This window comes from Lotus japonicus, chromosome 1 (genome assembly GCF_012489685.1).
Source record: "Lotus japonicus ecotype B-129 chromosome 1, LjGifu_v1.2".
NCBI lineage: Eukaryota > Viridiplantae > Streptophyta > Magnoliopsida > Fabales > Fabaceae > Lotus > Lotus japonicus.
Genome location: NC_080041.1, coordinates 67,372,249 through 67,514,015, shown reverse-complemented (window position 1 = coordinate 67,514,015; position 141,767 = coordinate 67,372,249). Strand labels below are relative to the sequence as shown.

At 38.9% G+C, this 141,767-nt stretch overlaps 13 protein-coding genes and 1 long non-coding RNA gene across 18 annotated transcripts; 4 read left to right on the top strand and 10 right to left on the bottom strand.

The window, feature by feature from the left end:
- Nucleotides 1-26,856: 26,856 nt before the first annotated feature.
- Nucleotides 26,857-28,203, bottom strand: LOC130743587 (uncharacterized). Its single transcript, XM_057595831.1, has 3 exons — nucleotides 28,000-28,203; nucleotides 27,481-27,879; nucleotides 26,857-27,438 (listed from the first exon to the last, which is right to left on the bottom strand). Exons 1-3 carry the CDS (start codon nucleotides 28,201-28,203, stop codon nucleotides 26,857-26,859), a joined length of 1,185 nt encoding a protein of 394 aa, XP_057451814.1.
- A 4,006-nt stretch (nucleotides 28,204-32,209) lies between these two features.
- Nucleotides 32,210-33,556, bottom strand: LOC130741208 (dof zinc finger protein DOF3.5-like). Its single transcript, XM_057594037.1, has one exon. The coding sequence runs from the start codon at nucleotides 33,411-33,413 to the stop codon at nucleotides 32,475-32,477; it is 939 nt and encodes a 312-aa protein (XP_057450020.1). The 5' UTR covers nucleotides 33,414-33,556; the 3' UTR covers nucleotides 32,210-32,474.
- A 14,851-nt stretch (nucleotides 33,557-48,407) lies between these two features.
- LOC130741156 (LRR receptor-like serine/threonine-protein kinase RGI1) lies at nucleotides 48,408-52,362 on the top strand. Its single transcript, XM_057593973.1, has 2 exons — nucleotides 48,408-51,498; nucleotides 51,799-52,362. Exons 1-2 carry the CDS (start codon nucleotides 48,696-48,698, stop codon nucleotides 52,251-52,253), a joined length of 3,258 nt encoding a protein of 1,085 aa, XP_057449956.1. The 5' UTR covers nucleotides 48,408-48,695; the 3' UTR covers nucleotides 52,254-52,362.
- A 2,944-nt stretch (nucleotides 52,363-55,306) lies between these two features.
- LOC130741167 (uncharacterized) lies at nucleotides 55,307-58,728 on the bottom strand. The gene is made up of 10 exons (XM_057593983.1): nucleotides 58,429-58,728; nucleotides 58,266-58,331; nucleotides 57,363-57,443; nucleotides 57,199-57,252; nucleotides 57,049-57,117; nucleotides 56,134-56,196; nucleotides 55,928-56,010; nucleotides 55,772-55,837; nucleotides 55,619-55,689; nucleotides 55,307-55,504 (listed from the first exon to the last, which is right to left on the bottom strand). The coding sequence occupies exons 1-9, from the start codon at nucleotides 58,645-58,647 to the stop codon at nucleotides 55,647-55,649; spliced, it is 744 nt and encodes a 247-aa protein (XP_057449966.1). The 5' UTR covers nucleotides 58,648-58,728; the 3' UTR covers nucleotides 55,307-55,504; nucleotides 55,619-55,646.
- A 6,052-nt stretch (nucleotides 58,729-64,780) lies between these two features.
- LOC130741140 (glycolipid transfer protein 3-like) lies at nucleotides 64,781-66,859 on the top strand. Its single transcript, XM_057593948.1, has 6 exons — nucleotides 64,781-65,155; nucleotides 65,253-65,308; nucleotides 65,653-65,786; nucleotides 65,928-66,063; nucleotides 66,421-66,564; nucleotides 66,661-66,859. The coding sequence occupies exons 1-6, from the start codon at nucleotides 64,996-64,998 to the stop codon at nucleotides 66,694-66,696; spliced, it is 666 nt and encodes a 221-aa protein (XP_057449931.1). The 5' UTR covers nucleotides 64,781-64,995; the 3' UTR covers nucleotides 66,697-66,859.
- On the bottom strand, nucleotides 66,736-70,546 carry LOC130741125 (endoglucanase 25-like). Its single transcript, XM_057593931.1, has 6 exons — nucleotides 69,394-70,546; nucleotides 68,996-69,303; nucleotides 68,100-68,573; nucleotides 67,876-68,008; nucleotides 67,586-67,758; nucleotides 66,736-67,494 (listed from the first exon to the last, which is right to left on the bottom strand). The coding sequence occupies exons 1-6, from the start codon at nucleotides 69,770-69,772 to the stop codon at nucleotides 67,138-67,140; spliced, it is 1,824 nt and encodes a 607-aa protein (XP_057449914.1). The 5' UTR covers nucleotides 69,773-70,546; the 3' UTR covers nucleotides 66,736-67,137.
- A 195-nt stretch (nucleotides 70,547-70,741) lies between these two features.
- On the bottom strand, nucleotides 70,742-72,333 carry LOC130741134 (pathogen-related protein-like). The gene is made up of 4 exons (XM_057593937.1): nucleotides 72,157-72,333; nucleotides 71,756-71,888; nucleotides 71,345-71,646; nucleotides 70,742-71,099 (listed from the first exon to the last, which is right to left on the bottom strand). The coding sequence occupies exons 1-4, from the start codon at nucleotides 72,292-72,294 to the stop codon at nucleotides 70,956-70,958; spliced, it is 717 nt and encodes a 238-aa protein (XP_057449920.1). The 5' UTR covers nucleotides 72,295-72,333; the 3' UTR covers nucleotides 70,742-70,955.
- Nucleotides 72,334-74,286: 1,953 nt separating this feature from the next.
- LOC130741101 (uncharacterized) lies at nucleotides 74,287-81,088 on the bottom strand. The gene is made up of 7 exons (XM_057593902.1): nucleotides 80,753-81,088; nucleotides 80,536-80,642; nucleotides 80,381-80,422; nucleotides 80,212-80,299; nucleotides 79,115-79,211; nucleotides 74,704-74,804; nucleotides 74,287-74,585 (listed from the first exon to the last, which is right to left on the bottom strand). Exons 1-7 carry the CDS (start codon nucleotides 80,881-80,883, stop codon nucleotides 74,462-74,464), a joined length of 690 nt encoding a protein of 229 aa, XP_057449885.1. The 5' UTR covers nucleotides 80,884-81,088; the 3' UTR covers nucleotides 74,287-74,461.
- A 2,618-nt stretch (nucleotides 81,089-83,706) lies between these two features.
- On the bottom strand, nucleotides 83,707-89,971 carry LOC130741110 (uncharacterized). The gene is made up of 4 exons (XM_057593912.1): nucleotides 89,841-89,971; nucleotides 88,351-88,457; nucleotides 83,970-84,011; nucleotides 83,707-83,822 (listed from the first exon to the last, which is right to left on the bottom strand). Exons 1-4 carry the CDS (start codon nucleotides 89,969-89,971, stop codon nucleotides 83,722-83,724), a joined length of 381 nt encoding a protein of 126 aa, XP_057449895.1. The 3' UTR covers nucleotides 83,707-83,721.
- An 11,651-nt stretch (nucleotides 89,972-101,622) lies between these two features.
- LOC130743562 (uncharacterized) lies at nucleotides 101,623-103,281 on the bottom strand. The gene is made up of 3 exons (XM_057595811.1): nucleotides 103,275-103,281; nucleotides 102,062-103,128; nucleotides 101,623-101,658 (listed from the first exon to the last, which is right to left on the bottom strand). The coding sequence occupies exons 1-3, from the start codon at nucleotides 103,279-103,281 to the stop codon at nucleotides 101,623-101,625; spliced, it is 1,110 nt and encodes a 369-aa protein (XP_057451794.1).
- Nucleotides 103,282-104,076: 795 nt separating this feature from the next.
- On the top strand, nucleotides 104,077-105,995 carry LOC130741094 (uncharacterized). The gene is made up of 4 exons (XM_057593889.1): nucleotides 104,077-104,221; nucleotides 104,329-104,511; nucleotides 104,954-105,153; nucleotides 105,349-105,995. The coding sequence occupies exons 1-4, from the start codon at nucleotides 104,192-104,194 to the stop codon at nucleotides 105,716-105,718; spliced, it is 783 nt and encodes a 260-aa protein (XP_057449872.1). The 5' UTR covers nucleotides 104,077-104,191; the 3' UTR covers nucleotides 105,719-105,995.
- A 3,863-nt stretch (nucleotides 105,996-109,858) lies between these two features.
- On the bottom strand, nucleotides 109,859-124,239 carry LOC130741082 (uncharacterized). Its single transcript, XM_057593878.1, has 7 exons — nucleotides 123,996-124,239; nucleotides 123,726-123,818; nucleotides 122,783-122,927; nucleotides 122,558-122,668; nucleotides 110,452-110,534; nucleotides 110,314-110,371; nucleotides 109,859-110,161 (listed from the first exon to the last, which is right to left on the bottom strand). Exons 1-7 carry the CDS (start codon nucleotides 124,224-124,226, stop codon nucleotides 110,082-110,084), a joined length of 801 nt encoding a protein of 266 aa, XP_057449861.1. The 5' UTR covers nucleotides 124,227-124,239; the 3' UTR covers nucleotides 109,859-110,081.
- Nucleotides 124,240-129,100: 4,861 nt separating this feature from the next.
- LOC130741118 (uncharacterized) lies at nucleotides 129,101-130,386 on the bottom strand. Its single transcript, XR_009020312.1, has 3 exons — nucleotides 130,278-130,386; nucleotides 130,109-130,150; nucleotides 129,101-129,960 (listed from the first exon to the last, which is right to left on the bottom strand). It is a non-coding gene; the product is annotated as an uncharacterized LOC130741118 (long non-coding RNA).
- Nucleotides 130,387-135,399: 5,013 nt separating this feature from the next.
- LOC130741053 (uncharacterized) lies at nucleotides 135,400-138,502 on the top strand. Of its 5 annotated transcripts, XM_057593848.1 has the most exons (5): nucleotides 135,400-135,940; nucleotides 136,738-136,776; nucleotides 136,976-137,242; nucleotides 137,411-137,906; nucleotides 138,142-138,502. In XM_057593848.1, exons 3-5 carry the CDS (start codon nucleotides 137,076-137,078, stop codon nucleotides 138,205-138,207), a joined length of 729 nt encoding a protein of 242 aa, XP_057449831.1. In that variant the 5' UTR covers nucleotides 135,400-135,940; nucleotides 136,738-136,776; nucleotides 136,976-137,075; the 3' UTR covers nucleotides 138,208-138,502. The 5 variants fall into 5 exon arrangements, with proteins under 5 accessions (XP_057449831.1, XP_057449822.1, XP_057449816.1 ...); XM_057593839.1 differs by lacking the exon at nucleotides 136,738-136,776; XM_057593833.1 differs by having other exon boundaries at nucleotides 136,738-137,242.
- Nucleotides 138,503-141,767: the final 3,265 nt, after the last annotated feature.

Sequence of the window (141,767 nt, the reverse complement as noted above, 5' to 3'; positions counted from 1 at the left end):
ACAAGGCAAGGCTAGTTGCTCAAGGCTACAGCCAGCAGGAAGGAATAGACTACACTGAAACATTTGCTCCGGTAGCAAGACTGGAGGCAATCAGACTGTTGATCTCCTTCTCAGTAAATCACAACATAGTTCTACATCAGATGAACGTAAAGAGTGCCTTCCTAAATGGTTATATCTCAGAGGAAGTCTATGTTCATCAACCCCCAGGTTTTGAAGATGAAAAGAAACCAGACCATGTGTTCAAATTGAAGAAATCACTCTACGGTCTGAAGCAAGCTCCCAGAGCATGGTATGAGAGACTTAGCTCATTCCTTCTGGAGAATGAGTTTGTAAGGGGTAAAGTAGATACAACTCTCTTTTGCAAAACTTATAAAGATGATATCTTAATTGTGCAAATTTATGTTGATGATATTATATTTGGTTCTGCTAATCAATCTCTATGCAAAGAATTTTCTGAGATGATGCAGGCTGAATTTGAGATGAGTATGATGGGAGAATTAAAGTACTTTCTGGGAATACAAGTTGATCAAACACCAGAAGGAACATATATCCATCAGAGCAAGTACACTAAAGAACTTCTGAAGAAGTTCAATATGCTGGAATCTACAGTGGCCAAGACTCCAATGCATCCTACATGCATTTTGGAGAAAGAAGATAAAAGTGGTAAAGTATGTCAGAAGCTCTATCGTGGAATGATAGAGGCAGAATATATCTCAGCAGCAATATGCAGCACTCAGATGCTCTGGATGAAACATCAGCTGGAGGATTATCAGATCCTTGAGAGCAATATCCCAATCTATTGTGATAACACTGCTGCAATCTCATTGAGTAAGAATCCTATCTTGCATTCAAGGGCAAAGCACATTGAGGTAAAGTATCACTTTATTAGAGATTATGTACAGAAGGGCGTACTTCTTCTGAAGTTTGTTGATACTGACCATCAATGGGCAGATATCTTTACAAAGCCCTTAGCAGAGGATAGATTTAATTTTATTCTGAAAAATCTAAACATGGACTTTTGTCCAGAGTGAAGATGGATCAGAACCTCTGACTATGATACTTCTTGATCAGAAGATGTCTAGTCCAGAAGGTAACTCAATCAGAGTGTGTGTGCCCACTGGTACTGACTCTGAAGCTGAGACAACAACACGTGCGTCAGAATTTCTGATGCATAGTTCCTTGTGCCCGTGTGACAGTCTGTTATGATTGCGTGTAGATATGTTTATCTCCTGTGTGTGATTGTGTATTTTACTGTTACTATCTATCTTTAATTTTCAACCGTTGATCTTAAAGTGCTTTTTGAATCAACAACGGTTATTTGATAACACCCACTATACACACACGTTCTCGTTCACTTCCGGTTTTCACTTTCGCACTCTCTGCTTTTCAAAACCGCCTCTTTCTTGATTTCTCTCTCGATCTCTCTTCATCCTTCAAACCTCATCTTCTACCTCAAACCTTCAACCTCTTCAAAATGGTGAGACAAACCAGAAGATCTGCTGCAGATGCACCTCAGTTCCCTCACATGGTAGTCGGTTTGGCAACGGGTCAAAGGGGCTCTGAGAACCCGGCACAAGAACAAGTTCAAGCTCAAGAGCAGATTGTTCCTATTGCAGAACGGGGCTGTGCCGTTCACTGCGTATTTCCTCCTGAGGAACTCCAAGTCCTGGCAGAATGGAGATTCAACCTCGATAACTTGGCTGCAAATGGGTTTGATCTTCGTCCTGAAGTCCAAGCTCAAGGTTGGGGAAATTATTTCAACCGACTTCGAGGACCGGTGTATGAGAAATTGGTAAAGGAATTCTGGAAGCACGCAGACTGCGATGACACTCAGGTGGTCTCTCACATTCTTGGCAGGAAGATCATTATCACTGAGAAGTCATTCGTGAATCTGCTGGGTGCAGATACTGCTTATGGGTATCGGTTCCAACTGACTGAGTCGAAGCTGAAACCCAGCACCAAAGACAAAATCAACCAGGCCCTGTACACCACCTTCAAACCGGGCAAGACGAGTTACAAGGTGATGGACCTTCACCCCAAACTCAGGATCTGGCACAAGATCCTGCTCAACTGCATCAATCAGCGACCGAAGGGCAGTTCCCCAGATTACATCAACTTCAACCAGAAGGCGATGCTGTTTTTCAGTCAAGACAAGGAAAAGATCTGCCTTCCCTACTTCCTGTTCTCCTACTTGAAGGAGTGTATCCGGAAGTCTAGGACTACTGCCTCAATCAAATCAGCAATCAAGTATATCCCCTTTGGGAGACTGCTGTCTGATCTCTTCATTGAGCACAATTGTCAGCGATGTCTTCACTGCCAACTCTCTGAAGAAAATGGGTTTGGTCCAGAAAAAGATTGCTCCTGCTCGTGAAGACACATCTTCTGAGATCAGAGGAAGAAGAATGCCTCTGAATGACTACCCTCTGTGGACTCAAGCAGACCATCCTGACGCCATCAGATGCTATGTTGAAGACCTCAGGGCTCAAGGATTCGAGATTGACCTTGATGATTTCGTCAGCAGACTTCCACCAGCTCCAGAGTTTCCTTCTCCTCCCAAGAAGAAAACCAAGAGGAAGATGGTTCTGGAAGAATCCTCAGAGGAATCTGATGTCCCTCTGGTCAAGAAGACGAAGAGCAAGCCTGATGATGGTGATGATAGTGATAGTGAGGATGGTCCTCCAAAGAAGAAGCAGAAGAAGGTCAGAATCGTGGTAAAGCCTACTCGGGTGGAACCAGCTGCTGCAGTGGTCAGAAGGACTGAACCTCCTGCCAGAGTGACTCGATCATCAGCACATTCAAGTAAGCCTGCACTTGCTTCTGATGATGATTTGAATTTATTTGATGCACTCCCTATTTCTGCTATGCTCAAACACTCCTCAAATCCCCTCACTCCTATTCCTGAATCCCAGCCAGCCGCACAAACCACCTCTCCACCACATTCCCCAAGATCTTCCTTCTTTCAACCTTCTCCTACTGAAGCACCTCTCTGGAATTTGCTTCAGAACCCAACCTCTAGGTCAGAAGATCCAACCTCTCTCCTTACCATTCCATACGACCCATTATCTTCTGAACCCATCATCCATGACCAACCTGAGCCCAACCAAACAGAACCACAACCCAGAACGTCTGATCACTCTGCTCCCAGAGCATCAGAACGTCCTGCTGCCAGAACCACGGATACAGACTCTTCAACAGCCTTCACACCTGTATCCTTCCCAATCAATGTTATTGACTCTCCTCCCTCCAATACCTCTGAATCAATTAGAAAATTCATGGAGGTTAGAAAAGAGAAGGTATCTGCCTTGGAAGAGTATTACCTTACCTGTCCAAGCCCTAGGAGATATCCTGGCCCTAGACCTGAACGTCTAGTTGACCCAGATGAACCTATCTTGGCCAATCCTATCCAAGAGGCAGACCCCTTAGTCCAACAAGCTCACCCTGTCCCTGACCAACAAGAGCCAATTCAACCAGACCCTGAACCTGAACAATCAGTGTCTAACCAATCCTCGGTTAGATCACCTCACCCTCTGGTTGAAACTTCAGACCCTCACCGTGGAACCTCTGAACCCAATGCTCCCATGATTAACATTGGTTCTCCACAAGGTGCCTCTGAAGCTCATAGCAGCAATCACCCAGCCTCTCCTGAAACCAACCTCTCCATCATTCCCTATACTCACCTCCAACCCACATCTCTCTCTGAGTGCATCAATATTTTCTATCATGAAGCCTCCTTGAGGCTCCGCAATGTGCACGGTCAGACTGACCTCAATGAGAATGCTGAAAGTGTGGCTGATGAGTGGAACAATTTGAGCACTTGGCTAGTGGCTCAGTTTCCAATTATGATGCAGCTCCTGCATGCAGAGGGAAGTCAGAGGATTGAGGCTGCCAAGCAAAGGTTTGCTAGACGGGTGGCTCTTCATGAACTAGAACAGAGAAATAAGCTTCTTGAAGCTATTGAAGAAGCCAAGAGAAAGAAAGAACAAGCAGAAGAAGCTGCACGTCAAGCAGCAACTCAGGCTGAACAAGCCAGACTTGAGGCAGAGCGTCTTGAAGCTGAGGCTGAGGCAGAGCGACTTGCACCAGTTATGTTTACTCCTGCTGCTTCTGCTTCCTTTCCAGAACCTCAAGCTGCTCAGAATGTTCCTTCCAGCTCTACTCAGACAAGCTCATCCAGACTCGACTTCATGGAACAACGTCTTGACACTCATGAATCCATGCTGATTGAGATGAAGCAAATGATGATGGAACTTCTGCGCCGCACTGACAAACCTTAGTTTTAGGATCTCTTCTTTTTCTTTCTTTTTATCTAACGTTGTTTTATTTAAACTCTGTTTCTTTTTTATTTATTTATTCTCTTTTGTTCGTTTGTGATTATATATGCATAACTATATACTTATGTCACATATGTTTGCCAAACTTGTTTTATTCATAATTGTTCTATGTTTACATCATATTTCTTTACATCATATAAATCTAGAATGGAGGATCCCTCCTCATTCTTCTGCACTCCTGGCGCTGCTCTGACCTATTCTTCTCCAGACGCTCCAGTACATGCTGGATGTTGTTGAGTCTGACCTTTAGCTCATCTTTCTCCAGAATCTCTTCTGAAGTCCTGAGCTTCTCTTCCAAGACTTCTTTTTCTTCCAGCAGCTTGAGTTCAAGCCGGCTGAGTTCTTGTACCTCCTCCACGAAGGCAAGAAATTCCTTCAGGTCTCTCTCCAACTCTGGACGCAGGTCCTCTTCCAGCAGTGTCCGTGTCAGCTCCGCGATGGTAGTTTCACCCTCTGGATGCCTGATGTTCAGGAACAAGTCCTCTTCAAAGGCCTTCTTCCTCAGCTCTTCTAGTGCTACGTTGTATGATGCCATTTTTTTTACTGAAAATTATTCGAGGTGTGAAGCTTACCTTTCTCTCCAATGCTTTTTATAGGCTTCACTTTCTCTCTGAAAGTTAATGCTCTTACAGTTTCTCGAGGTTAAGTTCTTGGTAACTGACCCTTCTATTTACTCACTTGACCGGTGGTAAACGTTCATCCCTTGCATTAACTCTTCTATTTATTTTCGCCTAACTCTGATTCTTACATCGTTTTCATTTTCTTTTAAACTTAGACCTTCTCTAAGGGGGAGTACATTGTACTTCAAGCTAAGTTTTTCACACCCCAAGCTTTTTGCTTATGACAAAAAGGGGGAGTAAACCCAGTTTTTGATGTGTAAGATGTGTTAGTGTGACTTATTTTTCTTTTGGAGATTTTAAGAGTTCCACCTTCATGACCATAGATGTGTCACTGGGCAAATACAAGGAATACATTTCACTTCTTCTAAAGTGATTCTAAGTTGACTCTGATACCCAAGACTCTGATACCTTGTCCATGACTCTGATCACTTATGCGCTCTGATTATTCGTTTTTCATCTATGTCATAAGTTTTTCACTCTGAACTCTTATATCATTTAGCTCAGAATCTAGACTTTACTAACGTTTTCATCAAGTATTAGATTCAGGGGGAGCTAAGCTCAGAATCAAGCAGTGACTTGAATTCAGAATGAGCAAGATAAACTATTCACATCAGGATAAGTCTTATTCTATATCTCTAAACTCTGAGTGAATTCAGTTTAATGTTTAAGAATTGTTCATCAAAAATCTTAGTTTTGTCATCATCAAAAAGGGGGAGATTGTAAGATCAAGTTTTGATCTAGTAGTACAACTCTATGTTTTGATGATTACAAGTTAACCTTTTGATATGAACAATTGTGGTACTCTAACGTGTCTTTCTGAGTGTGCTATTTACAGGCTCTGACCTCAACTCAATCTCACACAAATCAGAAGCACTGTGTATAAAGGGTAACCCAAGCAACGCTTTCGCATTCACCATGTTCAGTATGAACAGTGGAAAAGCTTCAGAAGTTCTGAAGCTATACAAACTCTGATGTGGACTCAGTCGCTAGAAGCTCTGAAGATCCAGAAGTTCTGATAACCAAGAAACACTGAAGGTTCAGATGTTCTGATGGTGTAGAAGACTCTGAAGATCCAGAAGCTGAATAGTGGAAACTCTGAAGTCCAGAAGCAAGAAACTCTGAAGGCCATGTTCTTCCCTCTGAGTTCAGAATCAGAAGATACAATGGTCAGAGGATCTGTGCTTTCCCTCTGACTCTGATCAACCGGCTTCACAAGTTCCAATATGAAGTATTCCCCTGATCAGAAGTCTCCTAGGTTAAAAGGTCAAGTCGCTATCCAAGTACAAAAGCAAGTGTACCTTCCTGACGACCTACCTAACGTTCTCAGCCACAGCAGAAGCTGGATTTTCCAGAACTGCCCTCCAACGGTAGCATTTCCCATGCAACGCTCAACCCTAATCCTTGGAGTATATATAGAGGCTGAAGATTGAAAGAAGCGGCTAGAAGCAACACACACGCGCAAGACATATTCAAAATATACTAAGCTTTCTTTCATCTGAAATTCATTGTGTTTACTATTAGCTTTTTAGAAGCAAATCTCTTGTAAACATTTCTTTGATAAACAGTTTGTTTAGTTCCTTTAGGAGATCAAGGTTGATCGGATCCTAGAGAAGACTAAGAGAGTGAATCTTAGTGTGAGCTAAGTCAGTGTAATTGTTAGTCACTTGTAGGTTTCAAGTGCAGTTGTAACTCTTACCTGATTAGTGGATTGCCTTCATTCTAAGAAGGAAGAAATCACCTTAACGGGTGGACTGGAGTAGCTTGAGTGATTTATCAAGTGAACCAGGATAAAATCCTTGTGTGCTTTTCTATCTCTTATCTTTAGCACTTAAGTTCTCGAAAGATTTGTCAAAATCTTTAAGGTGGTAGTTTTGTACTGAAAACGCTATTCAAACCCCCCCCCCTTTCTACCGTTTTTCATACCTTCAAACTCATTGGTTTGTTGAGATTGGGTTGTGAGCTAAACACTTATGTGGTGAGGACAATTCGATGTTTGGCTAACCATATTGCATCAATCGGGTGAATAACGGGAATGGTTCACCTGTGCATATCATGGTGAATAACGGGAATGGTTCACCTTGCATTTATGATGAATAACGGGAATGGTTCATCATATGGTGAATAACGGGAATGGTTCACCAAGGATGAATAACGGGAATGGTTCATCCAGGATTAATAACGGGAATGGTTCATCCATAGTGAAGAACGGGAATGCTTCACTTGTGGCGAACGGGAACGCGTCACAAATCCGGATCATATTGTGCATTTCACGCATACATTCATTCTGACTTGAATTGTGTGTTGTTTGTTTATTGAAGCATAGTTAGAGCCATAACATGCTAGGATTATCTATATGTTATATAACAACATATATATCTATACCCCATATCACATGTTGAGTGTATATCTACTTATTTCCGTAAGTTGACCCTAGCGCCTTGGCTTTGGTTTCATGTTTGTGTTTGGGCGGTCGGCCTGCTGCCAGATGTCGACGGTGGAGTGGGTTTCGATGGTCTCTCCCTCGGGGGGGATCAGGTTTGAGTTGGAGGACCGTACTGACGAGCGTGGACGTCTGACGGAGAGAGTTCTACGACGCATGGAGCTGAGCTTTAACTTGCCAACTTCAGGTCGGTGTGGATTCGATTATGTGAGCAGTACTAGGAGGGTAGGTTTAGGCAGGCGTCATATTTTGTGTAGAGCTCTAATTCGTCTTACTTTTGGGACAGGGTAGGTTCCCGATGCATGGCTTTTCGTGTGGTTCTCTTATTGAGGGATCACAGTGAGTCAGTCGGACTGTAGGGGTCTTTGCTTAGGCCATTTTGAGGTCGACTTTCTCTTAGTGGATTGTACTTATCACTTTCTTACTCAAACTTCTGGGTCTGTATTTATTTGCCTACGGGCACACTACCTTGGAGTCACTGCGAGTGCGCGTGACGTGGAAGTGCAGCTGAGGCTGTACTCGTTCATATTTGATGTATATTGGTTAGTTTAGTGGTTGGGCTATGTCTTTATTTTCTATTGCTTGATTTAAAAGGAATCAAACGAAAAAAAAATTACCTGTTTTCCGCGTAGAGTTTATTTTTGGTTACTAAAGTGGCACCTGAAAATCGGGGTGTTACAATTAGAACTTCGAAAACTAGAGACTTTGGGAGACTTAGACTTTGAGAAATAAACTCATAACCTGACTAATCCAATTCAAAACGTTTTTACTAAACGAATAATTATAGGGAACCTAAAGGAGAAAATGATTGCGAAAGATGGGGAAAAGTCGACTTTGGTTGTGGGTTTGGAGAGTTTTGGAATTGGGGAAAGCCACTAAGGTGAGCTATGGTGATGATTGAAAGTCACCGAGTACTCTATTACTCTTGGGAGTGTTGTTCGAGTCGTGCTGTATTGTGGGTTTTTGTGGAGGGAGTTGTGTTGTATTGACCGACACTAACTCCGAGTCGTGTTTTATTGACCGACACTGACTCTGGCTTTGATTTTGGGTTTTGTTGTTGGGGTTGTGTTGTATTGACCGACACTAATCCCTTGGGTTATCTTGTTGTTGGAGCCGTGTTGTATTGACCGACACTTAGTGCTCTTGTTGTTTGGGCTGTGTTGTATTGACCGACACTAGACCCTTGTGTATTCTTGTTGGTGGAGTTGTGTTGTATTGACCAACACTTACTCCGAGTTGTGTTGTATTGACGGACACTAACTCTTGGGTTTGTTGAGATTGGGTTGTGAGCTAAACACTTATGTGGTGAGGACGATTCGATGTTTGGCTAACCATATTACATCAATCGGGTGAATAACGGGAATGGTTCACCTGTGCATTTCATGGTGAATAACGGGAATGGGTCACCTTGCATTAATGATGAATAACGGGAATGGTTCATCATACGGTGAATAACGAGAATGGTTCACCAAGGATGAATAACGGGAATGGTTCATCCAGGATGAATAACGGGAATGGTTCATCCATAGTGAAGAACGGGAATGCTTCACTTGTGGCGACTGGAACGCGTCACAAATCCGGATCATATTGTGCATTTCACGCATACATTCATTCTGACTTGAATTGTGTGTTGTTTGTTTATTGAAGCATTGTTAGAGCCATAACATGCTAGGATTGTTTATATATGTATATATCAACATATATCTATACCCCTATCACATGTTGAGTGTATATCTACTTATTTCTGTGAGTTGACCCTAGCGCCTTGGCTTTGGTTGCATGTTTGTGTTTGGGCGGTCGGCCTGCTGCCAGACGTCGACGGTGGATTGGGTTTCGATGGTCTCTCCCTCCGGGGGGGATCAGGTTTGAGCTGGTTGACTGACATGCCCCACCGCTTGAGTGATCTATCTTGTGGGTCATCGGGCGACGTACCGGGGAAGGGTCATGGAGGACCAGACTGACGAGCGTGGACGTCTGACGAAGGGAGTTCTACGACGCATGAAGCTGAGCTTCAACTTGCCAACTTCAGTCCGCTGTGGACTCGGTTATGTGGGCAGTACTAGGAGAGTAGGTTTAGGCAGGCGTCATATTTTGTGTAGAGCTCTGATTCGTTTTGCTTTTGGGACAGGGTAGGTTCCCGGCGCATGGCTTTCCGTGTGGTTCTCTTACTGAGGGATCACAGTGAGTCAGTCGGACCATAGGGGTTTTGCTTAGGCCATTTTGAGGCCGACTTTCTACTAGTGGACTGTAATTACAACTTTCTCACTCACACTTCTGGTTCTGTATACATTTGCCTATGGGCACACTACTTTGGAGTCACTGCGAGTGCACGTGACGTGGAAGTGCAGCTGAGGCTGTACATGTTTATATTTGATGTATATTGGTTAGTTTAGTGGTTGGGTTATGTCTTTATTTTCTATTGCTTTATTTAAAAGGAATCAAAAAAAAAATTACCTGTTTTCCGCGTAGAGTTTATTTTTGGTTACTAAAGTGGCACCCGGAAATCGGGGTGTTACACTGAGTAGTTTCCATGATAACTGCTTGAGGTGCAATCCTGACCTTCTTAGCCTTCTTTATAGGCGGTGGAGCATCATCATCATCATTGTCAACACCATCAGAGGGATCCTTCTCCTCAGATGCTTCAACTTGCTTCCTCTTGGTCTTCTTCTTCCTTGGAGACTCAAAGTCCGGAGGCTCTGGGAGATTTCTTTTTGTGGTCCTTGACGAAGAACAACAACACCTTCTGGGTGAAGTTGATGTAATCAGAAGAGCTTCTCTTTGGTCTCTGGTTGATGCAGTGCAGAAGAATCTTGTGCCAGATTCTCAAATCAGGGTGAAGCTCCTTGGTCTTGCAGTCATTCTTTCCTGGCTTCCATGTAGGGTAGAGAGCCATGTTGACTTTCTCCTTGGTGTTGGTTGAGACCTTTGATTCTTGCAACTGAAACCTGTAGCCCTTGCTCGATTCTGGACCCAGAAGCCTAGCAATTGTCTTCTCAGTTATGATGATCCTTTTTCCCAGAATGAAGGATACCACTTGGTGCTCATTGCAATCTGCGTGTTTCCAGAATTCCTTCACAAGCTTGTCATACACAGGACCACTGATCCTTTGAAAATATCTTTCCCAGCCTTGTGCTTGAATCTCAGGATGCAGGTCAAACCCATTTGCAGCAATGACATCAAAATCAAATCTCCATTAAGCAAGAACCTGGAGTTCTTCAGGAGCAAAGCAACAGGTAACCACACATTGTCTCTGAGAAAGTGGGACAACATCTTCAGTGTCTTGCACTTCATGTTGAGAACTCTCAGTTGAACGAGGACGCAGAACAGGACCCACTTGTCTTGTTGGAAGACCCACAACCATTTTGGGAAACCCTCTTCCATCGGTGGAATCAGACTTGTCACCGGAGTCAACTCTTTCTTGATTCACCATTGTTGAGGATGAAGGTTTGGGTAGAAGAGAAGAGGTTGAAAGCGAGAGAGAATTGAAGAAGATAAGGGTTTTGCAAAAGCAGGAGAGAGAAGGTAAAACCGAAAGTGATGGGAAACGTGTGTGCGTAGTGGTTTTAGAAGGTAATCGTTGTTGATTAAAAAGAAACGTAAAATCAACGGTTAAAAATTAAAGACATCATTACAAACAGTTAATACACATATCACACGGTGGAGAGAAGCACATCTACACTCATTACAACATATTTTCAGCACGGGCACAAGGAACGATGTATCATAGCAACTGACACACGTTTACTGTCTCAGCTTCAGAGTAAGCACCAATGGGTACTTAACCTCTGATAGAGTTACCTTCTGAACTAGACATCTTCTGATAGATAAGCATCGTAGCCAGAGGTTCTGATCCATCTTCATGCTGGACAAAAGTCCATATTCAGATTTTTCAGAATGAAATTAAATCTATCCTCTGCTAAGGGCTTTGTAAAGATATCTGCTCATTGATGGTCAGTATCAACAAACTTCAGAAGGAGTACGCCCTTCTGAACATAATCTCTAAAAAAATGATACTTTACCTCAATGTGTTTTGCCCTTGAGTGTAAGATAGGATTCTTACTCAGTGAAATTGCAGCAGTGTTATCACAATAGATTGGGATGTTTGTAACACCCCGATTTCCAGGTGTCACTTTAGTAACCAAAAATAATCTTTACGCGGAAAACAGGTAATTTTTTCCGTTTTCTTTCCTTTAAATCAAAACGATAAAGAAGTAAAGACAAAACTCAACTACTAAACTAACCAATATACATCAACTATAAACATGTACAGTCTCAGCTGCACTTCCACGTCACACACACTCGCAGTGACTCCAAAGTAGTGTGCCCGTAGGCAAATATTTACAGATCCAGAAGTGTGAGTGAGAAAAAGTATAATTACAAACCACTATGAGAAAGTCGGCCTCAAAATGGCCTAAGCAAAGACCCCTATGGTCCGACTGACTCACTGTGATCCCTCCGTAAGAGAACCACACAAAAACCAGGCATCGGGAACCTACCCTGTCCCAAAAGCAAAACGAATCAGAGCTATTACAGTAACAACCAACTCCAAAAGACTCTAACCACCCATACCCCACACTACTATCATCGACCCTCCCTCGATCAGGCATGAAGTCCGGGTCCTCGTCGAAAGCTTCAGTAATAGTCGTTCCGCTCCGGGTCTTTCCCGCACAACGAATCATCACGAACCGGCTGACAGACGCCTGGCAGCAGGCCGACCGCCCAAACACAAACATACAAACAAAGCCAAGGCGCTAGGGTCAACTTACAGAATACAGTAGATATACAATCAACTTGTGATAAAGGGGATATATACATATGTTGTATATATATACATATAAGTTATGTATTGCCTACTCTAAGGTATATACATAACATGTTCTCGAATCTCCTACACAGTTCAATCATTAATATCTAACGATGTTCATCAACATCAAATCATCATAATCTCAACATATGAAGTTAGGTGATAAGGTTAGTCAAACAATGTATCGTCCTCCCAACACACACGTATCCAACTAAACCAATGTTCCCTGTCGTTGCCCTAGGGTAAACGACGATGAAATCTCACGCTTCCATGAAGTCTCACGCTTCAATGGGGTCTTACGCTTTCACGAAGTCTCACGCTTCAGTGAAATCTCACACATTCACGAAGTCTCACGCTTCAGTGAAATCTCACACATTCACGAAGTCTCACGCTTCAGTGAAGTTTCGCGCCTTCACGAAGTCTCACGCTTCAGTGAAGTTGCACGCCTCCGCAAAGTCTCCCGCTTCAGCAAAGGTGTACGCCTCCGCAAAGTCTCCCGTTTCAGCGAAGGTTCCCGTCTCCACGAGGTCTCCCGCCTCAGTGAAGTTTCTGCTTTCACGAAGTCTTACGCCTCAGTGAAGCTTACTCACTTTCACGAAGTCTCACGCTTCAGTGAAGTTCCATGCTTTCACGAAGTCTCACGCCTCAGTGAAGCTTCCCGTTCTTCACTATGGATGGACCATTCCCGTTATCCATCCTGGATGAACCATTCCCGTTATTCATCCTTGGTGAACCATTCCCGTTATTCACCATGATATGCACAGGTGAACCATTCCCGTTATTCACCCGATTGATGCAATATGGTTAGCCAAACAACGAATCGCCCTTACCACGAAAGTGTTTAGCTCACAACCCAATCCCAACAAAACCATGAGTTAGTGTCGGTCAATACAACACAACTCCCACCACAAAACCCACAAACAAAGCCCAGAGTCTGTGCCGGTCAATACAGCACGACTCGAACAACACTCCCAAGAGTACTAGAGTACTCGGTGACTTTCAATCATCACCATAGCTCACCTTAGTGGCTTTCCCCAATTCCAAAACTCTCCAAACCCACAACAAAAGCCGACTTTTCCCCGTCTTTCGTAAATATTTTCCCCTTTAGTTCTCCTATGATTATTCGTTTAGTAAAAACGTTTCGAATTGAATTAGTCAAGTTATGAGTTTACTTCTCAAAGTCTAAGTCTCCCAGAGTCTCTAGTTTTCGAAATTCTAATCATTCTAAGTTTTCCAAAAACCCTCCAAAAGAAGTTTCCCGGGGAAAGTCTAAGTATTCAAACGAATCCCAACAAATGGCTAAGCCTCAAACCCCTCGTTTGGACTTGCCTAGGGTTGTTCATCCAACCCGAAATGTCAAAGATCACCAGATCAATGAATCTCCACTCCGAAGTTGCGTCAAAACGCTCAATTCAACACATCATCAATATCATAAGTTATGAAACAATCATAACAAGAAATCATCATCATATACAACATCAGATAAAGCATAGGTCGAGTTTATCGACGCCTATCATGCAATCATAGCTAAATATAGCAAGTTGCCCTAACCTCGAGCTGTTCCAGCTTCGAAATCAAGGTTGTCCTCAAACAGTTGCTCTGAATATTCCAAAGTTCCTTCAACTGAACCTCGGAGAAAAACAAAGCAGAATTCAAACAAAATCGATTAGTTCGATCGCAAAACAATACATAAACGATAGACAAAGCATCAAAGCTTCAGAATACGACAAACGGGTACGAAAGGACAAGTTTTCGAAAACGAAAAACTCCCCCCCCCCTTAGGAAAAACCCACGTCCATAAGGAGAAAAGGGCTTCGGCTCTTTTTCTTCGATCAAATCAGTTTACAAGGTAGTTTTAGGGTAAAACTAAGGCAAAGAAACTGTCAGAACAATTTTCGGACAATCGGGTCGAAATACGACTACGCAGGGGCATTTTGGTCCAAAACAAAGGCTCAAAACTTCAAAGTTATCTGTTCTGAAAACAAATTTGACAGCAACGATCCTCATGACATCCGTGACAACAAATCCTAAAGGCATGAAGTCAGATTATAGCTTTTCGACAATAAAGTTTCGAAATGTGAGACAAAAAGAGTTTTGAGTCAATTTTTCAGATCCTGGACAATTGAATCGCAATCAGAGTTTACTGACAGAGGTTTTAGACTCTGGGGAACATAAGGAACATAACCCAAGCGAGAAATCAGAGAAATCGGACAATTTTAGAAAAAGCTCAAAACTTAGAGCACATAAACGACTTCAGAAACTCAGCAGAAACAGAAATCAGAGGCAGGATTCATGATAGTTACCTCGATACCTAGAAGTAGGGACGAACTGCACGAAGATTGGTCAAGGTTTCGCGAAAATCTTCTCCTCCCTTCTCTCCCAAGAACTCGCGGCCTCAAATGGTGAAAATGAGAGGATTTTTGCTTTTTCGCCTATTTATAGGCGGGTGAAATCGCGGGAAAATGAAAATTTCGCTATTCCGATTTTTGCAGCACGATCACCGAGAAATTCTAAGAGAGATTCTGGCGTCATAATTCCAGAACTCAAAACAAATATCTAGGATTTGGGAAAAACGATATCCAAAACGCCAAAAGCGGTGTAAGTTAGTCTGTCCCGAAAAACTACTTTTTGCTGTGATGCTCAAACGACAAAACTTCCTACTGAAGAAAGATTGGAAATGTCGAAACAAGTCTGGCAACGCGGACGGAATCTTCGTTAGAAGTCCCGAATAGAAAAAGTCTTCATCCATTGCTCGAAAATAGGGTTTCGAAGCAAAGAAATTAGCGTCGGCGGACATCCGAAAAGTGAAACCTATCGTGCGTACAGTCCAGAGTTCCGAAATGAAACGCTGGTCGATGGAAAAATAAAGAGAATCTTTAAATTTTCCGAGAGTTCGAAATCTCACTCAAAACGTTGCTTTAAGAGCGAAATAGCCTATTCTGGACACGCTTGCCATAAGGCAGGTGTGCAGACGACTCGTACTAACTCCGAAAACAACTACGCAACATTCCTCAAGCAATTCCTGAACTTTCTTCTTCATTAATCTTTCTCAAATATCAAACTCCTGTCACGCTTACACTGATTCCACGCGTGAGTCGGAAATTAACTTGTTCCGAAAATCCGGGTCTTACAATGTTGCTCTCAAGGATTTGATAATCCTCTAGCTGATGTTTCATCCAGAGCATCTGAGTGCTGCAAATGGCTGCTGAGATATATTTTGCCTCTGCAGTGGATAGTGCAATGGTTGATTGCCTCTTGCTTGCCCATGAGACTAAGTTACTTCCCAGAAATTGACAATTTCCAGAAGTGCTTTTTCTCTCAACTCTATCTCCAGCATAATCAGCATCACAGTAACCTGAAAGCTCATACTCTGATGTTTTCTTATACATCAAACCAAGGTTAGTGGCACCTTTCAGATATCTCAGGATCCTCTTAACAGTAGTTAAGTGGGTTTACCTCGGATCTGATTGGAAACGAGCGCATAGATGAACACTAAACAGAATATCTGGCCTAGATGCAGTTAAGTATAGAAGTGATCCTATCATACCACGATAGAGCTTCTGACAAACTTTACCACTTGCATCTTCTTTCTCCAGGAAGCATGTAGGATGCATTGGAGTCTTAGCAAATGTAGATTCTGTCATGTTGAACTTCTTCAGAAGTTCTTTAGTGTACTTGCTCTGATGGATGTAAGTTCCTTCTGGTGTTTGATCAACTTGTATACCCAGAAAGTACTTGAGTTCTCTCATCATACTCATTTCAAATTCAGCCTGCATCATCTCAGAAAACTCTTTGCATAGAGATGGATTAGCATATCCAAATATAATATCATCAACATAAATTTGCACAGTTAAGATATCATCTTTGTAAGTTTTGCAAAAGAGAGTTGTATCTACTTTACCCCTAACAAACTTATTTTCCAGAAGGAATGAGCTGAGTCTCTCATACCATGCTCTGGGAGCTTGCTTCAAACCATAGAGAGATTTCTTCAATTTGAAAACATGGTCAGGGTTCTTCTCATCTTCAAAACCTGGAGGTTGATGAACATAGACTTCCTCTGAGATGTAACCATTTAGGAAGGAACTCTTAACATCCATCTGATGAAGAATTATGTTGTGATACACTGAGAATGAGATCAGTAGTCTGATAGCTTCCAGTCTTGCTACCGGAGCAAACGTTTCAGTATAGTCTATTCCTTCTTGCTGACTGTAGCCTTGAGCAACTAGCCTTGCCTTGTTTCTGACTACATCTCCTTTCTCATTCAGCTTGTTTCTGAAAACCCATTTGGTTCGAATCACGTGAACACTTTGAGGTTTCTTCACTAGGCTCCAAACATCATTCTTGGAAAACTGATTAAGTTCTTCTTCCATAGCCAGAATCCAGTCCTTGTCTTGAAGAGCTTCATCAATTGACTTAGGTTCAACTAAGGACACCAATCCTTTCTGTAACACCCTGATTTCGGTGGCGTCACTTTAGTAACCAAAAAGAAACTTAAAGCAGAAAAACGTGACATCAGAAGACCCCTGAAATTGTAAAGGGAATCAATCCCAGTCCTTGTAAAATTTTCGCATCAAATTTGGTCCCTAATAAATTTTTTTTAATTCAATTAAGGACAAAGTGTGTCTGATGCTGAAGTGGCTAAATTTTAACAGACATGGCATTTCCACGTGGCTTTTATATTTCTTTTTTAAAACCTAATAATTCCAACACGTTAAAAATAAACTTAATCTGAATTAAAAAAAAAAAACCAAAACCCCAACAACAAACACAGAAAAGCTTCCAGCCCTGGAAAATTCAGACCGGCCCAACATTCTCATTGACATGAACATAAAAAACCAAAGATAATGATGGACTGAAGATACCCAATAAACGGAAATGGACTAAAACAGCAGTAAAAGCTTCAAAGTTCCAATTTTTATTCTTTAATTACACAGAATTATGATGGGATGAACAAGTAATGAAATTTGAAGATCTGAAAGTGAAATGAAGCAAAAGAAGGGATTCCCAAAAGAAGCTAGCTTTTTTATAATCAACGAATACCCATTTACCCAAACTGCAAGATCAGAATGCAGAATTAGTAACTAACCTATTAATCTCGTAATCGTTCCAGATGAGGAATCAAGTACAAAGGGGAGTCACTGATGAGGAATGAATTTCTGGGTTTTGGGAAAAGAAGAAAAGCAAAACAAGGGGGGAGAGAGAGGGGGGATCGATGAGCACCGTTCGGGAGCGGCGTTAGAAGAAAACGCAGCGGAGGGGAGAGACACGAGACAGGGTCTGAACGGTGACGAAGAGGTATTGCTCTGTTTCGACGCGGTGGCGCGGTGGAGGAAAGAGTGCATCGTGGCAGAACACGTTACTCTTGTAGCTTTCCTTAACCTTCTTCCCCTCGCATCCCACTTCTTCAACTGGAAACTCAGATCTGAAAAAAAGCTTCACTTCCCACCAAGCACGTCGTGTGGTGGTAGATCTATGAGAAAGATGATACCCATTAGATTAGTTTTTTTTTTAAATTAAGATTAAGTTTTTTTTTTTAATGTGTTGGAATTATTAGGTTTTAGAAGATAAATATAAAAGCCACGTGGAAATGTCATGTCCGTTAAAATTTAGCCACTTCAGCATTTGGAAATAAAATAAAATGAAAATATTAATTGGTATTTAAAAAAAAATTATAAAAGCCATGTGGAAAAAAAAAATTTAAGACACATCAGCGGCTCACACACTTTGGCCTTAATTGAATTAAAAAAAATTTCTTAGGGACCCAATTGGATGCAAAAATTTTACAGGTCCTGGAACTGATTCCCTTTACAATTCCAGGGGCCTTCTGATGTATTAAGCCTAATATATTTTTTTTTTGATAATACAAAATTAAAACTGAAAGAAATAGAGCTTGACAACAGAAGATAACAGAACTAATATACAATAATAATTACAGCCCCCGCCGTAAGTACCCAACCTCGTCACGAGTAACCTCCAGTGACGGAAAGTAAAAGAGAGTAACGCCCGTAGGCAATAAGTACAATCCAAAAGGAAAGGTTAAGTGTCCGCAACACAAACCCTCAAAAATGAGAACGAGTTAGCCCAGATGGCCTAAAACAAGACCTCCTAAGTCCAACCAACTCTCTGTGATTCCCATAAAGAAACCACACAAAAAGCTATAGGTGGGAAACTACCCTGTCCCCAAAGAAAACAATGACGGTCAGAGCTAAGACTCTACTCCTACACTAATCCAATCTCGAAGAGCTCACGCCAGCACTAAAACCTACATACTAGCATGATCGTCGTCTGAATCTGAATTCAGAACGACCAAGTCTATGTACACCATTCGTCCTCCTCTCGCTACCGCGATGCGCTCCTGTTCCAGCATCTCAAACCTAGTTCCCCCCGAAGGGTGAACCATCATGAACTAGTCCGTCATGGACATCTGACAAAGGGCGTAGTCCGCCAAAGCACACACAGAAGACGCGAGGGTCAACTCCAAAGAATTATGTAAATAATAGCACTGATAGATACAGATAATAGAATAGCCACTTAGGCTTATAGCTAGGGATAACATCCTAGGGTTGCATATTCCACAATGAATGTAACGATAGTAATAACAAATAGCATGCATCAAATAGGATTAACAAATATCAAACACACTCAGCAACTAAGTCAGTATGCATGTTGCATGAAATGAAATGACAGTTAACCCAGTTAACCAAATGCATTCCGGAAACGGATGGACATCAACGGATCAATCCTAGCACCAGCAACGGTGGGACCATTTCTGCCCGCGTGCCTCTTACACCACACAAAAGCTAGATCAGCTGTAAACCCGAAGGTCTGCCATTTCGGTCTGCTACTAAGAGTCGTCTACAAACGCTCTTACGCGGAAATCCGGGTCTTATGACCATTTTGGAATCCACCGAGGTCCGGTATCACGCCGTGTATTAACCTCCTATGTGTGCATGAATGCAATGTGATTAGCCAAACAACGTCTCCGACCTCACTCGACACGTCGCCACGTGTTCTAGCTAACTTAATGTCTCTATAAAGAATACCCTAAGGTAAATGTCGATTCTGCGACAAAATACAATTAATCGTAAAATGAGTGTAAACACTCACGATAACTCTTCGAGTCATCAATGCTCTCACGAAGTCTCACGCTTCAGTGGAGTCTTACACAATCATGAAGTCTCACGCTTCAGTGAAGTTTTATGCTCTCACGAGGTCTCACGCCGCAGTGAATTTACACACTTGCACGAAGTCTCACGCTTCAGTGAAGTTCCATGCTATTCACGAGGTCTCACGCCTCAGTGAAGATCCATGCTTTTCACGAGGTCCACGCCTCAGTGAAGATTCACGCATTCACAAGGTCTCACGCCTCAGTGAAGCTTCTCGGCTCATCCCTTGGATGGCTAAACAAACTGCTCAAAGAGCGAAGGAGTATCAACATACTCAGAACTTACAAATTTCTCAACACTTGGATTCGACAACACTTCTCGTTTTCCACAACTAAGATTTGAATCTTAAGCTTCCTTTCGAGTTTGTTATCATTATTTGAAGATTTAGAGGTTGTTTAATGTCTTATGAGTTTTCTTTACAAAATAATATCATTTTAGTCTTATCGCAAATCTTATAAGTTCTCGGGATCTCCCAATCCCCAAATGACTCCAGAGAATGTCTCGATCCATGAAAACCACAACAAGGCCCGAATCTCATTCGTCCTATCAAACTTTCCCCGAAATCTCAAAATAAAATCGGCATGACCTGCCCGCTATTCTCACTACTCAGAATCACAGATTTCATTGAAATGGCATAATTAAATCAGCACAATCAACAAACATGTCATATATCAACACATTCTAAAATAACCACGTAGCACTTAGCATATAAAGCATGCATCACACATCCTAAATTACCCACTTAGCACGTACCATGTAATTCAATCTCAAAAACATTCAGTAGATGAATCATCTACATTGTCAGCCGAAGCCTCAGAAAATATTTTTCCAATCAAACACAAACAAGTGCATAAACAGTAAATCAATGTCGAAAGCATCGACCCTAAGCATTAACTAAGGATTCAGTGAGTAGCCCTCACCTGCAGATTCTCCAGGGTTCCCGTCTAGTGTTCCTTCACAATCAATGCCTTGCTCTTCAGGAAATTCCTCAAAAGCACCTTTAGAGCAAAACCACCGAACTCAATCACAATGAGTCAGAAACTCAGCAAACAATACTCACTAAGGTTACACGAAGTAGTATATACTCCAAGGTACGATAATCTAGCGCGAAAGGACAAGTTTTTGAAAAAGAAATTTTCCTCCTCCCCCCTCAGGGTGCTCGGCCACTTAAGGTAATTAGGTGGGTCGATTTTTCTTCGATCAAACTTGGTTCCTAGGTTATTATTAGTCGTAACTAACGGTATTCTAAACTCGGAAAAATTATCGGATCGAAAACTGTCGCAGGGGTATTTTGGTCAATATTTTAGCTCAGAATTTCAAAACTGAAATTTCGAAAAGCAAATTGGATGGGGACGTCACCAACGACGTTTATGACAACTAATCCTACTAGCACTAAGCTAAGGCGATAGTTTTTAGCCCAAAGGACGAAGCTTTCCCCCAAAATGGGTATTTTAAGCAGAATTGAAACTCGACGGTAGTTTTTCGAGAATCGGCGCAGTATTATTAGATAAACATGCTCTTGGGCACGTAGGGAAGATGTTTAGAATAAAAAATTAAGTTATCAGGATAGTTTTGCAAAAACCTCAAAACTAGGAGCACAGAAAGACATAGTGAAAAGCTATGGAAAAGACGATCAGAGGTAAGGATTAGCGACTATACCTCGAAACCTTCAAGCAGCAACTGTTGGATCAACGATCAAGCAAGAAATGAAGAAAATCTCTTCTCCTCCTCCTCTTAGCAAACTCGCGGCCTCTTGGAAGAAAATGGGTGAGTTTTTGTGTTTTTTTCTCATTTCTTGGCTATATATAGAGGTTGGAAAAACGCGGGAAAATGAAAGTTTCGCGAATCTGATTTTTCCGGCTTCATTCTCCGTGAATTCTAAGATAGGTTTTGGCGACATAATACCAAAACTCAAAAGAGGTTCCCTAGTATTTTAGGTGACTAATGCAAAGTCGGTGTAAAACTATTTTACCCAATAAGTTACTTTTTGCATCGAATGTCGGAATAGAAAACTTCCTTCTGAAGAAAGATTGAAATCATCAAGAGAAATGGGTGGACGCGTGTAGAATCTTCATTTGAAGCTCCAAATAGAAAAAGTCTTCATCGTCGGTTGATTCTAGGGTTTTGAACTATCAGGGTTTTAGTTTCGGCAAACTTCCGATGATTGGAATCGGACGTTCGTAGATTCTAGAGTTTCGCCTTGAAACGATTGTCGTATAAGGAATAAGAGAAGTTCTAACATTTCTCTGAAGATTTTTGGAATAAATTCCTACAGTGTTCCAAGGGTGGAACTTAGTCTTTTCCTAAGGTTCTTGTCCCAGGCTTAAGCGAATCGATCGTGCTATACCTTTTATCGACTTTGATGAAGTCCTTAGACTTTTCCTGAACATTCTCCTTCATAAATTTATTCCATTCGATAAACTCTTGTTCAGGTTTCCCTTCACGATACGTCAAACCTAATCATAAATGGAAATTTCTTCCACTTATTCTAAGCTTAAAACTTGGGTCTTACACTTTCAGACTGAGCAGAGTCTCTTCAGAGGGTCTGAAGGCTGATCTGGTTCTGACTGGTTCATCTTTGTTACCCAGAATCAATTCCTTAGGATGAGACGCAGTGACTCTGCTCTTCTTCTGAGGTTGTGAATCAGAGGGACCAGCTTCTTCTGGCGCCCTTCCTTGTGTCACAAGTTTGCGCCTCTCAATCAGTTCTTCATCTGTCTCTTGTTTGGACTTTATATCATCCAAGAGTCCACTCGACACCGTCACCATTCCGAAACTCAGCTTTATCGGTGCTAACTTCACATCCAAGCTTAAATCTCAGAATGCTTCCAATAATTCTAACTCCTTGATCATCAACGAGGATACATGTATAGCCTTTCAACTGTAACACCCCGATTTCGGTGGCGTCACTTTAGTAACCAAAAAGAAACTTAAAGCGGAAAAACGTGAATATTTTTTTTTGATGATAAAATTAAAGACTGAAAGGAATGAAACTCAACAACAAAAGATAACAGAACTAATACACAATAATATTTACAGCCCCCGCTGTAAGAAACAAACCACGTCACGAGTATCCTCTAGTGACGGGAAGTAGTAGAATGTAACGCCCGTAGGCAATATGTACAATCCAAAGGAAAAGTTAAGTGTCTGCAACGCCATCCCTAAAAAATGAGAATAAGTTAGCCCAAACGGCCTAAAACAAGACCCCCTAGTCCTACCAACTCTCTGTGATTTTCGTAGAGAAACCACACAAAAAGCTATCAGCAGGAAACTACCCTGTCCCCAAATAGAAACGTGACGGTCAGAGCTAAGACTCTACTCCTACACTAATCATGTCTCAAGGAGCCCACACCAGCACTCAATCCTACATGCTAGCGTGATCGTCATCCGAATCTGAATCCAGTACGACCAAGTCTATGTACACCATCCTACCTCCTCTCGCTACCCCGATACGCTCCTGTGCTGGCCTCACAGGCTTAGGGCCCGAGCTAAAATCATCGATGACAGCAACAGTGAGTGAGCTGGACTCCGCAGAAGTCCCTCCCACAGGCTCCTCCTCTGAGGGGTCCTCATCATCAGAAGATGACGGTGGTGGTGGTGCTCCTACTCCTGGTCCGCAGTGCACGCCGTGTGGCAAGTTGAAGCTCACAATGTACCTCCTCAGCACTCCCTCCGTTAGGTGTCCCAGTCGGTCGACGCGGTCCTCCATAATCCTCCCCGAATAAGTCGCACGGTGGCCAGCGGGGTCGACCACCCATGAACCGGGGTCATCCTGGTCCAGCATCTCAAACCGGGTCCCCCCGACGGGTGGACCATCGTAAACCAGTCCGCCATAGACATCTGACAATGGGCGTAGTCCGCCAAAGCACACACAGAAGACGCGAGGGTCAACTCCAAAGAATTATGTGAATAATAAATCCAATAGGTAAAGATAAGGAGTAGCCACTTAGGCTTATAAGTTAGAGATAGCATCCTAGAGTTGTATATTTCACAATGAATATAAAAGACGATAATAACAATTAGCATGCATCAAATAGGTTTAACAAGTATCAATCACACTCAGCGACTAAGTTAGTATGCATGTTGCGTGAAATGCAATGCCGGTTGACAAGATGCATTCCGGAAGGATGGGCATCAATGAGTCAGCCCTAGCACCAGCCACGGTGGGACCATTTCTGCTCGCGTGTCTCTTATACCACACAAAGTGTAGTCAGATCAGCAGTGAACCCGAAGGTCTGCCATTTCAGTCTGCTACTAAGAATCACCGCAGTGTTCTTATATGGAAATTCGGGTCTTATGACCATTTTGGAATCCACCGAGGTCCGGTATCCGCCATGTATTAACCTTAAAATGAGTGCATGAATGCAAAATGATTAGCCAAACAACGTCTCCGACCTCACTCGACACGTCGCCACGTGTTCTAGCTAACTTATTGTCTCTAAAAAGAATACCCTAAGGTGAATGCCGATTCTGCGGCAAAATACAATTAATCATAAAAAGAGTGCAATCACTCACGATAACTCTTCGAGTCATCAATGCTTCCATGAAGTCTCACGCTTCAGTGAAGTCTTATACAATCACGAAGTCTCACGCTTCAGTGAAGTTTTATGCTTTCACGAGGTCTCACGCCTCAGTGAATTTACACACTTGCACGAAGTCTCACGCTTCAGTGAAGTTCCATGCTTTTCACGAGGTCTCACGCCTCAGTGAAGATCCATGCTTTTCACGAGGTCTCACGCCTCAGTGAAGCTTCTCGGCACATCCCTTGGATGGCTAAAAAAACTGCTCAAAGAGCGAAGGAGTATCGACACACTCAGGAACTTACAGTTTCCCCAAAACTAGGATTTGACGACACTTCTCATTTCCCAAAACTAATATTCGACCCTAAGCTTGCATCCGAGATTATTATCTTTATTTAAAGGTTTAGAGGTTGTTTAATATCTTATGAATTTTCCTTGTAAAAATAGTTTCCATTTAGTCTTATCGTAATTCCTATGAGTTTCAAAGATCCCATAATCCCAAGTAATTCCCAGAGAATGTCTCGATCCACTAAAACAATAACAAGGCCCGAACTCCGTTCGTCCCGTCAAGCTTTCTAAAAAAAAAACCTCATAAAAGTTTGGCATGACTTGCCCGTTATCCTCACTCTCCAGCACCGCAGATATATGTGTAATAGCATAGTCAAATTAGCACAGTCCAACAATCATGGCTCATATATCAACACATCCTAGATTAACCACGTAGCACTTAGCATATAGAGAAGATATCACACATCCTAGATTAACCATTTAGCACATAGCATGTGATTCAAACTCAAAAACAGTCAATAGATGAATAATCATCATTGTCAGCCGAAGCCTCAGAAAACATTTTCCCAGTCAAACACAAACAAGTGCATAAACAGTAAATCAAGTCGAATGCGTCGACACCTAAAGCATTAGCTAATAGTTCAGTGAGTAGCCCTCACCTGTAGCTCCTCCAGGGTTCTCCTCAAACGCTCCTTCACAATCCATGCCTTGTTCTTCGGGAAATTCCTCAAAAGAACCTTTAGAGCAAAACCACAGAATTCCATCATAATCAGTCAGAAACTCAGCAATCAATACTTACTAGGGTTACACGAAGTAGCATATACTCCGAGGTACGATAATCTAACGAAATCGGACAAGTTTTCGAAAAAGAAAATTTCTTCCTCCCCTAGGGTAGCTCACGGCCACATACAACAATTGTGTGCGCTGACTTTTCTTCGATCAAACTTGGTTCCTAGGTTATTATTAGTCGTAACTAAGGTGAATCTAAACTCGGAAAAATTATCGGATCGAAAACTATCGCAGGGGTATTTTGGTCAATATTTTTAGTTCAGAATTTCAAAATTGAAATTTCGAAAAACAAATTGGATGGGGACGTCAACAACGACGTTTATGACGACTAATCCTACTAGCACTAAGCTAAGTCGATAGTTTTCAGCTTAAAGGATGAATCTTTGCCTAAAACTTCCTTCTGAAGAAAGATTGGAAACATCAAGAGAAATGGGTGCACGCGTGTGGAATCTTCATTTGAAGCTCCGAATAGAAAAAGTCTTCATCAACCGTTCATTTTAGGTTTCTTGAACTATCAGGGTTTTAGTTTCGGCAAACCTCCGAGGATTGGAATCGGACGTTCGTACATTCTAGGGTTTCGCATCGAAACGCTTGTTTATAGACGATCAAGAGAAGTTCTAACATTTCTCTGAAGATTTTTGGAATTAATTTTCATCGTGCCTTTAAGTGTAAATTAGCTATTTACTAGTGCCATTGTCCTAGGTTTAGGCGAATATTAGTCGTGCTATAACTTTTATCGATTTTGATACAATCCTTAGACTTTTCCTGAACTTCCTCCTTCATAAAATTTATTTCATTCAATAAACTCTTGTTCAGGTTTCCCTTCACAATACATCAACCTAATCGTGAATAGGAATTTTATTCACTTATCCTAAACTTAAAAACTTGGGTCTTACATCAACTGAGAGCGTCGGCTACAACATTGGCCTTCCCCGGATGATACTGCAAGGTGAACTCGTAATCCTTCAAAACTCCATCCACCTTCGCTGTCGCATATTCAAATCCTTCTGATCAAACAAGTACTTCAAACTCTTGTGATCACTAAAGATCGTGAACGTACTACCATAGAGATAATGCCTCTAAATCTTTAGAGCATAAACTATAGCAGCCAACTCCAAATCATGCGTAGGGTAATTCTACTCGTGGGTCTTCAACTGTCTCGAAGCATAAGCGATCACCATTTTCTCCTGCATCAACACGCATCCCGGCCCATTATACGAAGCATCACAGTACACATCATAGGGTTCTCCCTCCATAGGTAAGGCTAGTATTGGTGTGGTGGTCATTCGCATTTTCATCTCTTGAAAGCTCGCCTCACACTTCTCCGTCCATGCAAACAGTTGATTCTTCTTCGTCAATTGCGTCAACGGAGAGGTCAACTTCGCATAATCCTTCACGAAACATCTTTAATATCCAGCAAGTCCAACAAAACTTCTAATGTCGCTTGTCGTTTTAGGTTGTTCCCACGACAAAATTAATTCAATTTTGTTGGGATCAACTGCCACACCCTTGCTCTCCATGTTCCTCTTTACTCTTCGAGTAAATCAGAATGTCGTCAATGAACACCACCACGAACTTGTCCAGGAATGACCTGAACACTCGGTTCATGTAGTCCATAAACATTGCGGGTGCATTTGTAACTCCAAACGGCATCACAAGATACTCATAGTGCCTGTATCGAGTTCTGAATGCAGTCTTCTGAATATCAGCCTCCTTGACACGGATCTGGTGATATCCTGACTTCAGATCTATCTTCGAGAAAACAACAACTCCTCGAAGTTGATCCATCAAGTCGTCTATCCGTGGAATCGGATAACGATTCTTCACCGTCATCTTGTTAAGTTGTCGGTAATCCACACATAGTCTGGATCTTCCATCCTTCTTCTTCACCAACAACACTATGCACCCCAAGGTGACACACTTGGTCGGATAAATCCCTTCGAAGAGAGATCCTTCAACTGCTTGACTAACTCCGCCATCTCCGCTGGTGCCATCCGATAAGGCGTCATTGATATTGGCCCTGTGTCGGGCATCACATCAATGGTAAACTCTGTCTCTCTCACCGGTGGTAATCCAGGCACATCCTCCGGAAACAAGTCCACATAATCCTGTACTATCAAGATGTTTCGCACGTCGTCATCGTTCTTTGCCTCAGCTACAATGGAGTTCACGAATGCTGGTGAACCCTTCCTCAAGATGTACGAATTTAAGTAATCCGTAACGCCTGAATCTGGAAACACCACGGCCTTGTTAGCACAATCCAAGAGAACATGATATTGTGCCAACCAATCCATTCCCAGAATCACATCGAGCTCTTTAAGCCCTAAGAAGACGAGGTTCACAAGAAACTTTCGATCCTCGTATATCAACGGACATTGCAAGCATGTCGTGCGCGTAACTAGACGATCGGCGGCAGGGGTCGTCACCACTAAATCGAAGGGTAACTCTACAGTTAGTAACCCTAGTCTCTTTGCACACTCCTAAAAAATAAACGAGTGCGTAGCACCAGAATCAAACAAAACCATTAAGGAGTTTCCAGAAATAGCACACGTACCATGGATAAGGCCATCAGTAACTTCAGCCTGTTCCCCAGATATTACGAACACACGTCCTGGAGCAGTAGGTCGCCTTCCTCTAGTAGTATTCAGCACCGTCACAGCCTTGGCTGCATTAGGGAAGTTTCTCTCAATATGCCCTGGCTTTTGGCATTTCCAGCACATGATTTCTTTCCCGCACTCATTTGCATAGTGCCCCTTCTGATTGCACTTAAAACAAACAACTTCCTCCTTAGGTATAGCTGCCCGACCTTTTCCAGCGAAGGGTACCTTGTCAGCAGGACGTTGATAAGACTTTCTCTGCGGTGCCTTACCCTTATCAAACCTTCGAGCTTGTCTCTGCCCATCAAACCTTCCCGTCTGTCTCTGCCCAGAACGGAATGGTCATCCACTTTCAGGTCGGCCCCTCTGGCGATTCTTCATTGTTTCCACCTCACGAGCTTTCTCTACTAGTTGTTGGAAAACTCTGATTCCGAACGGTCTCACAGACTCTTCTATGTCGTTCCTCAGTCCTCTCATGAACCGATTGCATAGGTACGGTTCATCGACTTGCGCTTGGAAGAAGCGAAAGTGCTTTGACAGTGTCTCCAATCTGGCAGCATATTCCCCCACTGTCATCGCTCCCTGTCTCAGACCAAGGAATTGATTTTCCATGTCTTCCCTAGCAGTCTCAGAGAAGTACTTCTCCATGAAAGCTCCTTTGAAAGATTCTCAAGTGATAACCACGTGATTCGCGGTCATTAGTTGTTTGGCACTCCTCCACCAGTACTCGACATCGCCTTTCAGCATGTGATTGCTTGATTCTTTATTTTCTTATGATTTTTCCTATGTGATTGCTTGATTCGATTGTACAGTCACGGGAAGTAGGCCAGATAATCAGGTGATCTTGGCTCATGAACCATGCACTGATGCTTTTCATTTTATTTTTTCTCGACAAAGTCATAGTTCTTGAAATTTCATGGGATTTATCATTTTTGGCAGCAATGAAACCAATTTATGGTGGTCTAAACCAATTTTATTTAGACCGCCAGTTTTGGAATAGCTCAGTTTCTTGCTTTCGATTTCCTTGTAATATGTATGTGAAGTTTAATAAGAGAATAGATGAAGATGTTTAAGTTCAAAATCTTGATGCAAAGGGATGAAGTTATTAATTAGTTACAAACAGGATGCTAAATGTTGTTTCTGATTGAGTTTATTTGGTTGTATGCATATATGTACTCATATTGTCTCAGTAATGAAATTAGTTTTTATGTGAAATTTAAATAGGTTGTAGATGAAGTGCTAGTTGTAAGGATCAACAGTGCTAGTGCTCATATTTTCTTGTTATCTTTATAAATATAAAAGAACAAAGAAATTAGTCTACTCCTATCTCTATGCTTTCAATTGCTCTAATTTTGTTATACCTATTGCAGTATTACATTTCCCCCTCAAATGGATTAAAGTTCAATTCCAAGGCATACAAAGTAATTGAGGTTTGATGATATCTTTCTCATATGAAAAATTATTTCATTCCAGTTATAAGTTTCTTTTCTGAAAGTTACATTTCTTTAATGGTTTATATATTCTTTTTATTTTATAATTTCAGGTAATTGGTTGATTTTGAAAATCAAATTATGGAAGGTTTCATTGGGATCAAGCATTAAAGAATTTGTTCATGAATAAACTTCTGTACTATGTCTATGTGCTTAGATCACTTGTCGTACCTAAAATGATAGTATATATTAGATTTGGATATTAGTATGCTTTATGCTTTTAGAGACTCATCAACTTTTATCAGTTAGAAGTACTTGATATTTCAGTATGAATTTAGTGAAATATGTTTTTTCAATGGAACTATGATGGTTAAGTTGTAAAATATTTCAATTAATTTATTTTCCAGGTCAATGAAATGAGATATAAAGTTGTTGTTGACAAATATTGTCTATCTAGAAGAAAACAAACTACAACTACAGTTAACCTTGGAAAACTGTGAAGTGGGTTGAATGACAGCTAATGTTCAATCAATACTTTTAGTGGCAATAACAATAGCTAGTGAACACGCCAAATCACACAAAACAAAATTAGGCTATAGTGGCAATGACTAAGGCCGGGAATTATTGCCGCTGAAAACTGATAATATTTTCCGGTTGTTCTTCTGGTCTTTACCGGCGCCCGCTACAAAAGTTGATAAAACTTTTACCGACCCCCAATACAGCAGCAAAAATGTCATTCCCGGCCACCACGCCACACCATCTCCAAGCACAAGATCAAGTCACAGAACCAGCACCCATCACCGATCAATACAATCAACATATATTTTCATCTGAAGCAACCAACTTGATAAGGGAAAAATACAAGATCTCATGAATTCAGTTTGGGAAAATCAAATTGTGAAAGGAGATTTAATGAATTCAGTGCATATGAAGAACACAATCAACCCAATTCCTTCTATTTGAGATCTGGATCAGGAAACTCTCACAAGATCTGGGATTATCCTCATGCATGCATCCTAATCATCAAAATTACTGCCTCAAGTTCCTCTTTTTCCTCTTCTGCAATCAACCATGCCAAGGTATCAAACCCTGATATTTTCCTCGGAGAGCATTTCTTGATTCACGGTGTTCTAACACTGTTTCATTCACTCACCCACTTGCCGTTCAAACCAAAACGCAACGAAATCAACGATTCCAAGAACGTTACTGAGTGGAATCGCACTGATATGGGGGTTCTTCTGCTGTGATATTTGCTTCTCCTGATTTGGGGCTAAATGGGTACTCTGAAACTTTGCTTGACAGAGCGGTGATGCTTCTTAACATCTTCCTCTTCTCTCTCGTGGCCCAAGGCCTCAAACTTGCCCTCCACATCGTCACAGTAAGGATGTCGACGAGGCTTGTTGTGGCCACATCAACCTCCGTGGTTGGCATGCTGGTCTCCGTCGTGGGCTCTGTGATCAGGCACGGTGGTGGGGGGAATGTGGGAAGGGAAAAGGGTCTTTTAGAAAGGCACATATATTTAACCAATGGATTTTTTATTGGTAATTGATCTAAGCCATTCAAATTTTAAAAAAAAAAAATCTAACGATTCAAGAGTGAACTGAATCACCGTGGGACAGTTTTAACTGTACCATAGACGCCAACACCAGATTTCCATCCAAATTGGGAGGAAAGTTTTTTCGGGTGGGCCTCACTAAGATTCTTCTTTCCTTCCCCTCTTTCTTCTAAACTAAAGGAGGGAAGATTTCTTGATTTTTGTGCTTTCTTTCCTTCTCTAATCCTTTCTCTTTCTTTCCTCCAAACCAAACAACCCCTTAGTGTAGGAAAAAAGTTTGAAGAAGAAGTGAAATTAAGAAGGTTTGGAGAAGAGAAATTTTTGTTCGTGCGAATGTAATTTTAGCAGTCCTTTTATAGGGGTGTGAACTGCTAGAAACTGACAAAAGGATGCGCCCCCATGTGTCGCGAATCAAGGTACATGCGCGTCATTCCAAGTTCAGCATGGCTCAAGTGTTATAAATGTTCCCTCGTGTAGGTCATGTCTTATCATGTCCTCTTGTCATGAAACGGCCTGCAATCACGCGAATCCATGGAATTCGCCCAAAAGAACTTGCAATCACCACTTGAAAGATTCCTTGGCATGGGAATCTCTAACAGCTGCGGCTACAACTTAGGGAAGGAGGAGATTCTCATGTTTGATGTGCCTAAGCTTGCGCGAATTCACTTCGTAATATGCGTCCAGCATCATGCCCTCGTGCCACCTCAACTTCCAACGGGCCAAATTCACACCATTTGGGTAAATACCAATTTTTTTACCCCTTTTTGATAATTATTTGTTTTTGCAATATTCAATTTTTTTTCCAATATCATGCCTCAATATCCTAGAGTATTAGCTATTATATAATAATAATAAATGTAAAATTGATCAAAAATATCTTCATTATTAGCGTATTCTGAAAGGTACAAATTGGCTATGAGACTACAACATCAGATTTGACCATCTCCTGAGATTGAATTGATTTTTTACAGTGGCCTTCCTGAGATTGAACTGATTTTTTATACAATCCAGACTCATATTTGTCCTCACGTCCTCTTCTGCCTTTTTTCTAATTAAACTATTGCCATCTCCTTCTTCACGTTGCTCTCTCTCTTCCTGTGTTTGTGCTCAATGATGGTGGAGTATGAGGCGGATAATTTCACCAGTAATCAATTGACGATTCAAATAAAGATTTAAAGGATTCTATTTGAAGTTACAATTAGATAGATTGTGTTAAAAAAATAGCTGTATTCACTTGGGCGTATGAATGGATAATTATGTTTGATCTGGATGGGTCTTGGAGCTGCTTACAAGGTGTTTGTGAAAATGCTCCAATTATAGAAAATGCATGAAATCCCTGGAAGATGACTAATTCATCATTTTGGATTTCAGACTACTCTATAGTGTGCTTGCAGGAAACGATGAAGGGTTGTTACATGTGATTCATGTCATTCTTGGATGCAATAGTCAGAATAATGCAGATGATAAACAAGAACGGACGGCGAAAGAAGCTGCGCCGATATCACAGGGGATTGAAAAGGGTAACGGAATTGACCTTGTGTTAACAGAGACGTCAAAATTAACTAAAGCTTACATGGCAAACTAATACAGGTGTCACGTTCTAATTCGCAGGACAGGAAAGAGGACAGGGAACAAGGACAGAAGATTTTCACTCGACTACAACATCAGATCAGTAAATCTTTTGGAACTACATTTCCAATCAATGGATTATATGCAGCCAGCAGAAGTACAATTTTATTCTATGTATAACTGTTAAACATATAAATAATGTTCTATAACATTCTAAGTCTCCCCTCCTCATAATATTGGCACATAGTAAGAATAGTTCTCTCCGTTTTTGTTCTCTTCTTTCAAATAATAGGAAGAAAAGTAAAACTTACAAATGAAAAGTATAATAATTATGTGGAAACCAGATCTAATTAAATAAGAATTGGTCAAGGTCTTGATGAGAAAACTTCCATGGTTGAAAGATCAAAGGAATTCCAAGTAGCCCAACTGTCGCTAATTAAATTCATTGTACTAGAAGCTGAACTAACCGGTAACAATTGATCATGACTTCCAATACAATCCTCATTGAATGGCATAGAGTACTCCAACTCCAACTCCAACGACTGCTTTTCGATCATCGGTGTCTGCCAGGTAATGGAGGAAGCAGACAAGGTAGTATCAGAAAACAAAGCATCATGGACCACATCATTATCGTCACCACCAAGAAAACCCTCCAACTCATCAATCCCACTCAAACTCAACTCATCACCAACAAGAAGGTGGTCCCCACCACCCACTACCATCATCGCATCAGCATCAGAATCAGCTTCAGCATCAGAGAGCTGCTTCTGAGGCAGCTCCACACTTTCCGGTGTCAAAGACGACGACCGGTTGTTACCCTCTCTATCAAATTCCTCACCAGAGCTCGTGTCTTGGTTCAAGAATTTCGCGAACACGAGCGCCATGTCAATGTCACGTGACCCATTGGTTTGGCCTCCGTGTTGATCACCATCACCACTACCACCAATTGATGAAGAAAGGCGTTCGCTTTGAAGGTGCCTTGACGCGGAGGACCTCACGCGGCGGCTCTTTCTGCATCCGCCCCCTACAGGGACGTTGCGGAGAGAGCCGCCTTTGGTCCAGTAGCGGCGGCAGCCTTTGCAGAAGTACCGCGGCTGGGACAAGCTGTAGTTGTTGTAGTAACAGAATTTGGTGTTGGTGGAAGCGCAGCGAGGGCAATTGGGAGCAACCTCGATGTGGGGCTTCCACCTTGATGAACTTGACCGCTCCATTGAGGTTGGGAGTTGCATAGAAGAACAAGAAGATGGGAACTGATGAAGAAACATTTGGTCTAGCCCGTTAGTATGATGTTTTTGTTGGAACATTTATTTAGATTGGGGAAGATGAGGTAGGTGTAATGTGATAATGGAAAATTGAGAGAGTTGAGAGTTAGAGTAGTAGTAGTAAGAGAGAGTGCATTGTGGGGAGGGAAAGATATAATGTTATGTTGGTGTATGAATGAAAACATGTGTGTGGGGAAAGCGAACGTGGGCGGTTGGGGAATCGTTAAAATTAAGGAAGGGTGGTGAGCATGCATGTGGATTTTGGGAGTGTTTATGTGTGTGAGAGCTTGTGATGTTGATTGATTGATGTGAACATTTCATGTGTTGTGGTGTGCTGTTTCATAGGCGGATGGGGCGTGTCCAAATTCAATCTCTCATGTGGCGTTTCTTGATTGGTGATTGTCATTGAGGTTGATAAGTCAAAGCCCTTGCTTGGCTATAGTCATTGTTTTATTCCCCAAGTTATGTGACTGTGAATTTACCAATTGGCCATGCAACATGTCCATGTGAATGATGATGTGATATTGTTTTCAGACTAGCTAGCATTATACAGAATGTATAGAAAACATGGTTGGATGTTGAACAAAACTCATCCTCACCCTCACCCAAGATAAATTAGAAGAAACTATCACTAATACAAAGAGAGTAAAGCATATATTTTCCAAGAAAAATGATTTTCAGACCCACGTATATTGCCTTTCAGGTTTTGTGGTGATTGGTATATTCATGTGACATTCAATTTCAATCTACATATGCATAAAGCAGCGGTTCTTAACCGTGATTAGATGTGAAGTGCAAAAAAAAATAACTTAGGTAACGTTTAGAAACCAAACAGAACGGGACAGAATAGAACGGAACGGAACAGAACATGATGGAACGGAACAATAATTTCATGTGTTCCGTGTTTGGTAAATGCAAAATGGACAGAACAGAACCACACAATTAATTACATATATGTCCCTATCATGTTTAATGTTTGAATAATGCATAAAATAGATTAAATAGAATAACTTTTTCATATATATTATTGTGTACAAATTAACTTGAACCTTAAAAAATTATTTTTATCTTAGTTTATAATAAATTTTTTCAAGAGATTTATAAATTTATGAATAATATATGCATAAATATTAATTATGAATATAGTTAAACGTGTAATAATTTTATAAATAATATTATTTTATTTTCCTGAAAGAAGTGTGGTACTTATCAGTTTAGTTACATAAATTAAATAGTTATATTATTTCTATTTATAATTATATAAATTAATGATAAAACTCAAAATAAAAAATTAGCAAAACAATAAAACGTAAAAATAGCGTAAACGAATTTTCTTCAAATGAACTAGAATTTGTTCTTCATCTGCAATCTCGTTCCAGATGTTAATTGTGCAGCGAATTAGTGGTGAAAAATAATAGTGATAGGAAATTATGTTATGTGATGATGATGTAGAAAACATAAGAGTTAATTGAATTGATAATGAGATACAGATAATAAATTTCGGGTCAATTTTGTCTTTTGATTGAGTGTTCTATTTCGTTCCCTTCCGTTCCATCCTTTTTTATGGAACCAAAATGTCCCGTTCCTGAAGCCTCATGTCCTATTCCGTTCCATCTTAAAAGCATGACAAACACAGAACAGAACTCGTATGTCCCGTTCCGTTCCGTTCTCATATGTATACCAAACGCTACCTTAGCATTGGTTTCAATATTCGCTATTTCTGAACACAAATTTTATGGTAGTCCAAAACTTTAGCTACAATTTTTTTTTTGGTTACAAGAGGAAAATAGCTACAATTTAACTGTATAAAACTGTCACAAATTTTACTTTTGTTTTTAAAAGCGAAATTTGTGTCAGTTTCAAACGTACACAATATTGTTTTTTTTTTTCTTTTTCCTTCACAATTTGTGACACTAAGAAAACGTCCTAAAACATATACATCTTTAGAGAGTGGTGCAATTACTGAGGTTCAAAGAGCATGATCCTATTTTACAAATTCAGAGAAAAACGAAATTTGTGCCTATGTATTTTTTTATCATATGCAAAACTCGTACATGACACCTTATTTTAAGAAAAATTAAGGTACTACTACTTAAACAAATTACAAGTTCGATAATAGGCTAAAGATTTATGACCCACGAGAACAATGCTTTATTTCTTTTTTGAGTGTTGCTGTCAAAATGCAGAAGTTGATTAAATTCATCTCTGCAATTCCAAATCCAGAGGGGATAAATGTATGATTTCACTTGGTACGAGGGTAATGTAAGTCGGCAAGAATGTACTATGAGACACTGCCAAAGTGTTGGATCGATGCAGTGGAGGGAATTACGGTTTATGGAACAAATTTCACGTACATGGAAAGCTAGCGTTACGGGCATGGAACCACGAGCACGTGCGTAACGGGGACAGGTGGCACATCTTCCACCCTTCAGATTCTTTATTAAATCTAAATCACCAGTTGACTACCATAGATTTCGTCGCAATTATTCCCACTTTTTAATTATTAATTAATATTTTATTCAACCTCATAATTAACCGTCAACCTATTAACAATCTTTTTGGTACAAAACCTATTAACAATCTATGATGACTTTGCTGATTTTAATCATACTTCATTGACCGCAAAAATGAGTGATCAAGCTTTGAAACACTTTGCCTAGCTCCAAATTAAGGATACAATCCAAATTACTTGGAAAATAAAATAGGGTGTGTTTAGTTCTTCATCTAGCTTTCTAAGAATCACATCTAAGCCTCAATCATAAATCGCCTCCAATTCGTAGATGTTTGGGAACTCTATTTTGAAAATCAATTCAATCTCCAAACTCATGTTCAAGTAGCATCACTGGCATGTTTCTCCATAATCTTAATTTCATTGATCTCTTCTATAATACAGGAAACACTATAAAACACCACTTGTACAAGTTTGATCTAGAAAACATAATTGGGGAACCCATGCTATGAGATTACGGTACAAAGGTTAGTTAGAAGGGGAGTTATGTTATGCAAGAAAGGTACATGATGAGAGCATGGTGCAGCTAAGGGTTGCAATCATGAGTACGAGCGGGGTTTGGAGATTCGATCTCGCAAGAACATTCGAGGCATGCACGTGGGGGTTTAACGTTGCTTTCACGAAACATGCCATCATTCATACGTATTCAATTCATATAGTTGAGGATTAGTGACTTCCACGTCTAGAACTCCTTCCAATATTTTGTTTTCTATTCTATGTTTAGGTAAAGTATTAATAATCATGTATTCAAATTGGAAAATTTTCAATTTTTTTTTTTGGAAGGCCAAATTAGTATTATATATAAATAAATCAAAATATACATCAATTTTTCTCATAATACGCGTAGTTCTAAGTTCTAACCCGATTAATACGAATATATACCATCCATATGCATCTATATATCCTGAGAATGTGCATGCATCGACAAATTCGAGAGCGAGCTCCGCGCACCAGTTAAGTGCAATATTGTACATGGCACATGTGTGTGCTTGCTGTCACTCATGATGAATATTATTGACGGTCGGAAATCAGAATGAGTACAAATCAAGCTTGTAGGAAATGGATTTTCTCTTTTTGAAAGTTGAAAATATTTAATAATGGAACGAAACATCTCGCCTAAGCAAGAGGTATACATACTACATCGCATATTTAAATGCGATATTTTTGAGTTTGGGGATTAGAGGGGTTAATATGCTGGTGTTCAACATTTCGATGATAAATTTTTTTTCTTCATGTCATACTGATGACCGTGGATAGTATGATCTTTTACCTTTCTTTTTATTTCTTTTTTCTTTTTGAGTCTCATATAATTGTTTTAGTCTTATTTGAGTATTTTATGTTTTTAACATCATCATTTGCATTTTAGTCCATTTTAGAGTATTTATTGCACTTTTAGTCCTTAGGTTTGAGTCGTTTTGTCTTTGTTCTAGCATGTTAGAGAAACTAAGGGGAAAATGAGAATTGTGATCATGAACATGTGCTGATTATCTTCTAAACTTTCATGGCATTATTTGATGTTTGTTGTTACAAAGAGAGTTTTGATGATACATTTAGTATGCAACATAGACTTTAATGCTCATCCAAGGTTTTAAATATCGGAACGTTACATGAAAATCGGCCGCAACATCTCGGTATCGGTGGCCACCGATACCGTTACAGGGCGATATAACGGAGCTACGGAAAATCGCACACAACAACCGCAACAGAACGATTTTGCGGCCGCAACAGCCACCGCGTAACGGCGCAACAGCCGCAACAACGTTCTTCAGCCTCATTCATGGCGTCTCTGTCAAGGTTTACCGCAATCTTCGTGCTCCCGGCAGAAGCAAGCATCAGATTCTCCAGTCTTCTTCAAAGCCACCGATCTTCTTCAAAGCCACCGATCTTCACGCTATTCGTCTCCGACCCTGAGATCAGGGGAAGTATCCCATAACCCACCCTTTAATCGACTTGTTTATGCCATATCGATGGTCTGTTGGTTATGATGAGGAGAGAACGAGAGATCTAGGTCGAGAAGGAGAGAGAAGACCAAGCCATGGCCAAACTAGTTGTGGGTATGAGGCACTCCATGGAAGCTGTTGTTATCAGTCGTGATTGGTGTGAAATGAGAGAGGAAAGTTGTTTAAAATCAGAAATTGGTAATTGATATTGACCATTGGATTTATGTTAGTGAGATGTTATTGAGACCCTTGGATACTGATCTGTGTGGGTGATAAAGATCTCTTTTGTCCCAATGGGTGATATGGGTTTCTATGGATAAAACATATACTATTTTCTATTGAATGACAAACACGGCAGCACCACAATTTTCTTTTCACTATTTGCATTTTCCATTAAACTATAGATATTGTGCTTCTATGGGTTTCTCTATTTTCTTTACTTTTTGAGATCTAATGAAGATTTAAAGTATATGTTATGAGTTTAAACATAATTTTCTTTACTTTCACATAATTTATGAATTTAAACATAATTTGTGAAAATCTGGGAACCATTCACACCGCAACCGGCGCAACACCTACCGCAGCAACTGTGATATCCGTTATCGCGAAATCCGCAACGCGACCGTGACCGTGACCGCGACCGCGACCGATATTTAGAACCTTGTGCTCATCCTTTGTTGTCTTGGAATCTAACTTTAACGGAGAATGGCAAGAGGTTGATGATGGTAAAGGCTAGAGAGGTTTCAGTGCTTGGCAAGAAGAGACTAAGAGCTATTGAAAGCCTTGAAGTACATTTAATGGTGCAAGTTGAGCTGAAAGAAGTGGAAAAGATGCTGTCAGGCGAGGTGCCCCACGCACCTGCGTGGACGTTCAGAAGCTTGACAAGTTTGGACGTGTGTGCCACGCATGTGTTTGCACCACTTCACCAGTTTATTTTCCTATAAATAGGACACTTTGTAATCTAAGTTTTTATCTTAGATTTTATGAACAAATGCTTGGAGTGTAGTGTTCTTAGAGCTTTTTGGAGTTTTACTTTAGGTTTGATTATGTCTTTGTTAGCCATGTTTGGCTAAATTTATTTTAGCACTTGGGATGTGAATAATTTTCTTAGTTATGTTCTAAGTTTCTTAGTTTGTATGAACATGATTTCCATCTATGAATCTATTTCCTTATTATGATATTAGCTTGAATGCATGCAAGTTTGCTTATTCTCTTCAACAAATGGAAGTTTGGTTTTAAATATTGGATTCTGGGATTAGATTGATTTGTTGCTTGCACGAATAAGGGTAAGGACTAATAGTTTGTGGCCTGATAAAGAACTCTAATCTTCAATTGAATCATTCATAAGTACTAAGAAATTAGACTAATGAGATTGAATTGAAAGCTTTGCTTGTCTTAAGAAATTAACTTGTAAATACTGAGGCTAAATCAACCATAGATGAATTTCAAGAGCTTCATACATTCTTAGTTGTCTTGAACATAACCTGAATTGGTGAAACTAAACTCAAGTGCTAGTCTTTTATCATAATCATTTCTTTGCTTCTTAATCAAGTTCACTTCAAACTGAGTACATATTGTTTTTTTCTTTTCTTGTGCTCTATACAACTATTTTACCTTGCAATTTGGTTTGGCACACAATCCCTATGGATTCAACACTCTGATATATTTACTTCAATCGATCGTAGTGTACACTTGTAGAAAGCGTATCACATACTTGTGCAACAAAAAATAAGGTGAACAACAGAGGTTATTATAACATCCTACTACTAGAGGAATTTTGCTGGGTTCAACGTCTTAAAACACGCTTTTCAATTTAAGAAGGTTATTTACCTTCCATTGATAAAATAAAATGTCGTTCCTTCACGGTATTTTTCCAAGTCTTTCTCCCCAAAACACTAGTTTCATGAAACCCTAGCTAATCTCCACCTTCGTTGCTTTGTTCTCCAATTGATCCTCGTTCCCCTCACTCATCGATCACCTTCAACCTCAAGCTCAAGCTCATCTTAATCTTTTCATCATTTCATCATCTTCAGGTACTCCTCTTGTCCTTTATTTTTTTTAGGTTTTCTTCTATTTACTTCCTCTTCACCTCATCTCCATCTTCATCTTCACCTCACCTTCAACCTCAACCTCAAGCTCATCTTCTTCTCTTCACATCTCATTCATACATACAAACACTCAAAATAAAATATTAAAATTGAACTTATTTACTAATTAGTAAGGTCCAATAATTAAATGCTCTAATTTGGATAATATTAACCCATGAGCGAGTGCATCTTGAAAATGTAGATTAGTCTATTGAAAAATTCATTCTTCAAGTTGGGTCCAAATCATCATTCTTGAGTTGAAGGAAAGTGACACACTTTGGTGTAACCTCTATTTCATTTTGATCTTCCTTGCAAAGCTTGCCTCACTCTTTTAGTCATGCAAAGGGCCCTTGAATGGGCTGGACCAATCTCTATCAATGTGTGCGAAAAACACTCTTAGATGTGCAACGCATTTGTTGTTCTCGTGGTGGTGGTGATGGCGGGGTGGTGCCTCCACCACTACCCACCACTGCCACCGCCAAACAAACACTACATCCCTTGTTTTTTACTCAAGATCCTTCATCACCTTACGAATACCTACTTCTAGTGGCAACAACGATTTCTTCATCACTTAAATATAATTGAAGAAAGAATCAATTGGTCGTTCACTAACACCATGTCTAATAATAATTTTGAAAAAGTCACAATATTTCAAATCTTTCGTGCTCACAGTCCTCGTTGCAGGTCTGCATTCGAAGGCCATCACCACTTCTCGAAGTCCTCGGCGGTCGCAACGCCCGCAAGTTCTACATTCAAAGCCTCTGCATTCCGCTTGACGGGTCAAATCACAAACTCCATCGCTGCTACTCAGGTTGCTTTCACAACTTCGAGCATAATTTTATGTACATTCCATATTTGCACCCTCAAGGGAGGTTGGGTAAGGGAAGGGGTTGCGACTTGAGTTCGGGTTCGGTGGAGTGGGAGAGTGGTTAGGTGACATGGGTTGTGATTTGAGTTTTGGTGGCTTGCTAAGTGATTTTGATTCGTTGCTACAACTACGATGTGGTGGTAGAAGAAGAAGATTGTTGTTGCGGCTCGATGTGTAAAAAAGTGGGGTTGATTTTTTATTTTTTTTGTAAAGGATGCGGTGGTGTAACTTTTGCACCAAATTTTATTGGGGTTGTCTAAATAACCCATGATAAAGTTTGGGTTAAATAACTCATCATCCAATCACATTGAAGATAAGTGAGTTGGAATTTCTATATTTTATTTATTAATATATTTCCAACTTATTTATCTCCAATGTGATTGGATGTTGGGTTATTTAACCCAAACTTTATCATGGATCATTTAGACAACCCCAATTTTATTGGTCAATATTAGGTAAATCCCATCTCATTTCTTGTTTGTCAATAGGTAAATTCTATCTTAATTTGTAGGTCTTCTTTTGGTCAATAATTTGTAGGTTATAAAGACATTTTTTTCTTTATTTTTGGTTACATTACAGGACCAGTGGCCCAAGAAAAGAAAAAAAAAGAACTGTTGTGGCTCATCAGCCATTAGCCATAACGAATTGGGCTGATGTGATGAAACGGGATGAGAATGTTGCGCAGCCTTCTCCAATCATCGATGGTTCGGCTTCCTCATTTTGCTGACATTATTTAAATGGCATCTGTTATAGGCTTACTTTTCCATAATGAAAATCCATCCAAACAATCTCTACTTAATTAACACTTTTTTTTTTTGGAATAGAACAATGCGAATGGTTTATGATTTCAACAGTTTTCAATTTTTTTCCTAGGAGAGAAAAGCATGTGTTAAGCTTTTATTTCTTCGTAACTGAAACAAGTTATAGAGGCAAAGAACAAATATTAACCCTGGGTAATGTATATGGAGAATCGTTTGTTAGGAGATATTTACTCACTTAACGTGATATCAGTCTCGGAAAATTAGTCTTATGATTGTTGGCTGTGAGATATCTTAAAATAAAAAAAATAAAGAACATCGAAAATAACATGCAAGTTAGAAAAGTAAAAAAGAAAACTGCATTATAATTTGACGGAAATCAGAAGAGCATAGTTCAAGACATCAACTTGGTTCATAATTGGCGGAAGCACGTAAGACATTTTGATTAGAGGTATTTCAAATATTGTTGAATATTCATGTTACATGCAATGTTTCTATTTAATTACATTTTTTTTTATATTGAAAAGATAAATTATACCCGTTAGGAATCGATCTCTGAACCTCCCCTACCTAGACAATATTTAATTATATTTTAATATGATCACAATAATTTTATTTATTTATTTTATGTGAAAAAATGCATGAATGTATCGATTGAAAAAATTGTGATCACACAACATGCTAGACCAAAACGAATAATTAATATAATCAAGCCATAAAATGCAGCGACAAAAAATGGCCCCTCCATCTATAATTATATCTCTCTCTTGTCATAAGAATGTCTGCATTCCAATTTTCCATCCTCGATTTATGGTGAAGGAAAAGGGAATCTCAATTGGTGCTTCTCTCTTGATTTCTGGAGAAGTTAAAATCTAATTAGTCCAAAGGCTATAGACAAAACGTTTCTAATTTGGATGACCCATCAATGTAGCACCACATATATACACTTGCATAGTGGAATAATATGTCGTATACTCGTATTATGAGTCGCTTAACCATTTAAAAGTTTTAACTACTCTCTCACTACCTATATATGTCACTTTTATCTAATTCTTTTAAATTAAGAAAAATATATAGTTTTTGAACGCAAGAAAAAAATATATAGTTACTATTATTTTTAAATTTATAAAAAAAATTGATTAATCCATTTAGACTACTCTTATCTAAGTTTAGACTACTCTTATTTATAAAAATATATAGTAATTTTTTTTGCCTAAAACTAACCATTTATGACAACATGTACAAACTAATTTCTGATGCACCATTAGGTAACAATTTTTGCTCGTTGCATATACAACTGCTGCTAATAGCAAAAAAATGATTCAAGCCAGTGCGCGCAAGTGTTTGGGAGAGCATCCTAAAAACCCAATTTAACTCAAGTATGAAATGCTAAGAATGAATATGGTGTTATGTAAATGAACGATAGAACCTATATTTATAGGTATAGAGCTCATGTTGGATATCCTCTACAAGTGTGAGGTCACCTTTAAGTTACTTCTTCGAGTGATCACGCAACCTTTGGTTGTCTTGCTTTAACTTATTATTCCTCAGTCTTCTGGTGACCAATCAGACGTTGACCGTCAAGATGTTATGTTCCGAGTCATTTGGTTTGACCTTATGGCTTATACTTCGGTGCATATCTTTTGGTCGGCGAAGATGTTCTTGGGTCATATGACTTTGTAGCTAGCTGGGACAGGAGCCCTCAAGCTTGTCGTGTCAAGCATGGACATATATGTCAAGCTTCGTTTGCTCATGTGCTGAATTTTGCTCAATTGTTTGAGTGAAGAATTATCCAGGCCTTCATATTGTTTATTTTATTGAACTCCCCGTTCTGTTCGTATGATTTGAGACTCTCATAGAGCTCGGTTGCATGCTAGGGGCAGATTAGTGTTTTTTAATGGGTAAATAGCAAAGTTGGTCCCTGAATATGTCAACCGCCTTCAAGTTGATCCCTAAATTTCTAAAATGTCTCCCGCGGTCCCTGAATGTGGCAAAAGCCATTCACGTTAGTCCCTCCGTCAATTTTGGTCAACTAACGGAGATGATGTGACTGTTAAATGCTGACATGGAAGGTTAAATGTTAACGTGGATAATGTTAAGCAATTTAGTCCCTGAATATGGAAAATATAGACAATTTAGTCCCCGAGTTAAATTCACCATTTTTCAAAAAAGGGTGTGGGTGGGATTCAAAACTGTGACTTGGGAGTGGCAAAACAACTCCTTTGCCAGCTGACCTATACAACATAATGTTAGTAATCTGCACTCTGTTATATTTATTTAACTTCTTGATTCTTATAATGGTTTCAATCTGATTAAATTACAGTACAAGAAGCGATAGACGAGAGACATGATTTTCATCCACTACCTTGACAACCTTGAAGGAGGATCCATAGGATTTTATCTGTGATATGGTGAATATGTTTTCAGTCTTCTATTGAAGTCATTAACCAAAACAAGACAAACCATAAGCATGCTAATTTGCATAACCTTACAAAAGAACCACGAGCAAAATGACAAAACCTAACAAATACAAGTGTTCAAATCAAAACACAAGCATATTCAAGGAAAATTCTAATAAGGTTCATACTGGGTGAGTATTCTAATTCCCAACAAGTGCGATTTTCAAAATACAAGCTTTTATCTCCATAAATCATAATTACCCCCAAATGGTCAAAATGAAGTGACAAAATCAGAGGGGTAGGAAGAACAGTTGGGGTTTATCCACCAAAGCAAAAGGTTCCAACTTTGATCTCTTCAAAGGAGCCCAGATCGAGAAAAAACACTGAAGGAAGATGAATGAAGTAACAAAATCAGACAATGTTAACAACATAGAAGAACAACAAAGGGTCTAGTAACATGCATGTTCGAACAAGATGATAAATTCAAAGAAGTGGGTATTCACTATTCAATACATTGGGAACCAAAGAAAAGAAGACTTTGTATTTTCTTCATCTAATATGGTGATTGCAACCAGTTTGGATAGCAAAATAGTTCCCAACTAGATTTCTGGGTTAATTTTCTAGGCTTAGTTGTTAAATTTCTAGGATAACTAGGAGGGTGAAGGAGAAGAAGAAGAATGGTGAAGATTAAGACGAAGAATAGTTTAGATTTTAATTGAAGATTATGTTTTGGAAATTAGGGGTGAATTGAATGTTTCAATTTAATAGCTAACTAAAGTTAAATAAATAAAACATAATGCTAATTATAAGCATTACATTGTATAGCTCTGCTGGTAAAGGACTTGTTTTGCCGCTCTTATGTCTCTGTTTCGAATCTCACCCACACCCTTTTTTGAAAAATGGTGAATTTAACACGGGGACTAAATTGTCTACATTTTCCATATTCAGGGACTAAATTGCTTAATGGTATCCACGTCAACATTTAACCGTCCATGTCAGCATTTAACTGCCACATCATCTCCGTTAGTTGACTAAAATTGACGGAGGGACTAACGTGAATGACTTTTGCCACATTCAATGAGTGCGGGAGGCATTTTAGAAGTTTAGGGACCAACTTGAAGTCGGTTGACACATTCAGGGACCAATTTGGCTATTTACCCGTTTTTTAATATTTTCGTCGTAGACAAAACTTGTATTTTTCATTCAACCGAGCATCTAATGCGTCATTAATTTTTTTAATGAAAAGAGTCTTTTTTACAAACGGTTGTTTTGTCTATAAAATCATTTCTTACTTATTCATAGTGCCAAACTTCTTATGTTTAACTTTAAACTCTTTCTAACTTCCATCTTCTTCTTCCATCCATCTTTACAGTGACATCGGCGATGTGGAAAAAGGTGAGGTTGAGTATCCCGCGAACTCCCTCTATCATGCTTTCAACCACATTCACCGCCGTGCACCATTATACTAGCTTATCCAAAAAAAAAAACCATACTTAATTAGAGTTGTACTACGCTGAGATTCTCGAAGAATAAGGGAAAACATCTATCAATAATATTTATATGTAGCGGAAATAAAGTTAAAATTCATCAAAATTTCAAAAGGAATTGCTAGACAAGTCACAAGTGTATGCTGTCAGTATAAATGATTCATTTGCCAAAAAATTAATAACAATGACAATTTATGTTGACAAAACATCTAAAAATTGAATGCTGAGTATACAATACTTTTCAAAATGAGGATGTAATTTTGAATATTCTCCCTTTGAGTCCTCCATGATATGTAACTTGCTATCCCTTTGTTTTCTTGGTAAATATGAATGAATAAGTCAATCATATATAAGAGGTAGAAAAAGAAACAATTACAAGACAGAGCAATGGTCTTTGTTAAAATTTAATCACTAATTAGTCGTGGTTAGGGAATCAGTTGTCCCCACCTTCCCAATCCACAGGTTATCCTAACTCTGTGGTCCACATGATCCCTAAACAGATACTCAACTTGTTTTCATCCCTAAATCACTTAACATCTCCATAAGGCCTGTTCTACTGAGACATCATTTTCTGTCTTCCAAATTTTCCTCTCTGCTTTCTTCACATTAAAGTTCTCTGTACTATTCTCCAACAATTATTTCCCAATAACATTTTAAACAGTAAAAAAGTCACATACAATAATAATTCAATGATGACACTGATTACCTCAACTCTTCTCTTACACCAATCAAAACCCCTGGCCCACATATAAGCTACATCCCACCATGGGGTATGGAACAAAAAAATATTATTAAATGTGCAGCACATTTTAATTTTTATAGTGATGGAAGTCATTTTAAAGAATTTTATTAGAAATTTACTGAGTATAAAAGTTTTAGACAGAAGGTCAATAATATCTCACCATATTGTTTTGTTGGGCTTTTCCAATTCTAATTTAATTATGATGTGATAAAATCGTGAAATATTATTAAATGTTTATGTAAAAAAAAAACTCATCGGTAGTGATTTCTATTTTAAAAGAATAGTTATCTACATATTAGGATTCACTCATGTCACACTATAATGTAACGTGAAATATTATTTTCTCCTCGTAAGTATTTAAATGATTTCACCTATTGCCACTTGTTTAATTCATATGACGAGAGGGACAAATAATAAATCGTAACTTGAGAGAATATGAAAGAAAGAACTTTTGCATTAACCAATTTCTACTCAAAAGTTACACAAACATGGATTCTCTTCTACTCCTGCTGCAAATTCTTGACTCTTCAATTTTACATTAGATAGTTCAAATTGAGTAGTAAAATGTTGAATTGGCCAGTTGCATATGCTAAAGGGGGATTCAAATTCAAGTTACATTTATGGAGCTTCTTACCAGAACTGATTTTGGATCCAAAATTAATTTTCAAAAGTTAAAACCAAACACACTAGAACTCTAGAAGGTTCATGTATTTGATGAAAGGCTTATATGCACCTATATTTTTGTCCATTGGGAAGGTAACCAAGTGACTTTCATGATAAGAAACAGCTTTATCAAATGGAACATGATTTTGAGACCTCACCATGCATATATAACAGAAAAGGTTGAAGTTCTATGGTTCCTACCAATTTGCACTTATTTATATGCCTTAACCATTTGTTTATTTTATTAGGTGCTGCTTTGTCCTTGTCAATACTTGGATAGTTGGATTTTTATGCCAAATTAGATGAACGACCATTATGGTAGCTTGAGAAATTCGCAGCAACCCCTGTCATTTGCACCTAAAAGGAACGAAGAAAATCAAAACAGAACTGCTGTCAATTGTCATGATCTTCACATGCACATAAGCAGCTTTAATCAAGTAGATTTTATTCTTTTCTTGCATCAATAAAAAAAATATTCAGATTGAGGAAAAATGCAAAGACAACTTAAATTAGCTAATTTAAAACAGGGGAATCTAATGTTTATACACAGATTGAAGATTCTCTCAATAAAAATTAACAAGTCAGGGCATATAATTATACATTACAATCAGAATAAACAATTATGCCTCTATATTTTGAATCATTTTGGCATGCAGATTTATGGATTTCATTTTCTTCTTTGTGCATGTTTAAATACATAGTGAAAAATAAATCACTGTGAGGCGAAATCACTGTGGACAGAAATAGATAAAACTTCATACCATCACCTTCTTGCAGGCTTGCTAGTCATACTTAGTTAGGTATCATAGCTTATCCTCCGACTTATCCTCCATTAGAATGTCCTGTCAAATTATAGTATTTTGTGCCTTTTGTATTGCCCAAATAAGTACCTGTATCCAAATATCAGCACATGCACGGGACCCAGTGGACACTAAAAACGCCAAATGTAGTCATTTTCGTGGCGGATATTCTGTTGTATGCAGCTCCATAACATTCTGCTGAATCCTGTGAATAATTCAGGACAGAACTTGCTTTTATGATGTACTTTTATTTCAACACCTGCCAGTTCATTTGTAATTATTTAAATTACTGCAAGGTAGGATTGACCGTAGATGGATTCATGTTCAAATCTTCTAGAATCACTTCCAGAATCTTACCGTGGACAGAAGCAACTAATTCCTTGAGCTTTTGTGGCTGTCTGCCGTTATTTAGGCTTCATTGTGGTTTTTCATCTCGTATCCAAACATGTACTAGGTGTGTGTTTGGTTCTCCGATGAAAAACCTTAGAATAATTTCTACTATGGTAAAATCAATTCTGGATGACAACATAAATGCTTGAGATCATGTTGGAGAATTGGTTTCAACTCAAAATCAATTTCTTCTGAGGCTAGAAAGAGTAGCTTTTGCATTGAATATAATCAACTCTGAGATTTTACAACTGAATTTTACATTACCCTACAAAATCCACTTTTCTCGTGACAGTATCCAAACATTAACAAAATCAGTTTCAACTTATGTTTATCATAATCAATTTTACCAATATAAATTCTATCAAAATCAATTTTAGACAACGCTGTTCCAAACATTGTATAGGAGTAGCTTCTCCCATAATCAGGCTTATATGCACTTACCCATCCGTTTGCTTAACTCTTCCAAATTATCTGATATAAAAGAGAAATAGTGAAACATAGTTTGATGATGAAGGATAAAGGAACCGTCAACATCTTCATTCAGTAACATTAAATGAAGATATGGGAATTTTTCAATATCCAACTATCATGATACAGAGAGCATACAGAGTAACTCAAGAGAGACCAGCACTGCTGCTATGTTTGGATGAAATAGAACAGTAGCAGAACACCGACCTCATCATGTCAAGCAATGTAGCATTTACTCTCTTTATCTTCTTTCTTAATATCTCATTGTTTCCAGCTCTGAACCAAGAAGGTCTCTCTCTACTTTCATGGCTTTCAACCTTCAATTCCACCACAAACTCTTCCTCCACCTTCTCTTCATGGAATCCAACACACAAAAATCCTTGCAGATGGGACTATGTGAAATGTTCAGCAGAAGGTTTTGTTGAAGAGATCATAATAACATCAATTGATCTTCGTAGCGGCTTCCCTACACAGCTTCTTTCTTTTGGTAATCTCACCATACTTGTTATCTCAAATGGAAATCTCACTGGTGAGATTCCAAGTTCAGTGGGAAACTTGTCCTCTCTGGTTACCCTTGATCTCAGCTTCAACACTTTATCAGGAACCATTCCAGAAGAAATAGGAAAGCTTTCTAACCTGAAGTTTCTATCTTTGAATTCAAATTCCTTGCAAGGTGGGATTCCAACCACTATTGGAAACTGTTCAAAGCTTCAGCAGCTAGAACTTTTCGACAACCAGCTCTCTGGGATGATACCTGGAGAAATAGGCCAGTTGAAGGCTCTTGAAACCTTAAGAGCAGGTGGAAATCCAGGTATTCATGGGGAAATTCCAATGCAGATATCAGATTGCAAGGCTCTAGTTTTTCTTGGACTTGCAGTTACAGGGGTTTCAGGGGAGATTCCACCAAGCATAGGAGAACTTACAAATCTCAAGACACTTTCTGTCTACACAGCACACCTCAGTGGTAAAATCCCATCAGAGATTCAAAACTGCTCAAGCTTGGAAGATTTGTTTCTGTATGAAAACCAGATTTCTGGAAATATTCCTTATGAATTAGGTTCCATGCAAAGCCTCAAGAGGGTGTTGCTGTGGCAGAACAATTTAACTGGAACCATTCCTGAAAGTCTGGGAAACTGCACAAATCTGAAGGTTATAGATTTCTCTTTGAATTCTCTGGGTGGTTTGTTACCTGTCACTCTCAGTAATCTACTTTCATTGGAGGAGTTGCTGTTGTCTGATAATAACATTTATGGAGAAATACCTTCATATGTTGGCAATTTTTCCAGGCTGAAGCAACTTGAATTGGATAACAACAAATTTTCTGGTGAGATTCCACCTGTTCTGGGGAAATTAAAGGATCTTACCCTCTTCTATGCCTGGAATAATCAGCTCAATGGAAGCATGCCAACAGAACTATCCAACTGTGAGAAACTTGAAGCTGTTGATCTTTCACACAATTTCCTCACAGGTCCAATTCCAAGCTCTCTCTTTCATCTGAAGAATTTAACTCAGTTGTTGCTGATATCAAACAGGTTTTCAGGGAAAATTCCACCAGATATTGGAAGCTGCACTAGCTTGATCAGGTTAAGACTTGGATCAAACAACTTCACCGGTCAAATTCCACCACAAATTGGCCTTTTAAGCAGTTTGACCTTTCTTGAGTTGTCAGATAATCTCCTCAGTGGAAATGTTCCCTCAGAGATAGGTAACTGTGCTCATCTAGAAATGCTTGACTTGCACAGCAATGCACTACAAGGAACCATCCCTTCCTCATTGAAGTTTCTAGTTGGTCTTAATGTGTTGGATCTTTCTGAAAACAGAATAAATGGTAGCATTCCTACGAATTTGGGCAAGCTTGCATCATTGAACAAGTTGATTCTAAGTGGAAACTTTATCAGTGGTTTGATCCCTCAGTCACTAGGCCTTTGTAAGGATTTGCAGTTGCTGGATATAAGTAACAACAGGATCACTGGTTCAATTCCTGATGAAATTGGTCAGTTGCAAGGATTAGATATCCTCTTGAACTTGAGCTTGAATTCTCTTACTGGCCCCATTCCAGAAAGCTTCTCAAATCTCTCAAAACTTTCTACGTTGGATCTCTCTCACAATAAGCTCACAGGAACCCTTAGAATTTTGGGTGGTCTTGACAATCTTGTGTCTCTGAATGTCTCATACAACAACTTTTCTGGTTCTCTTCCTGATTCGAAGTTTTTCCGGGAACTACCTGCCGCGGCATATGCTGGTAACCCTGAGCTTTGCATTACAAAGTGTCATGCAACTGGAAATCGCCAAGGCGTGAAGTCCATAAAAAATATTATCATCTACACTTTCCTTGGGGTGATTTTAACTTCTATTTTTATCACCTTCGGAGTGATTTTCGCTCTCCGAATTCAAGAGACTAATTTTGGGGGGAACTTTGATGAAGGTGGAGACATGGAATGGGCATTCACTCCATTCCAGAAACTCAACTTCTCCATCAATGACATTGTCTCCAAGTTGTCAGATTCAAACATTGTGGGAAAAGGTGGCTCAGGAATGGTTTATCGTGTAGAGACTCCAATGAAACAGGTTATTGCAGTGAAGAAGCTATGGCCAATCAAGAATGAAGAGCAACCAGAGAGAGATCTGTTCACTGCAGAAGTTCAGACTCTTGGATCAATAAGGCATAAAAACATAGTGAGACTTTTAGGATGCTGCAACAATGGAAGAACTAGATTGCTCTTGTTTGATTATATATGCAATGGGAGTTTGTTTGGATTGCTCCATGAAAATAGATTGTTCTTGGACTGGGATGCAAGGTACAAGATCATTTTGGGAACAGCTCAAGGTTTAGAATACCTTCATCATGATTGTATCCCTCCCATTGTTCATCGCGACATTAAGGCTAACAACATCTTAGTAGGTCCACAATTTGAAGCTTTTCTTGCAGATTTTGGCCTCGCGAAACTCATGAGCTCCTCAGAGTGTTCAGCAGCATCTCATGTGGTTGCAGGTTCTTGTGGATACATAGCTCCTGGTGAGTGAAAAAGCTTCTCAGATTCTTAAACTACCAATGCATTTTGACAATGTCCTACATTATTGTTTTGTCAAAAGAGCTTCTGAAAATCAGTGTCTTTTTTACTTCAAGACATTTTCACTTTTAAGTCATTCTTTTTCAACTTCTAAATCAGGTTGTTCTTTCTATTGTGGTTTCCAGAAAGTATATTTGAAATCAAGTGACATATGCATGCCACTTCACCTTTTGTTCTTCCTTGTTTCGTATTTTATGTCGATTTTTGGTCATTTTCCCTAATCACAACATTCTGTGAAACTGCAGAATATGGATACAGTTTAAGAATCACAGAGAAGAGCGATGTCTACAGTTACGGTGTTGTGCTCCTTGAGGTCTTAACAGGGATGGAGCCAACTGATCACAGGATTCCAGAAGGTGCACACATTGTAACATGGGTTACCAGTGAAATCAGAGAGAAGAAAAGAGAGTTTTCATCTATCCTAGACCAGGAACTAGTTTTGCAGTGTGGAACAAGAACCCCAGAGATGCTTCAGGTTCTAGGGGTGGCTCTCCTCTGTGTGAATCCATCCCCGGAAGAACGACCCGCCATGAAAGATGTAACCGCAATGCTCAAGGAAATCAGGCATGAAAATGACGATTTTGAGAAGCCAAATTTTCTGCAAAAAGGCATGGTTACCAACCCAAAAGCAGCAGTACACTGTTCTAGTTTCTCCAGATCATGTGAACATTTAATAGAATCTTCATCTTCTTCTTCATAGAGATCAAATTGAATACTAGATTTGCTAAAAATATTTTTCACATAACATATTATTTGTATAGATTGTTAGTATTTATTCAATTCCACAATCCAATAGTGTTCTTTCTGTAGTTAAACACTTCAGTTCATTCAAAACAACCCAAACAAACTCTCTTCCTTATCTTAAGTTGATCATGTCTTAGAATTGCATTCAATAAAAACTACCTCTCGTTGTTTTCCAAATTCAGGTAAAAGAAATATAAAAACTTGAAATATCTACAATCTCCACATTCTATTTGTCTCTCTTTTTCTTTTTTCTATTTGAGCATAGAATAAAGTTCTTGCAATATACCAATATCAAACTGCAATTTGGACTGTGCCAGATACATTAAGATGTAGTTCCTTTCACAACCATCTAAGAACCTGCCTTTGCCAACATCTCTAGTGAGACAGTATTGATACATTCACACTCACTTTCATTTCAATCTTATTTCTACTGACTTTCTCTTTGTCTCTCTCTTCTATTGATATCTCTCTCGGTGTGGGGTGGAATTAGGGTGTCAATGTATTATTTTCTATGGTCTCAAGAAGTAAACAAATGAATAGAAGCCCTGATACCATATTATGAAGCCACTAGATCAATAATTTTATATTATATTTCTAACGACCGACATCTATGATCTGAACAAGTAAACACATGAATAGAGGTATAGTTTCTTAGCCATAGGTTCAATTAACCTTGGCAATAATAACTTCTTATAGAAGGGACCTCAAAAACAGACATAGCTTTCAAGAGGCTGGAGAGATGGGACATAGAAAAGCTAGAGATGACAGTGTCTTCTCTCCTGGCATAAGCCTCTAGAGAGGAAAATTATAGAGAGAAGAGAAGCACTTGGGCCACACCATCCTACACTAATGTCCCCAACAATTATTTATGTAAAGGTAGTACTCCATGTTACTGAAAAGATATCTTGCTTTCATTCATGTGATAGGAGACCATCCTAGGCCCACAGATAGTTTGATAGATCTTATCTACCCTGGTTAGAAAAGCAAGCAACCATCAATGTTAAGTAATCAATAGTTTCCCATACAAGAAACATTTATAAGGACCCATAATAGAAGATAATGTACGTAATATTCAGTTGATGTAGAATACTAGAATAGGTACATGATAGCTATATTTATCCCTTTGAATAATAAAATTCTATCCTTCTGCAAAGTTCACACAACACAAACTCACCATCCACTGTTGGAAACAAACGAACTATTTCACACTCAGTACAAAATTAATGGATATTAATGGAAGTTGAATTATACATAAATGAAAAATGAGGTAAAACAAGAATTTGGACTTGCTACGGTGAATTTTCCTAAATTTATCGCAATCATTGCTCCAGAACTGTTTGATAAAAGATCGGATGCTTAAATTTAGAGACTAATTATACATCTCAAATCTATTTTTGAATCTGAACAGGCCCATCTTGATCAAATGGCTACAAAGTTGTGATTGAAGTGAATTTAGGAAAGGCTGTGATACCATATTAGAATTTGGAAGATCTATACTCAATCACAAAAGCTAGCTCAATAGTTGAGGTTTGCACTACCCTTATAAAGGTTATATATGCTCTCTCTCTAGCCAATGTGAAACTTCTAACAGCATACATCAGCAACAGTAGAATGAAGAGGGAATTCGTAGAAGGAAGTACACAACCAATTTTGTATGGAGGAAACAACAATGAGAGTCAGAGGGAAACAGATGAATATGAATCCACACAAGAGTTTGGGACAAAACCAAGGAACTAGTGTGTTTTTTAGACACAATAATTCACCTTGAAAAAACACATGCGTGTGCAAACAATCATACGTGCACAATGAAGCTTTTCACGTTTACTTTTCCATCATGCGCGCACAAATTAATGCGTGACAAGTGATAACATTCGCATAGCTTCTACTCTTTTTAAATAAGGATAATACCCTAAGAAAGTAGAGCAATGAAAATAGAAGACAAGACTTATTCTTTGAGAAGCATCATTTATTTAAAGACTACTAACTCAGTTGAAAAGACTAAACTTTTTGGACTCAGGTAATGATTGTACAAATTTGTATTAGAAGCAACGAATGTTTTTCCCGTAAATGTGGCAGAGGTAAAAAACTGGAACAAGGATTTGCTGAAGATGATAATTTAAGTAAATTATTCCAAAACGAACAGATAAGTGCATGTTTGGATACGTGGAAAACTACCGTGAAACCAAAATCACAGTGGACAACCACAAAAGTTAAACAATGTTACTTCAGTCCACCATGTCATTAGCTTACGTAACCAAACATGCACTTGATAGGACTTTAAAGTTAGCCCATTTACTTAGCCACTTTAAAACTGTAAGGCTACTCGTGTATAAAGTTTGTTCAATAATTGGACTCTGCACTAAATATGTCTTTGGCAAGCTCGGAACTCCATAAATAATCCTTCATTCTTATTTATTCATCTATATAACAGTTACAATTTTCTAAAATTATTAACATTTTTAGTTCTGCAGTAAGAAATCTCATAATCACTTATGGGGAAAACTATAAATTGTAGGTTCTGTAATTATTGAGCTTAATCTAATCCAAATATGCTCTATGTCTTGTGTCAACCTAGTAAATTTTAAAGTACAGTTAAAGCTCTACTATTGAGTATTTTAAATGTCAGAAAGGAAAAACTTGATACAGAAAGGTCGACTGCGGAGGCTGTGCGCGGAGGTCGAGGGGGAGAAGATGAGAAGCAGCCGCAAACATCCAGCAGCTCGAGCAAGTCTCTCTTTTGGGGTTGAAACCCAGAGGCTCATTTCCAAAACCCTGGTCCTAGGATCAAATCGGGATCTTTAGACGGATCCTACTCTTCCTATGTGGGATCCAAATCATAAAGCAACAAAAAGATCGCAAGAACACGGGATCCTAAGATCCGGATCTTGACACCACTAACCATAGGATGTCAATGTAATTTGGCCTTGTATATATAGTTTTATATGTACCTCAGAGCATAAAATTAAAACACTATAATTTGATCTTAAAGTATGTGTAAAAAATCAGATATCTACATATTAGAAATCATTATAACTATTTTACCAAAAATCAGCATATATAAGTTTGTATTCCAGAAGGGTTGCTAGACAGGTTTCCTTAATAATTACAACATAAGAAACAAGGAATAGGGAGACTGGAACCTCATCTGACTGAATTCAATCTCGTATTGCTCAACTTAAATGACATGACATACCCTGTAAACAGATGCTGGATGGAAAGAAAAGAAAAAAAACAGTTGTAAGATAAGATTCTGATATGGTTAGGGACATTAAATATAACATAGAAAAACCCAAAGAAAAACTCGAACCCGCTGATTAGTACCTTGACATAGATAATCACAATTTACAGATCAAAACTTATTCTCTGGGTGCCACTTTATGCTGCATCCAACACTTCATACAAACAGAACCACATTAACTTTAAGCACATCATCATGACAGAGACCAAAACTTGAAAGACTCTAAAGCAATTTACCTCGGTTTCTGCTCTGATGGTACCGGCTGGCAACTCAGAACACAATCTATTGCCATGCTCAAGTCTCTATAAATTAAAATCAAATGGTTACAACTGCCAAGAGATTAAAAATGTTCAGATAATTGTTCAATGCTAACTCAATCATAATAAACCAACCTTCCAGTGACTGGTGTTTTATTACTTGGCCGTGAATCATCAAACTGACCATGATAAACCAGCTCAAATGGTCTTCGACCATCCTGTTATTATTTGATCAATTGGATGAAATATGATACACATTGACTTTGAGGATTTAATTTAACCCCAAAACAAAGTCACACTGATCAATGTGCAATACAGGGAACAGTGCTGGTTGTAATTACCTTTTTGAAAAGGTAAAATTCTGGCGTACAAACGGCTCCAAAATCTCGGGCAACATCCTGTGACTGCAACAGGAAGCATTCCATCAAATTTATAAGGGTTATACAAAATTACAGACGAAGATAACACCAGCAATTCCAACTGAGCTTCAGCAGTCAGAAAAGAGTTTCCAGTTTTCGCGTATTCACCCAGTTTTTCACGTTTCATTACTCAAGAAAGCGGTTGGGAACTATTCAGTGGAACAAGAGTTGCCACAGGGAATGGATGGCGAGTTCGGGGAGTCAGTGGAACCTGCATTGGTGCTAGCCACCCGAGCTATATTGCAGCACGACGAGACAGTGAAGCAATTTCTAATCCAGTGGCAGGGGAAACCTGCAGAGGAAGCAACGTGGGAAGATGAGCAAACACTTTTGAACCAATTTCCCGCCTTCAACCTTGAGGACAAGGTTGTGCTTCAAGAGGGTGGTATTGATAGGCCCCCAAGTCAAGAGTGGGCTGGAATAGCTGATCAAAGGCCCAAGGTGTGGCGCGTGTATGCAAGGAGGGGAAAGAATAGAAGCACCTAGAAGGAGGGTGAGCTGGCAGTGTGAGAAAGAAAGCTAGGGAAGTTAGTTACCGGAATCAGGGGAATTCTGTTAGCTAGAGAGAGGTACCTGAGATTATGATCATTGTAAGAATGAATAGAGAAATTGTGCTTTCTCTATAGGAGCTAGGCTCTGGAGTAGTATTACACTACTGTAACTCTTTATTTCTGTTATTCTCAATCAAACATTTCCTTTCCTTCATTACTCTATTTTACTACTGTTATATTGGTTTGCATCAAAATGTGACACAATTTGGAAAAGACAAGACTTCGAAAACACATTCGCATGTGAACTGCGAATAAATAAAACATGTTAAGATTTACTGAAGCATACCTCGTCATATAGGTATGGGAAGGGGTAATCAAACAGCTTAGCATCTTCTGCCATGAATTCTGGCCCATCCTGTGAGGCATAGGTTCAATTTGGATGAATCATTCAATACTTTCAACATAGCTTTTTTCCAAGATATGAAATGACAAGAACCTGGGGGTGTGTAGCTACAGAATTTGAAGATATAGCAATGGCAGCAAGTCCTTTCTGTAGATAAAGGAATGAACAATCTTATAATGGTATTTACTAGTGCAAGGCCAACCTTCTATTGAAAAAAGAAATAAATAAATTTCTTTTCAGGTAATTAGTTTGGATACCTTCATATAGAATTTTGTAAGCTTGACAATGTCTTTTTTCAGGTGTATAACAAATGGACAGTGGTTGCATACAAACATAACCTGCACGAACACATTAAGAGGGAGGGTCAGAAGTCACAACTGAGCAAAGAGAAAGATTGCATTTTCATTGCCTTAGCACCTAGAGATAGGTCTAAATTATAACTTCCAAGAAACTCATGCTTTATGCATTATAGTTCATAAAAATTGGCCACATAAATGGGTTTTGGAGAATTTTTGGCACATGAGAATCTCATAACTGAGCAGGAAAAGAATATTTCTGATTTTTATAAACACATTTTATTCAACTCCTCTAAAGGTTGTTTGGGAGGGATTTTGGAGAGGAAGGGAAGGGATGACAAATTTATTATTTATAAAATGAGAATTATATAATGTTTATGATAATAATTACAGGACTAGAAATTTATAAGTTAATTCTAATCTATAATTATATATCTTTCAAATGTTTCTCCATACGCACCCGCCCAAGGTCAAACCCTGAACTAGATGCTTAAGGAGTTCAACTATCTACCAGTTGGGCTACATCTTGTTGGTAGATATCTTTCATTCTAAGAAATTATTAAATTAGAAAAGGGATTTAATTTACATGCACTCGAAAAGTTTTAAACAAACATCCAATCATATTTTGTCAAGTTTCTTTTTTAGTATTATTTATTTATCATGTGGCAAAGTCATAATTTAAAATGAAAATTCTGCCCTTCCCCTCCGAAATCCCCCACTAACCCCCTCTAAACAACCTGTAAATTATATATTCAGGGTTCCAGGCAGACATAGCATAATAAATTTGAACAGCACTGAAGTTAACAAACAAAGATGATAAAAAGCAGAACGAATGAAGAGTAAGTTAGCATTCATGGTACTAACCAGAAGAGCTGGATGTGCTTCAAAATCTTCCAATGTCCAAACCTTCCCAGTAAGAGGCTCTGGAAGCTAATTCAATTTCAACCAATCCAAAAATAAAAATTAAAGGGGTCTAATTATTCCAAGTTTCTAAGAATGTAATAAATAACAGGGGGAATGTAAGAACCTGAAATTGGGGTGCTCTGAAGCCCAAGGTAACACCTTTAGACTCAGTTCTTGCAGCCCGAATCAGAAACCTTGTAGGGGATGAGTTTCTATTGAGTTGAAAACGCAGAGGATGAAATTGAAAACCCAGTTTGGAAATGGAGCATGCTTGTGCAGTAGAAGTAGAACCTAACTGCAGAAAAGGTGAACCAACAGAACACATTCTCAATGTCAGTGACATGTTACTTCAACCTCAACCTCAATTCTCCATCATCATCTTCTTCATCAGGCTTGTTTGTCTTCGTTTTCTCAATTTTTTTTCTCATTTGGGTCGTGCTGGTCATCGTAACGCAACTGCTCTTAGTAGGCCACGACCCAGTTTATGTGACAAGAACTTAAGGCCCAGGACTGGCAGCCCAAATACTATGATCCAAACTCCAAAGCACATATTCACCTTTCAATTATTGAGCTCCAACTTTTTTTTAAAGAGTCGTTACATTAATGTCATCATGGCGGTCAAACGACACTTACATTAGGAAAGATATTTTGGAATGAATAGTCAAGAAAGATATAGACCCCAACCCTAGCAAAGAGGGTGAGGTAATAACTTAATCCTCTTTAGATCAAATGCAAAAAAAAAAAAAAAACATTTACAATGATGTGAAAGTCCCATTTTATAGGGAGGTTACACGCAGCCATAATTCTTTCACTAATGGGACTAATTGGGCTTTAACGCAGTTGGCACAATTCCCTTACACACCTGAATTGTTATTGGCGATCACACTAGTCGTGACCCTAAACTACGCAAGTCTTCCCCTTCGCCATGGGCGAGTCCCGCTTTATCCAATCTTCCTTGTCTTTGGGCGAGTCCTAGGGGATTGGGATCTCGCCCAGTCCAGGAGACGAATCTCATATAAGCACAAAAAATCAATAGTACAATGCTTATGAATAAAGCAATGCAATACATAGCATGTTTGCTCAGAAACAGAAACTAACAAATTGGAAACAAATCCAAAAGACCTTTTTAATTTAATTTGAGATGAAGTCATTTCCTTTTTCATCCCTTCCCTTATGTTCAAGGTCTTGTCAGATGTGTCAGAGCTATAGTGTTGGCAGAACTAGAGCATATTTTGAAGATGTAGTATGAAGTCTCATCAAAGAGAGGCGATGAGAGAAACAAAAGATGGTGATTGCACTAATGTTTCAACTGAGATTGTGTAAATGGGGAAGATAATTAACATGGAACAAAAAAAATTGATTCTGATAAAATGTTAATTGATTAGCACAGGGATATTGATTATGCGCTATCAGATGATCCTGGTGTAATAATAAGTTCATGATTAACTTATTACAACTTAATAAGTTCATGATCCTGGAGTAGTTAATTCATTTAATTAACATCTAAATTGAACAGTGTTAAGTGTTGAATAAATTAATCAGTAAAATAAACTTCCAAAAGAATCTGGTTTGTTCACACTCGGACATATAATATACGTAACTGCGTGTATTTTCTATTGTCGATGATTAGCATATACAGAAACTGTTATTATCAGCATTTCGGCAAGTTACGTACTTTCTAAGTTCTTGGAACGTGTATATGTCATGGATGACATGCGACAATATAAAAAAATGGCAAACAAGATGAGCTAAATCCTTTAAGCGTGAGTCAATAGCTCATTCATTTGCATAATTTCATTTTTTAATTTAAAAATCACTATACCAAATATTAAAATAAATAAAATTTGGGTTATATCACCATAAGAGTTATGATATATACACTTTTCTCCACCTCCACCTCTCCACACCTCATATTTGAGGTATGAGGTGTGAAGATATAATTCATCACCCTATAAGGTCATTTCATATTTATTTATTGATCTTAAATATCATTGGTTTATGGGTAATTTAACTCAAATTTTGTATAAGGTCATTTAACGACTCCAAAACAAAACTAAGGCCTCATTAATATGTTGTATGGTATAAAACATTATAGTATTAGGCCTCATAATATTAAATCTAATAAAAATGTAATATTATACAATATTTAGTCATACTGTATAAATTATCATGTTGTTAAAATTGATACAATCATATGTTTCGCGTATGGTGGTGGTGGTGGAGAGTGGTGGTTATGATGATGATGGTGGGTGGTAAAGATGGCAGTAGTGACAGCGGCAACGAGGGTGGTGGTGGTGGAAGAAATGGTGGTAGTAGTGGCAAAGACGATGGTGTCGATAACGACGGTGGCGATCGAAGAGTGATGGTTGTGGCAGTAATGGTAGTGGTGGCATTGGCAGTGGTGCTAGTGGGTACGTGGTGACGGTAAAATGGTGGTGGCGATAGTGACAGTGACGGTGATGGCGGCAGTAGTGACGGTGGTGATGGCAACCACGACAGTGTTGTAGGTCGACAATGGTAGTGGCGGTGATCATTGTTGTCAATCTCTAGAGATATCTCTTAATCTCTTACGAGATTACGATATCACGTACCAAAAAACGAGACTAGCGTGGGGTAATAACTGTTTTTTCAAATCTCGGCTGATATCTCGAGATATCTCTTAATCTCATGTAAATATCGCGAGATTATCACGAGATTACGAGATCAGCTTGTTTTGTTAAAAATGTCAAAAAATGTTTTGTCTATGGCTATTTCAGTCATTTAACCCACAAATTTTAGGGTTTTCACTCATCTCTGTCGTTCTTTCCACTTAACTATGTCATTCTTTCCACTTCTTCTCTCATCTCTGCGTGCGTAGCCTTCACTCATCCTCTCGCGCGACCACCAGCGCAACTTTCTCCTCCTCCGACGCGGCTTCCTCCTCCTTTTGATGATAAACTAGAGAGGTAGATGTAGAGGAGAATGATATTGATGGTCATGATGATATTTTGGATATCATTGAATTAGTTCAAGACAACATTGAGAATTTGGTTCTTGGTCCTAATGTTGGAGGGTCAAAGTCTATCTCATCTGAGGAAGAACTTGATGGTGATGATGGAGATGATGATTCTAGTTGTTCTAAAATCGACGGTGTTGTGGGATTTTAAATTTGGATGACTAGTGACTTATTTGTTCTTGTTTTAAGGTTATCCTAACTTGTATTGATGTTTTGTTAACTTGTTTATGTACCTTAGGTTTGAATATTTGGTAATTTTATGCATAGTTTTAATTGTCATTGTTGGATAATTTGGATAATTTTTAGTACTATTAGTGTGACTTAATCATTATTATAGTTTTAAAAGTATTTTTTTTGCACGAGGTAATCTCTCCTCCACGAGATTAGGTAATCTCTAGAGATTGACAACCATGGTAGTGATGAAGAGTGGTGGTCGCAGTGGGTGGTAGTGATGATGGTGGTAGAGTTAGTGGTGGTGGTAGCGATGACAGCATCGGCGGTGGGGGAAGTTGTGGAGGATGGTGATGGTGGTTGTAGCAGTAGATTGAATAATTTCAAGTAGCTTATATGTCATAATATATTCGGCCTTATCTATCATCTATATGATGTATAAAATAATCCATTATTTTAATGTATTAAAGTGATTAATGGATAAACTTGTACGATACAATCTAAGCATCAAATAATAGATAAATTCATAATATATTGTTAAATTTATATTATCATAACTAATTTGTTACGAACTAAAATTTCTGTCACAAACGATTAGCAACGAGACTTTCTGCTATGGTTGATATTCTGTCATAAATTTCGTCACTAACATGCTTTGTGACGGAAATTTTAACACTCTGTGACAGAATTTGTCCGTCACTGATTTCATTTTTTTTTGTAGTGCATGTTCATCTTTCGTAACTCAACAAGATCTCAATAATCTCATATGCTGGTGGTCATAAACTGACAAGATCTCGGTGGTCAAGAGTCATAACTACTCAACGAGATCTAAAAACTCAATAGGTCGCTCGACGAGATTTTGATCCTCAAAGTGTTGTTTCAAAATTGTTTGATGAGGAACTTGGTTCTCAGAGCTTAACTTTCTAGACGGAAACTTAGTCCTTGGATGTTAAACTTGCTTGACGAAGATTTGGTCCTCAGAGTTTATACTTGCACAAAGCGAACATGGTCCTCAAAGTTAAATTTTTCCTTTCTCAAAGCGAATAAATTTGTGTAGTATAACTTTGAAGTGTTGTAGGAGCCTTCTCAAAGAGAACTCATGCAGAAGTTAAGCTGAGAAGACTTCATCTTATTCAGAAGACTAAGCTCTAATGTTGAAGTTATCAAGACTCAAAAGATGCTGACAACTAAGAAGTAGAGCACCTGTTGTCTGTTGAAGAGTTCACCAAGCAATGAGTCACGTCATGCTGAAGCTACTCTCATTCTGAACACTTCCAGAAGATGCCTTTTGTTAGAAGTCCTTCATCATTCGTTCTTGAAGCACTCAAAGTTCATATGATATTGATCTAGAACTCATCACTAAAAGACAAATTACATGCAAAATTTTATCCGTTGGACAAAATGCAAAGTAAAAGACACCTTCTAGATGCCAAGCCAAATTGCTCTATCTTATCATACAATCTAGAAAGAAGACAAGACTCATGAATTAAATGCTAAAGAACATGAATTAAATGCTTGCCTCAAACATTGGGGTTTATCTTCCAAGGAGCACTCGATGTTGAGGTTTGTATCTCGTCTCCCTGTTTATCGGTGAAATACTTCTCCTATTCCTCTACTTTGGATCGAATGATCTTCGAGTGTTGTGCTCTCGGAAGTCATCCAACGCCCAATGAGATATCATGGTCCTCTAGATGGGAGTGGGTGATCTTCAGTGGTGTCATGTTCTCTGGTGATGGGGTCACATTTGGCTATCACCTTTATCTTCTAGGAAGTCCTCAATAGTGGTTTGCATATGCTTCCATCCGCGACAAGTAGTGACCGTTTCAGGGGGAGGGGAATAAGTTCATTATTCCCGCAAACAACTCCAATTGCCATGTAGAGCCAACCAATCACCCAAGGGAGTTCTTTTTGTGAGTAAGTAGCAGTGGTCCTCTGTGCTTCTGGGTTGTGTCTTCGTCGTGTGGATGCTCCGGTGGTGATACCTGCAAAAAAACTTTGACACTCAGGTTAGACCGTGGATGAGATGTAGAGAAGATGATGTGAAATGTGTGTATTAGTATACTTTTTCTTCGCCTTTTATAGGCTTCAGCTCGTGAAGTACGAGGTCTTAGTTGGTATGAAATATGAGGGCCTGTTGGATTGCCTCACACAGAGAACTTTGCGTCGCTAATCGAACAGTGTCTAGGGGCTTATCGTGTGATGTCTTCTCTGAGCGTTGCATCTTCTCCTTGGGCAGAGAGTCTTTGACCTTAGAGAAAGAAGTGCCATGATACTAAAAGTGTTAAGTTATGGTGATGGTTACCACTCCACGGTGAAATGGGTAATTGGTCGGTGGTGAGCTGGACAATGGTGGTTCACATAGTCGATGGTTTGCAAGTATTTGGCACATGAACGGACTGTGGTTGCTCAACATCTTCATAATCGATAGGGTAACATGCTCACAGGGATGGTCGATGGATGACCATGTCCCTAACAAGTATGTACGATTGGCCATGGTTTGGGGACAATATGCGGTCGGATGGTTAGTGGTTGAACATGTACCCGAATATATATGTTTGGTTTATCATGGTCGGCGAACACCATGTGATTGGTCTTGTCATATGATCGGTATTACTAGCAATAATGACAGAATGTTGACCGTCGGAACAAAAGTCCCTCGGCTCTACCCTTCATCGTATGTGAAAGTTGAGAGATATGTTTAAAGTCAATTTCTCATAATTAACCTCTGAAACACATACACTAGTGGCCCCGAGGCTTAAACAAAGAAACCTTTATGAAATTGTACTCTAGGGATTTAATTGAAGCATCATTGCAACTAACAAACATACACTAGTTATCAATTTTTTCTCAATTTGTAAACTTGAATTTCATTTAAGTAAACTTTATTAATTTCCTCCACCATATTCATTTGCCACCCACGAGCCAATAGAAAGGCATCTTCTCCCCCTGTTGTGAATCCATATCATGCTATTGCAAGTTCTGATGCAATGCCCAAGATTTAACACCAAGATCTCTAAATTATTGATGGAAGGCTAGATTCTTTGTCCTTTGTCAATTTCAGTCATGGGACCCATATGGACTTCATTTATTCAGATAATGTTTAATTAAGATATATAAGGTAGGGGGGTGGAGGTGTTGATGATATCTATAAGGTCAAATTTAAAGTCCCCATCAAGGGCATACAGAAGACATTGAAAGCACATAATATTATTAGCAAACCTTAATAAAAAAAAGAGAGGGAAAGAGAGTTGAGACCCAAGAAGCTATTTTACCAAATATATATATATATCAATGTCAAGAAGAATTAACAATTGACACAGTTGGCACTGGGCACAGCAAGACTCACTCCTTTGATTCAGCAACTTGATTCTCTTCCTCTCCTTCTGTCCATGACATTTTGAACAGTTGATTAGAGTTAGAACTTAGAAGTCCACGCTCAAGGTGTGTTTATTCATAAAAAAGACCAGTTGGGTCTATATTATATATATCTCAGATTGGAAGAACGAGGTGGGAAGATAAGGGAAAATGAAGAGGACCAGAGATATGGAGAAGAGGTCAGAAATAAACTCTGCCATTGAAGAGCTTTCCATGCTGGTTATAGTCAAACCTGGATCAAATCAAGAGGATGCACACATCCCCACCAAGCCTTTCCTATCACTATGTTACTTGATTGTACAAGTTCTTGGTGGGTTTTGCTTATTTCATTTCTTCATTTTCAAACATGAATGTGATGCAACTCCAAACATTTTGTCATTATGCTTGATTGATTGATCCTCTTGCAGATAAGATTGGGCCAACAATGGCTGTTTTGAGACAAGACGTTTACCAAAATATCAAGGTAAAAAAAGAATTTTAAGGCATAGTGAAACTCTTAAATCTGTTCACATTACTTGAATGAAAACTATCTATGCATAGTAGCAGTAGCTTTCTTTCTTTTTTACCTTTTAAACTTTTGTGTTAGTTGTTGTTGTCTATTAGCATGAGGTGTGTTGACTTTCAGTTTTTCAGTTAACATGCTACTAATAGCATGAGGTGTATTGCCATTGCTACTAATAGCATGTATGGATGAACTTATTTTTCTTTTAAATCAATTATGACATCCAAAAACTTATCATATAAGCTTCTCTCCAGAATCAGTTGTAGAAGAGTTCTCAAACATGCCTATATTCTTTGTTATTGCAGAGGTTGGAAGCCATGCATGAATCAAATCCCTCAGTGAATTCAAATTTGGTTGAGATATTGAAATCAGAAGCTAGCAAAGGCAACGCCAAGTCAACGTGGTGTAGCTGCAGTAAATCCTTTGTTTGGCTCACTAGGTGAACATATATCTGTAGTTTTCTTTTGTTTACTTATTTAGTTATTCCTCACACTCAGAATAAATAATGGAAGGCATTATCTTCCGTAGTTTATTTTCAATAAGTTGAATAATTTTCACTAACAGATGTGCCACCCTGCAGATCCCTAGATTTCTCCTCAGCCTTGTTACAAGCACTAGCAAAAGATCCTAAAAAGAATATGGAGCAAGCAGTTCAAGAATCTTATGCTGCAACTTTGACACCATGGCATGGATGGATTGCATCAGCAGCTTTCAAGGTAATAACAATTTGCTAAGAAATACTGACATCCTTACTTTACGTGTCAGACATATTTTTGCGGTGTCTGAGCAATTTTTTTCCGGCTTGGACACTTCAAGCCGAGACCTCCGGTTGGCTGGACACATGTGGGACACAGATATTGATGGATTCTTAGCATGTTTAGATCAGCTTCTCTTTCATCGAATCAATTCCGTAAATCGTGCTGCTTTTAAAATCAATTACAAAAGGCTTTACAAATATGCATAACTTAGAATGGTAATTAAGCAAATATATAAATAGAAAACTTGCATAGTTTAGCATGGTGACCAAAATTGTGCATTTGTTTTCTGCTGAACTAACAGAAATGGTGCTGCAGGTGGCTGTAAAACTAGTGCCTGATACTGAAACTTTCGTGGATCTCCTCAGGGGGAAAAATGAAGACTATGAGACCCTAAAGGAGAATATGCAGATCCTGGTTTCTTTGCTTGTGCCTTTTCTTGAGGATATCCATTGTCTTCTGGTAAGTGTCAATTTTGTGTTTCCTTGCATAACATCAATTGGTCATGCTAATTGGATTTCCTATCATCTACTTACCTTATGAATATATTTTTTGCAGAAAGCATATGACTTGGACAAGCTTAAGTCAAGCTGAAGTCAAGATAGAAGAACTTCTCAACAGCTTTGTGTAGTGTATATAGTTTGGTTTCTTTGTAAATTGCTTGTATAGTAAATTTTGTGTCAACACAGCACTGTAGTTACAAGTTTGTATCCGGATGGTCAATATAGATGGTTATACACCATTTTTGTTATTAGAATTTGAGTTATATTTCATCTACCTAGAGGATCTAATTCGGTGACATGAACACTAATTTGAGTAACCAATTTCCAGCTTAACATTAAATGACATAAAGAGTGTCATGAAAATTCATCCATTAAATGAAATTCATTTGCTTTAATTGTAATTGCCAGCGAGAAGTTTTCTAGACTTTCCTTTTTCCTATATGTATTCTCATAGTTCAATTCCTCCAAGATGTAAGAATTTGAACATATATTCTTGGAATCAAATGAACATGTTTAAATAATAAATATAGATTCAAGTCCATCCCCACAAGGAGTTTTTTATGTCCTGTGAATTAGAAGGAGGATCTTGAAGTGCAATCAATGCTGCAACTAACCCAGCATTGCTTGCAATGTTTGGCTCAGTGAACCTTTGGTTGCTCCTTTGATCACTGAACTTATCATCTGTGTCTGGCCCTCCCACCATGGCTCCCAAAAGAACTTGTGGATTCGGGTCTTTCGAGTTTCGCCATTTCTTACCATCATCACAATTTTTATACCGGTTATCCCAAGGGATTGATGCACCTCTGTGATGAACTTGGACTGGATACCTGTCACCATAGCCCACTAAATAGCTCATTTTCATAGGATTTTGTCCAAGTATGTAGTTAACCTGAAGCACACAAAACAGAAGGGAGCAAAATTAGTACTATTTTCAATTTATATAGGTCACAATATGAAGAACCATAAGGCAAGGGATTTGCCTGAGAACTAGAAAAGTCGCGAAGCATTTTCACTGAGAATTCATCATTCTTGCAACTTGCACTAGTCATTTTGAGATGGTCCAGGTAATCACTATACAATTTACTGAGAAAAGATGCTGTTGCAGCATACTGGAGTAATGGCCCCATATCAGGTTTCAAGATAATCAATCCACCTACCATTATGTTTAGCAAGAATCATATACATAGATAACATATTTATGCCTCAGTAGTTGGACCCTAATCCCACACTAGCAAATAATGTATGTTACAATTGATCAGAAATTAATTACCAGGTGTCCTGCTCAAATATTTGTTGAGTAGATAAGAACACATGAGTGAGTCTGTAGAGTTTGATGAGAGTTTCAAAACATCTTCATATGGGAATCCAGGATCTTGGAAATATCGAATACCCGTAAGCAAAACCTACAAACATAAGCTGAAAAAAATTATACTAAGATTCATTGTCAAATCTCAAAATCATCTAACAATTCAGATTGTGTGGCCCTGAAGTTACCGCGATAGCATTGAGCTTGTTATTCCAATCAAACACCTCTTTGTTAAAATTTGTTTCATCAGCCTTGGCTGACAAAAATAATGCAGTTGCATTTGCAAGATAATCAGTCTCTTCAGTAGCAAGAAATAACCAAGTTGCTCCCCAGGCCAATTCATCTTTGTGACTAGTTGAGTTGTAAAGCATTCTAGCTTGTTTTCCACAGGCATCAACATTGGTGTAGGTCCCTTGCTTCTTAGGATCTTCCTTTGTAACTGCCTCATATAAATTCTCTGCTGCTTGGATTAGTTTCCTTGAGTAATCTTGGTCTTCTTTGAATACCATAGATGCTGCAGATAATGCTGCCACTATTTCGCCAGCTAAATCTGAAGCAGAGCCATCACATGTTGAAACAAGTCTCTCATACTTCATGTCTTCAGGTCTTTGCCAGCAACTTATATCATTGGGCTCATTGTTATTACTAATGGTACTTCCAACCTGATAAATTGTAAAAACACACAACAATTCTATTCATAACCAATAGAAACTAACTCAGTAGGAATTGCAGGACAAAACTTAGACACAGGTATATATATACTGTTGTCATTAAAACATGACACATGGGTTGAAAAATGGAAAGTTAAGGGAAGTTATCGCATTAATAAAATTAATAAATATTAAGAAAGTGGCTGGTGAGTTTTTCATTGCGCAACAACACAAACGATACATACACTAGTGTTCATAGAGTTCCATGCCCTTGACCTAACTCTTATTAGATCAGTTGATTGAAAGAGTAAATCTATTTATTTTGCCAACGATATAAATCATTTTGACCCGAGCTCCTTGCCCATGACCTTACTCGGTCATACCGGTCCAACTATCATGTTGAAGTTTTTTCCTTCAAAATTTAATTAACTTGCCTGGGAATACATTGTAAGGTTGGATCCGGATTTTGAATCTGGGGGGATGAACACCTTGAGCAAGTAATCACTGCCCCATCTTATGATTTCCCTGACATGGTGAAGCTCACCAATATCAGCATATTTACCTTGATATTCCATTGTACTCCAACTCAACAAGGTCATAGTATAAGCAGTGGTGAAGGTAAACTTAATGTTGTTTCCAGAATCATAAAATCCACCAGTAAGATTAGCCTTAGCTGAATTCCCATCCTGTAATCCCGAGTCTCCTCGAAATTTCACTGGACTGTTCCTTGGATAGTACCCAGCTACCAAAAAAAGGCAAAAGAAAACAATGTTGAATTACAAGAAGAAAGAAAGCAGAATGTGCAATACAAAGAAAACTAGAGAAGTAGTACATTTTTGGGCATCATAAAAGGTTAGAGCTTGGTTCACTGCCAGTTTGAGATTGATTGAAGAACCATGATGCTTGTTCTTCTGAGGTAAAAAGTGCACCAATAAAATCACTGCTGTGATAGCAAATATTATTGCCACTGAAACTATGATGAAACGGTGAAAATGCTCCCTGTCAGTGATGACAATGTTGTAGTCAAAAGATTTTGGGTAATGGGAAGGGATGGATTCATAAGCAGCAGAAGACTTAGGAGAATGATTAAATTCAGGTGCTAGGGAGTTCCCTCTGGATGAAGCAAGAAGGCGACCTGTCTCTAAAACTGTATGCACATATGTAACAGGTTGCTTTTCTGTCTCAAGAGTCAATGGCACTGTTGGTGCCATGATTGATGAAGAAGATGCAGGGTTCTATTTTCAGTAACTTACTATAATATGTTAATGTTGCATTGGGTTGATATTCCAAAGCTTGGGTTTGTCTTTTCTTTGCCGTCCAAAGTATAGCATTACATGGGAAGTAATGTACAAATTATACAAATAAAGGCAAAATATTTCCTTACTAGTGCCAAAATTGTATTCTTATAATGATAATTAAGTTCTAAACGTTGATGCTGAAGGACTAAATAGCCTCATCTGTTCCTGTAGCAGAGGTAAAGCCAAACCAGATGAAGATGATGGTAGTCGTATTATGTGAGGAACAAGGCAAATAAGAAACAAGAAGAATAGATGAAGTGTTAAGCTTAGTTGCAAATTAGATTCCATGTCTTTAAGAGTTTTATTCAAGTTATTTGCAAACACTCTCAAAGATTGAATAGCAAGACTCCTGAAAAGACTCAGAAGCTGATAGATATAATGATAACTAACTGCATAAACTCATATAATTTGATGTAGTAGATGGCAAATATGATTGTGCTGTTGTCAAGAGACAGGCTAAGAGAATTTTCAAGTAAATGTAATGGGAGAAGAATATAAAATTTTTTTTTTTTTGATCAAGAAAGAAGAATATAAAATTTCGTGGAATAAGAAAAGTGATTTTAGTGGAGCACAATGTGCATTTTATATTATCATAGTTATAGCTAGTCATGGAACTAATCACAACTACCTAGCTGATCCGCAACTAACCAATCTAACTGGCAATAATTACATTCTGATCATGGCCTAAAGTCCCTTTAACTTTGTAATTGAACAAGAGAGTCTATTGAACAACGAGTAATTGGTTTAAGTTGTAAATATTTAATTCATTTTTATAAGGTGTCCGTTCGAGTATTGTAAATGGAGAAACCTCTTAGTCCTACCAAAATAATGATGTGTTCGGCTTTAACAAATAACAAGATTTTCGTCCATTAAGTATCCCTATGCTCAGAAAAAAATAAAACTATTTGCTTAATTTATCTAAAATCCATGATGTATACACCAACAAATTTGGGAACATGGAAGATCTAGCCAAAGAGCTTATCTGAGGAACTCCTAATTGAGTATTCACCAAGCTTGTTACACAGGGGTATTATTACTACCTTATTTGCTTGTATTATTATATGTTCTGTTCAAATTTAAAGTTCCATTTGCTGCTCTACCCAGTGTTCCTGAGAATAGGACAACTTGAAACACCACCTTCAGTACTACCATCAAACTCAGGACCTTTAAGAAGACCTCCAATCAGTTCATTTGCATCAAAAAAGAACTCCACCTTCACGATTTTCGAATCCTCATCCAACTGCGATCCAAAAATAACAAAAACATAAAATTGTTGCAGAAGAAAGGAAGAATCACTGTCTAAATCACCTCAACTAAATATGAGGTAAAATTAAAATCACCTCAGTCTTAGGTAGGTCGATAATATTTTGACATGTATCTTAGGAAATTTCACCTCATAACATGTGTCAAAATATTAATGTCAAAATTTTACCTCTTATTAACTTAAGCTACGCATAGTAATTATCATCATAGTTGTTATTTTACCGTGAAAATAGCCATTCCATAGAATTCAATTTTTTCTCCAGTTGGAGCGTGGCCTTTGAAAGGACCCTCCATGTAGCCCCAGTGTCTAAACTTGTAGACAATTACTGGCGGTCCAGAATACACTTGGAGAATCTCCAAAGCAAACCCTCTTGGTAAAGTAGTAGTAAAAGCTATGTGAGATGAATATCTTGTTTCTTTGTCTGGGTCATAAGGCCTCAGTTTTTGAGGTAGGGATGTTTGCAACATGGGAATGTAGCCCCCACCAAGTTCCCCTATCTCTTCCAAACTCATAGGCTTTCTCCCTGCATCATAACAACCAAGATTTCTTCAGATTGATTAAATGTTAACTTCAAAAACAGGTGTTTTAAATTCTGTAGATGCAATAATAGCTGGTAATTAAATCATGCTAACCATTTAGGCTGAAAGTAAATTTCTTAGGATCAATTGATCTGAACTCGTTTATATCAACTTTGTGGAAAAATTCCATTTCCCAATTTTTAACTAAAGTCTGCACCTGCTCTTCAAGTGATCCAGGAGGCCATTCCTGCAGCCATGAAAAGCATATAGTCGGTTGCAAACGTCAACTGACAAACTAGAATTTGTCATGTTGAAATTAATCAGAGAAGCAAGATTTGCCACATCAAATTCAACATGAATCCATATTCAGTTCAACGAAAATCCAAACAGGCATTCGGATTTGTCATTGACACATGAAAGGTGTTGTTTACTATTGAATTGAATTGAATTCTAACATGAACACTCTCATACATATTCATTACACTAGAATATTGGGAGATGAGAAAAAGAGAGACCTTGGTTCTGCCTTCTTCAAATAACTTATTCACAGCCTCATAGTTAGGTGGGGCACCAAATCTCCATTTGGTGTTCTTCTCTTCATCTCCGTGCAAATAGGTGCGGTACTTGTCCTTTTCAACACTTGGTGATGCCATCTTTGGCTACAAAAAAGAAGGAAGATAAGGTTTATGATATGAATAGAACTTCTGTTGAATATATATAAGATGTATGTTTTTTTTTTATAAGCAAATGTTAGTTGTTAATTGTTAATAAATTAGTTCCTTCGCCGGAATTTGAACTCTCTGGTGGCATCCTGCAAATCTCTTCATTTGATATGAATACATATAAGATGTATGTTATGAGAATGTATGACTGTTACATTTTACATTTAATCATAAATGGTTAAGATTAAAACATTCAGTCATTTGATTTTTTTTTTTTTAAATCACACATATTTAAGTGGTCACGTGATTATCACATTACAATTAAATTATTTTAATCTTGACTGTTTATGATAATATCTAACTGTTTATGATTATATCTAATGGTCATGATTATTCTTTGATATTCTCATCATTCTCACCAATATGTATATAATATGGTACTTGCTCATCAAGTAATTGTTAGAGTCAGTGTCGTCTTCAGAGAAAATGATGTGTGCCAACCCGTTCTTGTGGACTAACAGCAAACTTTTGCAACACATTGGAATTTCAAGATTTTGGGAATGAATTGACTATTTCATAGTTAATACTAATACAATTTCATTTTGAATTGATAACTTTTGTTTCTAAAGGTGACAACTTTCCTGTCAAAGAGAAATTTTAAATGTGTCAATCTTTTGTAATAAATTATTAGTATTTACGGTATTTACAACTAGTTAGTGACTAGTATAAAACTATCATCCAACAGTGATTGAAAATAAGAGGCAAAATTTATTCACGGGTTTAGAGATTAATTTTATCAGTAGTTAATTTATTGGTCACTAAATGCTAGCAACTGAACTGAGGTACATTGGATTTATTGTTGAATTGTTAAGATTAAAATTTGGAATGTTCAAGAGAATTCTCAAGTAGGAGTGTTAGAAGTGAGACTATTCTCTTGTGTCTATCTAAGAAAAGTTGCTATGAAGCTGCTATGATCATTCATATTCCTATCATTTTCCACCTAATTTTCTATATATCTATATTTTCTCTTTTAATTATGTCACCAATACATCTTTTACTTTCTCTATCTTTGCTTCCTATCTCTTTCCTCTCTTCACTCCATTTACACTTCACTTGTTATGTCATCAAAACTTTTTCCATCTAAAAACTATGTTGACTGAATTTCTTGACGTAATGGTTGTACTTTTTTGTAACATCATAAACCAATTATCCCAAAAGCTTAAATCATTGGTAAATGACACATGAATGATTATATTTCTAACATGTATACTCACTTCGGCTTGGAGCGTGAACAATACACAGTACCATGTGCTAAAATTCAACATTTTTTATTAGAAGAATTGTTGGCGGCAATGATTGAATTCTTCATCAAGATCAAGAAGAAATTGGATCCCCGAAAGTTAGCTCAAGTGTTTAGAACTAGGTGACATAAGGGTTGAGAGAATGAGGGTGAAGAGTGCAGGGTTCGAACTATAAATTTTAAATACAGTTGCAAAGTTAGCATAGGCAATCAGTTGAGTTTAAGCAAATTGCCTTCAATTGTTGATGCTTTGTTCTCCAATGTCCATTGACAAAGGACTTGGATTTTGAATGGAAACGTTAGAGCCGTCCAAGATTCAGCTATCGTTTATGTTGAGCTTTTCAAATTTCCACTCAATAAAACTTTGAATTTGTTTCATGTTTTGTTCAGAAAAATTGTGTCAGCGCATCTTCAACCTTTTCCTTATTTTTTTCTTCTTTTGCTCACTTTAAAAAGACATTGCTTTATCAGAGCAAGGATGTTAAACTAGCCCTGATAAGAAAATGGCTTTACAAGTTTTTGTTGTAAGACTGTGATAATGAATTTGAACAAACGATCCCATACAAACTACACAAGCCTTCACTACCCAACCTGATACTAGGGATTAGGATTTGCGAAACAGCTTTAGTAGCTAACAAAAAATAGTGTTTGAATAGAGAAGAGGTTTAGACACAAAAAAAACAGAACAGGTAAGAGGTGAGCTAGATTCTTAAATTCAGGTGGCACTAACAAGCAAAGCATAATCGATGTTACAAAGTTGCATGTTATCGATATATCCATCAACAGTGAATCATACATATAGATACAAACAAACTGCAAATTAATAAGTTTCTTCAACTGGGGTTTCAGAGACAAGGTTCATTTCATGTATTTGTGCAAGAATTTCCTGTGGAAATCATTCCTGATGGTATCATTAATGAATCGCTTCGGTGCCTTGGCTTCACCACGGGCTTGGTTCTTAAACACGACATCATCATCCCACCTAAGCCAAACAGGTGCATACAAAAACCCCAAAAAAATGAGATCATGACAAAAAACCGATAGGGTTAACAGCAAAAGTAGACATTTTGGTTTAAGAGGGGAAATATTGGGATTCAAACCTTCTTTTCACATTGAAAGATGCTGGATTATTTAGCAATGGGTTTCCACGCAGAAGCTCTGCCTCCTTTACTTTAAGCTCTTCCTCTTGCTCTAGTCGTTCCTGCACAAAACAATCACATTTCATTTTTTGTTAGAGATACTCTTATGTATTGAGTACAATGTGTTGTAATTACTAGTTAGTTAGAATTGTTTAATACTTGCTAATGAGTCTGTTAGTCTTACTCTTGCAAGAGTTAATTAGAAATTAGAATTAGTTTCTTTTCAGTTCGCTTCTGTTAGAAGCTAAAACAGTCTATACATCATAGAACTGTAAACAGTTTCAAGCCTTAGTAGAGTTGCAACTCAACAAGAAATTGATAGCCCTTTACTAAACATTTAGTAAAGAGAGGGGAGTCAGGCTATTTACTAAAACATCTAGCTGAGCAAGGAATGGTTCATCGTCTTAATGTCCTCATACACACCATTCTGATGGTGTGATTGAAAGAAAACAGACATATAGGTGATATGGGGCTTACACTTACATCTCAAGCTGGCCTTGCCATATATTTTTTTGGGATCATGTTTTTCAAACTGCAAAACATATCATAAACAGACTTTCCTCTCTCCATCTCATCAAAACAAAATACCATTTCAAATGATTTTTGGACTTCTTCCAGATTACTCATACTTGAGGTTCTTTTGGGTGTGCTTGCTATCCTCTTCTTCATCCCTATAGTAAACACAAACTATCATACAGATGTCTTTTGTATCTGTGTGGGTTATTCTCTATCACATAACAGGTACAAATGTCTCACACAAGAGGGAAAAATTATAGTGTCTACAGATGTCAGGTTTGATGAGTCCGAATTTCCAAAATATGCTGCATCTGTCTAATTATCTACTTCTACCTCTCCTATTCAAGTGCCTCTTCCATAACTTAATATACCTAATTCAGGTTCTGTTGAGTCTGTCCCAAACTCTACATCATCTGATTTTTCCTTGCCATCTCCTTCACTAACAGTATCAAGTCATTCAGTTTCTGTTCCGCACTGTTCTAACATGCCTAATAACATTTCTTCACCCGTCAGTCATAATTTGTCTCATTCTAGCACTCCTTTAATCTGTGCTTCTCCATCAACTTCAAGTTCACCAACACAGCTCATCTCCGAATCAGTTCATCCTATGCTAACTATATCCAAGTCTGGTATCTTCAAACTTAAATTGCATCCAACATTGCTCTTTACTACTACTATTGAACCATCCTCTATCAAACAGGCCTTGACATTACCTCATTAGAAAGCTGCCATGCAATCTGAATATGATGCCAGGAGGATGAAAATTGTCTAAATCTATTGGTGATCCAATGCACGACCCTTCTTTATATCGTTCTATGGGTGGGTGCTCTTCGGTACACTACCATCGCTCGACCAAGATTATGTTTTAGTGTTAGCAAAGTCTGTCAAAGCCTTCACCATTAGAACATCATTGGGAAATAGTCAAATGAATTTTGAGATACTCGAAAGGCTCTATTGACTTTGGACTCCTTATTCTGTTATTCGGCCAGCTTGTCAGCATGTTCCCTTAGAGCTACATTCATTTTGTGATGAAGATTGAGCTCCAATCCAGACGATCAAAGGTCCACATTAGGGTCAACAATCTATTTTGGTCCAAATTTGTTTTCATGGTATTCAAAGAAATAGAATATTGTTGAAAGATCTAGTGCTGAAGCACAATATAGATGTTTAGAACTTACTACCACAGAACTTGTGTGCATTCAGTCACCTCTTAAAGTTTCAAACTCCAGTCTCCACTAGTACTGTTTATTGTGATAGTCAAAGCACAGTGGCTTTGTGTCATAATCCTGCTCTTCATAACATGACCGTTCATGGAATTGGATGTGTATCTTTGCAAAAGAGAAGGTTCTAGCAGTCACTCATGTTCCAGCTCATGAACAGCTAGCAGATGTTTTTTGCAAAAGCACTTTCTAAATACTCAGGGTTGTGTCATTTACTTCACCACTCTGAGTTTAGAGGGGGGAATGTTAGAGATATTTATATGTAACAAGTATCAATCTGGTAATTACTTTCAGATAGATAGAATTCTGTTATACTTGTTAATGAGTTTGCTAGTCTTACAGAATAATATTGAGTTGATCAGTTTATCTTTCTCTCTAAGTTTTGAAACAAATTTTTTTGCCCACAAGGAAAAACTACATTTGTTTACAACTTATAATTCAAATCATCAGATCAAATTAGCAAAAGGTAAGCGGCTAAACATAAGGAGTATTATTTTATGTGCTCAGCCACCTGTTCATCAACATCCCAATGAATTTGTTAGGGTCCAACCCACTGAGTGGGGCTTCGAAGCTATACGAGTAGTTAAGTTAGTTGGGTAGCTATATGATAGGTAACTGGGGTTAGCTTGTTAGTAGTTAAGTGGGGTCAGTAGTTTGTTAGTTAGTTATAGGGTTAAGAGGCATGTTTTCTATAAATAAGCGTGATTAGAGAACATTAGGTTATCTTGTTATTCAGTTTAGGAATTGGGTTAGAGAGAGAAGTGGTTCTCTCTTTAGGCTTTAGGCTTGGAAAGGGTGTTTGGTATCCCTTTCTATTGTATCTCTCCCTAGTTTCCAATTGGGAATTAGGGTTTCTATCAATAAAAATCAGGTTGGGCTTCAATCTTGCAGCAGAGGTAAGAATGCCGCAATTGGAGATGAAGAGTGGCCTGCATGTCCAAAATGGTGAGGTGTTGGGCACAATGTTTCGAGTTGCTGCGGAGGCCACGTTGACGGAAACCACCATGCAGCCACCATGGAAGCGACCACACGCATTTCTTTGTGGGCCGGAGAAGACAGAGCGTTCGCCGGTGAAACCAAACACGCTTGTTTGCATGCCGGAGATGGTAAATCGTCCACCGGCGAAACCGCCTAATATTGGGGCTTTGTGGGCGTCGACGTCGGCGGAGCTGATCATCACAAGTCGTGCACCAACAGGGAAGAGAGATGACATATTGAAGATGAATCTTCTCCAATGTCGCAAGGAAGATCTGCCTCCATCATTGGATCCGTCAGAGCACAGTACTCCTGCAAAGTTCGCGATTTCGCAAACGGCAAGAGAGGTGTCGACGAGAGCAATTCCACAAGCGAAGGAGATGAAGGCAGCAAGCATGCAGGTACAGTTTCTGCCACTAAATTCATCGAAATCAACTATTTGTGTGGTGAACAAAGGGAGAGTGGAAGATAAGAGACATGCTAAACTGATCACTGTAACCATGCGTGAGTGGTCACTAAAAGGGGGAATTGGGCCTTACAACAGAATAGTGGAGTCAAACTAATAGATTGGGCCAACCTTGGTCACACCAGAAGCCTTTTGTTGATTTGGAATGCATTAGATCCTTATATTCAGGTTGGAGGGAGACTTTTACTTTCACCAAGTCCTCAAGAGGTTGTGGCAGACATTGGGTATCATGGTGATTGGGGACATTTTAGCTTGGAGGGGTTTGCACTTTCAGATTTTTCTTGCTTGCTATTCCAATAGGTGCAGGACAGCACCATGAACTGTGCCAATTATTTGATGAACCGGCTCAACACTTCAGGCAGGGTGTATTCTTTGCAGTTCGTGCAATGGGATCCAGGAGTAAGCTCGGATTGTCACTTTTGTATCATTGGCATGGCTGTTGGAAGGGAAGTTAATATCCACAGCTTGATCTTGGGCATAGCTGTATTTTGGAGTGTTCACTGTTGTAGCTTGTATTCAGGCCTTCACCTTGAGGACAAGGTGAATTTTCAGGGGGGGAGTATTGATAGGTAACTGGGGTTAGCTTGTTAGTAGTTAAGTGGGGTCAGTAGTTTGTTAGTTAGTTATAGGGTTAAGAGGCATGTTTTTTATAAATAAGCGTGATTAGAGAACATTAGGTTATCTTGTTATTCAGTTTAGGAATTGGGTTAGAGAGAAGTGGTTCTCTCTTTAGGCTTGGAAAGGGTGTTTGGTATCCCTTTCTATTGTATCTCTCCCTAGTTTCCAATTGGGAATTAGGGTTTCTATCAATATAAATCAGGTTTCTATCACTATATATCAGTTTGGGAGCCGATATAAGAAAATGAATAACAGACTCTATTTTTGTTATAAGGGAAAACCCCTGGGGATGATGATGCTATTCATTCTCTAATCTCTATCAGTACTATTCCTTCTTTCTACTAACTAATTCTTGGGAATAGGAATCCTGGCGTCTAACAGAATTACAGAAAGGTGGGGGAAAGGCCAATGTATCTACCCACCCTCCCTCACTCAGCCAGTAGCTACCCTTCTTCCAAAGTGAGGTAGAAAAAATACTTGAAGTATATAAAATGTAGAGAGCAATCCAAGATCGTCTAGAAGTTCAATGCCATGACTTGAATTATGCTAAGGACAAAAAAAGAAGAAATAATTTTACCTTCCGTAGCTTTTCCTCTGCTCTTTCCTTCTTTATTTGTTCAAGCTCAGCAAGCAAAGCTTCAGTGTCATCCTCATCATCATCATCATCTTCATCACTGACAGAGATAATGAGACTTTTAATATATACTACTATTAGCAAGACATATGATTGATACCAAAAGTTGATGTAAGAAATTTGACTTCAAATACTTATAATAAGAAAATTTCAAAAATATTGATACAAGAAACTTGTCTTCAAATACTCACAACAAGATCATTAAATTCACCCAGAGAAAATAGAGAACAAGGTATAATGTGAAGGCACTAGTTTGTAACAAAATATCAGCTTAAATGTCTAAATTCACCATGAGTTATAACAATGAAGAAGTCAAAACAGACCCCCCCCCCCCCTCCAATTTGCTGACAAAGCATCACCACATGCCAAAACAAGGTATTAGCTAAATAGATGCAGCATGAGTACATTTGCATAATAAAAAATGTAGCTTTTAAACGTTGAAAGGAAGGCACAACTTAACCCAACCCAAGTGTCCCAAAAAGAATTTGGAAACAAAGAAAAGCATAGGCGAGCACAAACAAGATCAACTGCAAACAAAGGCAATATTGACAAAACTCAATCATATTTGATATTTGATTGCTCATCCAGTATAACTTAAATGCTAAAAGTTGTGCCATACTTACAGCTAAATGTCTATATGTAATAAATATATCATATATCATTAGTATTAAAAAAAAGATTGGCTATGCTGATACAAACAGTCTACATATTGATGCACAATTGCACATGCGCTCATGAATGCATACTGAAAGGTCTATGTATTATAAAATGTCTAAAAAATAATAACCCAAGATTGTTTTACAAATATTAAATGACCCATATGTTTAAGCAATAACTTCAATTGTATTACATATAAGGATGTATTACACTATTACTACAAGTCCCTATTGTGTGAGACATGCCTGTGCACTTGTCACGTGCATATAAACTCTCAAAAACTGGGTTCAGTTTTATTCAGTTGTGTCTATAGACACCAAAAATACAATAAATTGAACAAGCATTTCATACTGATAACATGAAGTTTGTGCTAAATTACCAACCTCTCTTCATCACTTTTGACTTCAACATCAGAATCATCTGCATCAACACTTCGTGCAACAATATGGCCTTCAACATCTCTCTTTGTTCCTGTGTATGTTAAAGGCCTACCAAATTAGGAGTGCAAAATATTTAAGTTAGTAAGTTTATACTAATTAGTGCATGTAATACCTTCCAAAAACAGATGGCCACTCTTTCCATGATCCCTGTCATCTGTGAGAACATAGATTAGATAGAATAGTTAGTAGCAATGAAAATGAAAACTCATGACTGGAATGATAAAATTCAATCCCCCACAAACAGAAATTTAGAAAAGCATTACAAACCAATATAAGATTTATTTTTTGATGAGAAATGCCTTCGCTCACGCTCTTCCAGTTCATCACGCAGGTTCCTTCTCTTTAACTCATCCTGTGTGTCCTGTCCGTCTCTCCTGGCAAGGTAGAAGATAAAGCACACCACATGCATCACCAAAACTTGATGCTAACATAATAACATGCAACATTGACCTTATAGACAGAGCAAAATTCGGGGGTTAGTTACCTTGGCTTGAGAGTGGTGTGAGATGCGATGTCCCTGGAGGAGTATTTCTGAGAGGGACCGAAAATTCGGGTACCGCCTTGTTCGTTGCCACCTTTAGCCGGTGCCCATGTGGGCCGAGCAGCGGTCGTCATCTTCGGAGGAGGAGGAAGGTTTCGGTCGAAGAGAAATCGAATCAGAATATTCACAGAAAAATAAACTCTGAATTGAGGGGAAGAAAAGGAGGATGATGGCAAGGTATTAGCTATTAGATAGGGTTTGTGCGAGTTGGAATCAGAATATCTGGACCTGTGCTCATGGAGCAAACCGAAAGAGTTAATTTTTCAAAAATTGATTCACATCGAAAACTATATAATAAGTTCAAGTTTATAGTTTATAGGATTATATATTAGATATTATATACAATTAATTTTCCTACAAGATTAAATATTGTTTGGTTATATTATGAATTTATAATTTTTTAGTGTTAAGCGGTTCAACCAGTGACCCAGTGGTTAGACCAGTGACCCATTGACCCAGTGCCCTAACCGAGTCGATCACCGGGCCGAGTTTAATAACACTGGTGGAGACTAGCATGAAAGTGTGGGTGGGTTGTTCATGGGTGAAAGACCATCTTTTACCACTTGAAATTATAAGTTTGTCCTTAAACTAATTTTAAATGTCAATTATGTCATTATTGCTATCTTCATCTTTTCCTAATTTACCCTCTCCTTTATCCACAAAGAAAAATAACAAGCCCCAACCATAACCACGAGTAGGGGTGTAATCGGACCGGATTGGTTTGGATTTAGGGTGTTTAAATGTCCGAACCAATCAAACATGTTCGATTTGGATTGGTTCGGATTTCCTAATTTTTGCTTCTAAACCCGAGCAAACCAACCTGATCTCAATTGGATTGGTTCGGATCGGATCGTCAAATTTAAAATTAAAAAAAATATATATTATTTAAAAATTTGCACCAAAATTATTCTAAAAACGTGAAAAATTATATAAATATATAAGAATTCAACATTTCCAAAGAACAAAACATTCGATAATGACATAATCCATATAACCCAAATAAAATCAACATCTCCAATACAAATATAAATAGGCAATGTAATGAGCTGGAATGTTTCAGATGAATGTAAATAACAATTCTCAATTAATTGGGTTGGTTCGGATCGGTCGGTTTTTCAATCCCCAAATCCTATACCCGAACCGATGGTGATCGGATGCAGTAAAAAAAATCCGAACCGAATCGATGATCCAATCCAACCCACCATAATGTGTTCGGTTCGGATCGGTTTGATCGGATTCGCGGATCGGACTATACCAGCTTACACCCCTAACCACCAGCACAGCCAACACAACTAGAACATCTACTCCATAGAACCGCTGTCGCAAACAACCTTCACCTCCCTGAACAAGCCCACTACCAGTGAGACCCACCCCCAGCCTATGTATTGCCCAATAATCAACAACGAAACAACTATCTTGCAACTACTGAAGAAGAAAAAAAACAGAATTTGATTTAAAGAGATGGATGTTATGTTATGTCACTAACTCCTTTCAGTTTTCTTATCTATGTAATTAAGTTTCTAATTGGGGTTGTTTGTTTTCATTTCTGAACTTCTATAGCCTTTACTATATATGCCAATGTTATGTTTTCTAAAAAAAAAAAAGAGATGGATGTTGATTTTAATCTTGAAAATGGTGGGAATACGAGCGAGGAGGATGCAAGCATTCAAATTTGTGTCAACAGTTTGAGTCTGACAACAAATTTTTGCATGTGAAATCAGGGTCCATAAAAGAGTAGAGGGTTAGAGAAAAAAAAATATTTTTTTCCGATAAGAAGGTCGCTGGAGAGGATAAAGTCTGCGGCGGCATATGGCGGACATTCTCGCCGGAGTTAAACTTCTTTCGCGGTGAACAACGAAACAATGATGAGTGTAGGGCCATGCTGAAATTCAAGGAAACAAACCCAATCGTAAACCTCTGTTTTGCTTTTTTCTTGCAACTCCCAGTATAGTATGCTAATCCAATTCAGTACATGAATGGGCTCGTCATTCTTTTCCAAAACCAGATTTCGAGCCTGTTCCTCTTTTTCCATCTCTCGATCCACATCTCCGTTGCTACTGATCAGCTGAATCTGGGGAAGGAGATTCAATTGCTTCCAAGTTTTGGGAATTTAAGCTATTTAAGCTAAAGAAAAAAAATCTGTAATGAAAAGGGTGATTATGGCTGGGTGGTGTTGGTGGCTGGAAAGGGTTTGGAGGTGGGCCGGGAACGCAGGTTGGTGGGGGAAGAGGTGGGAGAAGGGGTAGGATTGAGATTTTCTAGTAATTTTAATTGTTTGTTTTTATTTTATTTTTCTCAACAAGTCACTACCACTTGCTATAGCAGGTAATTTTGGTCTTTCACAAATGAAAGACCCATCATTCTCTTTCATCCTAGAAGCCACCTAAAAATATATGTTAGACGATGATTTTTTGTGATGAGAGAATTCATTCAACTCTTCAACTTGGTGGTGACCATGAGGCACTCTAGGGATAAGGACCATCAATGTCTCAGTAACTTATGGAGGGATCTCTCTATTCAAAAAGAAATTTTTTGGACAACTCTGCACACATTCATTTTGATAACATATTAGCTCTTTTGATAGAACAAGTCATTAAGGCCATCAACTCACGGGTCTTTAGATGCCCTAAAGAAAAAATGCACTCCTTATTTCCTCCCCCGGGGTGAAGGTTGGGGTTTGTTGTCCTTCCCAATTGGTGGTGCTTGCTTGCTCCATGTGACCCTAATTTGGATGAACAACATTCACACTGTTTTTTGTATTATTGATGTAATTCTGCCTTTGTGGTTAACTGCACTTGTCATGTGCATATAAACTCTCAAAAACTGGGTTCAGTTTTATTCAGTTGTGTCTATAGACACCAAAAATACAATAAATTGAACAAGCATTTCATACTGATAACATGAAGTTTGTGCTAAATTACCAACCTCTCTTCATCACTTTTGACTTCAACATCAGAATGATCTGCATCAACACTTCGTGCAACAATATGGTCTTCAACATCTCTCTTTGTTCCTGTGTATGCTAAAGGCCTACCAAATTAGGAGACATGATACAAAATACCATAATGGCTTTTTCCCTTTTCCACCTTCTTTTGTGGATGGTAGATCAAGTGCAAAGTATTTAAGTTAGTAAGTTTATTCTAATTAGTGTATGTAATACCTTCCAAAAACAGATGGCTACTCTTTCCATGATCCCTGTCATCTCTCAGAAAATAGATTAGATAGAATAGTTAGTTTCAATGAAAATGAAAACTCATATGTGTAACACCCCGATTTCGGTGGCGTCACTTTAGTAACCAAAAAGAAAACTTAAGCGGAAAAACATGAATATTTTTTTTTTCGATAATAGAACCAAAGACTGAAAGAAGTAAACTCCCAACAAAAGATAACAGAACTAATATATAATATAAATACAGCCCCCCCCCCGCTGTAAGTAGCAAACCACGTCACGAGTAAACCTCCAGTGACGGGAAGTAACAGAAAGTAACGCTCGTAGGCAAAATGTACAGACCAAAAGAAAAGGTTAAGTGTCCGCAACACTATCCCCCAAAAATGAGAATAAGTCAGCCCAAACGGCCTAAAACAAGACCTCCTAGCCCAACCAACTCTCTGTGATCCCCGTAGAGGAACCACACAAAAAGCTATAGGCGGGAAACTACCCTGTTCCCAAAAGAAACAATGACGGTCAGAGCTAAGACTCTACTCCTACACTAATCCTATCTCGAGGAGCTCACACCAGCGCACATAACTACGTGCTAGCGTGATCGTCGTCCGAATCTGAATCCAGAACGACCAAGTCTATGTACACCATCCGTCCTCCTCTCGCAACTGCGATGCGCTCCGGTTCCAGCATCTCAAACCTAGTTCCCCCCGAAGGGTGAACCATCGTGAATCAGTCCGCCATGGACATCTGATAAAGGGCGTAGTCCGCCAAAGCACACACAGAAGACGCGAGGGTCAACTCCAAAGAATTATGTAAATAATAAATCCAATAGATACAGATAGAGATAGCTACTTAGGCTTATAAGTTAGAGATAGCATCCTAGGGTTGTATATTTCACAATGAATATAAAAGACAGTAATAACAATTAACATGCATCAGATAAGATTAACAATTATCAATCACACTCAGCAACTAAGTCAGTATGCATGTTGCATGAAATGCAATGCTGGTTAACAAATGCATTCCGGAACGGATGGGCATCAACGAGACAATCCTAGCACCAGCAACGGTGGGACCATTTCCGCTCGCGTGTCTCTTACACCACACAAAGTGTAGTCAGATCAGCAGTGAACCCGAAGGTCTGCCATTTCCGTCTGCTACTAAGAATCACCGCAGTGTTCTTATATGGAAATCCGGGTCTTATGACCATTTTGGAATCCACCGAGGTCCGAAGTCCGTCTCGTGTTAATACCTCAAAATGAGTGCATGAATGCAAAGTGATTAGCCAAACAACGTCTCCGACCTCACTCGACACGTCGCCACGTGTTCTAACTAACTTATTTGTCTCTAAAAAGAATACCCTAAGGTAAAAGTCGATTCTGCGACAAAATACAATTAATCGTAAAAAGAGTGCAAACACTCACGATAACTCTTCGAGTCATCAACGCTCTCACGAAGTCTCACGCTTCAGTGGAGTCTTATACAATCACGAAGTCTCACGCTTCAGTGAAGTTTTATGCTTTCACAAGGTCTCACGCCTCAGTGAATTTACACACTTGCACGAAGTCTTACGCTTCAGTGAAGTTTCATGCTGTTCACGAGGTCTCACGCCTCAGTGAAGATCCATGCTTTCCACGAGGTCTCACGCCTCAGTGAAGATTCTCGGCTCATCCCTTGGATTGGCCAACCAATAAAACTTGCTCATCGAGCAAAGTGCCAACGCACAATGGTTTCCCCAGAAACCTGGATCCGACGACACTTCTCATTTTCAAAACACTTATGTTCAAGCCCTAAACTTTCGTCTGAGTCTTTTATCATTATATTAAGGGTTTTGAGGTTGTTTAATACATTATGGAGGTTCATTATGAAATTGTTTAAGTTTCGTCTCTAATCCTATTAGATCCCCTAATTCCAATGATTCCCTGGAGAAGGTCTCAAAACAAAAGGTCCATCATCACCCAAGTAATGGCCCGAGAAGTTCCCAGGTAAGCTGGCCGGGCACAATGCCTCATTAAAAGCCCTTCTTGCCTTAGACAGAACAACCCAAGTTCTTACGTGAATTCAAATGGGGTTTTTCCAATATCATTTTCAAACTCAATTTTCCTTTGAGAAGGTCTCGATCCATAAAACAATAATAGGGCCCGAACTCCATTCGTCCCGTCAAACTTTCTCAAAATCTCATCAAAATAGGCATGACTTGCCCGTTATCCTCACTCTCCAGTACCACAGATATATGTGTAATAGCATAGTTAAATCAGCACAATCAATAAACATGTCACATATATCAACACATCCTAGAATAACCACATAGCACTTAGCATGTAAAGCAGATATCACACATCCTAGATTAACCACTTAACACGTAGCATGTAATTCAAACTCAAAAGCAGTCAGTAGATGAATATTCTACATTGTCAGCCGAAGCCTCAGAAAACATTTCTCAGTCAAACACAAACAAGTGCATAAACAATAAATCAAGTCGAATACGTCAACACCTAAAGCATTAACTAATACTTCAGTGAGTAGCCCTCACCTGTAGATTCTCCAGGGTTATCCTCAAACGTTCCTTCACACTCAGCTCCTTGTTCTTCGGGAAATTCCTCAAAAGAACCTTTAGAGTAGAAACCACAGAATTCCATCAAAATCTATCAGAAACTCAGCAATCATCACTCACTAAGGTTACACGAAGTAGCATATACTCCGAGGTACGATAATCTAGCGCGAAAGGACAAGTTTTTGAAAAAAGAATTTTCTTCCTCCTCCTAGGGTGCTCTCGGCCACACATGGTAATTGCGTGTGTCGATTTTTCTTCGATCAAACTTGGTTCCTAGGTTATTATTAGTCGTAACTAAGGGTAATCTAAACTCGGAAAAATTATCGGATCGAAAACTGTCGTAGGGGTATTTTGGTCATTATTTTCAGCTCAGAATTTCAAAATCAGAATTTCGAAAAACAAATTAGATGGGGTTGATACTAACGACGATTATGACGACTAATCTTACTAACGCTAAGCTCAGTCGAGGGTTTTAAGCCCAAAGGTTGGAACTTTAGCCAAAAATGGGTATTATGAGCAGAATTGAAACTCGGCGAGAATCGGCGAAATGAAATCCGCTAAACATGCTCAGGGGCACGCAGGGAATAGGTTTAGATAGAAAGATGAAGTTATTTGGATAGTTTTGCAAAAAGCTCAAAACTTAGAGCATAGAAAAGCATAGAGAAAAGCTACAGAATTTACGATCAGAAGTAAGGAAAAGCATCAGTACCTTGAGACCTACGCGTAGCAACGAACTGTGGAACGATCAAGCAAGAATCGGCGAAAAACTCTTCTCCTCCTTCTCCTCTTGTGGCCGCGGGTTTGGGTGGGTTTTTGGGTGAGATTTTTGTTTTTCATTTTTCAAGCTACAACCTATATATAGTGAATGAAATGGAAGATATTTTGTAAAGATTTAGATAAGGATGGATAGATATTTGTAAAGATCGGATAAGGATGAATAGATATTTATCAAAGATCGGATAAGGATGAATAGATATTTATCAAAGATATTTTGAGAAGATATTTTGTAAACCGGTACAGATTTGTTTAGATATCGGAGGATTTAACTCATAGAGTTAAAATAATAATATAAGAGTAATTCCTATTTTTTCCGGCTTCATTATCCGTGAATTCTAAGATAGGTTTTGGCGACAGAATTCCAAAACTCAACAGAGGTTTCCTTGTATTTTAGGTGACTAATGCAAAGTCGGTGTAAAACTATTTTACCCGATAAGTTACTTTTTGCAGTGGATGTCGGAAGAGAAAACTTCCTTCTGAAGAAAGATGGAAAACATCAGGAGAAATGGGTGTTCGCGTGTGGAATCTTCATTTGAAGCTCCGAATAGAAAAAGTCTTCATCGTCGGTTGATTCTAGGGTTCTTGAACTATCAGGGTTTTAGTTTCGGCAAACTTCTGAGGATTGGAATCGGACGTTCGTAGATCCTAGGGTTTCGCCTTGAAACGCTTGTTATATATGGATTAAGAGAAGTTCTAACATTTCTCTGAAGATTTTTGGAATTAGTTTCCATCGTGTCTTTAAGTGTAAACTAGCTATTTACTAGTGTTTTTGCCCTAGGTTTAAGCGTATATCGATCGTGCTATAACTTTTATCGACTTCGATACAATCCTTAGACTTTTCCTGAACTTTCTCCTTCATAAATTTATTTCGTTTGGTAAACTCTTGTTCAGGTTTTTCCTTCACGATACGTCAAGCCTAATCGTAAATGGAAATCTCTTCCACTTATTCTAAGCTTAAAAACTTGGGTCTTACAATATGACTGGAATGATAAAATTCAATCCCCCACAAACAGAAATTTAGAAAAGCATTACAAACCAATATATTACCACTATAAGATTTATTTTTTGATGAGAAATGTCTTCGCTCACGCTCTTCCAATTCATCACGCAGGTTCCTTCTCTTTAACTCATCATGTGTGTCCTGTCCGTCTCTCCTGGAAAGGTAGAAGATACAATTATTTGGGAGGAAAAGCACACCACATGCATCACCAAAACATCATGCTAACATAATAACATGCAACATTGACCGTATAGACAGAGCAAATACTCATTAGACAAAAGGAAACATCAGGATGCAGGAATAATTCAAAGTTCTAGCATCAGACAAACACCAATTTTTTCCGAAAGCAAAAGAGACAATATTATTAATATCATCAACGTAGAATCTAGAGAACAACCCTCTCATGCAAAATATAGAACCTAAAAGCATACAAAAACTAGGCCCAACACAAGATAAACTAACCTTCTATGGACATAAGAAATAAATCAGGGAGCAATTTACAGGAAAATACAATAAATAACCCAAAAAGCTTGAAAATATAAGAGATGTCTAAAAGCCCAGCTGAACAATTTAAGATATAAAAATCTGCAAAACCTAGGGGCACCAACTTATTTAACATTCCAACCAAAATAATTTTTGAAAGCAAGTTGGATAAAAGATGAGCCAAAAAAAAAACCGATGCCTGCCTGAATAGCTTATTTCAGATTGAGTTAAAAAGTATTGATAAAAAAAAAGATTTAGTTAAAAAAGTAGAATGAAGGCCCTCCTTGCAGCAGAATTATGCTTTAGATGGCTATTAATTTTACCAACACAAGATGACCCCAGCCGACAAAATAATCTCAACATCCTCGCACAAACAAGCAACAAAAACATAACCCCCCTCGAACAGCAAGCTTAGAGACTTCAAACCCTAGCAAACACCATATGAACATAATGATCATAAAGACCCCCAATAAAAAAGTTGCTCAACACGCAGCACAAGATGTGCCAGCAAAAGCAATCTCACCTTTTAACCTTTCCAGCTAAATAGATTAACTTTCAAGTTTCAACACCCGCTTCATTCAACTATCCATACATATAAAAGAAAAATATCGTAGTTTCTCCTCAATTGCGGCTAACATCACTTTCTAACATATTTGCGAATTAACAAGCACCCTCTTGCATATATCCTTCGGACCAAAACTATGTTTAAGGATCTCAAATTTTCCTGGGTCACAATGATAAAAAGCCCCCCACCCTAGTGTTCTAAGCTCCCGCTATCACAGCCTCAATAAGAAAAGCTCAAGATTGATTCTTGTATTTGGAAGCAATCTCAGGGTTTAGATTCAATAACAAAAAATCAATACCATATAAACCTATCAAGTGATTAACTTTTACACAGGATGAAATCCCTCACCCTAATCTTCTGAACAGTGATTAGCTCTAAAATTATAGGGTACAATCAAAAAATTTCAACGATGCGTGAATTAACAGAGACAGAACCTAGGTCAAGTTAGAACGGGAATTGAAAATAGGAGAAAGGGGGTTAGTTAGTTACCTTGGCTTGAGAGTGGTGTGAGATGCGATGTCCCTGGAGGAGTATTTTTTAGAGGGACCGAAAATTCGGGTACCGCCTTGTTCGTTGCCACCTTTAGCCAGTGCCCATGTGGGTCGAGCAGCGGTCGTCATCTTCAATCATCGCCGGTAATGGAGGAGGAGGAGGAAGGGTTTCGGTCGAAGAGAAATCGAAAGGAGGTGCGATGCGAATGCGATGAAGAATGAGAATATTCACGGACCTCGGTTTTGCTTTTATATAACATTTTTGTCGGCTTACTCTTTTTTTCTTCCAAACCATGTTGGGCTCGGGTCGTTTCCACGTGTACATTTGTTTACACATATTTTGACCAAAAATTGTTATGTTTCAAGATAAAAATATGGTGGAGACTAGCATGAAAGTGTGGATGGGTTGTTCATGGGTGAAATACCATCTTTTACCACTTGAAATTATAAGTTTGCCCTTAAACTAATTTTAAATGTCAATTATGTCATTATTGTTATCTTCATCTTTTACTAATTTACCCTCTCCTTTATCCACAAAGAAAAATAACAAGCCCCAACCATAACCACCAGCACAGCCAACGCAACCAGAACATCTACTCCATAGAACCGCCGCCGCAAACAACCTAGGATTTTGAGAGAACAACGGCACCCATGAGGAATGCAGATAGAGAAGTCTTAAAGGGGGTGTTCTTGAATGGTTTGCAAGAATAGATCCGAGCTGAGATGAAGTTATATTCTGCTGAAGACCTGGCAGATTTGATGGATAGAGCTTTGCTTTTGGAGGAAAAGAATTCTGCAATGAAAGAAGAAAAGGCCAAGGATGGAGGAAATTTGAACCAAGGAGACAGAACTGTACAGCAAAAAGGGGCCTGTGGGAACCCAATCAATGAGGGAAAGGTTCAGGAGAAAAGGTGGACTGGTGGGCAAAGATTGTCACAAACTGAACTGCAGGAAAGGAGCAGGAAGGGTTTGTGTTTCAAGTGTAGAGAAAAGTGGGGCAGAGAGCATGTGTGCACCAAGAAGAATTTCCAATTAATTCTGATGGAAGTGGAGGAAGATGAGGAGGAGGAGGAAGAGGTGTTTGAAGAAGCTGAGGATGGGGAATTTGTCTTGGAAGGGAAGGTCCTCCAATCATCTTTAAACAGCAAGGAGGGATTGACCTCCAACAGGTCTTTCAAGGTCCAAGGGAGAATAGGGGATAGAGAAATTTGGATGTTGGTAGATTGTGGGGCAACCAACAATTTCATATCCCAAGTTTTAGTGAATGAATTGGATCTGCCAGTGGTAGCAACAACAGAATATGTGGTGGAGGTGGGGAATGGAGACAAAGAAAGGAATTCAGGGGTGTGCAAGAATCTGAAGTTGGAAGCCCAGGGAATTCATATCACACAATTTTTTCATACTTGGTCTAGGGGGAACTGATTTAGTATTGGGAATGGACTGGTTGGCAGGTTTAGGGGATACTGAGGCAAAATTTCAGGAACTTACCATTAAACGGGAGCTCAATGGGAAGCAGTATATCTTGCAAAGGGATCCATTGGAGAACAAGGGCAAGGCTGATTGTAAAGCCATCAAGAAAACAAAGCAAAATGCAGAGGAAGCCTATTTTTTCTCTCATGAGTATGTAGAGGAAGTAAACATGGCAGCAGCTGATACTCCCATGGAAATGAAGGTAATTCTGGAAGAGTTTCCCGAAGTGTTCCAAGAACCACAAGGTCTTCCTCCTAAGAGGCCCAATGATCATGCCATTTTGCTGCAAAAAGGAGCCTCTATTCCAAACATAAGGCCCTACGGGTATCTTTTCTATCAAAAGAATGAAATTGAGACTCAAGTACAAGGAATGTTGTTGAATGGAATTGAATGGAATAATTAGACCTAGTACAAGTCCTTTTAGTAGCCCTGCAATACTAGTGAAGAAAAAAGATGGGGGTTGGCGTTTTTGTGTTGATTATAGGGCTTTGAATAAAATGACAATACCTGATAAGTTTCCTATACCTATTATTGATGAACTATTAGATGAGATAGGGGCTGTTGTGATATTTTCCAAGCTAGATTTAAAATCTGGATATCACCAAATTAGAATGAGGGAGGAAGACATTGCCAAAACAGCTTTTAGAACCCATGAAGGCCAATATGAATACCTAGTAATGCCCTTTGGCCTATCTAATGCCCCTTCTACCTTCCAAGCCCTCATGAACCAAGTTTTGAAGCCTTACCTTAGGAAATTTGCATTGGTGTTCTTTGATGACATATTAATTTATAGCAAGGATATGGAGTTGCATTTGGAACATTTGAGGAAGGTGTTGCAGGTTCTGAAGGAAAACCACCTTGTAGCAAACAAAAATAAGTGTTCATTTGGCCAACCAGAGCTAGTTTATTTGGGTCATGTCATATCCAAGGAAGGAGTATCTACTGACCCCAGTAAAATCAAGGACATGTTGAGCTGGCCAATTCCTAAGGAAGTAAAAGGACTAAAGGGTTTCCTCGGGTTGACAGGTTATTACAGAAGGTTTGTGAAGAATTACAGCAAGTTGGCTCAACCTCTAAATCTCCTGCTCAAGAAGAACAACTTTGTATGGACTGAGGAAGCAAGCCAAGCTTTTACACATTTGAAAGAGATAATGACTACTGTTCCAGTGTTGATTGTACCAGATTTCAGCAAGGGATTTGTGCTAGAAATTGATGCATCTAGGAAGGGCCTTGGTGCTGTCCTGATACAAGAGGGAAGGCTAGTAGCTTACATGAGTAAGACTCTTTCAGAGAGGGCTCAAGCCAAATCTGTGTATGAGAGAGAACTCATGGCTGTGGTGTTGGCTGTCCAGAAATGGAGACATTACTTACTTGGCAGCAACTTCATAATTCATACAGACCAAAAGAGCTTGAGGTTTTTAGCTGAACAAAGGTTGATGGGTGAGGAACAACAAAAGTGGGTGTCCAAACTCATGAGGTTTGATTTTGAGATCAAATATAAACCTGGAATTGAAAACAAAGCAGCAGATGCTTTGTCCAGGAAAATGCAATTTTCTGCAATATCATCAATTCAATGTGATGAATGGGCTGACTTAGAAGAAGAACTGATGACAGATGAAAAATGCAGAAAGATCACACATGAATTAACCATCCAAGGGCAATCTGTAGTAGGCTACCAGATGAAGAGAGGAAGGTTATACTTCAAAGACAGAATAGTATTACCTAAGGAATCCAGCAAGATCCTCACTATCTTGAAAGAATACCATGAATCAGCTGTGGGGGGACATGCTGGGGTTTTCAGAACCTATAAAAGAATTTCTGCCTTGTTCTTCTGGGAAGGAATGAAGTTAGATATCCAGAAGTTTGTTCAGAATTGTGAGACCTGCCAAACGAATAAATATGAAGCTTTAAACCCTGTTGGTTTCCTACAACCGCTCCCTATTCCCTCACAAGTTTGGTCAGACATATCTATGAATTTCATAGGAGGGCTGCCAAGAGCTATGGGAAAGGATACAATTCTGGTAGTTGTTGACAGGTTTACCAAATATGCTCGCTTCATAGCCCTCTCTCACCCTTACAATGCCAAGGAAGTGGCAGAAGTATTCATCAAAGAAGTTGTCAAGTTACATGGGTTCCCCACTACAATTGTCTCTGACAAGGATAGGGTATTCCTCAGCACGTTTTGGACTGAATTATTCAAAATGGCTGGGACCAAACTGAAATTCAGTTCTGCCTATCATCCTCAAACAGATGGGCAAACAGAGGTGGTGAACAGGTGTGTTGAAACCTACCTCAGATGTGTGACAGGAACTAAGCCTAAGCAGTGGCCAAGGTGGTTGACTTGTGCTGAGTTTTGGTATAACACCAATTACCACTCAGCTATTAAGACCACACCATTCAAGGCTTTATATGGTAGGGACCCTCCAGTGATAATTAGAGGGACTGATTCTGCAACTTCAGTGGATGAGGTGGAGAAACTAACTGCTGAGAGAAACCTTATTCTGGATGAGCTCAAAGAGAATTTGGAGAAGGCACAGAATAGGATGAGGCAGCAAGCCAACAAACACAGGAGAGATATACAGCTAGAAGTTGGAGACTTAGTTTATCTCAAGATCCAACCTTATAAACTCAAAAGTCTAGCTAGAAGGAAAAACCAGAAGCTGAGCCCAAGGTATTATGGACCTTATCCAGTGATAGAAAAAATTAATACAGTTGCGTACAAGTTGCAACTACCTGAAGGAAGTCAAGTTCATCCAGTGTTCCATATTTCATTACTTAAGAAGGTGGTGAAGGAAGGGATCATAAGCCAACCACTACCTATTGATCTGAATGAAGAGTGGGAGCTCCATGTGGAACTAGAAACAATTATTGATTCCAAACAGAAAGAGAATGGAACAGTGGAAGCACTGGTGAGGTGGAAGAACCTCCCTGCATTTGAAGATTCTTGGGAGGATCTAGCTAAGTAGATTGAACAGTTTCCATATAATCACCTTGAGGACAAGGTGATTTTCCAAGGGGGGAGAGATGTTGCACCACTTGCTGCCAGCCTAGGTTTGGCCATGTTTACAGCAAGAGGCCCAAACCCATATGCAACCTGTCCTGTGACAGATCCTTCTAGAATACTAGTATTCCTAAATAACAACCTGATGAGGTGGCATTAGTAGTAATGATGATAATGTATAGGGGGAGGGGACCACCTTAGGCTGCAGGGAATATATGTTAGTGAGGGAGAGAGACTAAGGTAGGCTAGAATTTGGCTGGGAAATAGGAGAGAAGAGCACTCTCGAACTTGCTCTGTTTTCCTTCTTTTGTTCTTCTGTATTTCCCTAAACACTGCTTCTGAGTTCAGTACCAGAGGATTCAGTGCTATTAATATATTTGGTTCTTCAATTCTATCTTCTATTTTATAGTACCTAACAGACTTCAAATACTTATAACTAGATATTATGTTACAACATTTTTAACATTAAATAACAATGATTATAGTTTAAATTTAAATTATTGCATTAATATTAAAATAGTTTTTATTTTATAATAAATAATAATAATAATTGTGTTCAACATTTCAATAATTTTAAAAAAAATATTTTTCAATAAATAGTATTGGAGTTCTCTTTGTAAATAATAATATTACTCAAGTTTAATAATTAATATTTAATAATCAGCATTGGATCATTTTAAAATTTTAAATATTTATTTATTTAATAATGTGAAAAATAATGCCATCCGTTTGAAAAAAAATTAAGCAATAAGTTTTTAATACCATCAAAATAGTTGTTTTACCATTTTTTTTTACTTTTTAGTGAGAAAGTCATTTTCTAGAAAGGGAAATCACAATTTCCTAAACATGTTTACACATGTTAAAATCGAAAAAATAAAATTTCATCTTTTTCAACTATAATAAGATATAAATGAAATAGATTAAGTATTATGTAGTAAATTTATATTTATTCAACTTTGGTCATAACTTTTTTTCTCTATTAACCTAGATCAAAATCGTTTTTACTAATATATAATATGATCATAAAATTATATTGAGATTGTTTCTTCAAATAAAACACACATACATTATATTTTTTTAGAAAATGGAAATTTATTTTTTGACTTATACGAATTTATTCATTTTTTAATATTTTAATTTAATTAATTTAATACAAACAAAAATTCTAATACAAAGGTTCAAAGTAACTTTTACATTTTAGCAGGCAATGTGAAAAATAGAAATAAGTTTTATTTTTTATTTTAAAAAAAAGTCATCAACTTATTCTGAATAATTATTATTAAATTAATTTTAATTTTAACATATAAAAAATTAGAAAGTTTTACAATTAGAAAGAAGTATAAAAAATTACTATTAACGATCTAATATTGTTATTAATGTAAAGTTAGTCAATTTCAATAATTATTATTATTATTATTATTATTATTATTATTATTATTATTATTATTATTATTATTATTACTTAAAACTTTCCCTAATGTAGTAATTGATAATTAAAATTTAAATAATATTAAAATTTAATATTAAAATTTAATGTAAAATATGAGAAATTGAAAAGTTTAACAAATTCTATTCAACTTTCAATTTACATCCACTTATTATTAATTATTTAATTGTTTAATGTATTTAATACTTATAGCTCAAGTGAGCCAAAGTTCCCTGATGAAGGACTCACTACAAAGCAAATCCAGCAATTTCTTGGAATCTTAAATTATATTAGAGATTTCATTCCGCATGTCTCTAAATACACTTCTTTTTATCAGTTATCATCTTCTCAAAAAGTTGTTGTTGGCTGCAAATCTTTTCAAGGGTAGCGATGCTGACTTGATAGATTTCTCACACACACATATATATATATATATATATATATTACATTGTAGCAGGTAGTCTGAAAAATAGTAATAAGTTTTATTTGTTATTTTTAAAAAATTCATCAACTTATAATTTTTAAATTAATTTTAATTTTAACATATAAAAAATTAGAAAGTTATACAAATAGAAAGAAGTATAAAAAATTACTATTAACTATTAATATTGTTATTAATGTAAAGTCAGTAATTTCAATTATTATTATTATTACTTAAAAACTAGTGTTTTTTACCGGCGCGTTGCACGGGGAATACATCTATTATATTTGATAGGTCAATTAATACCTTGATCATTAAAAATATAATAAACAACGGATGAAATAGAAGAGTATGAAATGATGAGCAAAGTGGACAAAAAGTCTTAAATTAAAACCCTTGTTGCATAGATTGAACTTTGTACAATTGAATAACTAATAAAAAAATTGGTTAACCAAATCTCAAATTATGCAAAACATATTAGGGGATGTGGTTTAATGATGGCTAATAAACAATAGCTAATTTAATCTACAATGAAAAAAAGAGAAAAGATTCTTTATGTACGTGATTATGCGAGTTCATTTTTTACACAATAAAATAAACTAAGTTTGACCCATATCAACATGAAGTCGTTTCACATTCTTCATGAGCCTAAAGACAATAACACAAATTATAGATATGAAGAATTACCAATAAAGCATTCAGAACACATTTTAATCTTAGAAAAAAAAGAATGTACCGCGAAATTTGTTATTGTATTTGATACATTAATTAATACTTAATGAATGTACTTTCTTGTTAAAATATATTTCTTCCCGTAGGAGAATTTAACTCCTATAATAATTTGTAAAAAAAAATTAAAGTGGACTATATTATTATGTAGTAAAAAATTAACATCAAACTATATTATATTATGTTTTTCTTGTAACAAAAAAAAATTCCGATGAAATCTTATTAACATTTATTTTTATGTAGAAGTATTTTCATGTAAAATATTCTTCCTATATATAAAAGCTTTTAGGCTCTTTCTAATATATTTAGATCCAGCTTCTCCTTACTCTCAGGATGCCTGAAAGTCTTTTCTCAAGTCTATCTGGTGGGTAATATCGATGAAGATGATGACACCCACCATACCTTGCTTGCTTCAAGGTCGATCTCTTGTATCCTCCTCCTGCCGAAGACTTTAAGAGTAAACCTTGCCATTCCAACTTTCATCGGTCGAGTTTCAGTGGTTTTTTTGTTGATCCAGGTGAGAAAGCTTACTAAGGCAACCTCTGCTTTTGTCTATCTCTCAATATAAGAAGCATGTTGCTTTGCTCTTATAGTAGTACTAATGGGCGTACTTTAGAACAAATTTCTAGCGAAGGTCTTGACAGTTTGAAACTGAAAGGTTTGGTTCATTAATAATATCTAGTAGTTTCATCATGCTATTCTGCCTTTAAGCTTGTTGTACTTACCGGAGCATTTCTGCGATAAAAAAATTCAGAATAGTAAAGCAGTCGTAGTATGCTCCCTTTACTTGCTCTAATGTTCAAGTGATAGCTGAGTGCATACTGTTTGCATCTGAATTATATATAAAAGACTCTTAAAAACAACTACTTAATTCTCCATTACAAAGAGTATACATTACATCAGAACCTAATTATTATTTGTCAGTGACATAAATGTCGAAAATAATAGTATTAATAATGGAAATTTCGAATGGTGTGGATAAGGATTAAAAGTCCAATCTCATAAGAAAGAAAAATCCCCATTTACATCAAAATCTCTCTCAAATTTCTCTACCTCACTATCACCACCGCTTTTCTTATAAATTATCCACAAACACACTCACAAGTTCCACGCAGTACCTAACATCATATGCAAATTTTGTTTTCACTACAACCAGAGTTTGTTCTTTGGCATAAAAAAGACTTCATAAAGTAAGAAGGTATCACATTTTGAATTTAAATCATTAAAATATTTATTTCTAATTAAAAAATCAAATGAAACTTGCTTCCAAATCAGCAGCAATCCTAGGTGCTATTCCTGATTGTTGTCTAACTTTAACATGAATTAATATGAACTCATGCTAATTCAAATGAAACTTGCTTCCAAATCAGCAGCTTCCAGCCGTATCTGCATTCTAAGTAACAGAAAATCAAGAACTCATGAAGTGAGATTGATAGACATGTTAGAGTAGGATAGACTAAAGACCACCAAACATAATAACAATATGTGCAACATCAATCTAGCTATGATAGTGCAAAGATAGCAATCAAATTTGCAGACAGATATGAAAGCCAAAGAATGAATTGAAGCCACTTTTTGGCTATGGCCTTCCAGTGGTTTCCATAACCAATCAGATCTATTTGTAAGGGGAAACTAATCACATGCTACTAAAGAAGATGAATGGAAGAAAACCCCTCTAGAAATTTTAGACCCATTATATTTGTTGAACGACTAAAACAACTCTTTGCTTTATGTAGCACTGTTGTTGAAAGTACAATAACCAAATCAAAAACATATGCTGATACTAAATCGTAATGTGATAATTACACACTCATGCAAGCAAGACTTCCAATCACACTAAAGTTTGATTAATTGAACCATAGTAGGACAATGATTAATTATAAAATCTAATATTGCCTTCAAAAAGTGACTTTTAATATATGTAATGATGATAGATAGATGTAGAATTGATGAACTAAGTCAGTAAAACTATATATGCATCACAGTAGTGCAACACCAAACACACATCTCTATCTCTTATCTGGTGAATATATACATATGCATCACAGTAGTGCAACACCAAACACACATCTCTATCTCTTATCTGGTGAATATATACATATAATGGACTGAGAAAAACCTCCATGAGTACTGGTCTCACATGTTTCGTGGCTTACTTGAAATGAGAGCAAGATAAGATCTTGAGTCATCAATCATGTTTCATTGTCAGCTAGCTGAGAATCAGAGAGTGTAGTCAGAAAGAGGTATGCACCTCATTGTCGTTCTGTACCTACGGATAAATTCATGTCAAATGTTTCCAGGGAAGCCAAGGAAATCAATTTATTGTTAGAACATTGGTTTAGGCGTTTAGCATATTAGAAAGGATAGCACCAGTTTTAAAAGCCTAACCTCAATAGTATAGCTTGAGCGAACAAAGATAAGCAGTAAAATCGCATCCATGATATGTAGTTCTGTAGTTGTAACGGCAAGCACCAACAATAATAATTAATTTCCTCGGTGCAAGAAGCAGGCAAAAAGAAAAAATTACCAAATAAAAAAGTTGCAAGGAAAAAAATCTACAACTTCTCCTTTCTCTCCCCTCAATTCTTTCACTCCCTCAATCCACTTCATTGACAATGATTAGGTTAATCAAAACATACACAGATCAATGTTTCACCTCCTATAACATAGGACACAAATTTTAGATGCAAATTAAGAAAAACGAATAAAATATAATCACATACAAAGGAGAATCAGAAAACATAAAAAACAAATCAAAATATTGCAAAATTCCATATAGAATATAAAATGGACTCACCATCCATGGCTTCCAAAGAATCTCTTTTGGTGGAATATCTATAAAAAAAACCTGAAGAAAAGAATTTGAAATTAGCATGGCAAGTGATGAACGAAATTGACCTTGAAGTCAAACATGAGTGAATGAAAGTTAAAGGTAAATTAAAATAAAATTGAAAAAAACCATAACATATTATGCAAGCAAAGGAAGAAAATAATTTGAAACCTCCATCTGCAACCTTCCCAATCAGTCCAAGGCAGCAAATCGGAGGGATGCGATTGCAAGTAGATGACAAAGTGGTTCCGTGGAGAGATGAGACGATTTTGTGGGGGTGGTTCCGTTCAGTGGAGAGATGGGATGAGAATTGCATGGAGGAGATGAATTCCATGGAGGAGATGGTGGAGGTAGGCAGGGTTTTAAGAGGGTTTTTGCTGATGGGATGTATTATTGATTTATATCACAGATTTTATATTAAGATAAAACCATGAAATAAACAACATAAATCCTAATCAAATCTAAAATTAAAAAATGTACTAAATAAATATAGATAAAAACTATCAAAATCTAGCAAATCACAATAAAAACTCATAAAATCCGGAATTAATTAAAAATCCGAAAATTCAATAAAAATACCATAAAAATTAATTAATACTCTAAAAATAAATAATAATATAAATTAAGATAAAATCCAGAAATAAACAACATAAATCCTAATCAAATCTAAAATTTAAAAATGTACTAAATAAATATAGATAAAAACTATCAAAATCTAGCAAATCACAATAAAAACTCATAAAATCCGGAATTAATTAAAAATATGAAAATTCAATAAAAATACCATAAAAATTAATTAATACTCTAAAAATAAATCAAAAATAAATTAAGATAAAATCAATAAATAAAAAACCTAAATCCTAATCAAATCTAAAATTTAAAAATGTATTTTTTTTATTAAGGAGAAATAAGGTAAGGAAAAATCAGGGCACATGTGGCAAGTGGGGCCAAGGAGAAAGAGCTTACATGTAAAATATTAGGTGAGAATTAATCTGAGAGCGACACGTCACTAACTTGGCCTGTGAGAGCGACACGTTTTAAAAATGTACTAAATAAATATAGATAAATAAATATAGATAAAAACTATCAAAATCTAGCAAATCACAATAAAAACTCATAAAATCCGGAATTAATTAAAAATCTGAAAATTCAATAAAAATACCATAAAAATTAATTAATACTATAAAAATAAATCAAAAATAAATTAAGATAAAATCAAGAAATAAAAAACCTAAATCCTAATCAAATCTAAAATTTAAAAATGTATTTTTTTTTATTAAGGAGAAATAAGGTAAGGAAAAATCAGGGCACATGTGGCAAGTGGGGCCAAGGAGAAAGAGCTTACGTGTAAAATATTAGGTGAGAATTAATCTGGGAGCGACACGTCACTAACTTGGCCTGTGAGAGCGACACGTCATGCTAGAAGTTGTTCTTTTCTAATATACTAGTGTTCTTTACCCGTGCGTTGCACGGCGATTAATTTTATTGTAAAGATGAATCAGTAGTAATGTCTTTTAACTTAGTTTAGACTCTTTTACAAACATGTAGATGAATTGACCACAGCAAATATATTAATTTGATGAGGTTGTAGATACCTCGCATTGTCAACACTTGAATAGTAATAAAAATCAAGTTTTTAAGTAATGCATTACATGGAAATTGAAATAAGATAAACATAACAATGACAGCAACATGAACGCTTATTCGAAATTGTAGTCCATGATTAATGATAAAGACTTCATAACCGAGCTTGTTGTCAATCAAGCATATTTGAGCTATAGAACCTAGCAAGGAAAAAAAACCTTATTAGTGTAATAATCAGTAATCAATACAAATATAATTAAACTGTGTATAATTTGAAAGTTGTAAACTAACCTTATAGAAACGTCAATACGCCTTCAAATTAGATGATCAATAAATTGCTTGATATCTTTTTATGCTGTAAAACAATAAAGAGAATTACCATGTCGGTTTTACTATTTCTAAAATTTTAATTGAAATTAATTGTAAGATAAATAAACACTTACATGTCAAATATTATCGAAGACTTCTTGATACACTACGTTGCGTGTAGTGTTAGATACAACTCCTTCATCATCTATGATGAGCATCTTCAACCCTTTTCTAGATTTAACTCTAGAAAGTGCAACATATAGTTGCCCATGAGTAAAGACAGGTCTTGGCAAATACAGTCCAACATGAGATAAAGATTGCCCCTGACTTTTATTTATAGTCATTGCAAAACATAATGTAACAGGGAATTGTTTGCGCTGGAATTTGAATGGAATGTCAGAATTAGATGGAGTTAAGTTCATCCTTGGAATAAATGTTGTTTCACCGACCTTGTTGCCATTACACAACCCTGCACCTTGGTATATGTTTCGAATGAGCATGATAGGGACACCAACTTTCAGTTTAATTGCATGGTTTGGAATTCCAGAGCATTTGAAATCATTTAAGAATTCAGATGTAAACCATTCTGCATTGACACCCGAATCTTCGTCTGACTTGCACGGAGTATCACAACTCAAATATTCTGTTTCATCATCAGGAATCATTGCTAACATAAAGTTGTTGATTTCCTCTACACATTCTAGTGTTGGTGCAAAGATCGCTCTTTCTTGAAAGAATGATTTTTTTTGCAAATTATGCGCAAGGTTTGGATATGCAAAATTAACTAATTCAAGCAACGGTTCCTTACACTGTTCAATAAGAAGACCTGGATGAATCTCAATAAGTGTTTCTTCCTCACCAATCGTTTTAGCTGTACCATCTCCCACTTGAAGCAACCAATCTGGAAACTCTTTTATTTCTGATGCTGAAGAAGTCGATGTAGCATTTTGTAATCTCATATTAACAGTCAACTTCATTACCTTGCAATGATTCCACAAATATGAAGAATTGATAGCTGAACCGAAGATTTCAGAACGACTTCCTTTGGAAATAACTGGAAGTATTTGTCTAAAGTCGCCTCCTAGTACCACAACTTTACCTCCGAATGGAATGTCATAACCATGGGTAGACTGAGTCTTCATAATGTCATTAAGAGATCTGTCTAAAGCTTCAAAGCAATGTTTGTTTAACATAGGTGCCTCATCCCAAATAATTAGGCTTGCTTTTTTCAATAATTCAGCTTTTGGGGAACCGTGACGAAGATTACAGGTTGATATCTCATTTATCGAAACAGGAATAGAAAACCTTGAATGAGTCGTTCTACCTCCAGGTAACAATAGCGATGCAATTCCGCTAGATGCGACATTTAAGACCATAAGGCCCCTTGAACGCAAAGCAGCAGATAATGTATTCCAAACAAATGTTTTTCCAGTTCCTCCAAAACCATATAGAAAAAAGAATCCACCGTTATCAGACAACACAACGTCCAAAACATTCTTATAAACAATCTCTTGCTCTGAAGTAAGGGAACTGACTAATTAATCATGAATCTTTACCATTTCATCCCTATTATAATTCAACTCATCTGCTACGAATCTATTTTCAAAATTATGAATTTCTGAAAGTTTAGGGTATGGTAAACATGGAAATTCTTTGAGTGACCTTCCATTGCCTTGCAATATTTTTTCAATCTCAATCATACATAAGTTATGCAATTCTTCATCCTCTATACGAAGATCTGAAGGAAATTAAATGAAATAAGGCAAATAAATTAAATTAGAAAATAAAATTAAAGGAGAAATATTGTGTTTTTTTTGTTCATTTTGAGAATGAAAATTCATTTACACAACTTAAAATTGTCCTTCTAATCACACTCACCATATTTTGATAATGTCAAATTAGGATTATTTTTATAAAATGGTAGTAGTTTGAACGTGATACTCATGTGTAAAAGTATTTTTTAAAAAACTTGACATATTTATTTAGATAATAGAATCTCTGATATAGATTTTTTTGATATTTTTTTTAACATGTAACAAATAATTGTGAGTTTGGTAGGTGAATCTTTGTTTTTTTTATTGGGAAAACTAATTATAGGTTAATTTGAGTATAAGAAAAAAGTATCTCCATAAAAATTAGAAAATAGATATGGTATGTAATTTCTACATTTTAGCTGTCCAAAAAATTATGATAGTACATCTCTTAGGTTGCTGCATAATTTTTTAAATACGGTAAATACTGTTTGGTTCAATTAACATATGGAAAGAAATAGTAATAGACGTGGACAATTATACATGTCAAAAAATAAATGCATACTAAATTCTTAACAGATAAAAAAGAAAATATTACTAATTATGGCCAAAAAATTAATATTGATGAAATACCTAGAATGTTGAGTGATTTTCTTCTTTCATATAAAATCCCATCACTTAAAAGAGTCCAAGACTTTTTCCTAGATGTTGCTAGACCTATGTTCTGTTTTTATTCTATTATATCATGTATCCATTATTTTGTAGGCAAAAGCATTGGCGGATCCTTTCGAATATGAAACTTATATTGAACAGCAGAAGCGAGAAAAAATGGAAGCTGAACGGGCCTCACGAATTACGGTTGACTCCTCTCTGAACATTTTAGTTTTGTGTTCATATTTTACTTAATTAAATGGTTTAGATTAAAATGTTAATCCATGGGCATGCCTCAACCGTTTTCCTTGCAGATCAAGAAAAGATTACCCAAAGTTAACCGGACCCTTGCAGCTCGTCTCCTTGAAAATGAAGAAGCTGAAAATGAGAAGGGAGATGCCGGTGAAGATGGAATTAAAAAGGCATCTAAGAAAAAGAAAACGCTTAACATTCATGATCTTGAAGATGAGCGATTTAAATCTATATTTACAGACAAGGTACTGTGATCTAAAACGTGCCAGTTTCAGTTTTTTAATGACTTCATTCTCTCTCCTCGGCCCTTTTTATCCTAACGAGCAAAGCTTCATACTTCTCCTGATTGGCTACATTAATAACTTCCCACTGTCGTAATGGGCTGAATTGGATTTAAATCTTGTATTTGTCATGTTTAATGATGTTTCGAAATCTTGGCATACAAAAAATATCATGTTTGCACTTATTTGTTTCCCTTCAGTTTCATTGTTAAATTTCTTATGGGCGCTCAATGTATGTTTGTGCTTAAAAGTTGTAATGAAAATTTCAAATTTAACTGGAGCATAAAATAGTTGAATGCGTATGATTGAAAATTTGGTAATATTTCCATGTAGTTTTTTATTTAATTCTGCTGTCTTTAAATCAGACATATTTCTCATTCTCACTACTATTCTTATTTGGTTCCAGGAGTTTGAGATTAAGGAGACCTCCGAAGAATATCTGGCTTTACATCCCATGGGTTCTTCTAAAAAACAGACATCTCTGTTGGATGAACATTTTGAACCTGTCATGTCGGATGATGATCAGAGTCTAAATGACTCTGATGCACCAGAATCATCTGAAGATGAACCTGCAAATACAATGAATGAAAAAACTCGGGTTCCAAGGTAGAATTTCTGACCAAGTTGCACGGTTTTTGTCCTTTTATGGTAGATAAATAGGTTGATCCATCAGTATTAACTATTTACTATCTGTGAGATTTTGTAGAGTACTGACTGCATGTTTCTGAAATATGGATTTCTTTATTTTTGTTTCATATGCTTTGATTCTTAATTACTGAAACATTTTCACATAATATGCAGGATGTATGAAATTAAGGATGAGCAGCATGCAGAGGCATTCTGGAGCCAAAAATCACTTGCAACAGAGGACTCTCTTCCTATGGGAGATAGAGTGGCTTCTCTCAAAGATGGCCGACATTCACGTGTTCCAGATGGTGTTAAGCAGGGTCCAGGAGGATCACGGCAAATCACTTTCACCTCGAGAAGCTCAGCCAGGTATAAGGAAGATGATGACGATGATGAAATGCCAAACCGGAAAAGGAGGGGAGTGCAATCCGTCGAGCCTAAGCCCCACAGATCAAATTTTAATGGTAGAGGAAGAGGGAGAGGGGGGAGAGGAAGAGGGAGAGGGGGAGGAGGACGTGGGAGTGGCAGAAGAGGACGGCGATGATGACCTTATATACAATGTTGATGGCATTTGATTCTCAGATCTTGGGCTGAAGGCACAATGAACATGGTTGTAGGGTCACGTGATCATATATCAGATGTAGCATAGCATCTCAACTATTTAATTATGTTTAGGGTTTTGATTTACTTGCATTTTAGTGTTTAGAGTTTGAGTTGCAGGTCACGTGTAGCCTAGCATCAAAATGGTTTACTTACTATTTCGTTGTTTAGCCTCATTTTTGGATGCTCTCTATGAAAGATAATTTTGTGTGTTAAACCTACTTACTTACCTTGTTTTGTTTTTCAATGTTAAACACATAGTAGTTCCAATCTGATATGTATTTTAAAATTATCGTCTTAAAATAGGCAGGCCTTAAAGGGAATGATCACGATTCATAGTGTTTCGACTACTTTCTTGCTCAAAGGAAAATGACTTGTAAACTTATACTGAATATTAGTATTGAAAAAGTGTTCTTCTTGGACTTGGATATTGTAAAATGTGTAGTTAATGGCTTGTTTATTTTGTTTATATGTTCTCTGCAACTAATAGAGAAATGTTACATTTGCGAATTTCAATTGAGGGCTATTTAATATAATAAAATAATTGTTCCTTAGTAAGAGGAAACTTGATGAATATTTATTCAGCTGATCTTTGAACATATGTACTACCGCTTTAATTTGGATGCCTGAACCTAGTAGCATAATTTCAATGCTAATTGTGGTAGCATTAACATGTAGGGCCCGTTTGGTGGTCAGGATAGGATATGATATGTGAACAGGATATCAACAGGATAGGATAAGAGCAGGATAGACTCTTATCATATCCTGTGTTTGAGGTGCACATGATAAGAACAGGATATGATAATGAAAAATGTATCAGATTTATATTTGAATAAAAATACATTTAAAATTGATCATTCTATTAAATTTAATTTCTTTACATTTTCATGAAGGCTTAATCCAGTCTTTGGTCCCTAACCTTTGTCATAAATATGGCTTTAGTCACTCGCCGGAGTAAAGGTGGGGATTGGTCCCCAGTTTTTGGCAAAATGATTGGGTTTGGTCCCTCCGGCCGTTTGGGTCAACGCCGGAGCTCCGACTGCTGATCTGGCGTTGCCACGTCAATTAGTGAGCTTCAGTGGAATTTTTTTTTCCATTAAAATTCTAAAAATTTATAATTAAACCCTTAATTAAATCCTTCATTTAATTAAAAAAAAAAAACCATTCTTCATTTTCTGGATCTTCATCCACATAACATCCTCTTTATCATCATCTTCATCCACACATCTTTCATCATCATCTTTCATCATCATCAACCCACCCTACCACTCCCTTCTTCTTCGTCTTCTTCTTGTCCTCTCTCCACCGCACCACCACCAGTCAAGCAGACAAAGGGATAGGGCAGAAAAAGAGATGGTAGAACAGAGTGTATGGGATCGAGAGGAAGAGAGCGGCGAGCTCGCAATTCTGGGTTCATGGAGCGGCGACTCGCGGCGATGGGCGGTGGTTCTGGGTCGGAGATGGGTTTGGTTCTTGTTTGGTTGTTTCCCTCTCCTTCACGGTATAGATCTGGGTTTCACGTTGTAGATCTGCTTCCGCACTGTTAATAGCCACCGCGACCTACCTCCACCAAGCCATCATTGAAGTAATCGCGAATTCCCTATCTCTTCTTCCCCAAGCAGCGAAACTATGCGGGTTGGGTTGGAGTTGTGGTTTCAGATGGGTAATGGGGTTAAAGATTGAGTTTTTTTTTCATTGTTCTGTGTTTTTCTCTTCTTCTGGTTGTGGTTTTGGGTTTGGATATTGTGGATTTTTGTTCTTGGTAATGGAGGAGGAAGAAGGAGGAAAGGTTTTTTTCTGGGTTTTTCTATGATGATTTTCTGGGTTTCTATTCACCTTCATTTCCCTTTTTTATGTGGCCAATGGTTTGCATAAAAACCTGCCCACTCCAATTTCAAAAAATGATGTCAATAAACAATATGGAACCCATCATGATCAAAAGGCAGCAGCTACAGTTAATGGTAGTAAGGCATGGAGTCGAAAGCCTAAATCTGAAATTGACAGGGTGGTTTTAAAAATCAAAGTAGAGAAAGAACCAAACCTAGTTAAGAATCATGTAGTTTTGATAGGACCTGTATCAGTTAATCTTGGTAATTGCAGAAAATCAGAGGGTAATTGCATAAAATCATGTAGTGCTTGTTTTTTGTTTAGTGTTAATTGATTTTTGTTTTATTTTAATTAAATGAATGATTTAATTAGGTGAAGGATTAATTAGGAAGAAGGGGATTTAAGGGTTTTAATTATATTTTTTTAGAATTTAAATGAAAAAGAAAAGCCACATAAGCTCTCATTAAATGACGTGGCAATGCCACATGAGCTTCTCGGAGCTCCGACGTTGACCCAAATGGCCGGAGGGACCAAACCCAATCATTTTGCCAAAAACTGGGGACCAATCCCCACCTATACTCCGGCGAGGGACTAAAGCCATATTTATGACAAAGGTTAGGGACCAAAAACTGGATTAAGCCTTTCATGAATGAGTCTATATTTTAAAATAAATAAAATTAATTTATATTTTATTAATTAGCCTATTTTATTGTTTTGAAGATGCCCTATATGTTAAATAAAATTATGCAGTTAACCGATTGGTTTTCACTTAGTTGTGACACGTGATAATTAACAATAAAAGTTAACTAAATTAAGAATATTATTATTTCAAAAGTACTTTATATTTGAATTATAAATTATTATATAAGTAGATAAGTAGTTTTAAATAATAGGAGATGAAAATAAAAAATTAATCTATTACTATTAAAAAATTAATATTTGTAATCAATGTTTTTCACTTAGTTGTGACACGTGATAAACAATAAAAATTAACTAAATTAAAAATATTATTATTTCAAAAATACTTTATATTTAAATTATTATATAAGTAGATAAATAATTTTTAGATAATAGGATATGAAAATATTAAATTAGTCTATTATTATTAATAAATCAATATTTGTAAGTGAGTAGTCTATTTTACTATTTATGAATAATAATTTTTTTTATTTTTATTTTAGTTAAATAAATATTTTTATATTTATTAATTAATATTATTATAAATTATAAATTATATAATATTAAAATAAATTAATTTGGAGTTAGGATACTGAAAGAAAATATATAACTGGTATCCTATCCTGCTCTATCCTAACTCCCCCCTCAGGATAACTTTTACACATGATTGACAGGATAGGATATGAGACAGGATAGTGTTATCATATCCTGCTGGCGCAACAAACAACAGATAACAACAGGATATGATTATTATCCTGTCTTATCCTATCCTGTCCTGGTCACCAAACGGGCCCGTAATGATGTAGTTTTGGTGGGTTTGGGTGGGTATCTTGGTTTGTTTTTACCTTGTTATTTCTTTTGTTTGTTCTATGGGTTGGAGTACCCCTTGTACTCCCTTTAATGCAATTTTTAGCTTATAAAAAAAAAACAAAGGATAACATCATACAATTGGGCCATTCTCATACTGAGATGGATCGTGATGCAGCTGTAATTCCTTTTATTTCCCCTTATCTGAAATTAACATACAATACATCTCATTTCAGTTTTTACTCGTCAACTTCTTACTATTGGGCCATTCTCATATTTCACTTAGGTTGCTTTAATTGATCGCTTCCAAATTACTGGTGTTTGAGAACTTAATAATTGATACATTTTTCCCCATGTGATTCCAGTTTTTGCTTATTTTTTCTTTTGCTTAGATGACTTGGTAGCTTGAACATGAATGTAATTGTCTTAAATAAATTAAAACATTCTTTCTGTTTTGATATTTTTAGTTGGATCGACTAAAAAAGTCATCCTTTAGATAACATAAATAATACTAAAAACTTTGGTTAATGATTCAAAATAGTAAATATTGCATTGGACCAGTTAGTGTGCCTTATATCCAAATAAAACCAATACTTTGAAATTTAAGATAACATTTCAAAATACAAATCAATTTTCCAACCTCAAATGATTTTAAAATATATTATTTCAACATCAATCCCATCAAATATCTAGAACCGTGTATTAGTTCAGTGAACATAATATAAATTAAACCTTGTTCAGCATATCCGTCTAGCCTTCTAATGTATCAAGATGGTAGGTATGATTAATTCAAATACAGCTTTGACAATCAATAAACTTTAAAAGCACCATTCTGGTCCAATATATAAAGCAGGCCCTCAAAAAACCTCACAGTTAACTAATCTTGAAATTGATTTCCCACATTACTGCTAGGCCGCCTGCCTATCCCTGATATTACATGAATATACTGCTGAAACTGGAAAAATGTATCTCAGGCATGAACTGAAGAATCTAAATCACAATATCTTCCACTTCGCCTCAAGGGCATTGCAAATCCTTGTAATACAGTAAGCAGCACTTAGAGGGTACCCAGAAACTGCATCAGGAAAAACAATGAAGTAAGAAACTAAAATATACTGACAGTTGAATTGTTGAAGTAATTATCTGAGGTAGTTTTACCATTAACGTAAAATGTATTTGGAATTCACAACAAAATTTAAGGTGAAAGTGTATATGGATAAACTCTACCTGCTATATAGTCCTCTGTGTAATCCGTCTCAACCTTCCCATGGGCCATTGCTCCTACCTTAAATTAGATTACCAAAAGTTAAACATGTACCGAGATAACAATAATATAATTTGAAAGCTGGGAACTTGTGAGAATACCACAAAGACAAGGTTCATATCGCTGGGAACAGTTGATACGTAGTCATTCATATTTACGAGCTTTTCTGAACTGAATGAAAGACCTAACAACCAAGGAGAGCAATTACTTCTTTCTCTTGGTAATATTTTTGGTCCCTAACTGATCGGGAGGATCACGAGAGTGGGGCTGCCAAGTGAAGAAGTGAAGCCGGTGTGCTGGGCTGTTGAACGGACCCGGGAGGGGCTCCTGCAAGGGACTCCAATGCCAAAGTGAGTAAGGGAATCGAGTAAAGGGGGTAGTTGAAATTGGAGAGAATAACGTACCTTAGAATGAGTGAGCTGCCCCCCTTATATACAAGTTGGGGTATTAGGGTTGGAGCCATGCAACGTCATGCATGACTCGTACTGGTGGGTCAAGGGCCGTTGGATCCTCCTGCTCCCTCTGCGGTTTGCAGCGATCCAACGGTTTAGATTGCCTAGGGGGTCCACCATCCAACCACCCTAGTTCCGTAGGGTGGTTGGCCTAGGTCAACCCCTAGGTGGTGGGGTCCATGTCCTCGAGCTAGGGGTGAGCGCCGTCCCGCTCGTGGTCGAGTCTACTCGGGTAATACGGCTACATGGTCGTCCATATTGGGCCCCACTCGGGTGACACCCTTACCTGGTCGTCTCGCTCGGGTGACACCCTTACCTGGTCGTCTCGATCGGGTGACACCCTTCCCTGGTCGTCCCAGAACAGTAGCCCCCGAGCTCTAGTCCACTGAGGTAGTGGGCTAGAAGCTTTCGGTCAGGTTTATGCGAATTTCCCTACATCCTTTGGATCGGCACCTGCCAACTCTTGCTGGAACAGTTGCCCCCTAGCTCTGCCTCACTGCATGAGTGAGGCATGAGCTTAAGAAGGTGAAGATGAAGCCGGAGGGGACGGTCGTCATCCCCATGATACGGGACGATCGTCAATCGTACGGTCGTCACCTCCATGATATGGGACGGTCGTCACCCCCATGATATGGGACGGTCGTCACCCCCATGATATGGGACGGTCATCACCCCCATGATATGGGACGGTTGTCACCCCCCCCATGGACCTCGGGACGGCGAGGTGACGACTCGAATTCCAAACGTTACGTAACAGTAACATGAAGCGACGTCTTGGCAGTGCCATTAATGCGTCTGACAACAATTGGCACGCGTTACGTCGTTTCACTTCCCTTGCTGACGTGGCAGAAGCTGATTGGATGATAGTTTTCCCGCCTCCCCTAGGGTCATCATTACAGACGTAGGGTTTGGTGAAGCGTCGCTTCCCATTCCTAACTTCCCTTATAAAAAGGGCAGAAGGGATCTCATTTGCGTTTTTCTCCTTCTTCTGCACCTCAAGCTCTCATCTTTTCATCCTTTGAAGCTCTCCATTCCGTCGTCGTAAGGCGCAATTTCCAGGCGGTGATCGTCCTCTTCTTGTTACTTGGTGAGTTCTTCTCGACTTCTTCCGCATTTTATTTTCTTCTTCTTCTCCTCGTCCCGTCCTCTAGGGGTTCTTAGGGTGCGTCTTTTCGGACAGGAGAGAGTTGGCTCTCCCCCCCCCCGTGTGGCGGAGGGGCGGTCCGTGGGCCAGTCCTCCGGCGCTGGGTTTGCTCTCCCTGCCGGGGACAAAGGCGGATCCTACTGGTTTTCCCCTTTGAGTCGTGGTCAATAACTTGAGATATTGAAACGACGTTTTCCCTTGTGCAGGTTTAAGTATGACCGGAGCCGAAAAGAAAAAGGGCAAAGCGGTCGGGGGCAAAGCGGCCGGGGGAGGTTCCAAGCCGAAGATGAGCAAAGATGCTCCGAAACGGAAAAAGATCAACCGAGAGAAGTGGCCTCATTTGGAGGGTGACCGAGCGCATTTAGACGATTGGTGTCGGGAAATACTGGGGCTCGAGTCCTGTTACGCCAATGAGGACGAGGGGCACTTCCGGCGACAGTATTATCTATCCGAGACGCAGATCGGTCCGGGGCATGATGTTTTCGCGCCTGGCAAGAAAGAGAGGCTCCCGCAGACCCCCCCATTCGGCATCTATATGCACATTTATAATATGAAGAAGGTGAAGGTGCGGATGCCGTTAACCGACTTTCAGGTTTCCGTGCTGCGTCATATGATGGTGGCGCCCTCCCAACTTCACCCCGGGGGCTGGGGTTTCGTGCGCGGTTATGAGACCGCTTGCGCGCTTTTTGGGCAGGTGCCGTCCCTGCCTCTCTTTTTCCATCTTTTCGCGGTCGCCCATACCCAGGGTCACGGCGGTCACGGCATGGTTACTCTGAGGACGGTGTTCCCGATCTTCAAAGCCTTTGCCGATTCGTATAAAGACTTCAAGGACCAATTTTACCGGGTGGCGCCGACCTCGCCGCCTCCGTTCTGGTGGTTCGAGCCAGGACCGACGGGCGGGATGCGGGCGCGTTTTCCGCTGGCCTGGAACGCGGCCCACTATAGGGAAAAGGTGACCTCATTCAGTTTCGGACGAGGGGGCCCTGTCGGGGACCGATTTGAAATTCAAGCGGCTGTTGATGGGCGCTATCCGTTATGTCATGGAGGGGGACAAGAAGGTCCCGGTTCGTCCCCTTCGATGCTATGACTTGTGTTCTTATAGCGTTCGAAGGAACGCTAAGTTGTTGCGTAAGCTACTTACTTGTGATACTCCTTCCCGTTGCTTTTTCCTATCTCGAGTGCTAATGTTGTTTTCATTGTTGGGCAGGTGGCATGGCGGACATTGACAGGACTTTGTTGGACGCGATACAGGTTGAAGACGAACAGTCTTCCGATGAAGAGGTGGATCAAGGGAATGATGTGGCCCAAGGGGAAGAGGGACATGTTGAAACTCAACCCCAGCCCGACCCGGAGGACGGGGGAGGGGCCGTAGTTGGGGGGACCTCCGATCCCATCCAGGAGCAAGGACGGTCGGTTTCTGAGGGTGAGGGTACCCAGGGCCGGCCTCGAAGAAGCGCCGAGTGGAGGACCATCAAGATCATGCTGATGGTGAAGTGCAGGGCTCTGACCCGGAGCGGGCAGTGCCCGTCACCGTGGTACCCCCGCCTGAAAGGCTTTCCATTTGGGGTCCTAGGGCTGGCAACTGCCGGGAGCACCTGGCGCAGATCGACGATCTCGTGCTGACGGAGAATGACCAAAAGTACTTGGGCGATTGGGAGCCTGCCGGACTCCTCAATTATGTTCTCCGTGCCTCGCTCAAGACCGCATCTGCTGTCAGGTATCTCCAGCTGTCGACTCTTCCTGAACTGGAGGAGCTCAGGGAGAAAACAGAGAAGGATGATCAACTGATATCCTCCATGAACAAGGAGCTGGAAGAGGGGTGCTCTGCCATCGAAGAGCTAAACAAGTTGCTGGACAGCCTGAAGCTTGAGAATGAGCAGCTGAAGAAAAAGGTTCAGGACGGCGAGAAGGCTCGTGAAGATCTGGAGGGGCGGCTGAAGTCTGCGGAGGGGAAAGCTGAGACCGGCGCGGCTCGCGTGAAGGAGGTAGAGGCTGCCTTGCTGAAAGAGCGGGAACAGGATTCGGTCGTAAAGAAAGGGTTTGAGGCCAGGATCGCCTCTCTGGAAGCAGACAAGAAAAAGCTGACGGCCACCGTGTCCAAGATTAACAAGGCTTCTTTCAACAATGCGGTGAGCCAGCTTACAGTTGTCAACCCGGGCTTGGTGACCGGTCCGGTCGGGTACCGAAAGGTGGTCTCCGAAGGCCGGATCGGGACTGTGGATTCCAAAGGAAAATTTACCCCAACCTTCCCGGAGGAGAATGCCCCCTGAGGGGATTGTAATTTCATTTTGTTCTGGTGTCTTTTTCTTTTTCCATTTTGTTCAAGTGTTCTAAGCCGTGCGGGGCTATTGTAACCGTTTGTAATGACAATCAATGTTAATGGATGCACTACTCGGTTTGTTTTATTTCCGATCTATATTATTCGACGTGCCCGGTTGGGTCTTGTGATTGTCCCGGTAGGACTTTTTATTATTATTATTATTATTATTTTTTTGCGGGGCCGCATGGTTATGGTGCCCCGAGGGCTTCTAGATCCCATGCCCGGTCGGGTCTTTCGATTTGCCATGCCCGGTGGGTCTTGTAATTTCATGCCCGGTGGGTCTTTTTGTTTGTCGTGCCCGGTGGGTCTTTTCGTTTAGTGCCCGGTGGGTCTTTTAGGTGGTGCCCGGTGGGTCTTTTAGTTTGGTGCCCGGTGGGTCTTTTAGGTTGGTGCCCGGTGGGTCTTTTAGGTGGTGCCCGGTGGGTCTTTTAGTTTGGTGCCCGGTAGGTCTTGTTGTTTGTTCCGATCGGTTCTATGAAAATAACTTAACAAAACGCTCCTTCTTGATTCATTAAATAACGCAAGTATGCATGTCGGTTACAAGAGGAGGATTGGAAGTAGCTCCTTGATTCTAGACTTAAGAAAATAAAAGAAAAACAGAAAACCGATTCCAAATGTTTGAATGACAGTGCTAGCTGTAGTAGCGGTTCAAGTTGGTGGCATTCCAAGTGCGGGGGATTTTTTCGCCCGAGAGCTTCTCCAACTTGTAGGCGCCGGTGCCGGTTGCTTCAGTTATTCTGTATGGGCCTTCCCAGTTGGCGGCCAACTTGCCTCGCTCGGTCCCTCGGGCTCCGATGCTGGCGTTGCGGAGGACTAAGTCCCCTGGTAGGAACGCGCGGTGGACGACCTTCTTGCTGTAGCGGATGGCTGCATGCTGCTTCGCGATCAACTCCCTGCAATTGGCAACGGCTCTCCTTTCGACGAGAAGGTCCAGGTCTTCATTGATGAGTTGGTCGTTCTGTCCCGGGTCGTGGCCCATGGTACGAGCGCTCGGCTCTCCAATCTCTGCTGGGATCACCGCCTCTGTGCCGAAAGTTAGGCGAAAGGGGCTCTCCCCAGTCGTAGAGTGCGGCGTTGTGCGGTATGCCCAAAGGACATGATCGAGTTGCTCTGCCCAGTTGCCCTTAGCGTCGTCTAGTCTTTTCTTGAGCCCTCTAAGGATTACTCGGTTTGCCGCTTCGGCTTGTCCGTTCGTCTGGGGGTGTTCCACAGAGGTGAAGTGGTGCTTGATGTGGAGCCCGTCTACGAGCTCCTTGAACCCTTGGGAGGCAAACTGTGTGCCATTGTCGGTAATAAGGACTCCAGGTATCCCGAATCGGCTGATGATGTTCTTGTAAAAGAAGCGTTGTATGCGGGCCGAAGTGATAGTTGCAAGGGGTTCTGCTTCAATCCACTTGGTGAAGTAGTCTACCGCGACGACTAGGTGTTTCAGCTGTCCTGGCGCGGTTGTAAAAGGTCCCAAGAGGTCCATTCCCCATTGGTGGAAAGGCCAAGGGGAGACCATAGTCGAGAGACGTTCGGGCGGGGCTAAGCGGTGGTCGGCGTGTTTCTGGCATGGGTCACAGCGTTTAACGTGGTCGGCTGCGTCTTTCTCCAAGGTGGGCCAGTAGTAGCCGGCCCGGAGGACCTTTCTCGCCAGAGAACGCCCGCCGGGGTGGTGGCCACAGCTGCCCTCATGGATCTCGGCGAGCACGTACTCTGCACGTTCCTTTGATAAGCACTTAAGAAGAGGAGTGGAAAATCCTCTCTTAAAGAGGTCTCCGTTCACCAAGGTGTACCAGGAAGCGTTCCTAGTCAGCTTCTTGGCCTCCGACTTGTCGGGTGGTAGCCAGCCCGTTGTGAGGTTCTTAACAATAGGGGTCCTCCAATCGTCGTCCGTGCCAACGCTCAAGGTGTGGATTCCAGCGGACCGGTCGGGGCCCGCGACGTACGGGAGGGCCAGTGTGCCCTGAATGACTGTCCTGTTCAGTCCGGGTTTCCCGGTGCTAGCCAGCTTTGCTAGGGTGTCCGCGCGGTCATTTTCAGCTCTTGGGACGTGGCGGAACTCCACCTTACGAAAGGTGGCAGCCAACCGCTTCAGGTGGGAGAGGTATTGTTCCAGAATTGGGTCCTTGGCCTGCGCCTCTCCGTTAGCCTGTGAGACCACTAGTAAGGAGTCGCAGCAGACAAGTATGTCCTGCGCCCCCAGGTCCCGCGCTGTCACCAGACCGGCGATGCAAGCTTCATACTCAGCTTGGTTGTTAGTGGCCGGGAAATTAAAGTGTAGTGACTGTTCTACGATCATCCCTGAGTTGCTTTGTAGGACGATCCCGGCGCCGCCCCCCTCTTTGTTGCTCGAGCCATCCACGTGGACGACCCAGGAGATTTCCGCCGGTGGGTCTTCTTCGCTCGTGAGTTCGACCAGGAAATCTGCTAGGACTTGCGCCTTGATCGCCCGTCTGGGCTCATATCGAATATCATGCTCGGAAAGCTCGATCGACCAACCCACCATTCGACCGGCTAGATCCGGTTTATGGAGGACTTGCCTGACCGGTTGGTCTGTGCGGACAATGATGCGGACAATGATGCTATGAGTCGCCTGGCCGTGGTTAGGAGGGCGAGTGCCACTTTTTCGAGCATCTGATATCTTAGCTCAGCTCCTTTGAGCGAGCGGCTGACGAAGTAGACCGGAAGCTGGGCTCCCGCTTCCTCTCGTACCAGCACGGAGCTCACAGCCTTGTCTCGGACAGCTAAGTATAAGTATAGGGGCTCTCCTGGCTTTTGACTTGATAGGATCGGTGGGGAGGTGAGAACCTCTTTCAGCCGGGAGAAAGCCTGTTCGGCCTCTTCTGACCAAGTAAAGTTTGCTCCTTTCTTTAGCAGGGCATAGAGTGGTAAGGCTCTTAGGGCAGCCTTTGGGAGAAACCGTCCGATTGCTGCCATCCGCCCCGCCAATTGCTGGACTTCCTTGACCGTCCTAGGGCTTTTCATTTCTACAATAGCCTGGCACTTTTCGGGGTTTAGTTCAATCCCACGACTGGTGAGCATATATCCCAGAAACTTTCCGCTCTTGACTCCGAAGGTGCATTTTTCGGGGTTGAGGCGCATATTGTACTTCTTCAGCTGTTCAAACACGACGGCCAGATCGGCTGCACGATGATGTCATCAATGTAGACTTCGACCGACTTCCCGATCAGCGCCCCGAAGATTCTGGTCATCATTCGTTGGTAGGTGGCCACTGCGTTTTTCAGGCCGAATGAGAGCATAGTATAGCAATACGTCCCCCGATCGGTTATAAAAGCGATCTTCTCTTCATCGTCTCTGTACATCGGAATCTGGTTGTACCCAGAATACGCGTCCATGAGGGACAAATATTCGTACCCAGAGGAGTTGTCCACCAAGGCATCGATGCTGGGGAGGGGGAAGGGATCTTTAGGGCAGGACTTGTTCAGATCCGTGTAATCCACGCACATCCTCCACTTCCCGTTGGATTTTTTAACCAGGACCACGTTCGAAAGCCAAGTGGTGTACTTAACTTCGCGAATGATCCCGGCTTTCAGAAGTTCCGTTGTCTGTTCCTTGATTGCTTCCTGCTTCTCCGCGCTCATCTGCCTCTTCTTCTGGGCCACTGGCTTGAATCTACGGTCTACTGATAGCTTGTGACTGCAGAATGCCGGGTCGATGCCTGGCATATCTGCGGACGACCACGCAAATAGGTGCCCGTTGCTTCTCAGGAGGGTCTCCAGTCGGTTGGAAAGATCTTGAGGGAGGTCTCGCGCCAGTTTGGTGGTTTGCTCGAGGCCACGGCCGATCTGGACTGACCGTGCTTCCCCGTCCGGCTTTAGACGTTGGTCCTCTCTAGATTAGTCCACTCGTGGATCGATGTCCGCCAAGCACGCTCCTGCTCGGAGATGGAAGTTTTCGACCCTTTTACCTTGGTCGGGTTCTTTCCTCTTGCGATCCTCACGCGCCAATCTGCAGCTAGAGTTATAACACCCCCTGGCCATGGTTAGGTTTCCGCGTACGGAAATTGCCCTACCGGCCCACGGGTATTTCAGCATCAGGTGGTGGGTGGAGATGATGGCTCGGTAGACATTGAGGCTTGGTCTGCCGATGATGGCGTTGTAGGCTGTTGAGCATTTCACCACTAAGAACCGGGCCTTGATAGTCCTGCAAACATTAGGGTCTCCTAGGGAGAGGTATGCATCAAAATACCCTAACGGTAGGACTCTGTCCCCAGTGAACCCGATTAGGTCATGGTCATAGGGGATCAGGTCTTTCACAGATAAGCCTAGGGTTTTGTAAGCATCGTAAAACATAATGTCAGCAGAACTACCTGTATCGATGAGTACCCGCCGTACCTTACCGTTTGCGATGAGGGCTTCTATGACGATCGGGTCGTCCTCCTCGCCAGTGTCCGAGCCGTAGTCGTCTTCTGTGAAGGTGATGGGAACTTTCTGCTGCGGCGTGCGAAGGGAGTTAGGACGAGGCCTCCCAGCGGCTGACATGATAACTCGAGTGCTTTTCTTCCGACTGTTGTTTGACGGTCCACCTGCTGCCCATCCTCCAGCAATCGAGCCGACGTCGACCAGGTTGGTCCCGTGGCGTCGTCGTACATCATCTCGGTCCCGCCGTTCTGGAGAGCGGCGTCGATCCGGACTTCTACGGCGTTCGGGACTCCTGCGCCGGTCGGGGGTTCTATGACGGGGGCTCCTTTCTCGAGGAGGTGTACGTGCACGATTCCTGGGGGGGGTCCGGGCCGGGCCCTGGGTGGGGTGGGTGATCGTCTGGGAGGTGGCGAATGCGGACGAGGGGGGTTGCCTGAGGAGATGGCGACATACTTTGACAATCTCCCGATTCTAACCAGCTCTTCCACCTTGTCTTTCAGATTCAGACATTCGTCCGTGTTGTGACCGGGGCTGTCATGAAATTCGCAAAACCTCTTGGAATCCAGCTTATCCCCCCGTGTGAGTAGCGGGGGAGGTTTGTCCCTGAGGTCAGTAGAGGCTCTCTCCCGCAAGATGCGGGAGAGGGAAGAGTTCAGGGGGGTGTAACTATCGAACTTCTTCCGCTTCTGCTTCATCCTGGCTCTTTCGTCGCTGTTCGCGATCGCGCTTAGGTTCACCCGGGTCGCGGGATTTCTCAGAGGGCCGATGGCCTGGGTTTTGATTGGTGGACCTTAATGTTGCTGCCTCCTCCATGTTAATATATTTCTCTGATCGGGTCTGGAATTCCTCCATCGTCCGGGCCTTCTTTCCATCCAAAGAAGTTAGGAAAGGACCTGGCCTAAGCGCTTGTCGTACCAAGATCAGGCGGACCTGAGGGAGGAGGTCCGGAATGTCTCCTGCTTCTTTGTTGAAGCGGTTAAGGAAAGCCTTCAGGGATTCCTTCTCGCCCTGCTTGATCAGGGCCAGTGTTTCTTCTGACTTTGGAATGTTTCTTACCGAGGAATACTGGGTCAAGAAGTTGGACATGACTCCTTCCCAGTTGTGGATGGAGTTGTTGGGGAGGTTTTGGAACCAGTTCATCGGGCCCTTCCCCAAGCTCATCGGGAAGCAGCGGCAGTAGATCGGGTCAGTAGCCCCGGCGTACTGCATGGCTCCCACGAAGAAGTTGATGTGCTCCGTCGGGTCGGAGTCACCCTCATAGAGCTTCATTTTGGGCCTTGACCATCCTGGGGGGAAAGGGGTCGCCATGATGTCTGGAGAGAGAGGACCATTGATCGTCTGAGGTAAGGTCACCAGGGTGCCATGTGGGCGGATCGGGTCCCTGAGGGGTTCCCTGGTGGAAACGGGGCTCCTCCGTCCGGAGTAACTTCTGCGCGGGGAGTGGTACCTGCGGTGATGGGGGGGTTGATTCACGGCCCTTTCAGTGGTTTGTTCTTGGCCATGATCGTTGTGGTAGTCGGACGGGGGAGGTGGCCTCCTTCCCGTTTCCCCCTCCTGAGAGAACGGCGGTTCTTGTCTAGAGAGATCTTCCAGTTCCTCCAGCTGGCGGAGGCGCGCTCGAAGGGCGCGGACCTCGTCCCGAGTGTTGCGGGCTTGGACATTGCGCTCCTGCCCTTCCTCTGGAGGATGTTCCTCCTCCATCGCCCTAACCCGGGCCTCTAGCCTGCACAGGGCTTCGTGCGCGGCATGGGGGGTAAGGATCCCTGCCTCCGGGGATCGTCCCCGGGGAGGAGTCGGAGGGGTAGTCCTCTGGGGCCGGGGGGAGTGTTGGTGGTTCGCGGATTCGTCCAGAGTCTCCACATGACCCTCGGGGGTTCGGTTGAAACGGCGAGAGGTCTGCCGGGTTTCTACCATTGCTCGTTGCTGCTGCACTTGTCTCTGACGGCACGTGGCGAAGGAAGAGTTTACTCGTTCCCCACAGACGGCGCCAAATGATCGGGAGGATCACGAGAGTGGGGCTGCCAAGTGAAGAAGTGAAGCCGGTGTGCTGGGCTGTTGAACGGACCCGGGAGGGGCTCCTGCAAGGGACTCCAATGCCAAAGTGAGTAAGGGAATCGAGTAAAGGGGGTAGTTGAAATTGGAGAGAATAATGTACCTTAGAATGAGTGAGCTGCCCCCCTTATATACAAGTTGGGGTATTAGGGTTGGAGCCATGCAACGTCATGCATGGCTCGTACTGGTGGGTCAAGGGCCATTGGATCCTCCTGCTCCCTCTGCGGTTTGCAGCGATCCAACGGTTTAGATTGCCTAGGGGGTCCACCATCCAACCACCCTAGTTCCGTAGGGTGGTTGGCCTAGGTCAACCCCTAGGTGGTGGGGTCCATGTCCTCGAGCTAGGGGTGAGCGCCGTCCCGCTCGTGGTCGAGTCTACTCGGGTAACACGGCTACATGGTCGTCCATATTGGGCCCCACTCGGGTGACACCCTTACCTGGTCGTCTCGCTCGGGTGACACCCTTACCTGGTCGTCTCGATCGGGTGACACCCTTCCCTGGTCGTCCCAGAACACTAACCTTTACCATATGTTTGGTTTTCGTCCCTCGCCGGAGCAAAGGTGGGCTTTAGTCCCTAACCTTTGTCAAAATGTTTGGTTTTCATCCCTCCGGAGCTCTGGGTCAACGCCGGAGCTCCGGTGACCTATGTGGCATGGCCACGTGGGATTAATAAGCTGACGTGAAATTTATTTTTCTTTTAAATTAAAAAAATCTAATTAATTTAAAAAAAAGAAATTATTTAAAATTCTAAATAAAAAAACTCAAACCCAGAAACAAAACATGAAAACCCATCCAAACCCAGAAACAAAAAACCCATTCCTATCCCTAAATCCCAACTGCATTCAATTTGACAGTAGCACTGCAAAACTTTAACCCTCAGATCTGATGCGTGCTACAGTTGAAGGAGCTCGAAGAAATCACCTGGGCCACTTCTTCCTCTTCTCTCTCGCCCATTTGGCCTCCAATCTGTCTTCTTCACCTTATGGAACGGCGAGCTCCGCCGTTGATTCCTCTTCTTATCCTTCTTTGGAGCCACGAACCCAGTTGAGAGAATGAGTCAGGTTCCACTCAGAGGCGCTGTCAACCCGTCCCTGTGTCTCGTTCCTATCCTTCAGCCTGTCCGAAAGAATCTGCGATTTGGGACAGGGCTGGCCAAGGGAAAAGTTATGGTCTTGTGCGATTTAGGTTTGAATGCGGGAACCTAGGGTTTGAATTTTGTTACCAATGGTCATGTAATCTTCCTCAGCTCTCTGATTTCTGATACCCATTTGCCCCACATAACACCTCTTCTTTTCCCTGTGTTTTATGATTTATCATTTTTTCTCTTAAAATTAAGTTGTGTTTTAGTTGCAGCAGAAAGCCACAAACTGATCTATAAAGTTTTATGGTATGATATATGTGGGTTTCTTTATGGTGATTTTTTTTTCTGGTTTTTTTTTTTTGCATATCATGAAGAAGATGATGAAGATCATAGGGGAGGAGATGAAGATGATATATTTCTGAGTTTTAAATTTTTTATTAAAAAAATAAATAAAAATAACACCTGACCTCGTTAATTCCATGTGGCATGCCACATGGGCCATCGGAGCTCCGGCGTTGACCCAGAGCTCCGGAGGGATGAAAACCAAACATTTTGGCAAAGGTTAGGGACTAAAGCCCACATTTACTTCGGCGAGGGACGAAAACCAAACATATGGTAAAGATTAGGGACCAAAAACTTATTTAAGCCTAATATTTTTATAAAAGAATTTATCATGAACTGAAACACATAAGTAACCATCAAGATTCACAGATCCTTGTAACAAATAAACCACTTTAAAAGAATCATGTAACTATGAAATCATTTTCAAAACCTTAGAAAAAACAACTCACCTATTTTTCGTGAGTTGACAGGCAGATACTGAGTCACAGGGTTTTTTATTGTGCGGAGAAGTTTCTCATGCTTGCCAGCAGCAGATATGCTCAATTTTTGAAGCAGTTGTACTGCAGGGTAACAAAAGTTTAGGAGCAACAAATGAGAGGTTGACGAAAGCAGGCAGGTGCACATGAGGTAATAGTGCTTAAAGCCTAGGAAATCAAACAGCTACTAAAACTTACACATGACACCAGAGAACCGTTTGAATGTTCTTGGAATACGAACATAGGGCTTAACCTCTATAAGAACACCTTTTTCAGTTTTTATGTATACTGCTCGCAACCTCCCAGCTTTATTTAGTGGGCTATCTAAAATAGATAGAAGGGCCTGAAAATATCATTTGACATTGTTAAAAACATAATATAAAACCATTCAAGTCTTAATCCCACCACTTGAGCTTCAAAAATAGTTTTTGCCTAACATGTCTATAACCAAGTGGTTCAAAGTTCGATCTGCGTTGACTCAATTCTTCTAATAAAAAGTTCAATTTTAGCATAAAGTGTGTTTGTGCAATGACCACGCTCAAGCCCAAATGGCTCTTGTGTGAGGGTGCGTGAGAAATATAATATAAAATCATTTGTCTCCCCCTAACTTTTGAGATTATTGGTTCGTGAGAAATATAAAATGGGATTTTAAATTGCAAAAAAAAAAGAATTCAAGACTATTACTATAGTTGAAAGGGGGAAAACAAATTTAGTTCCTCTGGGGATTTACTCTAGAACGAACAGTGAAGAGTAATAACCATTTATTGGAAAATCATATGCATGTACACACTAGAATTATAAAGTTAATTTAACCAACTTCAATTCATGGCTAAACTCCTTTTTTTCTCAAAAGTAAATCTCTTAGTTCAGACTCAGTGGAGCTAAACCAAATAAACCACTCCAATGAACATGAGTACATGACAATGTACTTAGATTTAGGACACACAATAAAGTTTGAGTATATTGTATTTTTGTGCCCAACTTTTATAACGCCAACCAAGCACCATAACCTTAAACTCAATAATGGAAAGAAGAAGTAATACGAATGATGAGAACAAGTTTTTTTATTGAAAAAGAAATTAGATTTTAGAGGGATGATGATGAAGACCAAAACATGTCCATTTTAGCAAGTTGGACCAACCTGATGAGTAATGTCAGGCCTGTAATCACCAGGATTCTTGTTATTTTTGCGGAGGAAATTGGCATGGTCATCCGAGTTCAAAAGCTGATAAGTCTGCAGATTCAACAACATTCAAAGGCGGTCAGTCAGCACTCAGCAAAGAAAAAAAATCTTAAGAATGCAATGAACAAAGCCATAACTCATAATAACAAAGCTTCAACATTTTTTGTGTAATATAATACGAATGAAGCATAAATGAAATCACCAAATTGAAGATTAGGAGGAAATTACCTTGCCAACCTTGGCGACTTCCAAAGAAGCCCTTTCAAGAATGAATATGACATTGGGGTTGTCACTCTTGTGGTCACTAGGCATAATTGGGATACCTACTTCAGGTGTTGGTGCTTCATTTTGGAGCATAGGTCTCTTAGGTTGCACATGTTCGTCTTCATCTTCTTCGCGATCATATTTAGCTTCCTTGTCCTTTCTCTTCCGCCCCTTCACACCAAAAGGTCGTGTCATGACTTCCCTCAACCACAACTGAACACTGGAAGGTAGAAACCCTTCCAAGGGATATATAAACCCTAGCAGAGATAGCAATAAGGAAAATAAAAGAGAAAAAATCAATTGGTGAGCAAGCTCAGTTTTCTGATCGAATCCCTTTAACCAAGCTGGTGATTTGGTAATTCTTTTGGGCTTGGAATATTTGTGTTTTCCTTTGGGCCCAATGCTGCCATCACTCCCTCCTGGGAGAAAAGCCTTGTCCTCAAGGCTGGGTCGGGTTTGGACCGGGTCAGAAACGGGTGGGGCATCCAGCTGGGTTGGAGGGAGATCCAAAGGAGAGGAATTAGGGTTGGTGTCGGCAGTGGGGCTCCTTGGAGCCGTTGGAGTCAACCTCGCGGATGCCAAAATTTTCTCCACTTGAGTTTGGGATTGGACTTCCAAGGTGGGGTCAGAAAGTAACGTGGGTTGTGAGGAGAGAGAGCTGTTTTGATTGGCTGGTGATAAAGGGGGTGGGTCACTTGTCTGCAAAGTATCCAGAGGAGAGTTAAGAGTGTTGGAAAGGGTAGAACTCAATTCACTTCTCACGTTGACGAAGGCTTTGGTGGGACGGTTTGTTTAGTGACACACCATGTGTCAGTGGGAAAAAAAAATATGAAAGTCCAAAAATACCCCATAATAATATTGATGTTCCATATCAATCCTTTTGAAAAAAAAGTCACCATGTTCAGATCTGAGTGGTTAGCAAAGGAACAGATCTGAAGGTTCAGACAAAGTTTCTTACCACCCACAGCCACCATGCCATGGATCTAGTTGGGTTTATCAAGCTTCTTTCCTCTCCTCCTTTACGTTGGTGTTTATCAAGCTCCTATTTTTCATTCTCACACCTCTTTGTGAGTTACAGATTCATTAATTCTCTACATTATTTGTTGATTTGTAAGACATGGAGCAAATCTTGGTGTTGATTTGTTGAAAATTTTGTTTAAGAAGGAAGGAGGGTTAGGGGAGCGGTGGCTGATTTCACGCAGCGGTTTCTGTGGTGGTTGCAATTTTCCATAAAGGTCGCACAAGAGCATCTCAAACTTCAACAAACCCTAGCTTAATTTCTAGGTTTCAATTTCGATTTCCTAATCCTCTTATTACTTTAGGTTCCACATCCAATCCTCACAATGTTCTGTTATTTTCAATTCAGATTCTTACTCCTTTTATTTTGATTTCTCAGTCGGTTCATTCATGGTGCTGTGGTGGTCTGGTGGACATGACTAGAGAGAGAAAAGGGAAATAATGAGAGAAGGAAAAGGGTGTTTATGTAAATGTACATTTAAAACTAATTATATCTGTGCCGTTTATTTCTTTAATATTATATCGGACGGTTAAAAATAAACTGCACCATGGTTCAACTGTCCCACCGAAGACAACACCCGTTAAGTGCCTCTGTTACTTTTTCCTTGAGTTCTTCAGTTTTTCCAGACAAAAACGCATCTCCCTCTTCTCTCCCTTCCTCAACCGTGAGCGATTCTTCCCCCTCTTTTTCAGTCTCGAATCCTCCTTCAACCTCAAGACCTTGGACTGACATGTCCAACTCCAAGCCTTGATTGTTGTCTCCACTTGCAGGGATGGTCGTGGGATCTAATGGAGGAGGGGAGGCGACCGCCGCTGGTACTGGTTCTGCTATATCATTGGCCAGCGGTGGTAAGGGCTCGCGGTGCTCCCCAGGTTCTCCGTGGTAGAGCCGAAGCAGGCTCACGTGAAAGGTTGGGTGAAGCTGGCTCGTTGGCGGCAGATCAAGCTCATAAGCGACCATTCCGACGCGTTTGAGCACTTTGTAAGGGCCAAAATAGCGTTTGGAAAGCTTCTGGGATGGCCTGCGGTGAAGGGATCCTTGCCGATAAGGCTGTAAGCGCAGAAGAACCCAATCCCCTGGCTCAAAGGTAATGTCCACCCTATGTTTGTCCTTCTGTTCCTTCATTCTTTGTTGTGCTCTGGCCAAGTTGGCCTTCAAAATTCTGATAATGTGGTTTCTTTGTTGAAGGGATGTGTCTAATGACTCCAGTGTGGTGCTCCCAGGCACATAATCAAGGAGGGCTGGAGGTGCTCGGCCATAGAGGGCCTGCAACGGAGACATGCCAATCGAAGAATGAATGTGTTTTAACCATTTTTTTTTTTAAGAAAACTAGTTTGTAGGTAAAAAAAAAGTTTGTTTAGGTAAAAGAAATTGACCTAGATTGATTTTTACCCCTAATATGCACCCTTAAATTCAAAGGGGGCATGAGTCTGGTGCTCATACAAACCCTAAAACTTCACACTGTGCCGCCGTATTCGGAAGCTTCGGCCACCGTCTCAATTCACATGTGCCTTCTCAAGTCGGAGATGAGTGTATTTTATTTTATTGACTATAAAAAAATAAAATAATTACAGTTTTATTAATTAATATATTATATACTAGTGGGGGCCAGTGGGTTTATGTGGTTGAGGGTTTATAATTGTGTTTTTGTGGTTTCCAGAGGTCGTCTTTCATTCGCCGAAACCGCAGCCTCCGTCGCTTCCTTCTCTTCCTCTTCGTCGTAGGTATGATATCTATCTAATCTACCCTCTACTAGTTTCGTTATTTGAAGTCGAGCTCATCTAATAACATCCAAACTAGATGAGCTCGACCAGGGACTTATTTTAGGTTGGGGGGGGGGGGAAGAGGGAAGAGGTGGGAGAAGGGGTAGGATGGAGATTTTCTAGTAATTTTAATTGTTTGTTTTTATTTTATTTTTCTCAACAAGTCACTACCACTTGCTATAGCAGGTAATTTTGGTCTTTCACAAATGAAAGATCCATCATTCTCTTTCATCCTAGAAGCCACCTAAAAATATATGTTAGATGAGGATTTTTTGTGATGAGAGAATTCATTCAACTCTTCAACTTGGTGGTGACCATGAGGCGCTCTAGGGATAAGGACCATCAATGTCTCAGTAACTTATGGAGGGATCTCTCTATTCATAAAGAAATTTTTTGGACAGCTCTGCACACATTCATTTTGATAACATATTAGCTCTTTTGATAGAACAAGCCATTAAGGCCATCAACTCATGGGTCTTTAGATGCCCTAAAGAAAAAATGCACTCCTTATTTCCTCCCCCGGGGTGAAGGCTGGGGTTTTTTGTCCTTCCCAATTGGTGGTGCTTGCTTGCTCCATGTGACCCTAATTTGGATGAACAACATTCACACTGTTTTTTGTATTATTGATGTAATTCTGCCTTTGTGGTAAACTGCCTTGCTGCTTTTCTGCAGAATTAGGTCCCTTGTAATTTTTGTTTCTCCTTAGGTTTCAAGTAGTTTTCTACTCTATTTTGGTCTCCCCACCTACGTGTGGCTTGAGGCCCAACCTGCAGGCCTGTTCTTCTCTGATTTCTGTTTGGCCTTGTGCCGAAGGTTGTATTGGACTGGGCCTTTTTCCCAGAACAGGCTTCGGCCTGCTTTTCAATGTTATTCATTGACCTTTAACAAAAAAAAGAACAGGTTCACAAAGTCTTGATTTCAGCTTAGGGGATACCCTTGGAGGGGTTGCAGTTAGACATTCCTCCATAAATTGAACCGTTTTTTTTAGGTATTTACTCAATAGGCACCTCCCTGAAGCAATTCGAAACTATCCTATTGACTTCATCTTGTCCTTCCATTCATTCCCCTTGTTGGTATATATTTACTGACAATCACTAACCATTACGGGTAATTAGGTCATTAGTAATTTGAAAGATCATTAAATGCATCTCACAATTTCCTAACAATTTATGACAAAACATCGACCATGTTTGGATGACTGGTATATATGTTTGGATATACATTGACACCTATGCTATTAGATGTTGACACTCACTTCGAGACAAACAGACAAATGAAACTCGTATATTGTAATGAATGTCATTTTATATTAACTCAACGAGTAAAAGTTAACCATATATTAATTTATAATTTGAATTTATTACTGATTATTCACACCTGGTGGAATTTGTGTTCTATGCGGCGAGGTACTAATACGACGACGAGTGTTGATGCCGCGCTGGTGCGTGTTCATGTGGATGACAACGGGATTTAAAATGGCAACAAAATGGGTATGGGTGGAGTGCTCAGGGACAATGATGATAACTAGACTTCTGGGTTCTTTGGGAGCTTTGGACAGAGTGATGCTTTCCATGCAGATTGTCGTTGATGAGGATCTAACTCTAGCATGGGATCTAGCTAGGATATCGTGACGTTGTTTGTGCTTCTAATTGCAAGAATGTGTTGGATGTTCTGTTAAGCACGACAAGTGTTCAAAGCTATTGGTTGCGTGATCGAATCCGTAAGGTTAGAACTTAGAAGCATTACATATATATCAGGAATGAAGATTTCTATCATTCGTGTTCTTCGTGAGAGCAAACGGATTGGCAAGACAAGTGACTGGGGCTGTGAATGTGAATCCGTTGTAATTTTGAAAGTTCTCTCCTTCTAACTTAATCAATTGCTTAATCAATTGTTGTGTTATGATGTTCTTGTTTAACTTGGGTCTCACTTTTCAAAAAAAAAAACTTGGGTCTCCGTTAGTTTTCCAAATGTAGCCTAAAAAAGATTAGTCAACAAGGTCCTAAAAAATATAAAGCTCAAATATCATTTTTTTTTCATGACATATATTAATTAACTGTCAGTAATTTAATTTAATTTATCAAAGATGTCGACAAAAGATGATAAATATCTAAAGGACAAGCAAATCATCACTAACTTTTTTTTAAAATCAAATCATCACTTTGTGCTTTCTAGATTTTACGCCACTCTCAAAATTTTTAATATAATGTGGCATAACAACAATCAAGGTTGTGAAATTGACACAACAACATTGATAAATAAATGGCATCCAATTGTAAACAAAGACATTTCATCCCCAAAATCTTCATATATATACGACAAAGTTTCTAACCCCAGAGACGAAATTAAACACGCAACCTATACAAACTCACAAAAAATAAAATTAATTAACCCTGCAATCATAGATTTTCTAACTCCAAACAATAATCGATTTGAGATATTCAAATATACACAACAACAAATTCTTAATCGATTTCAAAGTGAGAGCAATGAAAGCGCATGGAAAGTTTCCTGTTCCATCTGTGAGTCCTCCAGTGTCATCGATGCGATTGCGGAGACTGATCCGAAGATTAATCGCAAAGCTCGTTCCATTCTGGCGACGTTGGAAAGCGGAAGCTCGCTGCTGAAGGCGATGTGGCTCAATCGGAAGAGGAACAACCTCGATTGGTAGAGGGCTTCGTCTCGGAACACTCCGAAACCCATAAATAGCTTGAGTAGATGTGGAGACGCGAGTACTCCGGCCACCGCGGGGCGTAGAGCGTGGCCGGTGAGTTGCCAGTGAAGCTTAACCAGAGGATTTAAAAATAATAACCCAAGATTGTTTTACAAATATTAAATGATCCATATGTATAAGCAATAACTTCAATTGTATTACATATAAGGATGTATTACACTATTACTACAAGTCTCTATTGTGTGAGACATGCCTGTGCACTTGTCATGTGCATATAAGCTCCCAAAAACTGGGTTCAGTTTTATACAATTGCGTCTATAGACACCAAAAATACATTGAACAAGCATTTCTTACTGATAACATGAAGTTTGTGCTAAATTACCAACCTCTCTTCATCACTTTTGACTTCAACATCAGAATCATCTGCATGAACACTTCGTGCAACAATATTGTCTTCAACATCTCTCTTTGTTCCTGTGTATGTTAAAGACCTACCAAATTAGGAGACAAAATAGAAAATACCATAATTGTTTTTTTCCCCTTTCCACCTTCTTTTATGGATGGTAGACCAAGTGCAAAGTATTTAAGTGAGTAAGTTTATACTAATTAGTGTACGTAGTACCTTCCAAAAACAGACGGTTACTCTTTCCATGATCCCTGTCATCTGTCAGAACATAGATTAGATAGAATAGTTACAAGTTGCAATGAAAATGAAAACTCATATGACTGGAATGATAAAATTCAATCCCACAAACAGAAATTTATAAAACCATTACAAACCGATATATTACCACTATAAGATTTATTTTTTGATGAGAAATGCCTTCACTCACGCTCTTCCAGTTCATCACGCAGGTTCCTTCTCTTTAACTCATCATGTGTGTCCTGTCTGTCTCCCCTGGCAAGGTAGAAGATACAAATATTAGGGAGGAAGAGCACACTACGTGCATCACCAAAACCTCATGCTAAGATAATAACATGCAACATTGAACGCATAGACAGAAAAAATACTCATTAGACAAAAGGAAACATCAGGATGCAGAAATAATTAAAAGTTCCAACATCAGGCAAACACCATTTTTTCCAAAAGCAAAAGAGAAAATATGATTAATATCATCAAAATAGGATCTTGAGAACAGGCCTTTCAAGTAAGCATATAAAGCAATAGAGAAACTTGCCAAAACATAGCACCTTAGAAAAAACAACTAAAGCATACAAAAAATAGGACTAGTGCAGTAACCTTTCTATGGACATTATAACTAAAGCCAAAAATACAATTAAAGAGCAATTTAAGGGCAAATACAATAAATAACCCAAAAAACTTACAAATGAAAATATAAGAGATGTTATAAACCCCAGCTGAACAATATAAGATCTGAAAATCTGCAAAACCTGGTGGCAGTGGCACCAACTAATTTAACATTCCAGCCAAAAATAATTTTAAGGGCAAGGTGGATAAAGTTCAGCCAAAAAGAACCGATGCCTGAATAGTTGATTTCAGATTGAGTTAAAAAATGAAATGAAGGCCCTCCTTGCAATAGAATTAAGCTTTACATGGCTATTATTTTTACCAACAAGAGATGACCCCACCCCACAAAATAATCCCAACATCATCGCACAACCAAGCAACAAAATAACCCCCCTCTAACAGCAAGCTTAGAGACTTCAAACCCTAGCAAACACCATCTGAACATAACAATTATAAAGACCCCCAATAGAAAAGTTTCTCAACACGCAGCACAAGATGTACCAGCAACAACAATCCCGCCTTTCAACCTTTCCCGTAAAATAGATTAACTTTCAAGTTTCAACACCCACTTCATGCAACTATATCGGAGTTTCTCCTCAATTTCGGCTAACATCACCTTCCAACATATTTGCGAATTAACAAGCACCCTCTTGCATATATATCCTTTGGACCAATACCATTTTTAAGGACCTGAAACATATCACGTGATTAACTTTTACACAACCCTAACCTAATGAACATTGATTAACTCTAATATTATAGGGTACAATCAAAAAATTTCAACGATGCGTGAATTAACAGAGACAAAACCTAGGTCATGTTAGAACGGAAATTGAAAAGAGGGAAAAGGGGTAGTTACCTTGGCTTGAGAGGTGTGAGATGCGATGTCCCTGGAGGAGTATTTCTGAGAGGGACCGAAAATTCGAGTACCGCCTTGTTCGTTGCCACCTTTAGCCGGTGCCCATGTGGGTTGAGCAGCGGTCGACATCGTCTATCGCCGCCGGTGATGGAGGAGGAAGGGTTTCAGTCGAAGAGATCAAGAGGAAGTGCGATGCGAATGGGATGAGTTGAATTGAATCATATTTTACCTCATGGGCTGGGTTTTAAGATTATATCACATGTTGGGCTCGGGTCGTATTTTCCACGCGTACGATATGTTTACGTATATTTTGACCAAAAATATGTTTCAAGATAAAAATACTTGTTAGATGAGGATTTTTTTGTGATGAGAGAATTCATTAAACTCTTCAACTTGGTGGTGACCAATGTATCATTAACTTATGGAGGGATCTCTCCATTCATAAAGAAATCTTGGACAACTCTACACACATCTATTTTGATTGCATCTCAGCTTTTTTGATAGAACAAAGGCATGAAGCCCATCAACTCATGGGCCTTTAGATCCCCTAAGAAAAAATGCACTCCTTATTTTCTCCTCTAGAACAGGTTCACAAAGACTTGAATTCAACTTAGGGGATATCTTTGGAGGGGTTGCAGTTAGACATTCCTCCATAAATTGAACTGTTGACTTCGTGTACACCTTCCGGAAGTGATTCGAAACTATCCTATTGACTTCATCTTGTCCTTCCATCCATTCCCCTTGTTGGTACATAATTTACTGAGACTCACTACACAGTAATTAGACATGCATTGTGCATTTTACTCAACTATTTTGATGCTTTCTTCAATGAGTGATATATGTCGATGGTGACATTGTTGATTGTTGACTCAACTATTTTGATACGGTCTACCAAATTTATTTAGTAACTGATGTAATATGACATTGTTGATTCTAATTTTAAAAATTGGTGTCTAGGCATAAAGATGTTTGTAGATTTCATGCACAAAACTTATACCTAATTTGTTATTTACTTTTCTACAAGTTAACATGCTCACACATCACAAAATATGATGATGAATTTCATCCTTGAGTCATCTGTTATATGTGTTATTGGGTTGTTAATTTTCACATGTATAAAACCATATTGTGTGTTGTTATTGTATATCGTTTTAGTTTTAAATAAGTTTTAATCATTGGTAAAATGTCTGCATCATTGAACTCTGTTTGTGGACCTTGATCTGTGAAAGATACATGGTAGGGTAGAGTAAGGTTGCTCTCTAAGTTAGATATGTGTGCTATTAGTAATGCCAGTTTTTTTATATTGAACTACTAATCAATACTATTCGAATTGCATCTTTTAACTTTTGCATGTTTTTATCTTAGATTTTTGTGAATGTCATCTTTTTTAGTTATTTTTACTTATGGAATTTTCCAGGTGTCCTCATCAAATTTGTAACATAGTCAAGCATGTGGAAATTACATTGAATGTGTTAAAGATTTATGGAATGATAAGTTAAGTAATTTCTATGATAGGCACATGAGTGAACCTATTGTGTATAAGATTTTTAGATAAAATAGAATCACTGATGATACATATTTTTATTCATGTACCTATTAAATTAGTTTTTCAGCAACTCTTATGACTTTCATCTATTCCTTTTGGACTGTTTGGGATATAGACTGCTTGGTGATTATTTTTAAGTTAATATTGGTACATTTTTTAGAATTTTGGTCTAATATAATGTTTAGATGGCCTTCTTCAAGGATTTTATGTAACTATGTGCAACCCCTAAATGTTTATTTCAGTTAGTGATTTCGACATTATTAGGTTTCAACAATGTATGCCCTTCGTCTGAGAAATCCCCATGCCAATCCAAGGATTTTTATTAGACCTCTTTATGCTGAAACGATATTATACTTTTCTTTTATAGATGTCAGAATTCATTTACATAAATTCATAATTCCATAGATTTGTTGTTATTGTTTCAATGATTTTGTTCCATATACAGACATATATTGTTGTCCCAAGGCGATTTCAGGAACATGTTGGCAACGAAATCAATGATGTTGTTCAATTGGAAGACCCTGTTGGAAACACCTTTAACCTTTCTTACTACTATAATTAAGGCCAGTATCGAATTGGGGCTGGCTTTTTTGGGTTGCGCTATCTTCACCAAATTGAGACAATTGTGACGATGCACTTTAGTTATCGTGGGCATTCAAGATTCTACATCCACATTTATGACTTATTTAACATGGAGATCCAATACAATATTGATCCTCCAATGCTACCACCGTTGAATCCGTACATTGCTGCTCCACAAGACAATGAGGATAATTATTTCTCAAGTGATGATGAGTCTGACTATGAGCTTGAATTAGCGCCATGGGTGGAGAAGATTTGGCAATCCAATATCACTTCTGGACACATATATGGCAATGAAACTGTGGTTAGTGCAACATCCTTATTGATTTCATATTCCTATTCTTAATTTATCCTCTATTCATTTTGTTAAAATTTTGTGTGTAGACTATTTCAAGTCGTATCCCGCAACTCTTCTTCCCTCAAATGCCTTCAGTGATTAATGTTCAGCTTCCTGATGAAACAATTGCACAATGGCACATTACATGGCATCCTCCTCATAATCTAAATCAAAATGCACCTATCAATGGTGGGATGACCGGTCAAATAGCTTCAGGGTGGTGCGATTTTTATAGGAATGATTACATTATGAATGGCAATACTGCTCAGGTTCACAGAATTGAGCTGTGGGAACAATTTGATTCTCCTATCTACATGGTTGATGTGTATGCAATGTAATTCCGTTTATGGGTTAAACCATCATCTTTAGTTATTTTTTCTAATTTCCAGAACCCTAAGTTGTTTGTTGCTGTTTTTAGTAGTAAGTGTGTACAATACTCTTTTTAAATTGTTTTCCATGCTATGTTCTCAATGTGTTCTTATTTTAATTTCATCAAGTTTGTGAAAAGTAATGTTTTCAACCCTTTCTGATCTTTGTTACCATCAATTAAATCGTCTTTCCATTTATATTGAATCATTTGTGGCTGGTATCTTATAGTTACGAATGACTAATAATATTCACAAGTAGTTGGTGTTAGTTGCACCAATCCTTTTTTTGTTATTTTGTTTAGAGTACACATAAAGCAAAATGTCATTAAATATAAACAAAAACATTGTAACGTCATAAAATTCCTTGAATGAATGTGTTATATACAATTTAGATTTTTTCTCAAATGGTATGGTTATTTTTTTTAAATGGTATATATTAATCATATTTATATTGTATTACCTTCATTGAAGTAATAAAATAAGTCAAGTCAAATTTTGTTAAAATTGTTAAAGGAGATAATTGATAATACTCTTCATTATGAATTATAAAAACCAATCAATAACAGGGTACTCCTTATGCATTTTTTAAATATATATAATTGTTATCAGAGTGTTGTTCACATCTTTACATTTGTCAACACATCTAGAAATTCTCAATCAATCAAAGAGAAAACTCATTCCATATCTTGAGTGTCATCTAAATGAAACTTTTTTTTCTTCCAGAAAAGCAAATAATATGAAAAGTTGATGTAGTCACTGTTCATAAGTGGCGTATATCCTACAAGTACCCTATGGGTCTAGTAGCCTACCGGTACGGTAACTAGAAATTTTATGGGTTTGGTAGCATACAATATCAGTTTTGTCTACAATAATCTACAGTAAAAAAACGTGTAGATATCAGTTTTGTCCATGGTAGATTACTAAATGACCCCTTTTATATTTTAAGTTTTAGGTCCTAATCAATAATTAACAACCTAAGTAATCTAACTAAAATTGGATTAATGTTCATCTCATCCCCAGCCTTGATTCTTCCCCATCCTCTGCACCATCACCGATCTTCTCATCCTCTCTCGTCGAAGATCATGCGGCTTCTCTTCATCGTCGATACAAACAAGAACCCGACGATGCAGCTTGAGGCGCTTCTCATGGCCTATGATGAGATTAAGAAGGGCGAGAACACCCATCTCGAATGGTAAACTAGAGTTGTTCATCTCCTTCGTCTCATCCCAAAGTCATCATTTTTCCAGAAATTCGTCTTAATCTCTCAACTTGTTCCCCATCTGATCTGCACCATCAACTTGGGGTTGTTCGTGTCCTCGCTTCTGTACACCTTTGGGGGTTTTTCTGTCGAGCCTCTCCTCTCCTCTCCTCTGTTTGTCTCCGCAAAAACCTCGGTGTCGTGCTTCGTCGTCGTCTTCCCCAAATCATCGATTAATTTTTTTAATTTTTAATTTTTGTTTTTCATTCGTGTGATTCTGCAGATGCCGAAGATTCTACCAGCAGTGTGATCCAGGTAACATTTCAATTCGTCTAAATTGCTGTTTTTCGGTGTGGTCTATGTTTGTGTTTCGTGTGTTTTTCTTTTCTGTGGGGATAATTGAACCTGTTGCTGAAGCGGAAGTTGAATTTAGCTGTTGTTCGGTAGTGGGGTTTTCAATTTTCATTGGGAAATTCTGGGAAAAGCAAGAATTTTTATTTCTTCATGTTTTGTTTTTCTAGTTGCTTTCATGGGAAGTACTGTTTTTTTAAATAATAGCTAAATCTTTTAGCTTTTCTTATCAGACAAAGGAAGCTATGTTTTATTTTCAACATAGCATTCCTGGGCTTTTGTTTTTGTTTCTTTTTAGTTTTGTTCAGCTCCAATGTAGTGTGTATAGCAATGTGTTATACCATATATGTGAAGCATCTCAATTTGCAAAGCTTTTTTCATCTTCAATGTTCTCTTATATGAGCTTTTTGGTTTTGTTATTTGGCTGGCTTTGAGTACTAATTTGTGCATTTATTTGAGTCTCTCTTGTACCCTTATTTGCCCATAGTGGAGTTGTGTCTTTGGTCTGGACTCAGCAGTGGTTTAAAATTTCCAATGGAATTATTGGGGCTTGTGGTGATGATCACCATTTTGTTGATAACATGTCCTCAAATGTTGTTGACACACTGCACTGGTTCCGCATAATTGCTTATCATTGTAACAAAAAGAACTTGTACATAGTGTGAATGGTTCTTAATAAAGCATCTATGCTGGAAAATTTGAGATTGCAACACTTTTTGATTCAGGGATTAGTTCAATAGCTATATACTTTTTGTAACCAGGAATTGCTATGTGAAGAAAAAAAGAGAAATATGTTGATGGTATGATTCTGTAGAGACCTTTGTCAAATCAATTGTATTCAATTATGTACAAAGATCAATATAGATACCCTGAATATTGAATATTGATTCTTTTTTTTGTGTATGGTTGAATCCCAACACTGATGTACATTTTGTTTATGTATCAAATTACCACATCTTATTGAACAAACACTAATATTACAACATAAAAACTAAGAAGCCCATGGAAGGTTCCAGAGAGGTCTCACCAGGAAGCCCATGGTCCTCATTAAGAAGCTTTGCAAAGCGTGTTGTGCTCTCCTGCAACATCCTCAGATTCAATGACAAGGTTCTCTCTTTCGATCCCTTCAGAGCTAACCCTTCTTCCTCTTTCCTTGGGTCCGCTCGCAAGCTTCTTCGCTTCAATTCTCTCGCTAAGGTTCTTGCTCAGCGTCGTTCTTCATCTTCCCATGCTGCTGTTGTTCTTCTCGAACGAACCTCCAATCTGGTAACCCTTTATCCTTAATTGTTGTTTTTCGTGGGAAAAATCTTTACTTTCCGTGAATAGCTATTGATTCTCTGTAATGGGTTTGTGAAGGAAAAAACTTGATTTTTCACACAATTCAGCTCATTTGAATTGAACCTAGATGATAATTTATGCTCTGCATATGTACAGGATTGCCTATGATCCTGAAGCTTGGCCTGTTTTAATAGATGATTTTGTCGAGCATGTGTACTGGATACCAGAATCACATTATGATTATTCCAACTTCCACTGCAGCTATGGTGATACAGAATCCCAGTCATGTGTTCTTGAGGATCCACTTCCTGGACTGAGAAGTATTTATGTTCACAAGAAGAAGTTACCTGAGGAGACAACAAACAATGATATGGAGCACTCTAATGCATCTGATGACTTGATTTCTTCAAATTGTAAGAGAAGTAGAGATCATGGTGCAGTAGATTGGGAGGACATGATCCACGAGGGAACACATCAGAGGACTGCATGGAAACTAGTAGGCAAAGTAGCCCCTTGTGTTCATCCAAGTCCAAATGTGCAGTTGAAGGTTGTCTTTCAAAGGGGTTTGCAGGACTACTCTCAACTCGGTCCTTTGTGCAGTTTGGTAGAGAGAGGATGGCTTCCTTTAGATGAAGGATTTGTCATGGTTAAGGTATACAAATTTCTTGTAAGTTGGTTAGTTGGTGAATGGGCTATAACTATGTAATTCTAGTTTCTCATTATTTTTTGTGGCATTGTAATATTGTGCTGGTGAGTGAGTGCTAAACTGCTAATTAACTATCCATTGCTATTTTGATAAAATCAATAAATGTATTTTACTGGGTATGCATGCATCTATACCCTTTCACCGTCTTCTTTTGCAATTTTATGTTTGACAGAAATAATAGTTTTCATTTATGCAGTTGCTGTCCCTGTGCCTGAAGGGAATCATGATAAAAAAGGAATGCATTTAGCTCTTGTAATTTTGCTGGTTGTTTTGGTCTCAGCATAAGTACTGGCAAAAGAAGAAGAGAGAGCAAGATCAAGCTCGGTTTTTGAAGTTATTCGAAGAAGGAGATGACATTGACGATGAGCTCGGGCTGGGCACTATAATATGATTGCAAACAAATACCTTCTTGTACAGTAGGTTTTCCTTGCACAATTTTGTTCATGAAAAAGAAGGAGAAAGGATTTTGTGGTGAATGATGTGCTACTTTGACAATGAGATAGTTGTCAAAGTCGATAGCAATATGTTATTGTTCATATTCACTTACTTGTACATTCTACACATACTTACATGCTTAACCTGATAAAAAAGGTAGATTAGTTACACATGATAAGAAAGGTAGATTAGTTAAGTGTAGCTGTTGGTTATGGGGAAATGTTATTATATCTAATATTTAATCGTAATGTAATTTTTTTCATTAAAGCATCATTACTTAGGGATTCTTGAAGTTGAAAAAGTTTCTTGAAGTGGGTATTGATGTAGGAAAAATTTATTCTTAAAGTGATCACTCATTCACTAATTTTACACTCCCCTCATTGTTTTCTAGGGGCATAAAAATTTAATATCAACTTGATACGAACTGGTTAATGAAGCTCATATTATTGATAAATTCAGTGAAATGTATGGCCAATAACGCGGGAAAAGTCTCTTAGTCATTTAGGAATCACTTAGTTACTTTATGAATCACTTTGCTCATTAAAGTGAACATTTATTCACTAATTTTACATTTCACTCATCGTTTTGTCGAGGCATAAAAATGAAATGCCAACTTAATACTAGATGTTAATGAAGTTCAAATTCATGGTTAGTTCCGTGTAATGTATGGCTAATACTGCAGGAAAAGTCTACCTGGTCATTTAAGAATCACTTAGCCACTTTAAGAATCATTTTTTCCACTTCAATAATTACTTTACTCAATTTAAGAATCATTATAGTCACTTTAATCAGCTTTTAAACTTTTAATACTGCTTAATAAGTATCATAATTTTAAGGTGAAAATGTGATTCTTTATGTGGGTAAATTGATACTTGAAGTAGAAAAATGTGATTCTTAAAGTGATTAAGTGATTCTTAAATGACTAAGTTGATTGAACTGCGATATTAGCCACATTTTATGCTGAATTGATCAATAATATTGACGTTATTAACTACAACTTAATAAGGTTAATACTGCATTAAAATATGGTTGATCTAGTGCAGTCAGTGGCTAATTTTTGGTCATGTGGTCACTACTTGGACTTCTAAGTAATATTAGTAACTTATATGTGAGACCCAAGTTTTTAGGTTTGGAATAAATCGAATAAAATTCCTTTTCACGATTAATTTGATGTAACGTGAAGGAAAACCTGAACAAGTGTTTATTGAATGGAATAAATTTTTGAAGGAGAAAGTTCAGGAAAAGGCTTAGGATGGTATCAAAGTCGATAAAAGTTATAGCACGACTAATATTCGCATTAAACCTAGGACAAGAACCTTAGGAAAGAAAACTAAGTTCCACCCTTGGAACACTATAGGAATAAATTCCAAAAATCTTCTAGAGGAATATAAGACTTTCTCTTATTCCTTTCCAAAACGAGCGTTTCGATACGAAACCCTAGAATGTACGAACGTCAAATTCCAATACTCGGAAGTTCGCCGAAACCGAAACCCTGATAGTTCAGAAACCCTAAAATCAACGGACGATGAAGACTTTTTCTATTCGGAACTTCAAATAAAGATTTTATCCGCTTACGCCCACTCTAATCGACGTTCCAAATCTTTCTTCAGAAGGAAGTTTCTGCATCCGAGGTCAAAACCATAAAGTGCATAAAGTGCATTTTAAGCCGGTACACATTAAAAATAAGCCTCGAAAACCAAAAATCATACTGATATTTCTTTGAAGAATTAGAAGATTCAGCGGGAAGATTATCGTGTCTAAAATACGTTGGAATCAGTAGGAAAAACCGGAATCGCGAAATTCTCATTTTTCCGCATTTTCCATTTCCTATATATAGTTTGAAAAATGAAAAAAAAAACAAAAAAATCCCAAAACACACCCACGGCCGTGAGCTTCTTGGAGGAAAGGAGGAGATTTGATTTTTTTCCAATTCTTGACCGATCGTCGTTCTGTTCGTTGCTACGCGTAGGCCTCGAGGTACTGATGCTTTTCCTTACCTCTGATCGTAAATTCTGTCGCTTTTCTCTATGTCTTTCTGTGCTCAAAGTTTTGAGCTTTTTGTAAAACTGTCCAAATAACTTGATTTCAGTGTCTAAACTTATTGCTTACGTGCTCTAGAGCATGAATATCCAGTTGTTTTCGGCTGAATCCTGCCGAATCGTCGCAGAGGTCCAGTTTTCTGAAAATACCCATTTTGAGCCAAAGCTTCGTTCTTTGGGTTAAAAGCTCTCGACTTAGCTTAGCTTTAGTAGGATTAGTTGTTATAAATGTCGTTAGGATCGACCCCATCTAATTTGTTTTTCGAAATTCTGATTTTGAGTTTTTGAGCTAAAAATATTGACCAAAATACCCCTGCGACAGTTTTCGACCCGATAATTTTTCTGAGAGTTTCCCTGGCCTAGATATCGTCTAAGAATACCTAGGAATTGATTTAGACCGAAGAAAAAGTTCGAAAACCCTATTTTCCATAGTGGCCGAAACCTATTTGCTTGGGTACTGTGTCCAAAAATAATTTTTGGGTCTCTATGACCTGAGCCATTGCGTAGCTCTTTCAATTGTCGAAATTTTGGCGCCGGTTTCGTGTTATTTCGAGTTCTGTAGCTCGAGTTATGCACGTTTTAGCGAATAAAGTGTTTTTGTACAAAACTTGAATCGAGTCAAAACTCATCCATTCGGGGAAAGCCCTTCCATTCGTGCCTAAATGTTGTACTCTGAAGCTTCTTGAGCTTTGTCGAACATTAGTTAGGATTGTTTCGACTGTATCGACTTGGTTTGATTCATTATTGCTTTGTTGCTCAAAGGTTCGATTGTGGAAACTTTGGGATTGACTGAACAAGCTTGTGAGCGAGACCTACACCGCGAGACTGGAACAACTCGAGGTGAGGGCAACTTACTTACTAGCTATTTGTATTTTAGGCGTCGATGAATTCGACTTGATTTATTGTTATGCACTTGATTGTGTTTGACTGGGAAAAACGTTTTCTGAGGCTACGGCTGACAATTGATAATCTTTTATTGCTTGATTGTTATTGAGGTTGATTCACATGCTAAATGCTACCTGGTTAATCTAGGATGTGTGATATCTGCCCTATATGCTATGTGCTACATGGTTATTCTCCAATGTGTTGATATATGTGTCATGACTGTTGGATTGTACTGTTTTGATTATGCAAGTACACATATATCTGTTATTCGGCTGAGTGAGGATAACGGGCTGTATGCCAACTTTTATTGTGAGATTTTGAGGAAGTTCGACGGGACGGACCAAGGTTCGGACCCTTGATATTGTTTTGATGGATCGAGACCTTCTCTGGGAATTACTTGGGAGTATGGGATCTTTTAAACTCATAAGGCTAGAGATAAGACTAAAAG

Coding starts and splice junctions, on each gene's coding strand:
- LOC130741208 (XM_057594037.1), bottom strand. CDS start 33,413: ATGTTCCAACAAAAACATCATACTAACGGGCTAGACCAAATGTTTCTT.
- LOC130741110 (XM_057593912.1), bottom strand. CDS start 89,971: ATGACGACCGCTGCTCGACCCACATGGGCACTGGCTAAAGGTGGCAAC. Junction 88,458..89,840: donor CACACCACTCTCAAGCCAAG/GTAACTAACTAA, acceptor CTACCTTTCCAG/GAGAGACGGACAGGACACAC. Junction 83,823..83,969: donor TAGCCATCTGTTTTTGGAAG/GTATTACATACA, acceptor TAGCATACACAG/GAACAAAGAGAGATGTTGAA.
- LOC130741156 (XM_057593973.1), top strand. CDS start 48,696: ATGTCAAGCAATGTAGCATTTACTCTCTTTATCTTCTTTCTTAATATC. Junction 51,499..51,798: donor TTGTGGATACATAGCTCCTG/GTGAGTGAAAAA, acceptor GTGAAACTGCAG/AATATGGATACAGTTTAAGA.
- LOC130741140 (XM_057593948.1), top strand. CDS start 64,996: ATGAAGAGGACCAGAGATATGGAGAAGAGGTCAGAAATAAACTCTGCC. Junction 65,156..65,252: donor CTTGATTGTACAAGTTCTTG/GTGGGTTTTGCT, acceptor ATCCTCTTGCAG/ATAAGATTGGGCCAACAATG. Junction 65,787..65,927: donor TCCTTTGTTTGGCTCACTAG/GTGAACATATAT, acceptor GCCACCCTGCAG/ATCCCTAGATTTCTCCTCAG.
- LOC130743587 (XM_057595831.1), bottom strand. CDS start 28,203: ATGGAGAAGTACTTCTCTGAGACTGCTAGGGAAGACATGGAAAATCAA. Junction 27,880..27,999: donor GGAACGACATAGAAGAGTCT/GTGAGACCGTTC, acceptor CGTTCTGGGCAG/AGACAGACGGGAAGGTTTGA. Junction 27,439..27,480: donor TTTCTGGAAACTCCTTAATG/GTTTTGTTTGAT, acceptor TTTATTTTTTAG/GAGTGTGCAAAGAGACTAGG.
- LOC130741082 (XM_057593878.1), bottom strand. CDS start 124,226: ATGACACGACCTTTTGGTGTGAAGGGGCGGAAGAGAAAGGACAAGGAA. Junction 110,535..122,557: donor TGTCAACTCACGAAAAATAG/GTGAGTTGTTTT, acceptor CTTGGTTGTTAG/GTCTTTCATTCAGTTCAGAA. Junction 110,162..110,313: donor CACAGAGGACTATATAGCAG/GTAGAGTTTATC, acceptor TTCCTGATGCAG/TTTCTGGGTACCCTCTAAGT.
- LOC130741167 (XM_057593983.1), bottom strand. CDS start 58,647: ATGTCACTGACATTGAGAATGTGTTCTGTTGGTTCACCTTTTCTGCAG. Junction 57,444..58,265: donor AAGCACATCCAGCTCTTCTG/GTTAGTACCATG, acceptor GTGTTCGTGCAG/GTTATGTTTGTATGCAACCA. Junction 55,690..55,771: donor CCATCAGAGCAGAAACCGAG/GTAAATTGCTTT, acceptor GTTTGTATGAAG/TGTTGGATGCAGCATAAAGT.
- LOC130741053 (XM_057593839.1), top strand. CDS start 137,076: ATGACAAGGTTCTCTCTTTCGATCCCTTCAGAGCTAACCCTTCTTCCT. Junction 137,243..137,410: donor TCGAACGAACCTCCAATCTG/GTAACCCTTTAT, acceptor GCATATGTACAG/GATTGCCTATGATCCTGAAG. Junction 137,907..138,141: donor AAGGATTTGTCATGGTTAAG/GTATACAAATTT, acceptor CAGAAATAATAG/TTTTCATTTATGCAGTTGCT.
- LOC130741101 (XM_057593902.1), bottom strand. CDS start 80,883: ATGACGACCGCTGCTCGGCCCACATGGGCACCGGCTAAAGGTGGCAAC. Junction 80,643..80,752: donor CACACCACTCTCAAGCCAAG/GTAACTAACCCC, acceptor CTACCTTGCCAG/GAGAGACGGACAGGACACAC. Junction 79,212..80,211: donor GTCAAAAGTGATGAAGAGAG/GTTGGTAATTTA, acceptor TATCTCTGTCAG/TGATGAAGATGATGATGATG.
- LOC130741134 (XM_057593937.1), bottom strand. CDS start 72,294: ATGGCATCACCAAGTGTTGAAAAGGACAAGTACCGCACCTATTTGCAC. Junction 71,889..72,156: donor TTGAAGAAGGCAGAACCAAG/GTCTCTCTTTTT, acceptor TCATGGCTGCAG/GAATGGCCTCCTGGATCACT. Junction 71,647..71,755: donor ATTTACTTTCAGCCTAAATG/GTTAGCATGATT, acceptor GTTATGATGCAG/GGAGAAAGCCTATGAGTTTG.
- LOC130743562 (XM_057595811.1), bottom strand. Junction 101,659..102,061: donor GGTTGTGTAATGGCAACAAG/GTCGGTGAAACA, acceptor ATTGTTTTACAG/CATAAAAAGATATCAAGCAA.
- LOC130741125 (XM_057593931.1), bottom strand. CDS start 69,772: ATGGCACCAACAGTGCCATTGACTCTTGAGACAGAAAAGCAACCTGTT. Junction 69,304..69,393: donor CTTTTATGATGCCCAAAAAT/GTACTACTTCTC, acceptor TTTTTTTGGTAG/CTGGGTACTATCCAAGGAAC. Junction 68,574..68,995: donor ACCTTACAATGTATTCCCAG/GCAAGTTAATTA, acceptor ACAATTTATCAG/GTTGGAAGTACCATTAGTAA.
- LOC130741094 (XM_057593889.1), top strand. CDS start 104,192: ATGGAAGCTGAACGGGCCTCACGAATTACG. Junction 104,222..104,328: donor AACGGGCCTCACGAATTACG/GTTGACTCCTCT, acceptor TTTTCCTTGCAG/ATCAAGAAAAGATTACCCAA. Junction 105,154..105,348: donor GAAAAAACTCGGGTTCCAAG/GTAGAATTTCTG, acceptor CATAATATGCAG/GATGTATGAAATTAAGGATG.